At 50.4% G+C, this 121896-nt stretch overlaps 3 protein-coding genes, 3 long non-coding RNA genes, 1 other non-coding gene and 1 pseudogene across 11 annotated transcripts; 5 read left to right on the forward strand and 3 right to left on the reverse strand.

Annotated features, from left to right (window-relative positions):
• The first annotated feature begins 5223 nt into the window (after positions 1-5223).
• Positions 5224-7965, forward strand: LOC147000408 (uncharacterized). Its single transcript, XR_015045929.1, has 2 exons — positions 5224-6633; positions 7097-7965. It is a non-coding gene; the product is annotated as an uncharacterized LOC147000408 (long non-coding RNA).
• A 5629-nt stretch (positions 7966-13594) lies between these two features.
• On the forward strand, positions 13595-16199 carry LOC147000409 (uncharacterized). Its single transcript, XR_015045903.1, has 3 exons — positions 13595-13736; positions 14625-14767; positions 15175-16199. It is a non-coding gene; the product is annotated as an uncharacterized LOC147000409 (long non-coding RNA).
• Positions 16200-42394: 26195 nt separating this feature from the next.
• Mrpl14 (mitochondrial ribosomal protein L14) lies at positions 42395-55081 on the reverse strand. 2 transcript variants are annotated; one of them, XM_021149949.3, is made up of 3 exons: positions 55019-55081; positions 45076-45166; positions 42395-42853 (listed from the first exon to the last, which is right to left on the reverse strand). In XM_021149949.3, exons 2-3 carry the CDS (start codon positions 45144-45146, stop codon positions 42487-42489), a joined length of 438 nt encoding a protein of 145 aa, XP_021005608.1. In that variant the 5' UTR covers positions 45147-45166; positions 55019-55081; the 3' UTR covers positions 42395-42486. The 2 variants fall into 2 exon arrangements, with proteins under 2 accessions (XP_021005608.1, XP_021005609.1); XM_021149950.3 differs by lacking the exon at positions 55019-55081 and adding an exon at positions 54382-54487.
• On the forward strand, positions 54565-81106 carry Tmem63b (transmembrane protein 63B). 4 transcript variants are annotated; one of them, XM_021149947.2, is made up of 24 exons: positions 54565-54693; positions 61077-61259; positions 61475-61554; positions 61789-61827; positions 62798-62888; positions 65011-65048; positions 66173-66315; positions 66404-66455; positions 66593-66701; positions 67419-67489; positions 71012-71092; positions 73492-73615; positions 74635-74768; positions 74892-75029; positions 75165-75318; positions 76059-76165; positions 76331-76417; positions 76551-76616; positions 77691-77853; positions 78389-78494; positions 79445-79612; positions 79799-79914; positions 80065-80145; positions 80296-81106. In XM_021149947.2, exons 2-24 carry the CDS (start codon positions 61101-61103, stop codon positions 80485-80487), a joined length of 2499 nt encoding a protein of 832 aa, XP_021005606.1. In that variant the 5' UTR covers positions 54565-54693; positions 61077-61100; the 3' UTR covers positions 80488-81106. The 4 variants fall into 4 exon arrangements, with proteins under 4 accessions (XP_021005606.1, XP_029326967.1, XP_021005607.1 ...); XM_021149948.3 differs by lacking the exon at positions 54565-54693 and adding an exon at positions 54703-54897; XM_029471106.2 differs by lacking the exon at positions 54565-54693 and adding an exon at positions 60183-60203.
• Positions 64679-64760, reverse strand: Trnaa-ugc (transfer RNA alanine (anticodon UGC)). The gene has a single exon. It is a non-coding gene; the product is annotated as a tRNA-Ala (tRNA).
• Positions 81107-81945: 839 nt separating the features above from the next.
• Positions 81946-106005, forward strand: Capn11 (calpain 11). Its single transcript, XM_085832644.1, has 22 exons — positions 81946-82099; positions 87474-87724; positions 87990-88059; positions 92142-92260; positions 93214-93347; positions 93540-93708; positions 96421-96504; positions 96599-96684; positions 96822-96896; positions 97073-97236; positions 97437-97614; positions 98966-98975; positions 102124-102335; positions 102699-102738; positions 102819-102884; positions 102993-103050; positions 103162-103226; positions 103479-103547; positions 103826-103904; positions 104007-104123; positions 105415-105473; positions 105592-106005. The coding sequence occupies exons 1-22, from the start codon at positions 82084-82086 to the stop codon at positions 105616-105618; spliced, it is 2148 nt and encodes a 715-aa protein (XP_085688770.1). The 5' UTR covers positions 81946-82083; the 3' UTR covers positions 105619-106005.
• Positions 106006-108069: 2064 nt separating this feature from the next.
• Positions 108070-110389, forward strand: LOC110312176 (uncharacterized). The gene is made up of 3 exons (XR_002380030.2): positions 108070-108185; positions 109736-109798; positions 110095-110389. It is a non-coding gene; the product is annotated as an uncharacterized LOC110312176 (long non-coding RNA).
• Positions 110390-113347: 2958 nt separating this feature from the next.
• On the reverse strand, positions 113348-113435 carry LOC115029822 (U6 spliceosomal RNA; annotated as a pseudogene).
• Positions 113436-121896: the final 8461 nt, after the last annotated feature.

Below are 121896 nucleotides of genomic sequence, written 5' to 3' on the forward strand. Positions count from 1 at the left end.
AAAGCTGCACATGGAGGTGAACTGCCCATCACATAGTTAAGCAGGCCCCTCCTGATGCATTTGACTCTGCTTTTCAAACGCAGGCTTTCAAGATTAGAAGTAGAGTTATGACAAACCTCGGAGCTAGAGGGGTGGCTCAGCAGGTTAAGAGAACTGACTGCTCTTCCAGAGGTACTGAGTTCAATTCCCAGCAACCACTACGGTGGCTCACAACCATCTATAATGGGATCTGATGCCCTCTTCTGGTGTGTCTGAAGACAGCAGCAGTGTACTCATATCAAATAAATCAATCTTTAAAAAGAATAAGGAATTATGACAAACCACCTACACACACACACACACATATATACCTACTAGGAATGCAACTGAACTGACACTTTGGGGGTTTTGTCGAGATTGTATGTTTTAGTTTGACACAGTCCTCCTCAAACTGGAAACCCTCCTGCCTCACACGCCACTGTGTCTGCCATCTCACCCACAACTCCGTTCCTTGGCATGGATCCTTTGAGCTGCTTATGAATTAATTCTCGTGTTTGTTACAATCCTTCGAGTCACGATGGCCTTCGTACCTCTGAGGACGCCTGCGTCCACGAGGTGAGCCGCTGGCCTCTTTCATCATAGCCAATCAGAGAGAAGAGCATCTTGCCATCGCCTAGGTTTGATTGGGGGGGGGGGGATGGGATGAGGACTGCGGCGAGCGTCTTCTGCTCCGTCATCATTTGTAACTCCTTCTCTGTCCACAGCTCAGCCCGGTTTTGTCTCCTCTTTATTGACTTAGAAGAACTCACTCTTCGTCCACGTTGAAGATGGTTTTCTGCTCCTTGGTTACTAGATCCTTTTAGATTTCACGCCCTTGGGCTAAAGGTGCAGCTCAGGACACGGGGTGTCCACCTAGCATTCGTGCAGCTCTGGGTTAGTCCCTAGCACCTCAGAAACTGGTGTGGTGACGCACACCATCAACTCAAAGTATTCGGGAGGTGGAAGCAAGAGAATCAGATGCTCAAGGTCAAATTCCATAGTGAGTTCCAGGTTAGCCCAGGCTAGAAACCCTATCTCAAGGTAGCAGGGAGGTTGGTAGAGAGGTGTGTGGGATATTACATTTAAAGCTAGCTGGGTTTTTGGAGGGTTTTTTGTTTTGTTTTAAACCCCCTCCTTGGTGACTCTCCTGGGTTTTTTCGTCATATTCCCAAAGAATTCTTTTCTTGGCTAATATTTTCTTCTAGTAATTCTATGGTTATTCTTTCTGTGTTTGATACCCTTCCTCCATCTGGAGTTTATTTCAGATTTGGGGAACTCGGTTTAGTATGTTTCATAAACAGCTGGCCACTTACTCGATTTGATTAAATCATTCATCCTTTCTCCTATGATACAAAACGTCAGCCTCTCATATATTACATTTGAAGCTGCACGTGGGTGTATGTCTGGACTGACTCTGTCCCTTTGATCTGCCTGCGTGTGCTTATGTTAGTGCCCGGCCCTTTTATTATTTGGGCTTTGGAGAACATCCTCGTGTCCTGCTTGCTCACAACACTCCTTTGGACTTTCTGCAAGTTTATTTCTCCAGACAAACTTTAATAGAGTTTGTCAAATTCAACAGATCTTGTTTTCCACATCTCCTAACAGATGTGATTTTTCTGGTTTCTCAGCCCACAGACAAATTGAAACAAGCTGAGAAGGATGGGCTGGGCTGGGGGGTGGGTCTGCTGAAGGCCCCAAAATGAAGGCTGTAGAAGTAGCATCTAACAGGGCAATAGTCGTGGCAATCAACAGGTGAGTTTTTAAACATAGACAGGAGGACAGAGGGAATTAAAAACAGCACCTGGAAGGCAGAGGAAGGAAGACCACTAGCTGGAGGCTAGCCTGGGCTACACAGTTGCAGGCCAGCCTGGGACCCTGTCTCCAAAGAACAAAACCAATCCTTGACCCCCAAAGGAAAAAGGCTGAAACCATGAAATGGGTGTTTGGTGTAAAGGTTAGTCTTTCACTGTTACCACCAGGAAATATGACCACAGCCAGGAGTCATGGACTCACATGTTCCGAAGCCTCTGATTAAGAGAGTCGGGAAGTATGTAGTAACTCTCTTTTTTAAGGTTTCAGATATTAATGTCTGGAAACTAGTATGGAATGGTTCATTCTTGGCTGATGACGTAAACGAGACAAGTAGCTAGTCTCTAGCTTTCTTGAAAACCCACCTCTGGATTCCAAGGTGTTGCCAGTTCTGGCATTTTGAATTCACTTCTGTCCAGGGAAATAAGCGTTGAGGGAAAAGTTCCCAGCCCCTGAGCCAATCAAAATAGTGGAAAGAGAAGAGACTTGCCACTTACTGATGATCCCTGAAGCAGGCTCAGAGCGGCCAAACAATCAAGTATAGGACAAGGAGCCTTCAGCCACCTTCACCCCAATACGCTACTGATTAGCTGATTAGCATCCTTTCGAAGTCGCCCCTGCTACCACCTTCAAGGGGGCCAAAGGCAGCCAGTATTCATCCCTTTGCAAGCCCCTACACATGCCTTGCTAAGTGCCCACACTTAGGGAAGCCCCCGCAAACTCAGGGAAGCACACTGCCAACCTGGGCCACGTAGGGAAGGAACAATCTCTACATTATTTACCTGTCAACCTCTGAGATCAAGGATTAAGGAAGTGGGGAGGGTGCCTCTGGAGTACTGCATGTTATAGCCTCTGAACCCTCCCAGAACAGACTCTATGTTCACCCTAACACGCCCTTGCCAGAGGTGTGGGCAGAGCCACGCCAGATCCTGGACACCCAGTGGGGTGCAGGTGACAAAGAAAGGGAAGTGAAGGCGTTCCCCTGGGAGGTCCTATCCAGAGGAAAGAGAGGTAAAAAGCCTCTAGTGGTTTTTACCTCTCCAGGCCCTTACAGGGCGTTTCATGGGGCCTGCCTTAGGTGCAGGCTCCTAGAGGAAACATGGTTATCTCTTATGGCTACGGACCATCGGTTTCATTCTTCTTTCAGCTCCCCGCCCAGTTCTTGGTTTATTACAGGGCAGTGACCCCATTGGGCTAGTCAATCGATGCATCGCAACACCCCTACTACAAGAAGAGCCTACTATGCGCCAGGAACAGTGCTATGGGGGGGGGGGGGTAAGGGGCCTGGGTAGAGGTTGCGCTGATTGGAAAAGGAGTGTGTATGCGGAGGGACCCTGGGAGAGAGGGACTGGTGGCTACCGCTGAGCATCACCAGCCCCGCAGCCGCGCGCGGACAAACCGCGCGCTCCGGAATTTGGCGCGCGCGCGCTCCGGGACGCGGCGCGACGCCGCGCACGCGCTCACTTCTCCGCTCCCCCGCCCGCGCGGCCCCGGGCTCCCGCGCGCGCGCACTCGAGGCCTCCCTTGTGCGGCTCCTCCATTCGCTACGTGCAGAATGGGCCGTCGGCAGCAGCTGCAGCGCGGGGTGGGAGGGGGAGGAGGGGAGGGGGAGGCGGCGCTCGGCCTGGGGGAGGGGCCGCGCCGCGCCGCGCAGGCGGGGAAGGGGCTGGGAAGAGGGGCCGGGCCCCCCGAGTGGGCCGACCAGGGGGACAGTCCGGGTGGGCTCCGCGCTCGGCCCGGGTCCCCGTCCCCCTCCCCCTCCCTCTCCAACTCCTTTCTGCAAGGCCATTTTGGCCATCCTCCTGCTCCCTTCCCGGGATTCCTGGCAGGGAGCGGATCCAGAGGTTGGTTGGGTTTTTTTTTTTGTTTGGTTTTATTTTAACCCCCTCTGTGTTGTTCCCCACCCAGACCCCAGACCCTTAGACGCAGGAAAGAATAGCCCCTGCTATCCCCTCCCTCGCTTTCTGTCCCAACCACATTGTAGAGCTTTTGTGTGAATCGACCCAACTGTAACCCCTTCCCCACTCGGCCTACCATGAGGCAGAGTTTCTGAAAGGTGCTGAGGCCACACTCAATTCTCCCTCCTACCCACCTGGAGGGAAGAATGGACCCCAGGACATAAGGCCAGTATCAGCTCCCACCCCCACCCCCGCCCTACAGAAAGATCTAGTGGAGCCTGCTGCTGCCCAGGACAACTGAGTCGGCCCGAATTTGGTGGTGTTACAACTACAGGTCATTGTAGCAGGTGTGTACCTGTCTGTAAAGGGTTTCCCGGGAGCCTAATGAGAGACCACCAGGGGCTGAATCCTATAACCCATGAGCTGTCTTGCCAGGATCCCAGATGTGGCCCAGATGTCCACAGCAGTCCCTCCCACAGGGTGGGACACCAGCTAGTCTATGCAGCCCCTCCCAACCCTTCTTCCAAGGTCAGGGAAGGAAAGCCGGCCATCTCCAGTGCGCCTTCCCCGTTTAAGATGTTGGGAGAGGCGTCCCCGTCCCTCAAGCTCTTTTTCCTGCCCAAGGCCACCTGGGTTCATCCTGTTGTCTAACTTCTAACCCTCTGACAGGTTAAGTCCAGATCATCAGAAAGAAAGGCAAACTTCCTGGGGGGCGGTTGGGGGGAGGGGGGGAAGGACAGGCCGGGGAGACCGGACTTACTAGCCCTACACAAGGAAGGATTCTCTGCCCACCTCCCTGGTGGCCTCAGTCCTTGGACAGCGCCCTCTGCTGGCCAGTACGAAATGCAGGAAAAACAGAGTCCTACAGATCTTTGGGAAGGTCTGAGAAGGGGGACAAGGGACAGAGAAACGAGTGAAAACATTACGCTCCCCTGTCACTGACCTGAGCATACATAAAGAGGCATTCCTAGACGTGAGGAAGTTGTGACTGGCTTTACATGGACCTAGGGGTTAAGCAAGCTGGCAAACAGACTTTTGACACCCCAGAAGTGGCACTTCCTGCCCTCAATAGCTCAGTTGCCCTCTGCCCCTGAAACTCTTATTCCTTCCAGAGAGCCTTCCCTGCCACCTCCTACCAGGGCAACATGCTAGAAGGAGCAGCTATGGCCAGAACCCTAGAACCTAGGAGCTGAGAGAGAGAGGGGACACCTGAAGCCAGAAACATACACACAGAGATCCAAGCCCAGATCCCTGCTACAGCAGGACTCAAGGTAGAATTAGGCCCTGGCCCTGAGTCACAGCTTGGCATGAGCTTGCCTGACCAAGACAGGCCAGCTTGTCCAGAGGTGAGACTTAGGTCACAACCCATCACCTTACCTCTGATGCCAGGTATCCCTCCCCTCACGTCCCACACGTGGGGTCAGGGTGGGGCCTGGGATAGACTGGGCTGGGCTAGCGCTGAGACCAGTGAGGGGTGGAGCACTTGGAAGGCGGAGGAAGGAGCAAGATTAGACAGAGGAGGGACATCCTGGGTGAGGGAGGCTACAAGTGTCCCCAAGGACTGGTGGCTTCTGGGTTATCCTCTGGTGGTTGCTTCTCTAGACCTGGGCATCTGCACAGGACCTTCACCGGGCTGACTTACCTCCAAAGACGGCAGCTCCTGACCTTCCCGGGCCCATTAGGGCCTGAAGCAGGGCCACACTTCCATGCTGCAGCCAGAGGGCCAGGCTTGTCTGCACCCCTCCCTGTCAAGCACATGACCCAGTGGGCTTCCTTTGTGGCCCCCTGCATTACTTAACTGATTCACTGATCCCCCTAAGTGGCCAGGTCCCTTTCAGACCCAGGCAGCCTAGGGAGACTCCTAGGGGCAGTGTTGAAGCCCAGGAGGTACAGAGATCTAGACACTTTAATTGGAAGTAATTAGTTAATCTACTCTGAAAGCAGTGGGGGAGGGGAGGAAGCTTTGAGGAAAGAAGACTCTACACTGGCAATCTGGTGAGTCTTGGGGGACCGTAACTCTCCCCTGCACATGCACCCACCTAGAAGGCCGTTCCTTTCAACCCCAAGGCAAACCCGGGCCCGGAACAGACAGGGAGCAGGCAGCTTTGTATACAACAAAGCAGGTGCCCTCGGTTTGGTGGAAATCACCTTTGAGAGCAAGCCAGGAGAAAACCAAAGAAGGAAGCTAGGGAGATGCAGGAACTCTGGGGTGAGAACTGGTCCCTCTCTGTCACCTCTGTTTGCACCCTGCCCAAGGTCACGCGCATACAGCCCTACAAGTTAGGAACCAGTGCGCTCCCAGCCCAAAGGCTAGCTTCGCTATTTCGGCAGCAAGAAGCCATTCCCATAACGGGGAAAGGGGCGCCGGAGGACAGAGCCCTAACCAGGCCCCAGGGGGTGTGTCCTCGGCCCCAACGCGACGCCGGCAGGCAGCGTGGCGGGGACTCTGGCCGACAGCCTCCCGCGCGGTCCGGAGCAGCTGACCCGCTGGCGATCGGCCAAGTTGCGGCGGGCCGGGAGGCAGCAACGTGCGGCGCGGCATGTCGCGGGCGCGGAGACAGGGAGCTGTGGGGGCGGACCGGCGCGCCGCCTACCCCCTCCCGGCCCCGGCCCATTCATAAAACCCAAAGGCATTGCCCAGGCCTGGCAGGCTTGGACTCCTAATTGCAAACTCATTAAGGAGTTTGCATCTCATTTACATGGAAATCATTTCCTGGGCCCTCAACAGAGAACTGTCCTCTCTATCCATCAAGCATACTGTGCCCAGTTCGACCCATCTACAGAGTGGGACAGAAGGGGGCCTGTCTTTCGGCCAGTGCCCCCCCTCCCCAGTCTACCCATTGGGAGTCCCGGAAAAGGGGGCGGTTGGCAGAGCACCCACCAGCAAGGAACCCTGCCTGCGCCCCAGGTGAGCTGGCTCTAACCCCAGTGGGTCCAAGTGAGGGAGGTGCCGGCCAAGTCATTTGCCCCCCGGCCTGGCCGTGCCCAGGGAAGGGAGGAGGCGGTAGGCATTGGTCCGAAGCAGCTGGTTGTACCTGGCAAGAGAAGGGCTGGTGGGTGAGGCTGTTCGTGCCCAGCCTCACGTACCTCCCTGCTACAGGCCATGCCCCCACCCCCACACCCCTTACCCCACAGAACAAGCGCTCAGTGACTCCAGACACAGACACCCAGTCACAGCGCACAAAGGCACCCACAACTGGGCCAGCCGTCATAGCCACCATCCTGGCAGCCACTCTCGATGGCACACAGATCCTTCACAAGCCATTTGTCCAGGGTTGGGGGAGAGAGTCCTGTCCTGCGGAAGTGAGCCCAAAGAGGGTATGGTCCCTTATGAGCAGCACATGTGACCTCCCACCCCCTCTTTCCTACAGGTCCTTTTGGAAGTCCTCAAGTGCTGGCTCTGCAGAAGGACTTGCCCTGCCCAGACAGTGGGAATTCAGTGATCTGGTCATACTCAGGGGGAAATTGAACCCTGTGAGGATAGCTTGCTCTCCCAGACTGTATTAGAGCTGGTCTCTGTCCTGGTCCTTCATGTATGTAGTTAAGAGAGAGCTTCCAGAGTGTTCCATGTGAGAAGCTGGGGTATCTAACTGTTTAATGTTTAAAATGGAATAGAACCGTCTAAAGCCCATGAAATGTGATTTCATCTAGGACATAGCGTCCCTGTTCTGTGTCACCTGAAGTAGCAGAGATGAGCTCACCTGTCCAGCATTTAGAATGTAGGATAAGAACCAGCTTTGCCCAGGTCATGCCGGTTCCACCCCAACCCCCAGCCCCCACTCCCTATCCCAAGACGCAGCCCGGCTCCCCCTTCCCACCTGTGGCTGAGGTTTCTCCCTCCCTCGGCTTGGTACAGAAAAGGTGGGCCATCCTGAGTGGTGGCCATCCTGAGAGGGGCTTAGCTGCCCCTCCCCCCACGCCTGCAGCAATCAGGTTGTCACATACATGTACAGGCATGCTGGGAGGGAGCACCAGAACACCTATGCATGTTCTCATTTTGTGTCTCATCCCTTTGTTCAATTAGCATGAGTATATGTCACCAAAGGGGGGCAATACAAAAATATATAAAAATGCTTATTTACATTTTGGGGCATGGTTATGCACATCTTTGATCCCAACACTTGTAAGGCAGAGGCAGTCAGATCTCTGAGTTCGAGGCCAGCCTGGTCTACAGAGTGAGTTCCAGGACAGCCAGGGCTACACAGAGAAACCCTGTCTCAAACAACAAACGAACAAAATCTTAAGTCACAAGTATGTATCTACGCAGCTTTGGGGTTTTTTGTTTTTTAATTGCTAGAACACAAAATCAAAAACACCTTGAGAAGTTGCTGGTCTAAACGTGAAGTGGTGTTGTATGGGGGTGGCTTGTCCAGTCCATCTTAGTATCTGTCCTGGAAAGGAGCAGGTGTCAGGGACAGAATGGAGAGGAAAAAAGTCTACCTGTAGACACTTCACAGATGAAGGGAACAGAAGCATGGGATGGGAGCTACTCAGAGGAAGACATGGGCAGAGAATGGCTCCCACTCACCCTGTGTCTACAACCTGCCTGTGTATGACACCAGGCACCCCCAAGACCCCTCTTCCATCTGCTGGACTCATTTTGGATATCATCAACCATACTACTCCTAACCTTACAGAAGCCTGCCTAAGTGTGACATCCTAGAATGTTCCAGAAATCCATCTGTTGTGAGGAAAAGAATCTGCCTTCGGGGGACCCTGTCTTCCTCTAAGTGGGTAACAGGTGCGAGCACCGGTTTTCTCATTGTAGTGTGGGACTTGCTAGTCATACCTATTGCACAGGGCTGCTGTGGATACTGGCTGGTCTGCTGTCTTTACAGGATCTGGCTTGCAGGGATTGGGGCAGGGGTGGGTCCTCTTGCCTCTGTGTGCAGCAGAATCTGTATACATCCCGAGACAAAGGAGAATGCAAACTGTTGAACATAAAATCTGAAGCGAGCCTCTTACCCAGGTCATCCGGGTCCTGGGAAGGTGTGTCACGCAGACCCCCTTCCCGCAACAACTACCTGCCCCACCTAAGCAACTGTGCCACTCCTCTAAGGCAACCAACTCTCCAGAGGGGAGTTTGCAACCGGGAGGCCTAGCCTCACTTCAAGTATGAGCTGAGGCTGACACCTAGTGGTCATTTCTGTAACTGCGGGGCTCTTAGGCAAATCAGGTCCCCTTCTGCAGAGCCGCTCTACCTGGCTCCAAACACATGATCTAGAAGTTTCTGCACTCCTGTTCCTGCTGTTATAGCCCCCCACCCCAGACAGAAGCAGAAATAGTTATCCCTCCCCCATGATTACCTCTCCCTCTCGTCGGTATCACAAAGGGGAATGCAAGGCACAAAGAGGTGACCCTCTCCTCTCTGCCACATAGCTCCACACACAGATGAGATGAGAAGAGATGATACTCAACAAACAGGACAGCAGACAAGAAGTCTCCAGGGAACAGAGGAGAGCAAGAGGAAATGACCTGGCCTGGGCTTAGAAACTTCAAGTCCCAGCTTGTTGGGTGAGCTGTGTCCAGAGCCTGCCATTCACTGAGCCTCAGACTCTTTAACTGTGCCACAGGCCGATTCTCAAGTCGGCTGACTGTGGCCATCCCCTGGGCAGGGTTTCTGGCCAGCCATACTTGCCCAGTCCTGAGCAATAGGGAAATGAAAACCAGCCAGGGTAGGGCTAAGGCAGGCTTACCTTTCGAACTCTTTCTCAATGGTTCTTGGTAGAACTATCCTCAGAGCTCTGGACTTCAGATTCCAGTGCCCTCAGAATAACTCCCTGTCCCGAGGCTTCTCCAGAGAAACCATTTAACCTTTTGGCCTGGACCCGTAGTGGTCTCCTCTCCTCCAGCCCCACCCCCCAGGAGGACACCAGACAGCTCTTTCTGAGGTGCCATAGCAGGCTTGGGCCTCCTTAGTCTCTGACCCCAGACCTGGCCCCTGGGGTAGGGGAGGGAAGGCCACCAGGAGCTTAACCCCAACAGGATGAAGGCGCCATAATTAGGGTCAGGCGGTTGGCTCAGCCTGCGGAAATCTCCAGCTTAGTATGGATGGGGGCTCAACCTGAGGGGGGGGGTAAGAACAGAAGTAAAGGGGCAGAAGAGGCCAGGCATGCAGAGATCCAAGGGCTTAGGCCCCAGCCATCCCCTGAACGAACCCACTAGGGACAACTATACACAGACCCCCCTCACTCTCCAAAGTGTCAACCCCCATGGAAGAAGGATGCCTCAGACGATCCCGTCCCCAGAGGTCCTGATTCTCCCTCAGGCTGGGATGTACCAGTATCAGCCCCTACCAGTGCCTTTGGCAGGGGGAGAGCCATGTGGGAAAGGCTGGCCCCTGCAATCCCAGGGCAGCCCAGGCCAGCCCTGTTTGTAATCTTAGCAAGGCATCACTTTCCACTGTGGAATGTAACACCCAGGAGATGAAGCAGGGCAGAGGAGGGCAAGCACATTCAAGGGGTTGCTTCTTAGCTCTGCAACTGAAGGAAAAAAGAGCCCTTTCTTCCCCATTCATTTCTGAGTCTGTGATGGGGGGTTACAACCCAGGCTAAAGTCTCAGGCTGGCTTGGTCAGGTGTCCCCAGGACATCCCCATCTGGAACTGTCCACACAGAGAGCCAGGCTGTATCATCACCCACTAGAGGAGACAGGTCTAACGTGGAAGTGTCTCAGGTCGTGTGCAGGAGAACCCCCACACGAGGCTAGAACGAGAGGCTGAGGGGAGCCGAGAATGCAGACCTCCCACCCTTCCTCTGGCCTGAAATCCACACAGCTGCACGTGCAGACAGACACACACACAGAGACACGTGCACACACTCCAGCGCATGAGTCCCTGCACGTCCCAAGAGCTACAAGTCCCAGCCCCTTCACTCCCCTCTGATAACTTTGAAGTTTCCGGCAGGGCAAACACGTTGCCTGCAGGCTGGCCATGCCAGGCATGTGCCAGGCCAGCTGCCAGGGCCCAGTGCTCTGGACTTTCTGGGCCATTAGAGGATATCTTGCCCCACGAGTTCTACCCTGCTCAGTCTCAGAAATGGGTGTCTCAGAGATCTCCACTGCAGGGACACTGGGAACACAGAAAGATAGAGGGAAACAGAAGCTTTGGAAGGCCAGCACAGCTGGGACAGAGGTTGTGGGGAGCCAGGAGAAATGGAGGTCTGCGTCAGCTTGTGCTTTGGGCTAGGAAAGTGTGCAGAAGACCTAGCCAAAAGATATCGGGGCTCCCCAAAGGGGCAGAGGGCATGAGGACTCAAGTAAGCGAGGCTGTGTGAGTTCAAATCTCTGCACTGCTACTTCAGGGCTGGGTGCCTTGAGATGAGTTGGGTTGTAGGGGGGGTGCTCAGTGAGCCAACACACACACACACATGCACACATGCATGCACACATACACACACATACTCAGTGCCATTTGCAAGCGATGGGGGGCAGGGGGAGAGAGCAGGGAAATAGGAATGTCCTGGTGGTTGCTAGCAAGCCAAAGCTAACCACTAGGGGATTCAAGGAAGCGCTGCACTTCTGAAAAGCCACAGAGGACCACAGAGCCAGGGGACCTCAGAGCCCTGTCCTATTCGTTCTCCTTGCATGGTGTGACAAGGTGAAGACCATCTACCACCATGCTGGTATCTTCCCAAAGACTTCCAGAGGGCCTTGCAGATCTCTCCAGGCCAAGCCCATAGTGTTCAGAAGAGGGAGTGGGGGCAAGGAGAGACTTTCTCCAGCTCACTCGGAGCGAAGGCAGAGGTGGGTCTCCTGGCCCTGGCCTCTGTGAAGCTATCTGCCCTGTTTTGAAAAGCAAAGCAGGGACAAAGCTCCCTTAAGCCCAAGAGGACAAAGGCCTTGAAGCCACAGCTTCAGACATGACAGGGGAGAGCTCGGGCCCCACTGCCACCCAGGGCTCCCACTAAGTCCTTGCCAAGGCCCATTCTGCTTAGCGCAGAAGTCTCCTCCCTGGGACGCCAACTCTGGCCAGCACTGCAGTCCTGCTATGTGGTCCAGCTGAGCCCTGGCCTAAGGACACATGCTCTTCCCTCTTGAAACTTATGCTGCTAGATACAGGGTCTTCATCGAGTTGGAGACCCTAGTTCTGACATCATAATCCAACCTACCATGAGCATGTATGGACCAGCTCTGACCGTGCCAGCAAGGGACCCCTAGGCAGAGATCCAGAGCACTGAGCACTGTCATGTCATCCCGGCCTGTCCCTCCCCTGGGCCTGGGTCCATGTCAAGAGCAAGTTCCTGGTGCAGCCTGTACCTTGTCTCTGACACCTGGCATTTAGCAAAAGGGCAGAGACAGTGAGAAGAGCCTGTCTGCGCCATTCACTCCTGAGGAGCCTGCAGGAGGGAGCCGAGTCAGATTTCAAAGTGCCCCAAGGACAGAATGACAGCAGATGTTCCCAGGGTCCAAAGGATCTCAGGTAATGTCTGGACTAGACCGCTAAGGAGGCTCTGCAAAGTAGCAAGAGGACAGAGATCCTATCCCAGAGAGAAGAGGGACAGACAGGAGAAGGATGGAAATAAAACTCCAAAGCTAATAAACACTTAACTAAGGCAGGAGAATTGTCTGTCAAGTGCCTGAGGCCAGCCTGGGCTACATAGCAAATTCTGGCCCAGCCTGGACTACACAGTGTATTCATCTGGGGTAGAGGCTAGTCTAGCAAGTTCCAGGTTTAGTAAGAGACTCTGTGTCAAAAAAGGAAAACAAAACAAAAAGATAAGGGGTGGGAGGGGCTGGAGAGATGGCTCAGTGGTTGAGAGCACCAGCTGCTCTTGGAGAGGTCCTGAGTTCAAATCCCAGCACCCACAAGACAGCTCATGGCTATCTGTAACTGCAGCCCCAGAGGATCTGACACCCTCCTCTGGCATCTACAGGCACTACACAAACACAGTGCACAGATATACAAAAAAGGCAAAACACCCATACACAGAAAATAAAGATAAATAAATATTTATTTTTAAAATAAGGTGGAGAGTTCTTGAGAAAAGACGTGTGTGTGTGTCTGTGTGTGTGTTTGTGAGTCTGAGTGTATGTGTGTGTGTGCTTGAGTCTAAATGTATGTGAAAGTGTATTGTGAATATGTGTGTGAGTATGTTTGTGAGTCTGAGTGTATGTTAGTGTGTATATGAGTATGTGTGTATGTTTGTGTGTCTGTGTGTGTATTTGTGAGTCTGAGTGTATGTGTGAGTGTGTGTGTGTGTGTGTGTGTGTGTGTGTGTACAGAATAAACAAAACCAGGAAGGTAGCAGGCGCCACCACCTGAGTCAACTTAACCCTGCATCTCAGACCCACAAGGAGTAACAGCCCCCCTGGCCCTCAGCACAGGTTCAGGCAGAACCAAGATCTACAGTCACAAGGGGCATGACATAAGCTGCCCACAGAGGTCACATCTCCCTCTGCCCCTCCAGAGCTCAGGGAAGAAGGGACTATCTTGGGCAGAGTGGAGCTATTCAGTTCAGAGACCCATTTCTGACTGGAAATGCAAAAGGAAAGAACCTCTAACCACGAGCAAACGCTGGGACAAAAGAAAGCAAGGCCATCCCTCGTCACAAGCTCCTGGAGTTAGCAGCTGATCAGTTTTTCCCTTTCAGAGGGGTCCTCACTGCAGATAAAACTCTGAAATAGCTGTGGAGTAGTAAGCTGTCTCAGGTACATTTCCCAATACTCTAGGGCTGGGGGCTAGGGAAGGAGAGACCAGGTCAACCTCAGAACTGCTATGGCGAAAACGCCTGCTGCTTTTCAAAAGGGCCCTTGAAGCCAGGAACAGAAGTGCCCTGTCACTGCAGCGTGAGGCTCTGGGCTGGAACAGGCCTCCAGTAGGTGTGGCCCTTGTTCTGGGCCTCACCCTGCACGTGGCCCTGGCTTCTCAAACACCAGCACCTGCCTGAAACAGGAAATGCCTCCAGCCACGATCCTTCAGAGAAGGCCACTGCCCCAGCCTCCCCCACCAGCTCCGGGCTCCTCACAGTTGTGGCCTCTGCCTCCACAGGCTAACCGGGACTCCATGCACCAGGTGAGCTGAGAAACAAATAAAGCACCATTTGTTTACTAAGAGCCCATAAAAGTCCCCGGGACCAGACGTGAGGCCTGCCAGGGCGGGTGAGCAGGCACAAGACACAGGAGCTGGGTTCTGCACAGGTGCAGGGCACCAAATCAACAGCTAGCACCCCCCACCCCCCACCACAAAGCCCAAGGCTGGGGACCAGAGTCCTCCTTTACTGTCCAGGGTGGTATCCCTGAGACACCCCTTCCCCCTCAGCTCTTCTAGGTCCTGCTGCTACCCAGGGCTGGAGTCGGGAGACACAAGAGGCCCTGTGTGGGACAGATGTGGCCAGAAGGGGAGGGCAGGGACACAGGGTGGCAGGAACCTTTATCTTTTTTTCTCCTTTTAACTTGATTACATTTGTATTTATTTTGTCTGTATATGGGAATGGGGGTGTTTATAGAAGGCAGTTGGGAGGGGTCCTGGGGCTTGAACTCAAGTCTAAACTGACCGGGACTTTAACCATTGAGTGGCCTGTTGCTCAACCCCCACTAATCTTGATCCCAGGAACACAGAGGGGGTCAGGAAACATCAGAAAGAGATCAATGCCCCTGAGTAAGTTGGGAGTCTTAGACGTGCCTGGCCTGGCCTTCTGTAATAACAATAAAAATAATGGTGTTGGCGTCTGTGACACACAAGGCTGTGTTCTACCTGCTCTGAAAGAATCTCACTTCGCTCTCAAGTCCAGAGGCCGGTGACAGCCATGCTCCGAATTCAGCAGATGATCTCCTCAAAGCAGAGAAGATACACAACTTCCACAGAGTCACTCTGCTTGGGAAGAGCAGAGATGCCTAGAAGTTTCAGCACTCAGTGCTCTAATCCTGTTCAACAGCCTGACTTGATCGTTTTGATGCCTAGAGTCTGACTGATGATGTCATGGAAGGGCTCTGCCGCAAGGGTCCAGCTAATGGTGGTACCTCAGCTGTGGCAGCTCCCTGAGGCTGGCTTACTGGGACAACTTCGAGACAGTCTTCAAAGGGGCCTGCCCTACTGACACCCAGGTAATCGGTCCTCCCCTCTCTCTGGGGGACAGGGGGACAGGAGACCAGAGATGGTTGTTAGGTCCCCTACCGCTGAAGTTACCAGCAGTCGTGAGCAGTTTACCACGGAATGCTGGGAAGCAAACTCAGGTCCTTTGGAAGAGAGAGCATCTAGTGTTCTTAACTACTGAGCCATCTCTCTAGCCCCGTGGAAGTTTGCCAAGACCAGTTGCAAAAGTCCCTTCTACTAGTCCGTAGCGGCCTGGAGCGACCCTCTCTCTGCATGCATCAGTTGGTGGGTCTGCGCGTGGTTCCCTACTAAGAGGAGGCACTATAAAGAAGCACTGCTCACAGTGGGTGCCTCCACTTCCAGGCCGTGCGACCTCACCAAAATATTGACCTCGCCGGGCCTTTGTTTTCTGTTACAGAGTTCAAAGAAAGTCTCGTATCGCAAGTGTTGAACCTTGCGCTTGCGCACAGTGACAGCAACGCAGCCGACTGGTATTTCTGCTACTTTGGATTAGCCCAAGCCAGCACTGAGCGCGGATGCAGGAGGAATCGCAGCTGGTTTTCTTCTGTCTGTTTCAGCATTTTGCACAAGGTGTTACACACAGTGGGTGCTCTACGTCTTATGCCAGAGCCCCTGTAGCAGATCCTGAACTGAGCAAGCTTGGCTTTGTGATTTTTCGGGGGTGCTCTTGGGAAAACTGGAGGGGCTGTGGGGCAGCAGAGCAGGAAGAAAGGGAGTTGTAGAGGATGGTTCTGACTGGTTCCGTGGCGACGTTGGGATGGAAATTGTGTCTCATGGTTGTCCCCACTCCAAGCAAGGGAGAAGAAACCTAAGGAGACCTCCTGCAGCCCAGCCTGGAAGAGATGCACTTCCAAGACTGTCCACTATGCGGCAGTAGCTGAGTAGTCTGAAGGGCATTCCGCTGAGAAGGCAAAGGACTACCAAGAATGGCTAGAAACACAAAGGGGGGGCGGAGACCGCTGCCCTCCAGAGTGTTATGTTAGCTCTACCTCTGAATGCAGAAGCTCAGTGTGACTTCCCGTGTGCTCAGGAAAGAGGATGGGGACGCTAAGTAAGGGGGAGCTCCTGTAACTTACACTGCCGATCAGAGCCAGGAGACCCACGAAGCAGCCAGTCTCCGCCAGGATTTCACAAGCGCTAGAGCGACTGAGTTTGTCTTAGGAGCCCTGCTGTGTGTCTACCGTGAAGCTAAATCTTCCCAAAATCCACTCATCTAACTCTCCCACGGCTCGGTGTAGAGGAGGAGACTGGGGCGTGAGTGGGGGACCTGCTTTGCTTAAGGGCAAAGAGGATTAGTCCTCCGAAGATGTAAATTAAAACGGCGGTGAGTGGGCTGGGTATGAACATGCTTTTATCCCAGTCCTTGAGAGACAAAGCCTGGTGGATCTTTGAGTGCAAAGCCTGCCTGGTCTGAATAGCCAGTTTCAGGCCAGCCAGGGGTACATGGTTAAACCCTGTCTCAAAAATAAAATAAACAAACATAAAATAAAATAAAGCCTCCGTAAGGGGCAATAAAAATGGCTCAGTGGTTAAAAGCATGCCCTGCCTCTTGCAAAGGACCCAAGTTTGATTCCCGTGCCCATATCAGGTGGTTCACAACTCCCAGAGGTTCTGGTACCCTCTTCTGGCCTCCCAGGGCACCTGCACGTATGTGCATTTATCCATACACAGATATAGAACTAAAAATAAAACAGCTCTAAATGCACATGCATAGAGTGAGATGCCATTCACAAGGGCTAGGATGGCTGTATTAAAAACCGAATTTAAGGGAGTGGAGCCAGGTGTGGTGGCGCACACGTTTAATCCCAGCACTTGGGAGGCAAAGGCAGGGAGATCTCTATGAGTTTAGAAGAAAAAGAAGAAAAGGGGGAAGGGGGGAAAGGGAGGAGAAGGAGAAACAAACAAGCAAAAAAGCACAGAACGCATCTTCCTTCTGGTTCCCTGGTACATGAAATGGCCATTAGAGGAAATCCCCAGAGACAGTGGAGCACTGGGGAGAGGTAGAAGCTGACTTAGATAGAAGTGAGGCTTGGAGTGGTGTGGCAGCGACTCCACACACCAGCACACATGTGTGAAGTGCCGCTCAACTCTACGTTTTGAAAATAGTTAAACAGCATGTTTTGTGTAGATTTTTACAAGGTTTTGGTTTTGTTTTGTTTTGTTTTTTGTAATATATTTGTGAGCTGGGAGGTGGTGGTGCATGCTTTTAATCCCAGCATTAGGCAGGCAGATCTCTGAGTTAGAGGCCAGTCTGGTCTACAAAGTAAGTTCCAGGACAGCCAGGGCTACACAGAGAAACCCTGTCTCAGAGGGAAAAAATGTATTTGTGTGTATGTGTGAGTGCTTTGCCTACATGTATGTATGTACACCTCAGGTATGCCTAGAGACAGTGGAGGCTGGAAGACAATACTGTAAACTGCCACTTTGGGTCCTCTACGAAAGCAACCAGTACTTTTTTTTTTTTTAATTCAATTTACATCCCTATCACTGTCCCTCCTCCCAGTCACTCCCTCCCCCAATCCTTTTCCCATCCCCTCCTCATTCCCCTCTGAGAGGATGGATGCCCCTCTGCCCCCCGTATGCCCCCCCCCAGGGTTCATCCTCTCCCACTGATGCCAGACAAGGCAGCCCAGCTAGAACATATTCCACAGTACAGGCAACAGCTTTAGGGATGTTTAGGGAATCCAGTTGTTCAGGACCCACATGAAGACCAAGCTGCACATCTGCTACATATGTATGGGGAGGCCTAGCTTCAGCCTGTGGATGGTCTTTGGTTCAGATTCTGGGAGCTCCCAAGGGTCCAGGTTAGTTGGCTCTGTTGGTCTTCTTGTGGAGTTCCTATCCCTTTCCGGGCTCTCAATCCCTCCTATTCTTTCATAAGAGTTCCCAAGCTCCATCCATTGTTAGGCTGTGAACATCTGCATCTGAGTCAGCTTCTAGGGGCAGCCTCTCAGAGGACAGCCATGCTAGACTCCTGTCTGCAAAGCAGCCAGCATTCTTAACCATTTGAGGGAAGCAGAATTGAGCAAAAAGTCTGCCAATGCCACGCTCGCTGCCAAGGAGACGGAGCTCAGGCTGTTTTTACACATTCTTATTTTTATGCCCTGGCCTTCTGGAGAAACAAAAGCGCTGGCCTTGGGCCGCCAGACATTTCCACCATTGCTGTGTGGCCTCCAGCAAATCACTGTGCATTTCTGAGTCTCAGTTTTCTTCCCAGTTGGCTGAAGTTGCTAAGAGACACCTTACTGTGTCTGAGAAGTGAAGAAATTAACTGGCGAGAAAGTCACGGGATAAATCCCTGACCCCAATTAAATGTTGTTTTCCTAAGAGTTGCCTTGGTCATGGTGTCTGTTCACAGCAGTAAAACCCAAACTAAGACAGAGCTCTTATGAGAGACTATGGAGCCGGGCGGTGGTGACGCATGCCTTTAATCCCCGCACTCGGGAGGCAGAGGCAGGCAGATTTCTGAGTTCGAGGCCAGCCTGGTCTACAGAGTGAGTTCCAGGACAGCCAGGGCTATACAGAGAAACTCTGTCTTGAAAAAAAAAAAAAAAAATGAGGACCAGAGTTCGAATCTCCTGAAAACTCACGTAAAGGACAGATGAGCTTGGCAGCCTGTGTTTAATTCCAATCCTGGGAGACAGAAGAAGGGACTTGATCCCCAGAGCTGTCTAGCAAGGCCAGCCATATCAGAGAGCTCTGGGTTTGATTAAGAAAGCCTGCCTCAGAGAGCTCTGGGTTTGATTGAGAAAGCCTGCCTCAGAGAATAAAGATGACCGAGGCTGATTCTCAACATCAACCTTGGGCTTCCACACGCGTGTGGGTTCACATACGTACACATGGGACAGAAGCTTCAGAGCCTCCGTGGGCCACGCCCAGGGCCTAATGCCAGGAAGATAAACAGGAATGAGGGGATAAGCAGCCCCTGTGTGATGGAGCTTATAGAAACAGGCCAACCCAGGGGAGAGAGAAAGATCAGCCCTGACACGGGGTCCATTCACTTCTCAAGAGCCCCTCCCTGCTTTGTGAGCAGCAACTGAGCTAAGAGGTAGACCAGTTACCATGAGGATATTAAACAGAACAAGGGAGCAAGCAGAGCCAGTCAGATTTAGAGTGGGCAAGAGGACCTCTCAGAAGTGACCCTGAAAAAAGAGCTGGAGGACCTCAGAAAGGAGCAGTATAGAAGCCGAGAAGCCAGGAGACGTCAGGAAGCCATGTGGCTGGAGCCTAGGGGCAGGAGGAATAGGGAAAGAGACTGGACTGGCCCTGCAGGCTACGGGGAGGATTCAGGCGTGCCATGTGGGCTTTGTCCCAGTGAGTGGGAGGGAGAAACAAGGCTCAGCAAATCATTTATGATACTATGATACAGCTATCAAGTCACCCGTGTGATCAAGCCAAGAACGAGCCTTCCGGGTCTATGGACAAAGACCATAGGACAGGTTCTTGTCACTCCACATGCAGATCAAGAGCTGGGCTGGCTGCTCCAACATGAAATAAACCAGGGATACTTGTGACAAACTGCTTTTCTTTACTTGTGTATAGGTATTGGGGAATGCGTGCCATAGCACGCATAGAGAGGTGCGGGGGATCTTCTGGGAATCAGGTCTCACCTTCTACCACGTGGATGGAGGATGGAACTCCAGTCGTCAGCCTTGGCACCTTCGCCCACTGTGGTGGTTTGAATGGGTTTGGCTGCCATACACTCTTGTTGGAACGCTTGGCCCACGGGAGTTGAAATATTAGGAGGTGTGGCCTTGGAGTGGGTGTGGCCTTACTGGAGGAGCTGTGTGGGTGGGCCTTAAAGGTCTCCTAGTGCTCAAGCCCCACCTAGTTTGAGACAGACTCCTCCTGGCTGCCTTCTGACCAAGCTAGAGAATGCCAGCTCCTGCAGCACCATGTCTGCCTGGATGCTGCCATGCCTCTCCCCATGATGATAATGGACTGAACCTCTGAAACTGCAAGCCAGCCCCATTTAAAAGCCAACCTTTATAAGAGTTGCCTTGGGCCGGGCATGGTGGCACACGCCTTTAATCCCAGCACTTGGGAGGCAGAGGCAGGCGGATTTCTGAGTTCGAGGCCAACCTGGTCTACAGAGTGAGTTTCAGGACAGCCAGGGCTATACAGAGAAACCCTGTCTCGAAAAACCAAAAAAAAAAAAAAAAAAAAAAAGAGTTGCCTCGGTCATGGTGTCTCTTCACAGCAACAAAGCTAAGACACCCAGTAAACCATCTCCCTGACCCCATTAGTTATTCCGGGGCCTAGCATCTTCATGTATCTCAGGCTGGCCCCAAACCTGCTAGATAGCAGAGGATGACCCTGAACTTGTCATCTTTCTGCCTCCATCTCCTGGGGTGCTGGGATTCACATCTGGTTTATGCGGTGCAGACGGGTTATGCATGCTGAGTAAGTCCTCCACTGATGGCATCGAAGCCTCAGCCCCTAACAACCAGTGCAGTGACAGGAGCTGGGGGGAATTGCTACTTTTCAGGGAAGTCTCATTTGTATAGGCACCAGCAAGAACCAGGCCTGAAGAGCGAGGGGGCCTGACCGGGTGGGAAAAAGCATGGGAAGTCAGCAGAACCATCCCTTGTGAGCAAAGACTGTGGGGAACATGTATGGCCTGGTGGGAGCTGGGGGGGTGACAGAGCTGCTAACAGTAGATGTCTGGAAGACACAGGTTTAAGGAACTCTAACCAGAGGCCCTAGCATCTAAATTACCTCTAGGAGCAGCAGGGAACCAAGGAAGATCCTAAACAGGTTAAGGTAGTCTGTGCTGGAGAAGGGGAGGGGTTAAAGGGAAGGGATTTATAAAGGCAGGACTGGGAGGAGAGACGGGATGGGCTTGATCGAAAGTGAATAAATAGATAAATAGATAAATAAATCAGAGCTGTATCACTCACACACACACACAGAATGTATAATTTTTTTTTTGAAAGAAGACTCAGGTGCAGGAGTGAGGGGACAGATTTGGGGGCAAAGAAATGTCTTACTTAGAATTCCTGCTAAGATCACTATGGCTGGGATGGGACACCAGGGCCAAAAGCAAGGTGAGAAAGTTTATTTGGCCTGTATTATTTCCAACCATAGTCCACCACTGAGAGAAGTCAGGATAGGAACTCAAGCAGGGCAGGATCCAGGAGGCAGGAGCTGATGCAGAGGCCATGGAGAGATGCTGCTTACTTGGTCCTCATGGCTTGCTCAGCCTGCTTTCTTATAGAACCCAGGACCACCTGCCCAGGGGTGGCATCACCCACAATAGTCTGGGCCCTCCTCTAAGTCACTAAGGTACCCAGGACCCAGCATGCCGTTTTACGTGATGAGATGAATCCATTAGACCACACTTTGTCCACCCTAACCCTAACCCTATCCCTAACCCTATCCCTATCCCTAACCCTTAACCCTAACCCCAACCCTAACCAGCCAAGGATGACTTTGAACCTCAGAATCTCCTGTCTCTACCTCTTAATTTCTGGGACCACAGGCATGCCCCACTGTGTTGGGTTTATGTGGTAGAGGACTAGGCAAGTGAGCTCTTGCCAGATGCCAAAGTAGGCTTCAGCTGGAACAGGTTGGGATCAGGCCAGCCTGTGGAACCCTCCCAGACTCTGCACAAGAAGCAGCCAGAGCCCTGATGGCCAGATTACCTCAGACTGCTCTGTTCCCAGCCGACTCCCCTCAGCCTGTTCTGGCTCTCTGGCCCTCACTCTGCATCTCTACTGGGAAGACAGGACGGGAGTGATGGTGCACACACACTATGGGCATTCCGGGTGCCAACGTCTTACTTCGGTTCCAGGACCCGCTTACTGGTAGCCCTCATATCCAATAGAGGGCGCAATGTGCACAGACATTTGGCTACCGGCTCGCCCTGCTCTCCCACCTGGGAGGGGGCTGAAGCTACTACACCAGTTTCTTCATCCTTATTTTATCTCAATTCCTCACCCCCATCCACAACAACCACATATATGTTCCTGTAATCCAAGTGTGTGCATTTTTAATTTTTTAATTTTTAATTTTTTAGTACTTTCTTTGTTTGTAAAGACAGAGTTTCACTATGTAACCTGACTAGCCTGGAATTTACTATGCCAACCAGGCTGGACATAAACTCACAGAGACTGACCTGCCTTGGTCTGTGCCTCAGCCTCCTGGGTGCTGCTGGGGACTAAAACCGTGTGTTACTACACCTGTTCCATGCATGTTCTCCACTGGACAAAATCTAGAACCACCTGGGAGATGGGCCTCTAATGAAGTTAGCTGCTGCAGGCCAACCAATCTCAGCTGTGAGTAGACTCACCCCCCTAAGCAGAGGATTACGATGACATTGCGTGTGTCATGTAGGGACATGCACAGAGCTGGAGCTCCCGTTCGCTGCGATTAGCTTCTTTACTATGCGCACCTTGAATGAAGCGCTAAAATAAACCCTTTTCTTTATTAAATTGCTTTTGTCCGAGTATTTTATCACATCAACAGGAAAAGAAACTAAGACAGGACATTCATGGTTCTTACATCCCCCCCCTTGGTTTTTGTTTTGTTTTGTTTTGTTTTTTGTTTTTAAGATTTATTTATTTATTATATGTAAGTACATTGTAGCTGTCTTCAGACACTCCAGAAGAGTGCATCCAATCTCATTACGGATGGTTGTGAGCCACCATGTGGTTGCTGGGATTTGAACTTAGGACCTTCTGAAGAGCAGTCAGTGCTCTTACCTGCTGAGCCATCTCTCCAGCACCCCCCTCTTGTTTTTAAGGTTTATTCATATTGCTAAGAGTATTTTTAGTCCCTGGTGGGCACCTCACATTTATACCCAATCTCTAACAGACACCCAGGCATCCTCCAGCACCAACTAACAGCCTAACCCTGGGCATCCTCGCACACACACATGCACACACACACACATGCACACACACACACACATGCACACACACACACACACATGCACACACACACATGCACACACACACACATGCACACACACACACACACATGCACACACACATACACACACACATGCACACACACACATGCACACACTTCCCCATTTTTCAGTTTGAATAAGACAAAGAACTCCTGGGTTGCACGACATTCATTAACGTTAACTGCAGAAGATGGCCAGCTATTTTTCTACTTACCTGATTCTTGAAGGGTCCCCGGTCCTCCCCGGGTGGCCCTCACTGGCACTCTTTCTTTCCATCTGGCCCAATTCCTCTTGGCTTAACTTAGGGGGATGCAGAGCCACTGGCTGCTGCCTCTGTGGAGACCCTCTTACGTATATAAAACAGACTCCTGCTCTCTGTCAGACTTAGTGGTACCCAGCAGTTGAGTATTCACCAAAGCAATGCGGATCAGTGAACACCACAGGCCTCAGGAGGAGGCTTAGCCAACCGCAAAACCCTGTCTAGTCAGCCCTTTCCTCTTCTACAGCGCTACCTCAGCTTTCTGAATCTCCCCACAGCTCTTCCTCAGACAGTCTGCTTTTCAAGGATCTGTGCTTCCTAGTTCTGTCTGGGGACAGACTAAATAGACTCTCTGAACCCCACAGTACGGTATACCATGGAAGTAAGTAGCATCCTCTCCTGGCTTCTGCCGGCAGGGTCTGTCTCTAAGTTACCCAGCTAAGCTTCCTGCAGAAGTCCTTGGCTGGAACCAGATACAGTCTCACAGCCCTTAACCTAACTGTCACCCAGTGAAAGCCCAAATGTTTTGGAGGTAAAAGCTGGAAGAGAAACCATGGGTATGGTAGATTAAACACCTAGATCTTTGTTCTGGTCACCATGGCCCTTGAAGATCGCCTGTGCCGACTCTGCTCCACAGATGAGTGGGTATCGGCTCAGGGAGTTAAAGGGCATGCCTAGGGTTGCTGGCAGGCCATTGTCAAGGTCAGGACTGGAATACAGGCTTGTTGGGGGAGGAAAGCAGTTCTCCACACCGCACCACTTCTTACAGAATCCTGTTCTCCTCTCTCTCTCTCTCTCTCTCTCTCTCTCAACACCCCCACTCTCCGTGTAAACATTGCTTTTTAAAAGTTGATTGTAAGTTCATAAATAATACAAGGATACATTCTCCTTCTTAAAAAATTAAAGTACTCAAAGGCCTGAAAGATGGCTCAGCAGTTAAGAGCACTTACTGCTCTTGTAGAGGACCCAAGTTCAATTCCCAGCAACCACATGGAAACTCTAAGTTGCTTATCGTTCCAGTTCCAAAGAACCTGAAGCCCTCTTCCGGCCTCCAGGGCCACCAGGCATGACCAGGGTGCACAGACACACATGAAGGTGCTCACACACACATGAAGGTGCTCACACATACACATCAGAAATGAAAAATAGATCTTGCCGGAGGTGGGGGTGGGGGTGGGGGTGACTCACACCTTTAATCCCAGCACTTAGGAGGCAGAGGCAGACAGATTTCTGTGAGTTCAAGGCCAGACTTGTCTACAGAGTGAGTCCCAGGACAGCCAAAGCTACGGATAGAAACCCTGTCTGAAAAAACAAGTTAGATATATGATAGATAGATAGATGATAGATAGATATTAGATAGATAGATATTAGATAGATAGATAGATAGATAGATAGATAGATAGATAGATAGATAGATAGATAGATAGATAGATAGATAGAAGAGAGAGAGAAATAGAAAAATAAAACAAGAGGTTAAACACACCTCTGACCCCAGCACTCAGAAGGCAGAGGCAGGCAGATTTCTATGAGGCCAACCTGGTTTACAATATGAGTTCTAGGACAGTCAGAGCCACATAGCAAGACCCTACCTCAAAAACCAAAAACTCCCACAAGATTTACTAGAACATCATGGTGAACTCCCACCCTTGGGAGGCAGAGGCAGGCACATCTCTGTGAGCTAGAGATCAGATTGGTCTATATGGTGAGTTCCAAGCCAGTCAGGGCTACATAGTGAGACCCTGTCTTTTAAAATTAAACTAAAATAAATAAGGGCTGGAGAGATGACTCAGTGGTTAAGAGTGCTGGCTGCTCTTCCAGAGGTCCTGAGTTCCATTCCCAGCACCCATGTGGCAACTCACAACTGTTTGTAGCTTTACTTCCATGGGACTTGGCACCTTCACACAGCCATACATGCAGGCAGAAAATAAATAAATCATCAAAAAATTTTAATTAAAAAAAAAAAAGACTAGGTTTGTGGCTCAGCAGAGCACTCATGGAACCTGTGCAAGACCCCGAGTCTCATCTCTAGAACCACAGAAGACCGGCACGGACAATGCTATTGATAGCACTATCTTCCCTAAGAGCAGGCCCTCTTCTCCCTACAGAGTTCCTGCTAGCAGCTTGGGAACCACTGTGCTGTGCTTTCTATGTGTGTACGATGGGCAGACGAACTTTTCTATAGCTCTAAGACACTGCTGCGTGAACTTAATTGCTTCATTCTATGTAGCTAGTGTGTAAGTGATGTGTTCATTCTATGTAGCTAGTGTGTAAGTAATGTGTTCATTCTATGCAGCTAATGTATAAATGTGTTTATTCTGTGTAGCTAGTGTGTAAGTGATGTGTTTATTCTATGCAGCTAGTGTGTAAGTAATGTGTTCATTCTATGCAGCTAGTGTGTAAGTAATGTGTTCATTCTATGCAGCTAATGTATAAATGATGTGTTTATTCTGTGTAGCTAGTGTGTAAGTGATGTGTTCATTCCCCTCAGCTGAACATCTTAGAACGTATGTCTGTCTGCGCTTATACCATCCTCTCTCAGAACTACCTTGTAGCAGTCCATGGGACAAGAGGATGTGGCCTATTTACCTAGTCTCTTACTGATGGCCAGAGAGTTCATTCCTAATTCTCACTATTGAAAGTGGGGTTGATGGAGAGACAGACAGACAGACAGACAGACAGACTGAGGTCCAGGTGATGATGGCTTACACATTTAATTCCAGCACTGGGGGTGGGGGGTGGGGATAAAGGAAGATAGAGTTCAAGGCCAGCCTGGTCTACAGAGTGAGTCTCAGGACAGCCAGGGCTACACAGAGAAACCCTATCTCGAAAAACAAACAAACAAACAACAACAGTAAATAATTTTTTTGAAAAAAGAATAGAAAAGGAAAAAAAAGACTTAAGAACAATAACACTAAGCAGACTACTGACCCGGGTCAACAGTGTGTGGCTGCAGTGCCCACCCTGGGCCTGGAAAGGCCTTCAGGAACAGTTCGTACTGAAACAGTGTGTGTGAGTGCCGCACGTATGAACAAGTAGATGGTCAGAGTTTACACTGTAACTGTGTGTGCTGGGTGTGTGTGTGTGTGTGTGTGTGTGAACACCAAAGGCAGACATAAAGGAGCAGAGAGGCCAGAGAAGCAGGAACACCTACACTCATGGAGCATTTCCAGGCTGACAGGCAAATGTTTGGTCAGTGCTACATGCCCACCCTGCCAGCCCTTCGGGAAGCCACAGGGGGACAAAAATGAGATACCTGCACTCAAGTAGGAGACGCAAGCACTGGCATTTGTGCTAAGTACCAAAGACACTAAAGGACATACTGCCTGCTCTTTCGAATCAGGCAGGCAGTTCAGTGCAAACCCATGAATGACACCCACGGACAGAGTATGTGAAAGACCCAGAAAACCCTGGCTGGAGACGTAGCTCAGTTGGTACAGTGCTTGCTTAGAATACACAGAACCCTGCGTCAGAGCCCCAGCATTGCAAAAACCAAACATGGTATGAACACCACAAAAGAGGTAGAGGCAGGGGGACTATTCAAGAGCATCCTCCTGCATACAGTGAGTTCAAGGCCAGCCTGGGATATGACTCTGTCCCAGGCATTGAATACTCTAAGGGTACCCTGTAGTACATACCCAAGATGCCCCTGGCTTCCTCCTTTTCTATTCTGTCCCTGCAACACAAGGTCACAGAGTCCAGCTGAACAAAATCTTCCTTTGGTGAATAGAAAATTCACAGAAGCCTGCCTCTGCTTCTCCCTCCCTTGTGGCAGCTGGTCCTCGCCTCTCCCATGCCACATTCGACTTGTACAGCTTCCTCCTCCTCCTCCTCCTCCTCCTCTTTCTCCTCCTCTGCCCACATACTTACCTCTTCTCTAAACATGTATGGGTGTTTCACATGCATGTGTGTCTGTGTACCACTTGCATGCCTGGTGCCCGTGGGAGGCCAGAAGCGGGCATTGGATTCCCTAGAACTGGAGTGGCAGACATTGTGAGACACTGTATCACCGAGAATCAAACTTGTATCCTCTGGAGGAGCAGCCTAGCAGCCTTGTTTTTAAGATATCTTGTTTTTAAGATAGGGTCTTGCTATGCAGCCCAGGCTAGCCTTGAGTTTACAGTGTAGTCCAGGTTGGCTTCAAATGTATTTCAATTCTCCTGTGCTCTGGAATTATAGACATACAGACATACCCAGTATGAGGCCCCCATAGACTCATGTGTTTGAATAATTGGTCATAGAAAATGGCATTATCAAGAGGTATGGCCTTGGGCTGGTGAGATGGCTCAGCAGGTAAGAGCATTGACTGCTCTTCCGAAGGTCCTGAGTTCAAATCCCAGCAACCACACGATGGCTCACAACCACCCGTAATAAGATCTGATGCCCTCTTCTGGTGCGTCTGAAGACAGCAACAGTGTACTTATTTATAATAAATAAATCTTTGCGCCTGAGTGAGCGGGGCCAACTGGAGCAAGCGGGGTTGACCGGAGCAAGCAGAGGTTCTAAATTCAATTCCCAACAACCACATGAAGGCTCACAACCATTTGTACAGCTACAGTGTACTCATATACATAAAATAAATAAATCTTTTTTTTAAGGAGGTATGGCCTTATTGGAGTGGGTATGGCCTTGTTGGATGAAGTGTGTAACTGGGGTGGGCGTGGGGTGCTTTAGGTCTTCTGTGCTCAAGCTATGTCCACTGAAGTGCAAGTCAGTCTCCTGCTGTCTGCAGATCAAGATCCGCAGAACTCTCAGCTCCATGTCTGCCTTCATGCTGCAATGCTTCCCGCTAGGATGATAATAGACTAAGCCTCTAAAACTGTAAGCCACCCCAGTTAAATGTTGCCCTTTGTAAGAGTTGTTGAGGTCATGGTGTTTCCTCACAGCAATAGAAACCCTAACTAAAACATTTAGCACACTTGCCTACCTCCCTGACAAGCACCGCCCCGCCCCCCCCACACCTTCTCCTGTTCCCCTGCATCTCCATCTCTGCTGCGTCTTCCTCCACCAATCTCCACCATCTCCCTCCCTCCAGCTTCTCCCTCCACTACAGAGTGGCCACACTGCAGAGTGCTAAGCAGCCCAGTCCTACCATGCATGTCTCAGCCTGGCATCTTATACATGTTGTCCCACCTCCAGAGCTTTGACTCTGATGTCTACAGCACAGAGCAGACCAGTGATGTGGACAGAACCTGCCTTGGGAGGACTCCTGGGAAAACACAAGGATATGGATGGAGTACACACTTACAGGGGACCACAGGTAGGTAGGTCCTTCGCCAAACGTGAAGAGTAGGGCTGCGACCTTCGGCAACACCAGGGTCTCAAGGGACAAAGAACCACTATCAGCGATCAGCGGTAACAGGACAGTTTGTGGTCCCCATCAAAGCACCCTCCCGAGCTGGCAAGGTGGCTCAGCCAGTTAAAGGACATGCCATGCAAGCCTGATAGAACCCACAGTGGGAGAAGGGAGATGAATCTGGAAAGTTCTCTGGCCTCCATTCTTGCACCATGGCACACAATAATTATAACAGTAATTTTAAAGCATCCCCCAGTCTGAGTCAGATAAGCCCTTGAGTCTGCCTTCTCAACTCAGCCCTTCTCAGAACGCTGTGGAAAGCATCCCTGACCTCACCTCCTTCCCACAATACCTCAGGAAGCCTTGACCCCAGCACTCTCACCTGCGACCTCTGTGGTCCCTTCTCTGTCCCTCTGCAGGAGCCACTGTGTCCCATGAGGTGGCCCACTTCCTCTTTTTTTTTTTTAATGATTTTTTTTAAAGATTTATTTATTTATTTATTATTTGTAAGTACACTGTAGCTGTCCTCAGATACTCCAGAAGAGGGCATCAGATTTTGTTACGGATGGTTGTGAGCCACCATGTGGTTGCTGGGATTTGAACTCGGGACCTTCGGAAGAGCAGTCGGTGCTTTTAACCACTGAGCCATCTCGCCAGCCCGATTTGTTTGGTTTTTTTTTGTTTTTTGTTTTTTGGTTTTTTGTTTTGTTTTTTTTTTGTTTTTTGAGACAGGGTTTCTCTGTATAGCCCTGGCTGTCCTAGAACTCACTCTGTAGACCAGGCTGGCCTCGAACTCAGAAATCAGCCTGCCTCTGCCTCCCAAGTGCTGGGATTAAAGGCATGCGCCACCATGCCTGGCCGATTTGTTTTTATTGCATGTGTTTTTCCTGCACATGTGTCTGTGTGTGTGAGGGTATCTGGTCCCCTGTAACTGGAGGTACAGACAGTTGTGAGCTGTCATGGGGGTAGTAGGAATTGAACCCAGGTAATGTCTGATATGGGTTTGAGAATGTTCAGAGACAGTGAGATCTACTTGGCTCAGGGCCTGGGAGATCTGAGTGAAAGATTTCAGGAGTGCCTGCGAACGGGAAAGAAGAGCAGCCCATGCTCTTAACCTTTAACCCATCTCTCCAGCTCCTGCCCATTTCCTCTTAGCGTCTCACCTCTCACCTCCAGGACCCCACTTCCTCATGCCCCATCTCCTTCCCCACTGGTCCCCCCTAATGCTCACCCAGCTCCTTCTCGGTCACTCATGTTTGCTCTCAGCCTCTCTCTTTCCCGTTCGCAGGCACTCCTGAAATCTTTCACTCAGATCTCCCAGGCCCTGAGCCAAGTAGATCTCACTGTCTCTGAACATTCTCAAACCCATATCAGACATTACTCCCATTCCTCCATCTCCACTCCCAGGATGGGGGACTCCATGGTAACCCCAGGCAAGACCTAGAGTGGATCCTCACCCACACCTACCCCCATCTGTCTGTCTGTCTGTCTGTGTTTGTTTTGAGATAGGGTGTCTCTGTGTAGCTCTCTCCCTGACTATATTTGAACTTGTTCTATAGAATAGGCTGGCTTCAGACTCACAAAAAATCTGCCTGCCCCTGTTTCCTGATAGCTGGGGCCAAAGGCATGCTACCACCACGCCTAGGTCTTTTTAATATTTTTAAAATGAGATTTATATGATAAGTCCCTGGAATGAGAGTTGCAGAGGGTTGTGACTCGCCCTGTGGGTACTGAGACTCAAACCTGATCTTCTGCAAGGGCGGCCAGTGCTCTTCGCCACTGGGCTCTCTCTACAGCCCACCTCCTGCCATTCTTGAATTCCTGCCCAATTTTGGAGACACAAGCTGCCCCATGGGTTGAAGGCTAGAATATGGACAGACACACAGATGTGCTTGATTTAGAGGCCACAGCACAAATGAGCGACTGCTTCTCAGTGGAAGGGTCACAGGCAGCAGCCAGCTCCATGGCCCACGTCACACGGCAGGCAGTCCAGACCTCTCCACAGACCACAGAAGAGATGGCAGAGGCAACCTGTTCACCTCAGCCTGGGCTTTGCCAGTCACTCACTGAGCTGGCCACACTTCCCCTATAGGCCTGCCCTACCCAGCTCTGGTCCTGTGTTGTCCCTCGAGGTCACCTGTCCTTTGAAGTGACTCCAGATAGAGGCTCGGCTCTCCACTAGCCTTCATTGTTTGGATGCTTAGCATAACTCCTCAGTGTCAAGTTTCCTTAAACTGCTAAATACCTATTCTTACCCCATCTTTTTCCCCCTTTGGGATAAGATCTCCTATAGTCCAGGCTGTTCTTGGACATCCTATGTGACTGACAATGACCTTGAACTCCTGGTCCTCTTGCCTCCACCTCCAGAGTGGTAGAATTCACAGGTGTGTGCCACCAAACCTGTCTGTCTGTCCTCCTTTATGTGTGTATGGGCATGCATGTGAGTGTGTACATGTGCGTGCAGGCGCTGCTAGTACCACTGTCTTAAGTACACTGGGACAAGGAACCATGAGCAAAAAGCCAGGCAGCAATGGGTTAAAGCTGCAGCCCTCCAGCAGCCCAAGGGCTGCCTCTGCCAGCTTACCATTGCTACTTTGAATCACAAACAGCATGCAGGTCTCAATACAGTCCACTCACTTACTGTCACATCTGTGGCTTTGGCTGGGACTGAGGCTATTCCCACTTAACCCTATTACTTGGCTAATTCTTCCAGGTTGACGGCTGCTAGTGATGGTGTCTTAACACCATCACAGAATAGAATATTCAAGGGGCTGGAGAGCCCCTCCCAGGAATTTTGCATAGGGCCAAGAGCAGAACAGGCAACAGGTAGGACCCAAAGGGATTGCTTTCAAACGTGTGGGCCAGTATGGGTACTGCATAGCCCTGGGGCCCAGGCCCTGGGCAATGTAGACATTTGTCTATAGAATAGTTGTGATGTGACCAGTGTTCTGGCAGGGCCAAAGGGAGAAAAGAAGCCAGTGGCAGACATTCCATCCTTCACCCTTCTTTTCTTCTTCTTCTTCTTCTTCTTCTTCTTCTTCTTCTTCTTCTTCTTCTTCTTCTTCTTCTTCCTTCCTTCCTTCCTTCCTTCCTTCCTTCCTTCCTTCCTTCCTTCCTTCCTTCCTTCCTTCCTTCCTTCCTTTCTTTCTTTCTTTCTTTCTTTCTTTCTTTCTTTCTTTCTTTCTTTCTTTCTTTCTTATATCTAAGTACACTGTAGCTGTCTTCAGACACACCAGAAGAAGGCATCAGATCTCATTACAGATGGTTGTGAGCCACCATGTGGTTGCTGGAATTTGAACTCAGGACCTCTGGAAGAGCAGTCAGTGCTCTTAACCGCTGAGCCATCTCTCCAGTCCCCATCATTCATTCTTCTTGTCCTCCAAGCTCCTGCTCCGCCTCCCCAATACAGAGAGGTATGGAAAGAGACAGGGCAGGTCCTGAGAGGCCATTTAAGACACCCAGCCTGGATTTTGTAAGCATTGACTGGAACTTCATTGATGAGAAATCTGAGCAGAACTCCAAAAGATGATCGGTCACCTCTCCAGACAAGAAAGGACACTCCTGGCCATAGGGCCACCTGTGAGCTCTTGAGGGCTTATGCTGGAAACTCGAGGCAGGAACCCTAGGGATAGAGCAAGAGAAAGAAGGATAAAATGAGAGGCTCCATGTAGGGTTAAACTCCACCTCACTACTGTGGGGACCACTGAACATAACCACTTACCCAGCACCTAGTGGGCTTCCATGGTCCAGGATTTACAGAGAGAAGGAATAGGGCTTGGGAAGACAGAGAAAACATCGCTGGTGTGGGAAATGGCTCACCTTCTTCACTTAATTCTTTATTCAACAAACATGGAGAAACCATTTCTTGCTGGGTCCTGAGAGCACTGTGGTGTGCTGCACAGAGCACAGGCCCCATGAAGGCAAAGGGTCGATTTCCTTGGCCACAGTGAATGCAGCCATGAGATGACAAGAGGCAAACCTGGTAAGGCGGGCAGGCGGGCTGGCGGGCAGGCGGGCAGGCTCGTCCCAGCGGGAAGCACAGCCTTCCCTTCCGTTCAGGCTAGGAGAAGATAATCCAAGAAGTAACCGGAAGCAACCCAAATATCTTGGTGGTTATCCAAAGGCTGCTTCCGGAAAACAGTTTCAGTTTTTAATTGCTGGGGAGGGCACCTTACCAAGAAATAGTTTCAACACAGGTCAGGGGAGCTGAAAGAGGCGAAGTCATGAGGTCAGATGGTCCCGATTTGGAATCCCGGCCTGTCACTTGCCCGGCAGTTCCTGAGGTCTGGTCAGCTTGGGTGTTCTCTTCTCAGTCAGGCATCCAATGATGAGAGGGCTACCCGGTAGTGCCGGATGCACTTATAGAAACTCTCACAGTATGAAAAGATGGGGGGGGGAGCCCTAGGATGGAGAAAAAACAGGTGTGTGGGGTTCTAGAAGGAGGAGTAGAGGTTTCTGTAGAGGGGCAGAATTTGGGGCTGAACATGATTCCCAGAGCGCTTGCCTAGTGTGTATGACACCCTCAGTTCCATCGCCAGCACCACATAAGCCAGGCATGGGGTGCACACCTGCAATGACAGGCATGGGGTGCACACCTGCAATGACAGGCATGGGGTGCACACCTGCAATGACAGGCATGGGGTGCACACCTGCAATGACAGGCATGGGGTGCACACCTGCAATGACAGGCATGGGGTGCACACCTGCAATGACAGGTAGGGCAAGTTGATCAAATGTTATTATGGACTACATAGCCAAGTTTGAGGCCAGTCTGGTATACATGAGACGCTGTCTCAATTTTATTTTTAATTAATTAATTAATTAGCTTCTTTGTTTATTGGGTTTCTCTGTGTAGCCCTGGATGTCCTGGAACTTGCTCTGTAGACCAGGCTAGTCTTGAACTCAGAGATCTGCCTGCCCCTGCCTCCCGAGTGCTAGGGTTAAAGCTGTGCACCACCACTGCCTGCCCCCTGCTCCTCTCAATTTTAAAAGGAAAGAGGGGAAAGCCACTTGTGAAACTAAAAACAGAATATAAGTTGCCAGCCAGCCTGTCAGGCAGGAAGGTGGCTGAAGCCACTGCTGGGACAGGCAAGGAAAACCAAGTCTGAGCAGAAAACTGGGTCCTGGTGGTGACCAGGAAGGTGACCCTCCATGCCATCCAGCAGGTGGAGCCAAGTCAAACCTTGACTGAGACCCCTCTCACATGAAACAAGGACTCCCACTTTGTTCTGGGAGTTGACTGGCCCTGGTCCTCTGGTAGTCTTCACTGACACCTCTTCTGGCTCACCCTCACCCTGGGTGTACATACAAATATACTCAGGCACACACACACACACATAAAATAAAACAAGTGTTTTTTTTTTTTTAAAGATAAAAAAAGTCAAAAGCCAGCTTTAGCCTGTCAATATACCTGTTTATCCCACAGCCTTCTGGGTGGAGAGAAGAAGAAAAACCAGGAGGTGAGAAGTCGTGTCTGCAGGCCACGTCCTACAGCCAGGCGTGGTGGCCCAGGACTCTGCAAGTTTACAAATGGGAGTCCCAGGCCAGCCAGAGCTATTTATTGAGACCCTGTCAACTGTGAAAATATACAAACATACAAACATACTTACATACATACATACATACATACATATATACATACATCTGCAAACTGAAGAACACTGAGTCCAATTTGTGGTCACATGATGTCATTTCCTTTACATGTAATTCCTCTTTATTTCTGTTTCCTGTCTGCCCCCTGCCTGCGCCTGATACTGCTGATTAACTTCCAAGTAATTAACTTCCATGTAAACACAGTCCATCTGAGTCCCCCTCCTCCTTCCCATCCTCGGAGGCGCAGACCCTCACCCACACTGAGGTGATGGCTCCCCTCTCCACTCACCCAGAAGCAAGCGCTCCACTGGCCACCTTGTAACCTTCAACCCCAACATCGTGAACACTAGATCAGAGTAACCTCTGTGCAATTGGAAGCAGTGGCAGATAGGAAACAGTATTTAAATTTGGAGAAGAAATAACCAGTTATAGTAGGTTGTAGTTCTCTGCCCCTGTGATCCAGCACTTAGGAGGTAGACCCAGAAGATCAGAAGTTCAAGACCATCACTGGTTACATAACAAGTTTGTTGGCATGGGATGCACGAAACACTGTTTCAAAGGATATATATATATATATATATATATATATATGTATATATATACACACATATATATCTCATATATATCACATATATAATATATATCATACATGTACATGTGTGTATATATATTCTTTTTTATTTTTTAAGACAAGTAAGGCGGGCAGGGCAGGGTATGCCAGGGCATCCCAGGACTCAGGATGCAGAGTCAGGCAGATCTGTACATTCCAGGCCAGCCTGGTCTACTAAATGTGTTCCAGGCCAGCTGGGGCTACATAGTAAGACCTTGTCTCAAGGGAGAGAAAGGGAGAGGGGAAAGTAGCTTTCAGTTAGATGCTCCCTTTTCATACCTAGTCCTGGAATAGACATCAAAATTAAAGCCAAATGTCACATCAGCAAAGGTTCTCTCCAAGAAACACATTGATCCTCTGCACATAAATGCAGACTCCAGTTTAACTGGGTTATCAGTCTAGACTTGGCACAGGAAGACACTTCACAAGTGGGAAGCCCGAGACATGCAGCCAGTACGGGCAAAGTCTGTGGGGGTAAGAATCTATCTGGAAATGAGCAGCCATGCTTGTTCCAAACCTGCAAATGTCAGAATGCCAACCTTATACCAGGCTCTTGCACTACGACTCCTTTTATGACTAATTTCAAAAGTAGCAGTGCCAGGAGTGATGACACAAGACTGTATTCCCACCCCTTGGGAATCAGAAGCAGGAGGATCAAACGTTGAAGGTCATCCTGGGCTGCATTAGAGACTTTAGAGCCAGTCTGGGCTAGAGAAGACCCTGTCTCAACAAACCAGCCACCAACCAACAAAAATAAATAAATACGGGCTGGAGAGATGGCTCAGTGCTTAAGAGCACTGGCTGCTCTTCCAGAGGTCCCAAGTTCAACTCCTAGCAACCACATGGTGGCTCACAACCATCTGTCATGTGATCTGATGCCCTCTTCCTGTGTGTCTGAAGACAGCTACTCATAATAAACAAACAAACAAGTAAATTCAGTCAGGCCTGATGACACATGCCTTTAATCACAGCACTCAGGAGGCAAAGGCAGGCAGAGGCAGGTGGATTTCTGAGTTCAAGGCCAGCCTGGTCTACAGAGTCAGTCCCAGGACAGACAGGACTACACAGAGAAACCCTGTCTCAAAAAAAAAAAAAAAAAAAAAATCCAGCATTCCAGCATAATGAACATTTCTGCTCAGCTCACTTCTCTGTAGAGTCTAGGAAACAGTTTCACCTAGAGGGGACAGCCTTCTCACCTCAGAGAACCTAATCAAACCATCTCCTTCCGCAGGCCAAGCACGTCCAGCCTCCCATGCATGCCCCAGCTGAGTCTCACAAGTCGACAATGGAGGCTAATCATTACAAGGCCTTAGACAAGCCCTGTGGGGGACAGACAGATGGACGGAAGCCGGCCTGCAACTGTGTTGTTCAGAAGCCATGGGGATCCAGATAAGGAAGTGCTCAGACCTGGAGGGGAGGCCCTCCTGGGTTGTCCTAGGCTGTGGGGGACAAAGGGCTCAAAAGGGAGGGTCCACACATCATCCCCAATGCCTTGCCTCCTGCCCAGTCTGGTCCAGTCCAGTCCTCAGCTTTGCCTCACTTGTTCCCCAGTCGTTCTTGAAAACCAAACCCCCACATCATAGCAGCCTTGCTTTTTAACCAGTCCAGCTTCTTAGGCTGTTCCCATCCACAGGGTTTTTTGTCTTGTTTTGGGAGAGTTTTCTGTTGTCTCATTTTGAAATGGGGTTTTGCCTCAAACTCCAGACCTTCCTGCCTCTACCTCTCACACTGTGGCATTATAGGCATATGCCACTTGGGCTAACGCTCAAAGCATGTTCCAGCGAATTCTTCAGCATCAGAGGTGAAAGAGCCCTCAGGGGTCCCCTGACTCAGGGAGAAAGCAAGGCAGGCTGAGGATCTGAAGACCTTGATATGTCCCAAAACTGCCATTTTCCTTTTTCCTTCTTTCTCTCTTTCTTTCTTTCTTTCTTTCTTTCTTTCTTTCTTTCTTTCTTTCTTTCTTTCTTTCTTTTCTTTCTTTCTGTCTCTGTCTCTCTCTTTCCTTCCTTCCTGATTTATTTATTTATTTTATGTATGTGAGTACACTGTAGCTGTCTTCAGACACACCAGAAGAGGGCATCAGATCCCATTACAGATGATTGTGAGCCACTATGTGGTTGATGGGAATTGAACTCAGGACCTCTGGAAGAGCAAGTTGACCGTGCTATCAACTGCTGAGCCATCTCTCCAGCTCCAAAGCTGCTATTTTCATACATAATGTTTGGAAACTCTCTCTCTCTCTCTCTCTCTCTCTCTCTCTCTCTCTCTCTCTCTCTCTCACACACACACACACACACTTTTTCTACATGTGTTGTGCATGTGTTTGGCCACATGTCTGTGGGACATGTACATGTGAAGGTCATGAGCTCTTCCACCTGATTCATGGAGGCAGGGGTGCTCAATCAAACCCAGAGCTACATGATATGGCCAGTCTGTATCTACCTTCCTAAGCCTAGGCAGGCTCCCATGCCCACCCAGCATGTCATGGGTGCTGGGTATCTGGCCTCAGGCTTGCATGCCACGTGCTTAACTACTGAGCCATCTCTCCAATCCCTCAGGAAGTTCTTTAGCTCTCACATCTCCATGGTCATCGGGAAGGCTGGTAAGTTTACTTCAGCCCGGCTCTGAAATAAACCATTCTTAAGCCTTACGTCAGCTGACTACAATGAAGACTTGACCTAGGAGAAAGACTTCCTTTGCATCTCTGAGCATTAGATTTTTAAATCTAACCCTTTTAAGGGGGGTGGGGAGGAGGTAGGGTCTCATGTAGCCCAGGGTGACTTCAAACTTAGACGAGGATGACCTTAAACTCGTGATCGATCCTCTTACCTCTGCCTCCTGAGCACCGGGGTTAGAGGCATGCACCCACACTTGTGTGGAATAGCACTGGGGATCAAGCCCAGGCCTTCATGCATGCTGGGCAAGCACTCTGCCAACTCAACTCCATCCCGAGCACAGAACCTTCACATGGAAACCTCCAAATCCTCACAGCCTAACAGCAATTCCGTGACTGAGGTCTTCAATGTCCCTACAGGCTCATGTGAAAGAGCTTGTGGAAGAGCTCGGTCCCCTGTTGGCCCTGTGTGGGAGGGCCTAGTGTAAGGAAGTTAGGCCATGGCAGCTTGTGGTTGAAAGTGACATTGGGAGGTTAACCCTTTCCTCTCTCTGCTCTGCAGGCCCTGGGATGGGAGGAGCCTTCTCCATGCTGTGCTTCATCATAGGCCTCAAAGCAATGGAACAGCTGACCGTGGCCTGAAACCACAAACCAGACGAGGTCTTCCCTGCTTTAAAGTCGCTTCTCTTGGGTGGTTTGTCAGGGAAGGGGTCTCCCTAAGGACCCATGGCTTCCAGCACTTGTAACTCCAGCTCTAGGAGATCAGACACCTTTTCTGGACTCTAATAAACATAAAGTAAAAATAAATATTTCAAACACAGAAACATAAGACCCTTTGGAGAGAATGGGGCTAAAGTTAGTTTGTATCTCTGACAAAAATGAACATATTCACACACAAAGTCTCTGCAAAAGATTAAATACAAAGGGTGCCCATGGGCTGGGAGGTGTGCAGCAAAGGTTGTTTGGGATCATTGGGAAACCACAAGACTATCTATAATTACAGGGACCTGTCCCGGAAAAAGAGGCCCTACAAAGAACCCTAAAACCTCAATTTAAGCATTCTTCTCTCACCACACCCTTGAACCAGGGCTGGCAGCAAACTCAGTTAATGTTTCTTATGAACGGAACACTGGGAAGATTTATGGACATACAGAGCTCACTCCTTGGCTCCGACAGGCCCACCCCTTTCCGGACATCAGCGGAGGCTAGCCAGGAAGGCACTGAATTAACCCAGAAAAGGCAGTACAGTCTACTCCCAGCTCTGAAAATCCACCAGAGGCTAGGTGTGGCAGCCAGTGCTAAGGCTAGCATCTGGGAGAGAAGGGCCAGCCTTCTCTTCCTAGGCCAAGCAGCTCTGGGAAAGCAAGGTAAAATCAATAGGAAGCTGGCAGGTGGAAGGGGCAGGACCCAGGTAACGAATGGCCATCTGGCCCCTCCTTCCTGGGTGAGCAAGGGTTGCCTCCCTCTGTTTGGCATGTAAATACTGGCCCTCAAGCACTTGCCCACTCCAGGTTTCATAATACCCGAGGGTATCCCAATTATGCAAGAGCTCTTTTCAAATTCTCAAAGTCAGTGTTTCCTCTTCAAAAAGCCATCCAAGAAGACAGACGGCCTGTCAGACTGTCAAGCAAATGGCAAGAGGTCATCACAACCCTGAACGTGTGAATCAAGCCCATAATCCCTTTCATCGCAGGAAAAGCAGAGGAAGCGACTCAAATTTGGTAAAACCGTTTAGCAAAAATACGTCGCAAAGGCTGAGAACGAACCAATGGTCCACAGCCAAACGGGTGGGAGAGAAGGAGACAGAACACCAGTTCTTTCTTGGTTGAAGAGCGAATTACAGAATTAGGGAAAGGAAAGAGGCTGTGGGATGGATGTACAGATGGGATGCACAGATGTATGGATGTGAGTATCACTCCAGCTGTGCACTGGACTCCAGAGTAATGCAATTTCCATCTTTTCTCAGCCTGAGCCAGGCCTAGCACCACGTGCCACACATCCATAACCCCAGTATGCGGGAGGCCAAGGCAGGTGTGCACGTATGAACGAGGTCAGCCCGGTCTACACAGAAAGCTCCAAAGCCAGCTTGCACTACAGCAGGAGACACTCTAGGGTTCTCTAAACAAGGACCACGAAGGAACATAGGTGAAGAAAGCCAAGACCATGCTGGAGGCGGGGTTGATGGCATTGGGGATGTCAGAAAAGACCATCTGACGCTCCTGCCAGAGACAGACAGCCTCTAGGGATGCTTTGGCTAGGTCCCTATCTGCAGCCGTGCTCACATCCTTCTGGGTGGATGGGACAAGGACTTATAGTTAGTGTCAGCCTGGATCTGCAAAGTGAAGCCGTTAACCAGACGCCCTGAGCACCAGGCCATCAAAGGATGAGCTGTGTCTCCCCTTCAGCCTGAGCCTGTGGCTTGCCGAGAGACACACAGCTAGCCAGTGACCGGTTCCCAACTGCAGATGCTGATCTAGGAACCTTCCCACCCGCAGTCCTTCTGTAGCAATGTGGCAGAGTCACACCGTGGGTGGGCAGGACACCAGCAAAGACAGTGCAAGGAAGTCCCTGGTAACTCTGGAAGACAAGTGAGGCCTACAACCCAACAGGGGTGGCTTTCTTAAGGGCACAGAAGGGGAACAAACAAAAGCAAGCTTATACTCCCAAGGAAACATAATCTGTGATTATAAATATTTCATGGGCAAAGAAAGTACCGGCTGTGGGCATGGTGGGGGTTGGGGGTAAGCTACAAATTAGATCTCCCTTTGCAAAGTGATAGGACGGCTGGAAGGGCAACCAGGCCGGGGCTATTCTGGGCAGTGTGCTCCAGGGCCCTGCGTCACAGGCACTAGCCTGTGTTGAAACCACAGGCTTCTAGTGGTCAGCACAGAACACCTTGGGAGGAGCGCTTAAGTCCATAAGAGACCAGAGGGGACAACTCGGATAAGAGTCACTCAGAGGACAGTGGTGAGCTTCAGCAGCCGGGAGGCAGGGGAGGGGGCTGAGGGGGCACAGCAGAGCAGCCAGCACCCTGAAAACACACAGCAGGGCAGAGGGAGGGGAGGGGAGTGGAGTGGAGGGGCCAACCCCCTCTAAGCAAACGGCCAGAGAAGCTGCCCTGTGAAGGGCAAAGGTCCAGGGGAAAGCAGGTTGTGTCAGGCTGAGGACAATCGCTGCTTTCCTTTGCCCCAAGACAGAGGCCTCATCCACCCACCCCCACCCCCCACCCCCCACCCCCGCCAGTCTACCTTCCTGAAGCTGCAGAGACAGCAGGGAATTAAGAGTCCACTAAGCCCCAGCACCAAACCTGTAAACACGCCAGCCAGCAAATCAGCCATGTGTTGGTGAGAGCTCTGCTACAGCTAGTCCATCCCCAGAGCCCACTACTGCAGCCACACTGCACCAGGCCTTGCAGAGGGCCACAGTAGGGGGGGACGCAGGTATGTTCCCCAAATACCCAGGATCCCTTGAAGCAAACTCAGCCAGAGGGGACCTGGGAGCTGGACCAACATGCACTGAAGACATAAGTTTCTACCTCCTAGTATTCAGGCTGGTAGCTCCCACCTCCGCCCTCCAAGGTCTGCCCTGAGGCCTAGATAATCAAAATGGCAGCCTGTAGGATCACAGCTGATAGGAGTCAAGAAAGAGGCTCCAGCAACAGTAAAAATGACAGATGGGGATGCTAGGGAGAAAGACAGAAACCTGGCCTGAGATCCAGGTTTCCCACATGGCCTCTGAAACTGTTCTCAGTGGCAATGGGACCAGTACTTAAAGTACCCAAGGACTGTGAGAAGCACTAAGTATATGCACATACCTGGGTCTCTCCACAGCACACTGCTGCCATAACTTAAGACTATATACAACGACCTGTCTAGCGCCTCAGAGAACAGCAGCTGCTTACCCACCAACTACCCTTTCTCTCGGGTCCTCAGGCCAAGAGCACCCCAAGCTCCCAAGTTCTGCATGGCTGAGTCCAGGAACCCCAGACTCCTCTTTGGCCTCCTCCATATTAGCCTCCTGCCAATCCCATTTCTTCAAGCACTGACGTCTGAGTGTGCCAAGTCCGTGGTGGCATCTTGCAGTACTGCAGTCTGTCCTCTTCAAACCCTCAAGTTAAAGTCAACCCACCTCCCCGCCTCTTCCCTAAATACCCATCATCTGCATCCTAACGCCTTTGGGTAAGATAAGCCTCCTTCCCTGGGCTTTGCAACCAGGAGTAAATGGAGGTCAACTCCCCTCCTGACTTGGTATAGCAGGAGCTCAAGTGGTCCCAAAGGCTCACAGGTTAAAGGTCCTGGTACTTACTCCAGGCCTATACACACATGCTCTGTACTCCCTAGCAAATTCCCACTCCTTTAAAGGGACATGAGTGCACAGTTCATTAATTATTCACAGATATACTCATGCAACTGCTAAGTCTAACAACACACTCCCAGTGGTCAGAAGGCTCCCTCTTGTCCCTTCCCAGTTCACACTGCACCCAGCCCCTTAAGTAATCCTCATTTGGGCTTCTGTCACATGGCCTATTTAGACTGCAGCTGAGGGAACCCTTTCTCTGGGACAGCACTAACCCAAAGGTCTAAGCCTTCATCATAAGCCCTTGTTGGAGAGGAATTTATTGGGCTCCTTTGTAACACTGTAAGTGCCACACCTGCTTCCTCTCACCTTTGCTCTCCTGGAGCAGGCACGTGCACAATCACAATACAAGAAACAGCCAATCCTGAGCGACTCCTGCGGCCAGGGCCTGCTTTGGCTTCACAGGCACTGGCTCTTTTAATCTTTGTATCAGTGGCACCAAATGTTCATCATCATCATCATATATCATGTGGAGATACCGAGGCTCAGAAAGATAAACCAACTTGCCCAATGTCCTAAGGTGTTAAAGAAGGCTGGCGCTGTGACTCACACCCAGGCAGCCTGATCATAAGCTGCTCTTAATTTATATATATATCTCTTTCATTTCATGTGTAGGCATGCTCTGCCAGCATGTATCTGTGCAGCACATGCAGGCAGTATCCGCAGAGGCCGGAAGGGGGCATCGACCCATCAGAACTGGTGTTACAGAAGGCTGTGAGCCACCAGATGGGTGCTGGGAATGGAACCTGGTCTTGTAAAGAGCAGCCATTGTTCTTAAACACCAAGCCATCTCTCTAACCTCATAGTATCTTCAACAAATGGCTTTGTGAGTTGATGAGATTCTATTAAAGAAATAAGGGAGATCAACAAGGCCCAAGGCTGTCAGATATACGAGAAGCCCAGGCCATGCCTGGAGTCTGGGAAGGACGCCAGCATTCAACTGCTTTAGTCACCCACCTCACGACCACAGCTCAGACAGCATTGGAAGAAAACATACATTAAAACATTTATTCTGCTCCACGACACTGTCACCAGTGTGGCAGGAATGGCTGCTCAGCCCAGAGCCGCTCTGCTCACACAAAGTTCTGAGCGATGGCCAGGACCTTGGAATATTCTCCTTCCCTTCTGCGAAGGCTGGTCGGGATGGGTATTTTAATTCGAGTCCCCACAGGGTTGCCATTGTCCTCAATGAGGACCACGTTGTTGGAGTCAAACTTTGGGGTCATTCGGGAGCCGGGCATGCGGTGTCCCACGATGAGTGCTTTCTTCTTCTGCCCCCTGATGGCTAGCAGGATCTGGTCGCCCACCTTGCCCACCCCACTCTTGTTATAGACGTGGATGCACCGGGGTGGCCGATGGTATGGGGTGTTGCCCAGGGCGCTGTTGTCCACTACTCGGACCCGAGTCATCTTCTGGATGGCACTGAGGCTCCCAGAGGTGCTGATGGGAGAGAAAAAATAAGTCTGACAGAGATCTCTCTGGGCCCCGGAGAGGGCAGGAAGGTGCATGTGGGCTACATGCATATTCATACATGCATATACATACATGCATATGCAATACATGTACACACTGAGCAGAGTGACCCAGGAGCCAAAACAAAAAGTCAGGGGTTGTGAAGTCTAACTACCCACTTCCTTATAATGGAGAGCTTCTAAGATGGTTTGCTGACAAATACCTGTAATCCTAGCACGTGAGAGGCTGAGGCAGGAGGATCACAGGCTTGAGGCCAATCTGTGTTACTCTCTCAGAAAACCAAGGGCTTCTGTTGGTGTCAAGACTCCAATCTTTCTGTGACAGGAAACTTGATGGCATACGTCATCTCCAGCCTTTGCTTTCTGAAAGTCGAGGGCTAAAGGCAGCTCCACAGGCTGCCTCGCCCGGCCAATCCTGCAGAACCTGCTTCTCCAGGTCCTGCTTCCCTGTTCTCAGAGTCTGGGAACCTGGAGACGCTATTCTGAGGGAGCCCTGACACAACATGGCAGAGACTAGAAACTGTCAAGATGACAACCTTTAACACGAGCAAGGGGGCTTCGTCGTGTGCTTTTTTGAGATGGGTCTTCTACCTTGCCAAAGTCCTGAGACCGAGCCTCCAAACATGGGGAATGGGAGTACATCTTGTGGCACCACCACCCTCCAAACCCGTTCCTCTTCAGAAACAGAAAAGTATCAGGAGCAGATCCAGTCTTGCCACCATGGCAACTCCACCACCCGGTAGAGTGATGTTCTCTAGCACGGTCCCAGGGCCTCCCTCTTCCCAGCATGCCTATCCCCATGGCTTCCTGCTAGCGGCTCCACCTCCAGGCCATGCCTCTGCTTTGTTGAGCCTTGACTTTCCACTGCATAGCTCTCTTCAACCCGTGCTCCTCGCACCGCAAACTCAGGAGGTCCCAACTGACCTCCTGCCCGGCTCTGCCAGCCACTCCAGTCCTGCAGCTTCTCCAAGAACGCCCTCGGGGCCTGGGCAGGCTGGACTCACTTCCCTTCTAGGTACCCTCACATTCCTCCCTATCGGCTCTACTCAGACACATGCATGTGATGGTAAGAGGACAACGGACAGGCGCTGGTACTGTCCCTCCACCACTAAGGATGGAACTCAGTCAGGTCACCAGGCCTGGTGGCCGCCACCATCACAGCTGAGCTGCTTTCCCCACGCCTATCACTTCTTCTTAGAATAAGTTTGTTTCTGAGAGAGGCCTGCCTTGAGAACTCTTCTCCACGAGAAGCAATTTTCATTCATCTCTGCAGGGTGAAGTAAGAAAAGGTAAATGGGGTCTCAAAGGGAGGGCACTGAGGCTGGGGTGGGGCTACCTTGGCTTGGTAAGGAAGCACAGACCGACAACAATCATGCAATGTTCTCATTAAAGGTTAAATTTGCTGGGCTTCGTGGTCCAAGAATGCAATCCTGGCTACATAGAAGGCTGAGGCAGGAAGATGGCAGGTTCCTGGGTCATGTGGGCTCCAGGGTGAGATCAAAGTCAGCTTGGGAAACTTAGTGAGATTTTGTCTCAAAATTACAAGTAACACAGACGGCTGATAGCATCCGCCTGTAATCCCGGTGCCCAAGAAGCAGAAGTGGGAAGAGGCTAGCCTGGTCTACATGGAAATGTCTAAGCTTGCTATAGCTGTACAGTAAAACTCTATTGTATATAGCAAACGAAGACAACAAAAATCAAAATAAAAATGTAAGACAAGGGTTGGAAACCATGGATTTCAGTCCACAGTCATGAAAAAAAAAATAAATTCACTCTTAAAAGAGTTTGGGGTCAGCAAGATGGTGGAGCAGATGAAGATGCTTGCGACCAAGCTCCAAACCTGAGCCTCATCACACTGTGGCGAGAACCAACTTCTGCAAGTTGTCCTCTGACTTCCATGTGTGTACCAGTACCAGGACACGTGCATGCCCACACACACACACACACACACACACCAGCAGCAGCAGTGACAGGCTCCGAGCAGCGCTCTCTAAGGAACTGGCAGGGACTGGAAACGAACAGATTCCACCACAGGCCACTCTTTCCTCCCATCTGCCCAAATCCGTTCCCCATGCTAACCCCACCAGCTCTCTGAGTTCCCTCTTCCATTCTAGTCACCACAGGATTGGGCCAGAGAGGCAGGCTTACCCGGGAACACTTCTTAAGACCAAGATGTTACATATTACTTACCTGAAGCAGCGCTGGCTGAATGCTCTGCTGACATGGGCAAAAGAGCCCCAAAGCCCAGTAAGGGCAGCCATGGGATCCCAAGATGGCAAACCTGCAGGAAAGGGGACAGAGGCTGTTTGCTCTGGGGACCTGTGTGGGAGAAGACACTGTAGCACAGGTCCTTTAGTCACTAACTCGGAATCTTGGTGCTTGAAAGATACACGGATGATTAGACAGAACTCCAGCTCCCAGTTCTGCTGAGTCACACTCCCCGCAGGTCAGCTGTAACAGACCAGCATGGAGAACACCCACCGCCCTCACCTTCCCCAGGCAGCAGAAAACACGGGGCCATCAGCATAACTAAGTTAGCCACAACTTCCCAAGAGGGCCACAAAATTGAATGCCATTTCCCTTCTTGACCCCGGCGCCTTCTGAACGCGTACCATTCAGCACCCAGGAAGAAAGCAGATTAGCCAAGCCTGGAGGCACAGGTCTGTAATCCCGACTATTCTGAGTTGGAGGATCCACATTCCACACCTGGCCGGACTAGAGAGTGAGCTCATGTATTAAAAACGATTAAACCGCCGGGCGGTGGTGGTGCACGCCTTTAATCCCAGCACTCCGGAGACAGAGGCAGGCGAATCTCTGAGTTTGAGGTCAGCCTGGTCTACAGGGTGAGTTCCAGGACAGCCAGGGCTACACAGAGAAACCCTGTCTCAAAAAACCAAAAAAAAAAAAAGAAAAACAAAAAAACCCAAAACTATTAAACCAGCCCATACCCAGAATCCCAGCTTGTAAAAGGCCGAGGCTGGAGAGTGAAGAGCTCAAGACCTGGTGAGTTCCAGGCCAGCCTGGGCTACACGAGACCCTGACTCAAAGAAATTAGTAAAGACAAAACAGAACATGGAGCTGGAGAGATGGCTCAGTGGTAAGGGCACTAGCTGTCCTTGCAGAGGACCTTCTGGTCTCCTTGGGCACCAGGTACATATGTAGGTAAACACTAGTGTGCATAAAACAAAAATCATTTCTTAAAGGGTTGGGAATATAGCTCAGTGGAAGGGTGCTAGCACACACCCTGGGTTCAGCCCCTAGTGCTGAAGTGGGGTGAAAATGTTGCCGATCTGAGCTGCTTCCTAAGCTGCCGGTCACGTATCACCCTTCCCCCAAATATGAATGCCAGGACACCTGTAGAGCCCAAGGTCGGCAAAGTAGGGCCAAAGCCACCCTTGCCAAGGCACTGACCAAAGTCTATATTTGGGTGAGTCTCCCCCACAGCATGGAAAAACATCCACAGACAGGAAAGACAGCTACAGCATCTACGAGTCAGGAGTCCAACTCATGGAACTTGGCTCTGTTGCTTTCTAGCACAAGCTTACACTATACAAACACACACACACACACACACACACACACACACACACACACACACACGCTGAAAGGTCCTGCAGGGCATGAAGCATGGTGAGGGATACCACCCAGGCGGGGATCCCAGGTGTCAGCAGGCCAGCTCTTCCATCCAGGTGCCTAGCAGCAGAGGGCACCGCTGGAGAACCCCGCAGAGCCATGCCTGTGCACTGGAGTATTTGCACACAGCTTTGCTTAGTGAGGCTTCAAGGCACCACAGATAAGACTATTTAATAAAGGTGGCGGGAGAATTCACCACTCACTTCCACATGGGAACATTCCACAAATGCCAGTCACTTGGTGCCTCTGCACATCCCAGCACCTCAGTGTTCTCCTCAGAACACCTGTGAAGTGCTGTGCTACTCTACAATCAGAAAACAACCTGACGAATACAGCAGCCAACCCGGGCAATCGGAGCGCTGGACAGATGAGCCCAGCTTTACTAAGGTCCTGTGCAAGTCCCCAGGCATGAGCGACGCAGAGGACACAGCCCAGGCTGCGTACCCACTGCATACCTATCAGCTCTCTTCTTCCCGTCTCATTTCATAGAAGAGGAAACTGAGGTACAGAGACTTTTAGTGATCTCCATTGAGCCCCACAACGAGCCTTAGGACCTCTGCACCCCCAGGCTTTGAGTTGTCGGATGCCTCTGCTTTTTGAACCTTTGCTGAGGCAGTTATATCATGCCACATACTAGGCTAAATGCTGTGCACTGGCATCTCATTTAACTCACAAACACTACTGTGCAGTGTATACCATTACTGACCTCTCCCCCCCTTTCTCTCTCTCTCTCTCTCTCTCTCTCTCTCTCTCTCTCTCTCTCTCACACACACACACACACACACAGCCACCAGAGGATAAGTTGACCAAGGTGACACAGGGGTGGGTGACAATTTGAGCCACAGTAACCAGCTTCCTGAACCGTCGCCACACTTACTCAAACGAAAGTAAACATGGCAGCCGTAAATATTATTTCTCCACAACTCTTAACAAACTCTAGTTCCATCAAGAACACTGGCATTTTCCAGGTGTGGCACACGCCCCCAGTACTCAGGAAGCCCAGGCAGAGTTTGAGGCCGGCCTGGTGTACATATCAAGTTCCAGGACAGCCAGGGAACCACAGATAGACCTCAAAAACCAAAACAACACTGACATTACCTGTTCACTTGGATCATAGGTGCCTCACTGCCTGCTGAAGGGCTTGAAATACCAGGTGAGGAGGCCCCCTTTCAGTCTGACCTAAGGTTCAGCTGTGTACTGTGCTGGGAATCTACCCAGTACCTTGACTGTGTCTGGAGAGCACTCAGTGACTTCCCAGCCCCCATCTAAGATCTAAAGACAATCTGTGGTACAGGGAGCAAAAGGACTCATGCTCTATGTATAACTAAAAGAGGGTACAACCCACCACATCTCTGATGGGCAGCCAGGTTGTGCCTCAAACCCCAACCAAGAGGTGCCCTCCAATGCCAGCAGGCCCTCAGGCCCACTCCCAGACGAAAGCGACTCCCTGGCAATTCAAGATGACTCGAACGCAGGCCACATTCTTGATCCTGGGGTCACAGGAACTTCACCTCTGCACTGGGCTCTTAGACTCCTTGCAACTTACTACCCCAAATTCAGAAATGTAGGACACCTCAAATGGCCAAGGTACTAGGAAGGCAGAACTTTGTGCCCACCCTTGAGCACAGGGGCCATTCCTACAGAGAAGTCTTCAACTTTTTTTGTGTGACAGGGTTTCTCTATGTAGCCTTGAGTATCCTAGAACTCACAGAGATCAGGCCGACCTGTCTCTGCCTCTGAGCACTGGGATTAAAGGTGTGTGTCACCACTGCTTAGCTTCAAGTTTCTAAGGAAAAAGTCCATGATCACTTTCAGTTTCTAAGGTATCTGGTACTGACTGTGACCTCTGACCTCAACCACAGCAGACTTAGCAGTGAAGAGACAACAGTATGCACTGCTGTGACCTGAAGGCACAGTCGCAGACACTCACCTGCTTCTCCCACACTGGGAAAAGATCTCAGGTCCCAAAAAACAGTAGGAGAGCAGTAAATAAGTTAGGTGCCCCCCATACACACTGATGCGACACAGGGACTTCATAGGGAACCAACCCCTCTAAGGGTCCCCTGGAGCCAAGCTGGTGCTAGTGGTTGGGGAAGCCTCTGCTTTGTCTGCAAGGCCCTGGAAGTATGACCCAGTGTAGTGTGAACACTTCCCATCACTAAATAACTGCTTCGGATGGGGAGGGGTGTGCTATGGGACAGCAAGGGACTTCAGAGAAACTCTTAACAGGCCTTTGTGTTATCTGCTAGCAAGAGTTCATCCTGTAGACAGGCTCTGAGGCTTGGAAGACCCTGGCACACAGAATGCTGTCTCTTTCTAAGCCTTGTTTGCCCAGATGGTCCTCAGTATTTCTTCTATGACACTCCTTTAGATAGAGCCAGGTTACTGTGCGGAGGTGGCCTTTCCTGTGACTTCCTGGTCAACTCGGAGTATTATCTTCCCATTTCAGAGTGTGACTCAAAGGGCAGGGTAGAGATGATCTCATCCATGAGAAGCATGCCCCTTTCCCATTTGGTTAAATTTCATTCTACTGCAGAAACACAGAGAGCAGGGATTTCACAGTGCAAGGTGTGCACTAGGCTCGTCCATACCCGTACCACTGGGATGCATGCTCCATGGGGCAGAGACCACTACCTGCCCTGCTTAGTTAGTGCTCTAGGGTAGAGAGCAGCTATTGACACATGGCTACAGCTAAGGGACTGTCAAATAGAGCCCAGAGTGCCCATGTGTCCGTGTGTGTGTGCTGACTTCTTTCTCTTTCTCTCTCGTTTTTTTCAAGATAGGGTTTCTCTGTGTAGACTTGACTGTCCTGGAACCTGCTCTGTAGAAGACAAGGCTGGCCTCGAACTCAGAGACCCCCCTGCCTCTGTCTCCTGAGTGTTGGTATTAAGGGCGTGGGCCACCACGCCTGGCTTGACATTTCATGCATCCAGGCTTCTGATGTCTTAGCGAAGTAGTTTTCAACCTATGGGTCATGACCTCTCTGGGGTCAAATGATGTTTTTCATAGGGGTGCCTAAGACCATGAGAAGACACAGATATTTACATTACAATTCATAGCAGTAGCAAAACTACAGTTATGGAGTAGCAATATAAATAATTTTATGGTTGGGGGGCGGTCACCACAATATGAGGGTCCCAGCATTAGGGAAGTTGAGAATCACTGCTTTAGAGGGTTCTTTTTTGTTAGGTCCAGTGGATTTTTGCTACTTTTCATACCTACGGCTAGAAGAACAATCAAGGAAGCACCTACACTTGGTATGCTTTGGGGGGGTGGGTGGGGAGCACCGTTACCTGCGGATATTTATTTATTTATCATGTGTACATCATGTAGAGGGCAACTGTGGAGTCAGAGCTCTCCTTCCACCTTTACTGGTTCTGGGGAGCAGACTCAGGTTCTCACACTTGTGTGTAAGAATGTTGCTAAGAATGTTGCTGCCTAGCTGAGCCATCTTTTGCAGGTATCACTTGGGTTTTGAATTTCAGTTACAAAGTAACCAGCAAAATGTCTCGCTATACAATTCAGCAGTACAAGGAGCATCACAGACCTATACATTGTTTCCAAGCCAGGCCGGCTGGGCACACACCGTCTATCCCCGCACTCTGGAGCAAGGATGCAGAGGAGAGTCACCTTTAGCCTGGGAATTCTAAACCAGCTTCATTTTACAGAGTGAGACCCTGTCTCCAAAATCAAACAAATACATCAAATTAACAGCAAAAAGCAAAGGCCTGGCCACTTTGAAGACCACCATCCTCCCATACGAACCCTTCCCTTCATTTTGACCCAACAAATACTCCTATTGGTTGCTTAAACACTTGTTATTGTTCCCCCTCCCTCATTCTCTTTCAGTTTATTTTGTGTATATAGTTTAATCTCACACAAGTCTAACATGTTGCAATTCTCAAAGTATCCTCGCCAGAGCACCGTCTTTGATGATTTCATTCCTTTGGAGCCATTGGAAACAGAAAAACAAAGACCAGGTACTTGCCTGAAGGAGGCTGGCTCAGCCAGGACTTGCATCATTTTGCAGGTGTAGAAATGAAATCGGAAATGGTACTACTGCTTGTCACTCCACCAAGGCTATAAGGCAACCGAGTCCAGACCAGAGCTCAAACTTGCTCCTACTCCAGTATACTCTGTAGGGCAGGGCTATGGTTCAAAGGCAGTTCTACCCACTAAAAACTCCACCAAAACCAAGTACAAGTTCAAAGCAGCCTGGGCTACAAGAGACTGTCAAAAAGCAAAGAAAACAAACAGCAAGGCCTGGCGTGGTGGTGCACACCTTTAATCCCAGCACTTGGGAGGCAGAGGCAGGCAGATTTCTGAGTTCAAGGCCAGCCTGGAATACAGAGTGAGTTCCAGGACAGCCAGGGATACAGCCAGGGCTACCCAGAGAAACCCTGTCTCAATAAGAAAGAAAGAAAGAAAGAAAGAAAGAAAGAAAGAAAGAAAGAAAGAAAGAAAGAAAGAAAGAAAGGAAGGAAGAAGAAAGGAAGAAAGGAAGAAGAAAGGAAGAAAGGAAGAAAGGAAGAAAGGAAGAAAGGAAGAAAGGAAGAAAGAAAACAGCAAACCAACCAAGGTCGGTGTGGTGGGTCATTCCTATAATAACAGCATTTGGGAGGCAGAGGCAAGTGGCTCTATGTGAGTTCAAGACCAGCCTGATCTACATATCGAATTCCAGGCTAGCCAGGCTTACATAGTAAGATCCTGTCAATAATAATAATAATAATAATAATAATAATAATAATACCACAGCCAGCACAGCCCCAGGCGAAGCTGAGGCCGGTTTGCCTCACCTGCCCGGGGTGAGCTCCCTTTAACGACATGAAGACCGGTTTCTACCTCAGCTGCCACCGAACTTTTCTCAACTTGGTGTACAGTTTATATCTTATGTTTAACGTAACGACGGCAGTGGCAAGGATCCAGGAATAAGATGTCAGGGAGCCTGAGGAATGCAGGACAGCAAGGTTAGAACCGGAGAGGAAATGCTACTGGCAGGACTCATCTCTCAGCGCCAGCCTCTCCTCTATGAGAAGTCTGTGACCTTTAAATCACGTCTCCAGGTCTCAGTGAATCGTGGACAAACAGGGGTCATCGGGAAGAGTAAGGCCACTTCGGTATCAAAGTGCTTTAGCTTCGTTTAGGAGAGAGACCACTCGGGTCGGTCGGGGAATCCTCTGGTTTACAGAGTAAAACAGCTGGTTTCCCATGCTCGGGGCAGGAAGAGAGGTCTCACTCCTCCATCACATGGCTCCCCCTCCTCCCTAGAAAATCACACAATCCTCCAAGTCTTCTCTCGGCTTAGAAGAGACACAGGAAAGTGTTTCCTGACCTTCTGAGGACATACACGATTTTTAAGAGTGTTTTGACAGGGGAACTCCCTCCCTATTTCCCTACTGACACCTCCTCTGGGCCCGCACATTTTGTGACCCAGAACAACACTGTGAGCCCTGAATCACAGTCCTTTCTTGAACACTGACTATAATTGTCAGCATACCTATAAAATTATACCAGATAAACTGAAGTGGGTGGGGTGATGCACACATTTAATCCCAGCACTTTGGAGGCAGAAGCAGAAGGACCTTGGGTCTCACATGAACAGACAAACCCAAAAATACAGGCTTCTTGAGGCCTTCCCAAGCTCCCATAGAACCAAGTAATATAAACAATGGGAAAATACATTTGGTCGTCCACATGAGACAGTGGACATCACTGTCCACAACAGAGGAGCAGATCAAGACAATCTTTAAAGGATTTTTGCGTTAATCCCAGCATTCGGGAGGCAGAGGTAGGTGAATCTCTGAGTTTGAGGCCAATCTGGTCTACAGAGTGAGTTCCAGAACAGCCAGAGGTACACAGAGAAACCCTGTCTCAGAAAACAAAAAACAAACAAAAAAACAAGAACAAAACAAAACACAGAAAAATCAAACAAATAAATGTAGTTTTTAGTGAAAAAGAATCTTCTATATAATGTTTTATATAAAACAGGTTATCCATTTTACCCACAGGGCTTGGATGTGTCTTTCCTGTGGGACTTTTACATAATTGTATTAATTTAGGTGTGTATTGATAGAAAACTAGCATGAACCATACTCCCTGGAACAATAAAATTCACTTTGAGGCCAAACAGCACTGATAACAGCACTGATAATAGAAGATGGAGGGCCTGATAAGCTGATTTGGGGACTTCTGGGGATCACTGGAAGATGTTTCTGGAATTCTACTATTCTAAAAAAAAATAATAAAGTGGGAGTCTGAGCCTCTGGGCTCCTGAACCCATTTCTCAAGTGGCACGCTGTTATAGGATATATGCCACAGTTAGATGCCCAGAATCCTGGATGATGCAAAAGTCCATAATCTTGGTTTTGGAACGCTTTGTGCCACCACAGGTGTGCCACTAATACCACCAGCCCATCAAAACCTGTTTCCTCAATACAGCTTCTCAGACCCAGACATACAGTCCCCTGCCACTAAGCAGCCTACAGTGACAGTCCCAGGCAGTCTACCTACAGCGGCAGACGCTGCTCCATCTTGTTTCCCTTACCACCACCAAAATCCTCAAGGTTGGGGAATTTGTATGTTTGGTTTGATTTGTTGAGACTTGGTGTCAGGCAATCTCTAGCTGGTCTTACACAGCCAAAGCAGCTTAAGGATGGCCCTGAACAGCTACCTACATCTACGATTACCGGCAAGCCCCACTGATGGCCAATTCCAATGTGCTCATTACTAATACTACCAACTGCATCTTCAGAGGATTTAACTGACTAAAAACTCAAGCTGAGGAAAGCGAGAGGTATACAAGAGATCAATACTTTCCCAAACTTTTCTACAACACACAGAAACAGTAGAAGACACCTAATACACCCCCATGCCCTTGTGTCCCAAGACAGAACACCTACTGTAGACACACACACACACACACACACACACACGATGGCCATGATCTACTAAACTGATTTCCAAGCCACTCATGGAAGTGTCTGAAAGACACTTCAACAGACCAAATCTTAGAGCTGCAAACCCCCAGCTACAAAACGAGCAGCTGAATAGTCACATACAGCAGACACACTGACCAGGATGGTAGTGTCCAATCGTGATGCAAGACCCTCCCTGGGTGCCACCATTTCCCATGTAATCCAAGGTGATCCAGTCTCAGCTCTAGGGACCATTACACAGTCAGTTCCTCATCTAAGTCTCAGCGTGTAAAGCTCACTTACTGCGTACAGCGGGAAGCAGTATTTCCTCTGTCCCCTTTAAAACCTCGAAATTTAACAGGTGGTATCTGTCGTGTCTTTGTATTCGAGATGTGTGGTGACATACAGAAAAGGGGCGTTCCGCCTCTCCATCTCTCCAGTCTTAACCCCACCCCCCACTAGGAAAGGTCTTTGGTGAACTGAGAATACAGGGAATCCCCGGGGCAAAAGGAGTCATTCAGCCTGACAGAAGCGAAAGCAAGGACTCCCTCTTTACACCACAGAAGTTTCTAGCAAACTCATCTCCAGGCCTAGCAAGAGAGAGAAGCAGATAAAACTGCAGGAGACGCGTCAAAGCAACAGGCCTAGCCACTTAACCCAGGCTAGATCGCAGCCCCCATTCCCCGAGGCTCTACATCCCGAACCTGGATAAGCAGATGGGCGCATCGGGGACGCGTGGGAGGCGCGGACCCCGAAGCCTTTGGCAAAAAGAAGGCGAGAGGGTCCAGATCTGAGGCCTCGCGAAAGGTGAGCACCCTTCTCACTTGACTCTGGGTTTCCAGTATGGCCTGTCCTCACCCCTCCCCGACAGCGCTTCCCCTATTGCAGAGAAGAAACCGGGAGAAGCAGCGCGAGAGGTGCGAGGTGTCCCCCTGAGCCCCCACCGTACCGCGTTAACAGCCTGGGAATCTCCCGCCACGGACCCCAGCTTGGCAAGACCCCGCCCCGCACGCTGCGCCTGCGCGCCAGGGGTGCTCCGTGAGTGCGCGCGCACTTTCTACGTGTGCGGCGTGGGGGCGGGTCCTACGGGAGCCCCGCCCTCGGGCCCCCCTCCCTCCTTCTGCTCCCCCTCCCCCACGCGCTGCCGCGGCCGCCGCAGGAGCCCAGAGCTCTAGCCGCCCGGCGACTCCCCCTCCCCCTCCCCAGCCCCGCCCCGCCCGGAGCCGGGGCTCCCGAGTCGGAGCCGAGTCTGCGCCTAGGGGTGAGTACGCGGACCCCTCCCCAGCACCCCTTACTTGGCTCATAGGATCTCACCACCACCCCAAGGAAGGAAAAAAAAGAAAGCACCCGGACTCAGCTGCGCGTCCCCTCCCTTCCACCTCCTGCGGGACCCAGAGGTGCCCGGGCCCCACGGGACCCAACGGAGGCACGCTTTGTCCCCAAACCCGCACCGTCCCTGCCAGATGTGAGTCCTCCCACCCCTGTCGGGGCTCCAGATGTGCGCCGTCCTCTACCCCCGCCCCGCCGGAATATTCCAAGGCGTGGGACCCCTGCGTCCCGGCCCTCGAGTGCCACTCTAGTTCCACCTGCTCCGTCCAGGTGTGCGGCCCCTGCGCGGCCCTGCTCCGGTCCCAGCTGCTCCCCAGCCGCCGGCGCCGCTGAAGGGGAACCACCCGCCTCCGCCCCCGAGTTTTGCATTCTAGGGTCGCCAAGTCCGATGCCCTCGGTCTCTCTCTCTCTCTCTCTCTCTCTCTCTCTCTCTCTCTCTCTCTCTCTCTCTCTCTCTCTCTCTTTTAATTCGTTTTCTTGTTGCTGGGGACGAAGCCGGCCTCAAGCAAGGGGTTCAGGCTTGGGCAAAGGGCAGGGTTCGAGGTGTTAGCACCAGACGGGTAGCTGCCCCAGCCCTGGTGGGGACTGATCTGCGGGCTGGAGAGGGCGGCCGGCCCGGGGAGCATGTCCTCTCCTGCGCCCCACACAGAGCAGTTCATTCATGAGCCGCCCGGGCCTGCGTTGGAGGGTGCGGTGGGGAGAAGATTCAGACGCGAATCCGGAGTAGGCAAAGGCCCTATTGAGGGGGAGGGGGCGCGCTTTGTCCCTCCCGGCCGTCCTGACCGCCTGGTGCGGACTGTCCCAAAGCTTGTCGTTGTGTTGCTCAGAAAAAGCAAGGATGCCCGGGAAGTGGGGAAGAGAGGTCAGAGGGGCTGGCTGCCCTTGGAGCTTTGTGCTGCCACCCGCCTTGGTCCCCTGATCGGAAGTCTGGCGGCCCGTTGCTCAGAGGGGCTTGGGGCTCTGCTCCCTACCCAGTACCACTCCCTGACCCTGAACCTCCTCCCGGTCTGCAGTAGTCTGGGGTGAATGAGATTGTATCCAACGCCTCCTGAAGAGGGGCCCACAGCCCTCTGCCTTCCAGATATAAGAGAGAAGGGGAAGGGGAGTGGCTGCCAGGCTCAGGTGGTGGCTATGCTGGCAGCACCTTTGTCCTCCCGGGTACCAGAGGGTCTACGTCCTGGCATGTACCAGGTAGCACATGCTGGGGCCTGCTGTTGAAGTCTTGGCCAGAGAGTGAGCGAGTAGGTGGGTGGGGATGTTTTGAGGCAGAAGATAAGTCGTGAAGAACCCCTTTTTGGCATCGGTACAAATTCCTTCCAAGTACAGCAGAGTAACAGAAAGCCGGGTTCAAATCCCAGCTCCGCTGTTCTTTGAGCTGTGCGACCTTGGCAAGTTACTTAACCCATCTGAACCTCCATGTCTATCTAAAAGTGTGATTTAGTTACTGCCACCTCCTTCCGAGGCGCATCTTTGGGATCCAATAGTTTAATGCAGGTAAATAGCCTGGCGCTCTGCCTGACAGTTGATCGATTATAATGGGTTCACATCTCTGAACTTCCTGACCTATCAGTTTCCTCTGGAGTCCCACCCCACCTACTGCAGGTGGATGGGGGTACATTCTGGGACTTGGTGACAGAGTCCCTAATATAGAGGGAGCTCCCCCTCCACTGAGGAGTTCTATTCCTTTCGTGCTTTATTTTGGTCTTAACCAGTCTTCCTCCACTAAAGCAACCTCTTGGAGTCTATATCATATTAATAACAGCGGTTTTTGTGTTTTATGTTGTTTGAGATTGGGATGTCATTAAGCCCAGATTGGCGGTGAACTCCTAATCTTCCTGCCTCCGTCTTCCAGGTGCATGCTTGCCTTCAACAGCTGGGCCTTTCTTGTGGTGGTTTGTGTTTGTTTGTTTGCTTGCTTGCTTGCTTGTTTTACGAGCTGTGAATTAGAGTTGTGGTGGTTTGTGTTGTGTTGTGTTGTTTTGTTTTGTTTTTAATTTTATTAAATCTTTCAAGCAGCCGCAGGGTTGAGTTGTCTCCATTTTATAGGTGAAGGCCCTGAGCTGGTTAAGCACCCTTTCCAGACTAAAAGCCAAGTGTGCTTCATCTTAGGGCTCTTGGTCCTCTTCCCCTGCCTTAGGGCTTGAACCCACAAACCCCACACTTGAGTCAGGAATCAGCTCCATGCAAGACGAAAGGCAAACCTGTAGATTTAAGGCATGGCGTTCCTCAGAGCTGGTCTGACAGCCCTCTGAGCCTGCTAGTGGAGGAGCCCTATTGGCAGGAGCAGCGAAATGCCTCGGCCCATCTCTGGATCTGTCACAGACTGCTGTGTGACCTTCCTCAAGTTATTTGCCTTCTCTGTGTGTCAGTGGCCTGTTGGGGTTGTGAGGGGTGGCAAATAGCAACATTTGCAGGGTGCTTAATGGAGTAATGCCGGGGACGGAATAAAAGCAAGACAGGCAGGTGTGGTGGAACACTTATTTGTGTCTTGACTTGGAGTCAAGCCTAGGAGGCTATATCGCTAAATCCTGAAAAGATGGGGGAGGGAGCCACCTATGGATACAATGATATACCTTTGCCTTTCTCTGAGTTCCACCAAAGCCAAGCAAAACCTTTGGTATTTGTTACAGATTGGAAGACCGATGCCCGGATGGCATACTAAGAGTTAATTTAATGTTCACTGGCTTTGTAAGAACCTGAAGAAGCCCTAAACTCTACAAGGAAAACAAACAAAAATAACTTCTAACCTATAACACAGTTTTTATTAGTGAAATGACAACCTTGATTTGGTTAAGCTAAAATTCGCCCCCCATCCCTATACAATACCAACTTCAGTATCCAACTAGAGAAATGGGCTCACAGCTGGCTGGGTATGTCTAGGTTGGGAGAACCTTCACCTGCTACTCCTATCCTTTAGCTCCCCAGTGCTAGGCTGGATTTGAAAGCAGCTGCCCTGAATGACACAACCCAGCAACCCCACCCCTACAGTTAAGTCAGCCTGTCAACCAGCAAAGCCACCAGCCCAACTCCACCTCTTACCTACCCCGTGACCTTGCCTGGCTCCACTCCCTTCTCTGGTCCCTAGTTCCTTCCTGTGGATGGGTGATCTGGGTGTGCCTTGCTCACCTCGGGTGCAGGGGAGGATCTGTGTGTTCGATCCTGGGGAACTCTCGCCCACAGTAACAGAGCCACATCTTGTAGAAGCTCCCAGAGTGTCCCATCTTCCTTCAGAGTAGGGAAGACGGAAACAGGAGGATGTCATTGAAGGAGTTTGGACAAGGGGTGGGAACAGGCACTGAAGTACCTGGAGTTCAGAGAAGTCAGGACTGGAGATATAGCATGGTTGATAACATGCTTACTTAACATACATGAAGCCCTAGGTTGGATTTCCAGCACTTGGGAAGTAGAGACAGAAATTGAAGGTCATCCACAACTTCATAACAAGAGTAAAGCCAGTCTGCAATATATGAGACCTTGTCTCCAAGAAAATAAAAAGGTGGAGGTGCAGGGGAGAGAAGGGCTAATCGGGGTCTCCCTCCCTAAAATACCTATGCCCATCCTTAACCAGTCCTGGAGCCTGTGTGTCTGTGTGTCTTGTGTCTTAATTTATACACCGAGACACAGACAGACAGACACACACACACACTCCTCCATTCAGAGGCCACAAGTCCCTTTAGTTCTGCACACTATCATGTAGTAATCTAGCATCCTGTGCAGACAAGATCCACATATGACCACATTTACATACCTGAACATATGTCAGCACTGGACTGCTCTTGTATTCACTAGCCCAAGAACAAATAATAAGCATTTTATTTATGAAACATCAATATCTGCAGAGGATCGTAATTCGGAGATCAGCCTAGGCTACATAAAGAGACCTTGGTGAGAGACAGAGACAGTGCCCCCTCCCCCCACTGTGGCTACATTGTTACCTCTCTGGGAGAGAGCCATTCTGGTGTTTCTTTGTTACAGATTGGAAGAGTGAGGCTGGGCTACACCTTCATCTGTTCTAGGCCTATCAGCAAAGTACTGTTGTGTTCAGAGAAGGGTCCCAGCTTAGGTAGAAGTTGACTTAGGTTTGAATTCCAGCTTCTATCATTTTATTGGCAGTGAGACCTTGTGGGAAAGTACTTAGCCTTTCTGGGCCCAGTACTCACATCTTCAAATGACAGGATGTTTGAGGATTAAATGTAGTCATCTATGTTATTCTTTGTTTTAAAAGATTTAGTATTTATTTTATGTGTAGTAGTGTTTTGCCTGCGCATGTCTGTGTACCATGTGGGTGCAATACCAGCAGAGGCCAGAAGAGGGTGTCAGTTCTGGAGCTGGAGTTCACAGTTGTTAGCAGCCCTGTGGGCACTGGGAATTGAATCCTTGTCTTCAAGAGAAGCCAGTGCTGTCATCTTAAAACAATGGACACTAGATAACTAGTACTTGCTACAGTGATTAAACTCATGTGGTTTTTTGTTTGTTTGTTTGTTTGTGTTTTTGGTTTTTTGAGACAGGGTTTCTCTGTGTAGCCCTGGCTGTCCTGGAACTCACTTTGTAGACCAGGCTGGCCTTGAACTCAGAAATCCGCCTGCCGCTGCCTCCCGAGTGCTAGGATTAAAGGCGTGCATCACCACTGCCGGGCTCAACTCATGTGTTTTCAAAGGCAGCTTTGGGCCAGAAAAAGGAGTTATTCTCTGCTCTGCTCTGAAGCAAGCTTTGCAAAGACTCCTTTAGACCAAGAGAAACAGACAAACAATGCCCACGTCCTCGCAGAGCGCTCCTGGCTCCTGCCCTGAGTGATTGGATGTTTGAATGGGAAGAGGGGACCCCAGAGGTGCTAGGTCACCCTAGGGGGCTAAGGGACAGACAGTTGTTTCCAACCTGCTAGTTATCTCTTCTAGGTTTGTTGTTCTCTCTCTTTGTCTGGTTGCCTTTCTTCCCTAGGGGCCCTACCCCAGGCAGACTGTCCATGTTGTCAGCAGAAGGGGCCCCCAGGGCCCCAGAGTAGGGCCGGTGGGAGCTGTGCTGCTGTGGTAGCTGTCTCTGCTGCAGCAACACTTCTTCAGCCCGGGAACCTCCCCAGGGCCCTGCTCAGCTTTGTCCCCAAGCCCTTCCAGAGCCCAGGGCTCCAACTGGCTTCCCCTTCCCTCCTCTCCTGCCCTTCATCCACTCAGGGCACAAAGGCTGTGGCAGGGCACCAGGCAGGCACTGGGCAAGACAGTAGTACAGTGGTTGCTGGGGGCCTTTAGAGGCCTCGCCCACTCTTCCCTCTCTTTTGCCAATGGAAAAGCTGGCTGGAGGGCACAGCATTCCCAGCCTGCTCTGCTCCGTGGACAGAAGCATGGCATTCTGGGAGTTGTAGTCCTTACACCCCTCTGTTTTCCCCCTATACAGCTAGTTGGAGAGAAGGGAGGAGAGCTGGGCTGGAAATGTGATGGAGAGAAGCAGGTATGGCAAGGGCCAGCGTGGTGACACAGACTCTGACGTTTGGTTCGTTTACCTGCCTTCTAGCATAGTACTCTGCTCCGAGGACACAGGAGCAGCTCTGATGCTGAACATCTGTTTAGAAGGTGGTTATGTGGAGGAGGTTAACAGAATTAAAACCTCTAAGCGCATTTGATCATTCCGGTTCTCTTTTCGTATTTTCCGCTTGAACTTAGCCAAAAGGCAGAGAAGTACCTGCTCCCTTTTAATTCTTCTTTCATTTATTATAGTCACAGAGATTGAGTTTAGGGCTTCTTCTGAGAAGATCAGAATGTTGGCTCTGGACTCTTATTCTCTGGCATAGAGACAAATCTATACCCATCATTTTAAAATCTATTTCCATTGCTTTATATGTATGAGTGTTTTGTCTGCATACATACATACATGTGTGCACCACATGCATGCCTGGTGCCTGCAGAGATCAGAAGAAGGCATTGTATCCCCTGGAATTGAAATTATGATGGCCATGAGTCTCCATGTGGGTGCTAGGAACCCAACCCAAGACCCCTGGAAGAACAGCAAAGCTCTTAACCGCTGAATCCTCTCTTCAGTGTCCACCCCTCCTCATTTCTGGGGCTTAAAAGAGATTCTCTCTAAGATGCTAAGATGGGGGTGATGCTGGGGTTAGGGTCAGGCTGTGCTGCCCTAACCTAGGGTAGAGTCATAGCCAGAGGGCCGTGATATAAATCCATGTGACACACTCGTGTGTCTCTAGGCTCCTATTTCTCATGAGCAATGCCACCCACTGAGGCAGCTGGTCAACCCTCCCTGTACCCACCTTGCCAGGCCAGGGTGGGTAGGGGATGAGCCCAGCTGACTGAGTTGCCCTCTGCCCAGGAGGACCATGCGGCAGTAGCAGCCATGCTGCCGTTCTTGCTGGCCACACTGGGCACCGCGGCCCTCAACAGCAGCAACCCAAAGGACTACTGCTACAGTGCCCGGATCCGCAGCACTGTCCTGCAGGGCCTGCCCTTTGGGGGCGTCCCCACCGTGCTGGCTCTGGACTTCATGTGCTTTCTTGTGAGTGACCTTGTACTGTCCCCCACCCTTGACACCCGGGCCCAGGACATCCCCTGCAGATATCCTCCACCTCTCTCCCAGACCCAACCAAGAAAACGGGATTGCCGCTTTCCAACTCCTGTCCCTTTCTCCAAGCCAGGGTGCTTCCTTTTAAGTTAAGGTTCTGACCCCTGGCTGTAGACAGCTGTTCCACTTGCCTCCCCCTTTGCCCTCAGGCCCTGCTGTTCTTATTCTCTATCCTCCGGAAGGTGGCCTGGGACTACGGGCGGCTGGCCTTGGTGACAGATGCAGACAGGTAAGAAAGAGCCCGAGCCTGTCTCCCTCTGCTCGGTACACAAACATCACACTCCACGTTGCCTTTGGGAGACGCCAGCCTTCCTCCGTCCCCTCTGTTGGGGGATGGACAGGGACTAGTAGACCCTGGGCCAACACGGGATGGTGTGAGGACCTTTAGTTGGGCCTCTGTCCCACACCGGTCCCCCAGGCCTCTCATCTGCTGCACCTAACCCTTTCTGTTCTCTGTCCCCAGGCTTCGCCGGCAGGAGAGGGAGCGAGTGGAACAGGAATAGTATGTGGGGCATCAGCCCCCTCATCCACACTAAACCTGCTTTCCTTTTTTCTTCTTTTTCACGCTTCTCTCTTCTCTTCACGCCAGTTGCTGGGTTTTCTCTTTTGCAGTTCTCTCCTCTGCAGGCTCATGCATCAGATTAACGCAGGCGGTGGTGCTTTGCAGAGCAGGGGGCACCTCAACTTGTCTCTGCCTGATCCTGGTTCAGTTCCTCCTCTTAGGCTCCCTGCCTAAGAAAATCCCCTCTGTGTGTACCCCTGCATGCTCAGCCTTCACTGGCAGGGGTGAGGGACCTCCCTCTGGGAACTCCCTAGACAACCCCCAGCACAGTGATGCAGAGACAAGATCGGGTGTCACCAACAGCTTCCTAGCCCCTAACAGCTAGTTCTTCATATTTCAGTCTTTCTTGCTCCGTCTGGAGGCCTGGACTGGGCCTTGCCCAAAGAGCGCTCCCCCGCCCCCCCCCCCCCGCCCCCAATTTGTGGCCTTTTTGACTCCTTGTGGTCTCTGTCTATAGGACTGGAATTGGAGCCGTGACAGCTAATGGCTTGGGGCAATAGAGGGGAGGGTCCTGCCCGAGAGATATCTTCCAGTCTTGCCACCCCTATGGGTTCTTCTGGTCCCCGTGCCCCCCCACCCCTTCTTTTCCCTTTTGCTTTAGGGGTAAAACAGTTTCTGTTGCCCACCTCCTGCTCCCCCTGCTGGTCATCTTTGGAACTGCAGGGACCTCTAACATTTTGCTTCCACCTCTATTCTGGGCAGTGATGAAGACACCCTCTCAATTAAGGCCCACTCACCAGTGATCCCTAAAGCAGGCGTGTTCGAGTGAGGCGTGGGCAGGGGGAGATCACTCTTGCTTCAGCCTCTGCGCTTTCTGTGCCTTCTTTAGCCCCTCTGGGTGTTCATAGCTGGCCCTCTGAGGCCCACACGCCCCCTCTCACCTGCCTCTGCTGTCTTCCCCACCCCCCAGTGTGGCATCAGCTATGCATGGGGACAGTCACGACCGGTATGAGCGTCTCACCTCCGTCTCCAGCTCCGTCGACTTTGACCAAAGGGACAATGTGAGTGTCCTCCTTTCGATTTCCTTGGGTACACAGCCATAAGGTCAGGGACACTAGTATGGACTTCTCAGCATAGGGAGTGACATGCTAGCTATAATGAGCCTCGAAGGTCTGTGCAATAAAACTTAGACACCATTTATTAAAGCTCTCCTTTTCTTTGAATGTGGTTTTAGAAATTATAATAAGCCTTGAGGGTATATGCAGTAAGACTTAGACACCACCATGTTACACAGAGTTTGCAGGCTGGTGTCCATGCACACAGGGACATGCTGCCTTGCTGGGGGTTAATGCTGACCACAGCAGTCCCCAGACCTCTTTCCATCAGATCAGGTGCACAGAAGTTTCCTGCCTGGTCCCAGGCAGGATGCTAATCCTCACACCCTGAGGTGGCCCTGGTCAGCCCCGTTTGGGCTGGGGCTCCTGAAGCAGCCTTAGCAGAGATGCCTGTTAGCTTTCTGAGACTCCCAGAGTATGTGACAAGGTACCCCTGCCAGACAGAGGTGTCTGATGGCCCCCAGGCTTGAATGGAGCTCAGATAACCAGTCCTGTGTCTTGGCCGGAAGGCACACTCTCCCATCCTGGACCTTCTCTTGGTAGAAAGTAGTGTAGGCCCTCTTTCTAAGCATCCACCCACCTGCAGACAGGACTGAGAGGAGGACAGGGAGAGACCTGCAGCCCAGGGACCCTTGATTTTGGTTCCTCCAAAGTGGACTAGGAGACAGAGTGAAGAGTGTAGGCACCATAGCACACCCCTCTGTTTTTGTTAGCCTTGATAATTTATTTTTGTAGATTTTTACATTGTATGTGTGCATGAGTGTGTGTGTGTGTGCATGCACGTGCGTGTGCACCCCTACTCACCCATATATGAGAAGCAGGAGGACAACACAGCAGCACACGTGTGAGATCAGAGGACAACTTACGGGATCAAGTCGTCCACCTTGGCAGCAAGTACCTTTGACTTTGCTGAGTGATCCATCTTATCAGCCCTGCTGTTTCTTTTATTTATTTAATCTATTTGTATAAGTTTAGCATATATGTACATATGTACGTGGAAATGTGTACATTGTATGTGTGAAGGTCAGAGGACAACTCTCAGAAACTGACTCTCTCCTTCCACCACATGGGTCCCTAGGATTGAACTCAGGTTACCAGGTTTTGTGGCAAGCCCCTGTACCTTCTGAGCCAGCCTGGAAGCCTGCAAACTCTTCTTATTAGCTAGAAATTTGGAGATCTCAGTGCCTTCCTTGAACCCCATCCCCAGCTGGCCCATGGAACCCCAGAGTTTTATAGATATCTGCATCTCCAGATTGTGTGCATCTCCACATTGCATGCATGTGCGTGAGTGTGTGTGTGTGTGTGTGTGTGCATACGTGCACATGTATACAGGTACACGGGAGGACAGTGGTCACCTTTGACTATTATTCCTCAGGCAGTATCAACCTTGGTCTGTTTGTTTGTTTGTTTGTTTTGTTTATTTACCCACCATAATGCATACACACACTCATGCGCACACTAAGCTATGTATAGGGAGGACAGAAGACGGCTTGGGGAAGTCAGTTCTCTCCTTCTACCGCCTTAGATTCCAGAGATCGAGCTCCAGCTATCAGACTCGGCAGTGAGGACCTTTAGGAGCCATCTTGACAGGCTCACTTGGTTCTTCTGAGACAGGGTTTTTAACTGGGACCTAGAGCTTCCTAATAGCCTAACCTGTCTGACCAGTGAACCCCAGAGATCTCTCTCTATGCCTCCCCTGGTCTGGGAGTGTATACCACCACACCCTGCTTTTTTTCTGTAAGAACCGGGGATTGAACCCGGGTCCTTTTGCTTGCAAGGCAAGCACTTTACTAACTGAGCCACCCCCCTCATTCCCACTCATATACTTTCATTTTTTTTCAGTGCTAGAGATAGAAACCAGGGTCTCACTCGCTCTAGGCAGAGGCTCTCCCAGACACATCCGTGGTGATCATGGGGTTTTTCTTCAGGTGCAAGGGTGGGTGTAGGGGCTGTGTCCATGTGGTCATAGGCTGCAGATAACTCTGAGAACCTGATAGGTGGAGCTAAGTGGGGGCGGGGTCAGGTTGGTAGGCTGGGATCTCCAGTTGTGGCCCCTCTGTTTCCCCAGGGCTTCTGTTCCTGGCTGACAGCCATCTTCAGGATAAAGTAAGTGAATGGTCTGCGCACTCTAAAGAGAAAGAAACAGAAACCTCAGCGCCTGTCACCTCCCTCTAAAAACAAAGCCCAGCAGCTTTGAGGGCCTTCGGGCTCCTAGCCATTGCAGTACCCTGCGCCCTACTGCAAGAGGCCAGGCAGTGGGGGCCCAGCCTCTGCTGAACACCCCCTTCCCCCGTATGCTTATTCCAACCCACCCCCTTCTCTGTGACACCCTGCACGAGGTCAGCCATTCCCAGGTCTACCAGCCCTGGCCACAGCTTGATTGAGAGCAGGGGCCGGAGCCCCCACCTCAGCCTCTGTGCAGCCGGCGGGTAGGGGCAGCAGGCCGGCTGGAAGGAGCTAGACAGCCGCAGGCAGGAGCCAGCAGCCAGCAGGCAGAATTCAGGAGATCCAGCCAGAGTCCACAGGCAGGCAGTGAGCGCACTGAGAAAGGCAGGAAGCTGAGACAGGTCAGCACTGGGCCCCTAACCACGTTCTGGGCCCGTGGCCATGGGAGCTCAGCCCTGGTAGCCTTAAGGCCCTAGAAGGAGCTGCTGCTGCCCACATCCCAACCTCCTCCCATAGCATCCCTCCTCCTCCCATAACATCCCTTCTCCTCGCCCCACCCATTTCTGTCTTCCATCTTCCTCTCTTTTTGTCTCCAGTCCCAACCTTGCTTTCTCTTTTTTCTCTTGCTCTTTTTGCTGCTACTCTCAAGCTCTGTAGTTTCCTCCTCCTCCCCCTCTTCCTCCCCCTCCTCCCCTCCTCCTCCTTCTTTTCCCGCTCCTCCCCTTCTTCCCTACCCCTCTTCCCCTTCCTTTCTCCCTTTCCTCCCTTCCTCTTCCTTTCCCCTTCTCTCCCTCCTCCTCCTTTTCCTGTTCCTCCCCCTCCTCCCACTCTTCCTCCTCTTCTTCCTCCTCTTCTTCCCCTTCTTTTCCCCTCCTTCCTCCCTCCCTCCCTCCCTCCCTCCCTCCCTCCCTCCCAGGAAATTGGGATGGGAAGTTCTGTCTCAACACCATTACTACCCCATCAGCAGGGGTGGCTAGGGTGGCTGGGGGGTGGGACAGGCCAATTCCAGCGTTTCCTCTGTTGCTCTTAACCGACATCTTCTGTCTGCCTTCCGTGACCTGCAGGGACGATGAGATCCGGGACAAGTGTGGGGGCGATGCTGTGCACTACCTGTCCTTCCAAAGACACATCATTGGGTTGCTGGTTGTCGTGGGCGTCCTCTCTGTAGGCATTGTGCTGCCTGTCAACTTCTCAGGGGACCTGCTAGGTCAGTGAGGGCCAGGTGGCTGGAGTAGAAGGGGGCAGAGGGCGTCCCTTCTGAGCCCACCACCATCCCCCTTCTTCCCGCCCTCCAGAGAACAATGCCTACAGCTTTGGGAGAACCACCATTGCCAACTTGAAATCAGGGTGAGGCCGGGCAACTCTGCGGTGGGGTGGGATCTGGGGTAGGAGCAAGAGACGGGAGGCCGTAGAGACACAGGGACCCAGCAGAGGTAGACCCCGCTGACGCAGTGACCCATGTGTCCTGTGCACACTCCCCACAGGAATAACCTCCTCTGGCTGCATACCTCCTTCGCCTTCCTCTACCTGCTGCTCACGGTCTACAGCATGAGGAGACACACCTCTAAGATGCGCTACAAGGAAGATGATCTGGTGAGGAAGTGCAGCCTGTCTTGGCTTCCCGATCAGCCCTCAGGGTGGCCACTGGAGAGTTGGGCTATCTGGGTTCCCTCCTACACACGGGGTAAGGGTGCCTCTCCAGAGGACCCGGGCAGGCAATGCCTTCCCATGCTGTGCATGGCCCTGGGGAATGGCCGTGGCTGGGAATAGTATCAGATGGTTGTGTTGTCGCCTTACTTGATGAGGATGGTAGAAATATTCCCTCAGCTTCTATCGCCATTTACCCAGCCTGGACCAAATGCTAGTCACTGTGCTAGGTCCTCAAGGTTTTTTTGGTTTTTTTTAAAGATTTATTTATTTATTATATGTAAGTACACTGTAGCTGTCCTCAGACACTCCAGAAGAGGGAGTCAGATCTCGTTACAGATGGTTGTGAGTCACCATGTGGTTGCTGGGATTTGAACTCTGGACCTTCAGAAGAGCAATCGGGTGCTCTTACCCACTGAGCCATCTCACCAGCCCGGTCCTCAAGGTTTTAAGTATCACCCACCCACTCAGGGGTGGCCCTGAGACATCCCCCCCCCCCCTCGAAGAAGAGCTACCCCATGGCCCTTCTTCTTCTTTAGGCTTCTATTACAAACACTCCCGCTGAGACCTAAGGCCTGCTCCTACTCCCTGGCCCCTCCCTGTATCCTCTGGCTCACCTGGAGCCCACCCACAGGCAGATAAGCCTGCTTCCCTCTTCCCCAGGTCAAGCGGACTCTTTTCATCAATGGAATCTCCAAATATGCAGAGTCGGAAAAAATCAAGAAACATTTCGAGTGAGTAAGCAGCCTGCCCCACCTCAGGCCCACAGAGCCTGTCCTGTCCCTCAGCCCCAAGAAGATCTTTGCACCCCTGGACTCGTACTCAGCAGTCCGGGGCACAGGCTGAGGGGAGCAGATCAAGGAAGACCTCACATGGCGAGCCAGGCTGATCTCCCACTGTCACTGAGTGACAACTAGCCCCTTGGAGAACTGGAGAGTCACTTGGGGTACAGCCCATGTAAGTTAGCAAATGAGAGGACTAGGAGGGACTCCTGAAGAGTACAGCCTGTGGCATTGTTTCTACCTCTGGCTTGGACTGGGTCGTGGGTGGTTGGCCCAGGGTCCTGAGGTGGCAGCTTCCTCAAAATTAGCAGTAGCACTTTACTTGGTGCATATACAAAGGTTGTGGGAAAGCTCGTGGGCTCTGGTGGCATCTGAAGGAGTCTGAGGAGGTTGGTTTTGTTCCTCAGCTTCTCTGGCTCTGTAGTTCAGGTATCTGGATCCCGGACAGGCACCTTGGTGCTGAGCCCATGGGGGAGAGAGTCAAGAGCTGCCAGGTGTGGTGGCTCACACTTTCAGTCCTAACACTTGGGAGTCAAAGGCAGGTGGAGTTCCCGTGAGTTCAAAGCCAGCCTAGTCTATAAGAGAGGTTCAGGGTAGCCAGGGTGACAGAGACCGTGTCTCAAAAAGCAAAAAAAAAAAAATTTAAAAAGTTAGGGGACCTGCTGTCGAGACTTAGAGGGATGGTCTGCACACAGAATTAGAGGCCCTTGATACTTTGATTCGCTTATTGCCAAACTCTCGTCAGTTATCATAGCCGAAGATAAATGAAACTCACCCGTGCTCAAGGGTCATACATAGAGATCAACTGGAGGAGCTAGTCAACAGGCTCAACTGAGATTGGGCCAAGTCAGGCTGTGACGCAGATTAGGAACCAGTCAGTGGCCATGACAAGGGACCAGTCAAATCCATGACCCAGGCTAGGAGTCAGCCAGTGGCCGTGACAGGGGACATTACTGATCTGGACCTCAGCTCAGGGGTCAGGTGGATTCTGGGCTCACTCTTTCTTTTCCTTTTAAAGTTTGACTTATTTTTAATTTTTGTGTATGGGTATTTTGACTCTGTATGCCTGTGTACCATGTGGATGTGGTACCTGTGAAAGCCAGAAGAGGGAGACAGATCCCCTGGCTCTGTGGGTGTTGGGGATCAACTCCAGTCCTCTGGAAGGACCTCTGGAAGGTCTTAAACCCTAGCCATCCCTCCAGCCCCAGGTTTATTCTTGAGAAGTCCAGGTCTGCTGCTATTGGTCCAAATCAGATTTCAGTCATTGTCCTGGAGCAGGTCAGTTTGTCATCCCATCGGCAGTAATGTCTCAGCAGGATCAGAAGCAGTATCTGGTCAGGTCACATTCCAGGGCTGTGTTACAGGGATCTGGAGCTAACCACTGATGGGTGGGTCCTTATGCATGTGACATATATATACTGAGCATCTTCTGTATACAGGCATAGGTATTTTAGAAGCAAGCCCTGCCCTGATACAGCTAACAAAACAGGATGAGAGGCCGGGCGTGGTGGCGCACGCCTTTAATCCCAGCACTTGGGAGGCAGAGGCAGGCGGATTTCTGAGTTCAAGGCCAGCCTGGTCTATAAAGTGAGTTCCAGGATAACCAGGGCTATACAGAGAAACCCTGTCTCGAAAAACCAAAAAAAAAAAAAAAAAAAAAAAAAAACAGGATGAGAGAATGATTTGGAGTTCAAGCTTACATCAGCTTAAGGGCACACTAGGTCGAGATGGGGACGAGTATATGCTCGGGGTGACATTTTGTCCAGCTGGACAGTTATCAGCTTCCACTGACATGTCCTGATGCAGACCTCTAGTGACCTGCCCTGGGCGAGGGCTCAGTATACAGCAGTAAACAAAACCAGAAAATTTCCTTTCATTTGTCCTAGGAGTCAGAGGATGTCAGATTGCGGGGGGTGCTAAGGTGCCATCCTGAGCGAGGGAGGGGACCCTCAGATTTGAACGGAGAACTCAGCACAGCGGAGGGGGTAACCCCTCCTGGTCAACTCTGTGATGTGCTTACTGTGTGCTGTGGGAAGCAAAAAGCCAGACCAGAGTGAAGTGCTCTGGCTGAGTGCTTCAGGGTTCTAACTCTGTTTAGGAGAACTCACGCTCACTCTAAAAGCAGGTGTCGAGAGGATCTGGTCTTCGTTAGACTCTGGGGCTTTGAGTAGGGTGAGAGCATAATGAAGTCAGTCAGTCTTCCAACTGTCCGTGCAGCCAACTTTGCTGAGCACTTACTACGGACGTGCTGGTATCGAGGACTGCTTTGTTTTTTTTTTTTTTGATTTTTCGAGACAGGGTTTCTCTGTATAGCCCTGGCTGTCCTGGAACTCACTTTGTAGACCAGGCTGGCCTCGAACTCAGAAATCCACCTGCCTCTACCTCCCAAGTGCTGGGATTAAAGGCGTGCGCCACCACACCCGGCTTTTTTGTTTTGTTTTGTTTTGTTTTTTTTTGAAAGGACTGCTATAACTGTGAGGATTAGCAGCGGCCCTTGTCCACACTGAGCAAACATCAGCGCTCACTGGGGCTCGTGGTCCAGATTTGGGGACTGCCCCAGAAGACAGCGAGTTAGCTTTAAAGGATTTGTCCTTAGTCCCACGAGGGTGAGAGCTTGCCCACCCCCACCTCCACCCCAAAGAGGAAGCTCAAAGAGCCGTGAAGGATGGAGCTGTGGCCACCCGGAAGTTCACTTTCAGGGACCCTGTGCCAGCTTCAACTTTCCAAACTCTCATGGCATTTGTGACATTTGTGACATTCATCTTGCTTATTGAGGAACTTTATCACACACGTCTTGAATACTTGGTGGCCCTTCATTAAATCTTAATAGGACATCCAAAAGATGGAGGAAACTCAGTCAAGATTAAGGACAGGATCAGCACAGCTGGAAAGGGCATTACTGGGTGGATCAGCAAGCGTTCTGTGAATGCTCTCCGGAGCCACGTGCCAGTGAGGCAGGACAGCAAGCCCTACCAGTCCGTCTTTCTCGGTCGGGATGAAGGTCAGCCCTGGGCCTGGGGTCATGGCCCAGGTTAGAGGTCAGATTCAGGACCAGTTTCTTGTTGGTCTCCGGCCTAGATTGGTTGGAGTAAATCCAAAGTCAAGGCCAAGTGTTGGATCGGGACCAGGTCTTCCGGAAACAGGGCAAAGGAAACAGCCTGTAACTAGAAACAGTTTCTGTGAGCCTCAAGTGTACAGCCCCGGACAAGAATCAGACCACAGCCTTGGCGTCCCCAGTGCCACACAGCAGTATCCTCACACACCCTAGGTCTTCATCGCCTGCTGCCTTCACACGGGCTTCAGGCACACCTCATCCCCACTCAGCATAAGGACTTCAGGGTTCTGTTCTTTCGGAGCACTGTAGGCCGAGACTCGGGTGAGCTGGGAAGGCTGAAGCGCCAGCACCCTGGATGGAAGTTGAGGGTAGGCGCATGGATGGGGCCCTGCAGGGTGTGACAGCTGCCTGTGTTTCAGGGAGGCCTACCCCAACTGCACAGTTCTGGAAGCCCGGCCCTGTTACAACGTGGCTCGACTTATGTTCCTTGACGCTGAGAGGTACTGGGTCGGGCATGGGGAGGGTGCCACCCCGGGTCCTCTGTTCATCATGGAGGGATCTTGGCCTCCTTGCAGAAATGGGGCTCCCCTTTCATATGGTTTTGGGGGCATTTTGACTATGACTAGACCTTCCTTGGGAGTCTCTGTTGCTTCCAAGGCCTGGAGCTTAGTGTATGTTACAAGAGGGAAGGGTCAACAGTCCTGTCCTGGTTAAGGACCTAACTCTCTTCAGCTACAATACAAAACATTTATGGCAGACTATAAGAAGAATTGGCTCTCTAGAAATGGGCAAGGAGACCCTTGGGTGGAACTATGGGCTAAACAAGCACTAACATACGGCCCCTGCTCTTGGGGACCGAGCTAAAGCAAGCCTTGTTCACTCCCCAACCCTTCCCATCTGAGAAAATTTTACACGACCTCAGGCTCGTAGGCAAATAAATGGGAATAAAAGCCGAACATTAATGAGAATAAATCATAAGATTTCTTTTAGCCGGGTGGTGGCGGACACCTTTGGTCCCAGCACTCAGGAGGCAGAGGCAAGCTGATCTCTGAGTCCAAGGCCAGCCTGGGTTACAGATTGAGTTCCAGGGCAGCCAAGGCTACACAGAGGAAACACTGTCTCACCCCCATCCCTCAGAAAAAAAAGAAAGAAAAATTTAAAGCTTCCTGGAGCTGGCGGGCTGGCTGAGTTGGCCTTGCCTTGAGGTCATTCTCTAGCACCCATGTAAAAATGTCGTGTGTCATAGCACAAACTTGTAACCATAATGTTGGTGAAACACAGACGAGAGACACTACCTCAGAGGAGGTGGGCGGCCAGAACGAGGATTAGACTCAGCTTATCCTCTGGCCTCCTCAAGTGTGTGTGTACATGTGCATGCACACACACACACTCATTTTTTTAAACATTCCTTAGTCTTCGTATAATCTTTTTTTAAAAAGATTTATCTATGTATATGAGTATACTGTAGCTATCTTCAGACACACAGAAGAAGGTATCAGATTCCATTACAGATGGTTGTGAGCCACGATGTGGTTGCTGGGATTTGAACTCAGGACCTCTGGAAGAATAAGCAGTCAGTGTTCTTAACCGCTGAGTCATCTTTCCAGCCCCCTTCATATCATCTTAATATTTATTATTTAATGAAAAGACCTGGCTGGGAAAAATGGGTCAGTGACTGCAGCATTTGTCACACAAGAGGAAGGACCTGTGTTGGGCTCCCCACCTCTCCTGTAACACGGCAGTCTCCATGTACACCTAGAACCCTGGTGTGCTGGGGCAGAGGCAGGCAGACCCCGAGACGCGCTTGGCCTGGCCGGATTTATGAACTCCAGATTCACCGAGAGACCTTGTCTCAAAAACTAAGATGCAGTGACACGGTGACCCACTGAGAGGCGGTGGCAAGTGGCTCTGGTTTCCATTGTGAGTTCCAGGACAGTCCAGGCTGTGCAGAAAGACCCTGTTTCAAAAATGAAACAAAACCAAGCAAACAATCTAACTTGTAGAACAATCAAGGAACACATCCCACGTCCACCTTGTTTCCATGTATGCACGCACACGTGCATAGACATTTGCACGCATACGTGAACACGCGCACGCACATAGCACGCAGAAGATGAAAGGCACACTCCTAAAGTGAATGTGCATGTCGTACACAATACTAAAGAGAAACAACAATAGGGAAATACTAACTCTTCTTAACTCTTTGTTTTCCATAATTAAACCATCATTTTCAGCAAGAGCAAAAAGCTTTGTGTGTATGACAAAATCACTGCAAGGCATTAACATGGTCCTGACCCTGAGCCAGCATGTTTCTGTCAACAATCGCTGGCTTGGTGGCAGTGGCAGAGGCCACACAAGCTGTGCAGGTTGCGTGTTCTGAACCAAGGCTGCCATGGAGTTTTTTTGCTGTAATACAGGCAAGCTCAGCCAGAAACACCTGATTCACAATGTGTTTATTTTGAATTAATCCTTGGTGGTTGCACCTTCAGAAACATCTGACCGTGGTCTGATGTTTTTCATAACCCTCACGTTCAGCTATGCAATCCCACATTGTGGCCCCACAGTCTAAGAAGCTTTGGGTTCTCTGTGTTGTGCCCCTCCTCCACCCCCAAGCTTGGTTCCCTTCCCCACTCCCCAGCCAGCCCCAGACTCTATTTTTTTTTAAAGATTTATTTATTATTTATTATATGTAATTACACTGTAGCTGTCTTTAGACACTCCAGAAGAGGGAGTCAGATCTTGTTACGGATGGTTGTGAGCCACCATGTGGTTGCTGGGATTTGAACTCTGGACCTTCAGAAGAGCAGTCGGGTGCTCTTACCTGCTGAGCCATCTCACCAGCCCGCAGCCCCAGACTCTAATCGGTGGGTGACTGACACCCCCCCCCCCCATCCCATAGGAAGAAGGCTGAGCGGGGAAAACTCTACTTTACGAACCTGCAAAGCAAGGAAAATGTACCAGCCATGATCAACCCCAAACCGTGCGGCCACCTCTGCTGCTGTGTGGTTCGAGGCTGCGAGCAGGTACCGTGTGGGCCAGCTGCTGGGTGGCTGGAGTCCCTGGCAAAGCTGGGAGGTCTGGGCAGGCCTCAGTAGACATGGATGCCCCAGGGTAGTCACAACCCCTACCCCAGGACAAACAAGTGTGGTAGACAGTAAGACCCACAGGTAAAGAGTCTCCCAGAGAAAGAAGACAGGGGCCCTACCCCAGCAAGCCTCCAACTGCCTCTAGCGTCCATTAAAACCTCAAATCTTTCTTTAAATAGTTATTTCTGTTTATGTGGGGAGGGTATACCATGGGGCCTGTGTGGAAGTCAGAGAAGAGCTTGTGATAGCCAGTTTACTTCACCATGTGAGTTCTGTAGCTCAAACTCTGGTCATCAGGCTTGGTGGCAAGCTCCTTTTACTCACTGAGCCATCTTGTCAGTCCTTGAAGCCCCTGTCCTCCCTGTTCCGTTTGTCCTGTGTGTGATAACTTTTGAAACCATAGATTAGGCAAGCATGGCAGGGGACAGGGGGGCTGAGGATGTCTTTCAGTGCTGGCTTAGCATGTACAAGGCCATGGGTTTGATCAGCCAGGGAGCATGTCTGTAATCCCAGTACTCAGGAGGCACAGGCAGGAGGGTCAGAAGTTCTGGGTCATACTCTGCTTTATTTTAAAAAGGATTAATTTACTCATTTTATGTGTATGAGTACACTGCAGCTGTCTTCAGACACACCAGAAGAGGGCATCAGATCCCATTACAGATGGTTGTGAGCCACCATGTGGTTGCTGGGAATTGAACTCTGCACCTCTGGAAGAGCAGCCAGTGCTTAACCACTGAGCCATCTCTCGGACCCCCTCCATTTTTAATAAGTTTACTAGCTACCCTGTTCCTTGGCTTCCCCATTGTGCCCACCTTGTGAGGTTAGAACAAGGACAGAGTGACTCATACATAGAAAAAGCTTCGAGGAGTATGGGCTGATCCCGGCTGCTGCTGTGGGTGCCTCTGGCTCTGAGCAGAACCCTACCCCCACCCCCACCCCCGCCCTGCCGCCTGCAGGTGGAGGCCATTGAGTACTACACAAAGCTGGAGCAGAGGCTGAAGGAAGACTACAGGCGGGAGAAGGAGAAAGTGAACGAGAAACCTCTGGGCATGGCCTTCGTCACCTTCCACAATGAGACCATCACAGCCATGTGAGCACCCCGCCCCGCCCCCATCCCGCCCGCCACCCTTGGCCCACTCCCTCTCACAGGGCCCTGTACTCGCCACTGTGGACCCCAGTCGGGACTGAAGTAACAAGTACCTGTTCCCCCCAGCATCCTAAAGGACTTCAACGTGTGCAAATGCCAGGGCTGTACCTGCCGCGGGGAGCCGAGAGCCTCCTCCTGCAGCGAAGCGCTGCATATCTCCAACTGGACCGTGACCTACGCCCCCGACCCTCAGAACATCTACTGGTGAGCCACAGGGGTGAGGCGGGGCTTCTTACAGACTCAGGGTGTGGCTGTTTCCAGGAACGTGGGGAGAGGGTGGATGCTGCAGAGGCCAGTCAGTCCAGAGTCTTCAAAGTGACCCCTCCCCCACTTTCCCAGGGAACACCTCTCCATCCGAGGCTTCATCTGGTGGCTGCGCTGCCTGGTCATCAATGTGGTCCTCTTCATTCTGCTCTTCTTCCTCACCACCCCGGCCATCATCATCACCACCATGGACAAGTTCAACGTCACCAAGCCTGTGGAGTACCTCAATGTGAGGCCCATGCCCGCCCGCCCCTCCAGCTCTCCATGATGTGCCATGAGCATCCCCCTCATCCCTAACATAGCTCTGGGTGCTCCAGGTGCTTCCAGGATGCTTTCTAAGGTCAAGGGCTGCTATCCCAACCCACCATGTCCTGCCCTCAGGAAAGGCCGCCCTTGGGTTTACACGTCCTAGACACACACACACACACACACACACACACACACACACACCAGGAGGGTGCAAAACCTTGGGTAAGCTCCCTTTTCTCACTTCTTTTAAAAATGGAAGGTTTAAACTGGCCCCTTGCCGTTCATGTGTACGTTCGGAGCCTCTGGTCTCCAGGCCTCCGAGATGGCAGTAGGGTGCACCCATGCCACTTGGCCTCCTCTGCCCTCCTGCCGTGCTCAGATCAGATTATACTTCTTTGAAATCTGCACTCAGAAGTAAAGATGCAGACCTCAGTCCAGACCAAATCCCCACTGCCCTCTAGCTGACCAAACCATCCAGTCTCTGCTTCCTCGGTCGACGGATTGGGAAAATGAGCCAGTTTGAGGTTTAGTATGTAGAACATGCACAAGTGCTTGGCACACAGTAGGTGTGCAGCAGACGCTCACCATCAACATCATTCACCCAGAAGTTGTCGTTTCCACCGCCCTAGCTTCAGCCCCCACTCAGCCCTCCAAGTGTTGAGAACTTTTAGACCTGCCCACCCATCCCTCTGTGCTTGACATTTCCTGTCCTCCCCGCAGAACCCCATCATCACCCAGTTCTTCCCTACTCTACTGCTGTGGTGCTTCTCGGCCCTGCTCCCCACCATTGTCTACTACTCCGCCTTCTTCGAAGCACACTGGACGCGGTGAGCTGCCCACATTCCACCCACCGTGTCCCCTCCCTCTGAAGATTCCCTGCCCTGGTCCCTGTCCCCTACCCTAGAGAAGCCTCCAGCACCCAGAGGAGCCTCTGTCCCCGTGTGGGCTGGCCTGCTGTGACCTCTGCCTCTGTTCTGCCACTGCCCTCCTAGCTCCGGGGAGAACAGGACGACCATGCACAAATGCTACACCTTTCTCATCTTCATGGTGCTGCTTCTGCCCTCGCTGGGGCTGAGCAGGTGAGCATCAGGACCAATAGGGAGCCGGGGTGGAAGAGAGCTACCGACCTGCCCCGGGCTTCCCCAGAGGCTCGTGGCAGACCCTCTGCACGGGTGCCCTGCCCCATGCTAGCTCCCATCCTTCTTCCTGCAGCCTAGACCTCTTCTTCCGCTGGCTCTTTGACAAGAAATTCCTGGCTGAAGCAGCTATTCGGTTTGAGTGAGTGAGCAGGAGGACACTTGGGGAAAAAGAAAAATAACAAGGGTGGATGGCACCAAGCTTCCGGCTGTAAGGGGTGGGGTTAACATCACGAGTCTCCTGGGTTATCCAAAAGACAGCCGGGGTGTTGGGTGTGTACGAGGATGAAATGGGCTGGGGTTCTTGATCAGGAGTGTCCCTGAGCGCATGCTGAAGGTAGATTTAAGTCTTCAGAGCTCACATGTGGGGCTTCTGAGAGACTCGGGCCCTTATTCTAGGTCTGCTGTAGGAGTCTTGAATTTCCCCCAAGGAAATGGGGGAGGTGTTTGTAGTGGGGACTTGGTCATTATCTGGGGGTGACTTGGGGACTCCCAGAGCATCCCTGAGGGTCACTAGAACCCTTACCTTTATCTACTGAGGTCTTTGACAGCTCAGATCTGAGGATGTTAATGCAGCAGATGAGGGACTAGTTCAGAGGGAAACATACCATGGCTACAGCAGATGAGGGACTAGCTCGGAGGGAGGCATACCGTGGCTCTTACACGCTCAAGCTCCAGGGGCTTGAGTTGATGGAGTTGTCTATAATCATCTTGGACTTAGGAACTCTCTGGTTCTTGTCAACACACACACACACGTGCACACACACACACCAAAGATACCTGAGGGTCTCTAAAGCTGATTGGGAAGGAGTCTGAGGCTCTCTCTATTGTGGGAAAACCAGAGAGTTGGAAAACTTGCCTAGTTTGTTGGGGCTTACATCCCTGGAGATCTCTGAGAGTGCCATTGAAATTTTCTGTGGAAGTCTCAGCTCTCAGCAATTATTTGCTGCACATGCTGGTGGCCTTTTGTGGCCTTGAACTCGTTTTTCAGGGCATGCCATCTAGGTAGGTCTCTGGGCTGGCTTTGTTATTTTGATATCCTGGGGTTCATACTGTGGAAAGACTAGAGCACGGGTATTGCGGGTGTCTAAGCTGGGCGTGTCCATGTAGAGGAGGTCACAGAGGGTAAGAGCATGGGGTGCTGTCATGCTAGCAGTGGGCAGACAGCCACCAGGTCATCCCAAGGGTGCAGTGCTGGAGCACCTGCTGCCCTTAGGTGTGTGTTCCTGCCCGACAACGGCGCTTTCTTCGTGAACTACGTCATTGCCTCAGCCTTTATCGGTAACGCCATGGACCTGCTGCGCATCCCAGGCCTACTCATGTACATGATCCGGCTCTGCCTGGCGCGCTCCGCCGCTGAAAGACGCAACGTGAAGCGGGTATGGCCGCCTAGGGCAGCGGCAACACGCACAGCGCCCTCTGGTGGCCTAACCAGAAACAGCAGCAGACAGGCTCGGGTGGTGGGCATAAGGATACTGGGACTTAGGGACTTTAGTTCCCATCTGAAGCCTCAGCTTTCCCACATATATAGCGATGGGTGGACATAGGTGATTAAGAGATCCTTGAGTTCTGAGAGCATAGTGTTATGTGCTTGGAGTTGGGAGAGGTGTAGCTCCCTTGATCTAGGGTCCTGCCCTCATTCCACAAGAGGGCGCTGGAGAACCTGTCCCCTAGTTCACTCAACTTTTGCCCCCACCTGCCCATGTCCCATCACTGCCCTGCCCGGCCTCCCTTTCAGCCACAGCCCCCTCCTCCCACCTGCTTTGCTGTCCCCGCACCACCCCCACATTAGGTCCCTCACTCCCGATGGCTCCATCCCCAGCCCTAGAATTCCTGGCCACCTCCTGCCTGCCCTGCATCCCTGCAACCTGTCCCCTCCACCCTGAGCCACCCTCCTGCCCATGTCCCCCCCAGCATCAGGCCTACGAGTTCCAGTTTGGCGCAGCCTACGCTTGGATGATGTGCGTCTTCACGGTGGTCATGACCTACAGTATCACCTGCCCCATCATCGTGCCCTTCGGTAGGCACCGCCGCGCCGGGACCTGGGCCCTGCTCGGGGGAACCCAGGGCCTCACCCGCTCCACTCTAGTAAGGCAGGCCACCCTGATTGGACAGGGCCCCGGCTGGGAGACCGGCCCCTCGGGCCTCCCGCCTGGTTCCTGGCTCAGTCTAGGGCCAGGCCTTGGGGGAAAAGGGGAGAGCAGTTCTATCAAGGTTTGACCCACCTAACATGCCTTGTCTCTGGTCAAGTCACCCACCTCAGCAATATTTCCTGGTATTGAGGCCTTTCTTCGGGTATACATGAACATATCTCCCTCTGAGTTATTAGACACATATACACACAGTCCTGTACCCAACATCCACACTTGTACACAGATTTCAAAATTCAAGAAAACCCCTTGGATTCCAGAGTGGGCTAGGTAGGTCCTTGTACCTCACGGACATGTCCCAATGCAGGCAAGCCATGTAACTTGGGCAGGTCTCTCTTCCTCTTAGAAGGTGTTCAGCTAAGTTTCTCGTCGACCATGATCCCTCAATAGAGCCTCTACCTTCCCCCAATAGCATCCTAACTCCCTACCCACCCTCTGTGGCTGTTGAAGGCTCCAGACACTTAAACTAACTTCCTTGCCCTTGTTTAAAGCCCCCTTGGCTTTGGGATGTAGAACCTGCCCTTTAGTTTACACCCAACTATTTAGGGACAGGGGTAGAAAAAAAACGTAAGGTGGGTTTCAAAGGCGTCTCGATCATCTAAATGAATGGTTTTCTGGTGGTCACCATGGGGGAAGGGGACACGAAGGGGAGGCTGCTGGGGTGAAGGGACTGACATGGGAGAAGCTGCAGCTTTCAGTTCCGGCAGGACAGGGAGCAGGGACCAGTCCTTCAGCCATCTCAAGGCCAGGTACAGCCTGTGGTCCACACGCAAGACCTGTGGGCGCTGGTTCCGAGGTCAGGGCCGTTGGCTTTTCCCAGGGCTCATGTACATGCTGCTGAAGCACCTGGTAGACAGGTACAATCTCTACTACGCCTACTTGCCGGCCAAACTGGACAAGAAGATCCACTCGGGGGCTGTGAACCAGGTGGTGGCGGCACCCATCCTCTGCCTCTTCTGGTTGCTCTTCTTCTCCACCATGCGCACGGGTGAGGGCCACCATCCCGCCTGGGTCCAGTGGCAGGGATAGAAGGGCCTCGTGTTAGAGAATGCCAAGGGTCTCAGTGAGGTTGTGTGGGTGGGATGAAGGAGGCTGAGGTAGTGAGCCCCTTAGAGGAGGAGGCGGGAGCCCTGTGGTGAAGGAGGCGATAACAGCTTTGTCCTCCCTACCCCAGGGTTCCTAGCCCCCACGTCTATGTTCACTTTCGTTGTTCTGGTAATCACCATCGTCATCTGTCTCTGCCACGTCTGCTTTGGACACTTCAAATACCTCAGTGCCCACAACTACAAGGTATGGGGCAGGAGGAAAGTGGTGGAGTACGGCCGAGAGAGGACGTTTTCTGTGGGGGTGACATACAGGTCCAAGGTGGGGCAAGGGTGTTGGGGCACGATCGGGGCTAAAAACAGGAATAATTCCTCCCCTCTCCATGGACCCCTTAAGATTGAACACACAGAGACAGATGCCGTGAGCTCCAGAAGTAATGGACGGCCCCCCACTGCTGGCGCTGTCCCCAAATCTGCGGTGAGTGTCTTACTCCACAGCCTAGGGTCAGGGGGGAGGGCAGCGGGGAGGCTTTGACCTGCAGAGACTCAATCCCAGTAGTCCTCCACAAAAGCCAGCCTGTTCCTGATCTCACGGCTAGTCACCTTACCCCTATTCCTTTCCCTTCAGAAATACATCGCTCAGGTGCTGCAGGACTCAGAGGGGGACGGGGACGGAGATGGAGCTCCTGGGAGCTCAGGCGATGAGCCCCCATCGTCCTCCTCCCAAGACGAGGAGTTGCTGATGCCTCCTGATGGCCTAACGGACACAGACTTCCAGTCATGCGAGGACAGCCTCATAGAGAATGAGATTCACCAGTAAGGGGAGGGAGGGGCCCTGGAGGCCACGCCCTGCCCCTCCCCCCACCCTCACGGACACTAAAAAAAAAAAAACGCTAATAATTTATTAGAACTAAAGCCCCCCTCCTCCGACCCCATCCCCTGCTTTCATTAAGGTATTTAAACCCGGGGATTTCACCACTCTCTCCCACCATGGAGGGAGAGAGGGAGCCCCCCCAACCTCAGTGAGGACAGCCCCGAGCAGGCCCCGGGGCAAAGAGGGGTGTGAAGGGAATACCCCCAGATCAGCCTCACCACCCAGTAGTGTGGCCAGGAAAAGGGTTAATGAGAGCCAAGGTGGGTACCTGGAACCATGGCTGGAGGCCTGGGGAAAGCAAGAAGATCAGGAGTTGTCACCCAGTCTCTTTCCTCCCCTTCACTGCCCCTGGATCTGGGCCTCCAGGGACGTGGAACCTGCAGCCCTCTGGGATGCAGGAGAAGGGAGGGGTGCACAGTGTGGGGGAAGAGTCAGGCCCGAGCCAGGGGTTGACCCCGGGGGGAGGGGGGCATGGCTGACACTGGAAAATGGGGTTTTTGCACTGGGTTTGTTGGTTTTTTGTTTTTGTTTTTGTTTTCATTTAAAATAAAAACAAAAGCTGTGAGTTCGCGTCTGGTTGGCAGTCCCTCCCTGGAACCCCATTCCCTGGCCTCCAGGAGGACCTGTTTGCCACCCCAGCTTCTGCTTTGTCAAGGAGGGGTCATCAGGAAAAGGCTCTGGGCTAGGGGTCGGCAGAGTGAGCTCCAGGACAGCCAGGGCTAAACAGAGAAACCCTGCCTCGAAAAACCAAAAAAAAAAAAAAAGCATTTGTCAAAATGTGAGTTCAAGCCCTGAGACCCACGGTGGGAGAAGAGAACAGGCTCTGAAACGTTGCCCTCTGATTCTCATATGTACTCCGGGCAAATGGGTTTCTACTCACACAGGAGGAGGGGAGGGGGAGGGGGAGGGGGGAAAGGAGGGGGAGGAAGAGGAGGAAGAGGGGGAGGAAATAGCTTATGTCCATAATCTCAGCACTTGGAACGTAGAGACAAGGAGGACCAAGAGCCCAAGGCCTTAGCTATGGAGCAAGTTTGAAGATAGCCTGGGCTACATGTTCTCAAAAAAAAAAAAGAAAAAAAAAAAGGTGTGGGGGGGGGGGGAGCGAGGAGTAAGAAGTGAAGATATAACCAGGGAAGATGTGAGATGGAGGCTTTTTTGTAACTAGGAAGCTTTTCAGGATAGAAGTGCAGGCTGAGGGTATAGAAGTGGTCACTTCTAGAAATCATAGATTGAAAGGGAGGGGCTTGCCCCAGATGGCAGCCCCAGTTGGGTGCTTGTCCCCCTGTCCCAGTAAGGACAGGCTTGGATTCTGGCAGATCAGATGGGCCAGAGCAAAAGAGCCAAAGAAGAAAGAGAGACAAGCAACAGCTAAACCACCTTGCCCCTGACTAAAGACCTCCCCAAACTCCCTGCATTGGAGAGTTCTGGGCGGGGGAGGGGTGGTCTCTGCTCCTCACTCTCCCCCACCCTCCAAGAACCTTCAACTGTCAAGGACTGTGCTAGGTGCTAGCTGTTCTAGGTGTTCATCTGATAGCCTTCAGGATGCTGAACTACTCAGGTAAAGCACTCATGGGGCTTGTCCCTCCTATAGACTCCCCTGCAGGGATGGCGCCTGGTCCCCCTGAGGCCTCAGACTGGGGTCTCTCATCAGACTCGCTGCTCTGAGAGTAAAAAGCTGATTTCTTGCTCAGGCTGTTAGGGAAAGAATAAGCAGTTGGCTTTCCTCCTTTATTTCACTGAAGTGTTGGCGTGGGTTTGGGATGGCCCATACCCCTCCGTCAAAGCTGTCTGGGGAAGGCTCTGTGTAAAAGCCCATCGGCCATTAAAGATATGGTAAACCTTAGGAAACAGAGAAAAATCCCTCTCAAGCCTAGAAAAGCAGCCTTCTTAGTCCTGAGATATCAGGTCCTAAGAAACAGAGCAAGCCCCTTGGATAGAGTCCAGCTACCTCACATCCAGAGGGGATGGGCTGGAAGCAGTGCAGGAAGGAGCAGCTTAGAAGCTGTGGGGGACAGGGTGGGGGCCGGCTAGCTTCAGCAGCAGAGGAGGAGTGTGGCCCAGCTCTGACCCTCACTCTCAGCCTGAGAGGGGAGGAAGCCAGGCCACTCTGAGGACAAAGGTCCCTAGACTCTCTGCCTCTTAGCTTCTGTGACAGGCTAGTAACTTGACCCCTGCATGTTTAGGCTTGAAGGAGACCCCAAACCTCTGAAGTTTTCTGGGACAGTATCTCAGTTTCCTCCGAGCTCTGGAGATCCAGCTATCCATTGGTTCCCAGATTGTAATGTAATAATAGTTTTAAGAATCACTGGGAGTGGGCCTAGAGAGATGGCTCAGCAGTTAGGAGCCCACACCGCCCTTGCAGAGGACCCAAGTTGGGTGCCCAGCACTGGTGTTGGGTGCCTCTAACTCCAACTCCCAGGAGATGCAATACCTCTAAACTCCATGGGCATTTGCACTCAGGTACACATAGACATAATTAAAAAGACATCTTTTTAATCACGGAAAGTAGGGATCGGGGTGTAATTAAGTTGGGAGAGAGAGAGAGAGAGAGAGAGAGAGAGAGAGAGAGAGAACTGCATGCATAAGACCCTGAGTTCTGTCCCCAGGACCATATAAAACCAGTGGGAAGACAGACTTGTCATCTGAGCACACAGGACACAGAAGCAGAAAGGTCTGGAGTACAAGATCTCCTCAGCTACATAGGGAGTTTGAAGCTAGCCTAACTCTACATGAGACCCTGTCTGAACCCCCCCCCCAAAAAAAAACAAAAAACACACACAAAAAAAACAAAAAACAAAAAACACAGTATTCATATTCAGTGTTCTTACCACAAGGAAGAGTATGTGAGGTGTTGAAATAAAGCACCATCTATTAACAAATAAAGAGACTTAGGGGATTAGGGAGTAGTGCTCTTAATTTTTTGATTTAGAGACTAGCTTTCACCATGAGGCTTAGGCCTCAGAAACAGGATCCTCGTCAGCCAGGCAGAGGCGCTTGCCTCAGAGCCTGATGACCTGAGTTCTAGCTCCAAGATCCACAGGGTGGAAGGAGAGAACCCACACCTGCAGGTTGTCACCTGATCTCCAGACATATGCTCTGGTACATGCATGCACACATACAAATGAAACAAATAAGTAAATGGATGTCACAGACAAGACCCTCCTACTTCATTCAGCCTCCCAAATGCTAGGTTACTGCCAGGTTCTTCTTCGATTGAATTTTTCAAAAACCTACAGGGCCCTAGTCCCCGATGAAGGCTACGCCCCACCTTTAGGGTTGGCGTTTAGTCTGATGGAGGGGACAGTTTGATGTGTAGTCATGTCCCTCAACATACTCCCATGGCCGTCTGCTTGAACTTCTGCCGGCCTCGGCTGTCTGTCTGTCTTAGCTTGCCTCCCTCCCGCCATGTGTGCCATCAACTTTTCAAATTTATGACATCGACAAATGTGTACTCATCCCAGGTAAGAGAGACCCCAACAAGAGACGGAGGTACGATTCCACCAAAGTCCAAGTTGGCAAGCTGATGGGTTTATTGGCCTTATCTGCATGTGAGGAGCTCCTCACAGGAGCATGGATGGGTCACTTGGTTACTATTGCTTTGATGAAACACCATGACTGGAAAGCAAGCTGGGGAGAAAGGGCTTGCTCTTCCACACTGCTGTCCATGACTGAAGGACGTCAGGACAGGAACTTAAACAGCACAGGATCCTGGAGGCAAGAGCGGATGCAGAGGCCATGGAGGTGTGCTGCTCACCGGCTAGCTCAGTCTTCTTTCTTATAGAACCCAGGACTGTCAGCGCAGGGATGGCTCCACCCACCATGGGCTGGGCCCTCCCCCATCAATCACTAATTAAAGAAATTACCCTACAGCTGGATCTTATGGAGGCATTTTCTCAACTGAGGTTCTCTCCTTTCAGATAACTCTAGCTTGTGTTAAGTTGGCCTAGGACTAGTCAGCACAGTGGGTGACCCCAAAACAAATGCATAGCTGAAAAAGTCTCACCCTAGCATAGATGACAACTTCCTAGAAGCCACAGATGAGGCCGCCTTTTAACTAAGCCTTCAGAGATTTATACACTGTAGTACTTCCCAAGACCACACACCATTGACAACCAGCAAGCTAGGAAATACAAGACAGGGTGGCTGAGACCCAGGTAAGGATCCAGTGACCCTCCATGACTCTTTCTTCTAGGAGGCAATATCAACAGGCCCCCATCTTGGGAGTCCATTGTAAGTAATCACAGCCACTCTGATGAAGGCGACAATGACTGCCGGACTTGCGGTAGAGTGCCTCACACCACCACGTGGTTGGTCTCAGTGTCTTCTCTAGAGATGCTTGCCATAGCAGTGGCAGTGAGGATGAAGTAGGGTGTAGGACTCCCTGTTGCCGTTGCCAAGTAACGAGCTCAGATACTGGGGACTTGAGTGGGGATTCTAAGCAGGGTTTGCTGTCAATACAAAGTGATCCCCTGCACTGGGCAATGATTATGGATGGAGGGAGCTTCCGAGGAAATAGGGTGAACCTTCACTGTGCTCACTGGTCTGCCCCCAGTGATGCCCAGTTCCCTTGGGTTCCAGCACCTTCTGCGATCCTCTGAGAGCCCCAGCAGAGACTGAGCACCCTCAGTCATGGGACAGACCTGGCAGAAGCCTCCCAGGATAGCCCTGAGTGAAAGGCACAAAGTAGCTCACTTCCCTGTGTAGCTGACCCGAGATCTGCACCAGATTTCACAGCCTCTGCAGAGCCACTGACATCTCAGCCGGGTGACCCTTTATCCACATGGAGGGGCTGCTGTCCCAAGCTCATCTATAGGCTCCATCTGCTGGAGGCCAATAGCAGCCACCCTCCAGTTGTGCCAGTCAAAAGCGTCTCTAGACATGGTCCAAGGTTCTGGAACTTGCTCTATAGACCAGATGTGAACTCACAGAAATCCTCCTGCCTCTGCCTTCCAAGTGCTAAATCTTTTGTGGTCGTTTTGTTATTAAATGTACATGGGTGGTTTGGTTTGGTTTGGTTTGGGTTTTTGAGACAGGCTGGCCTCGAACTTAGAAATCTGCCTGTCTCTGCCTCGCAAGTGCTGGGATTAAAAGTGTAGGTGTGTGCCACCACCGCCCAGCACAGGTGTTTTGTTTGCATGTTCATCTGGGCATCAGGTAAGTTTCCGGTGCCCTCGAGAGCCAGAAGAGAGCATCAGATCCCCTGGGATTAAAGTTCCAGTTGTAAGCTGTCATGTGGGTGCCAGGACTTGACCCTGAATTCTCTGGAAGAGCTCTTAATCTTGTAGTCATATCTCTAGCCCTTTTTTTTTTTTTTATTTTAAATTATGTGTCTAGGGGGGGGGGGGCGGTGCCAGAAGGTGACATCAGATTCGGAGTTACCAGGTATTTTGTAAGCTCCATGTGAGTGCTGGGAGCTAAGTCCCGGTCCTCTGAAGAGCAGCCAGCACTCTTAACTACTGAGCCATCTCTCCAGTCCCTGTGTTTCATTAACTGAGACACTGCCAGACGATGCTCTCTAAAGGAGCCTCATTATTTCCGGTCTTCCTGGCCACGCTCAAGATCTCCAATGTCTTTCCCTTGTCATTCGTCCCATCTATGAGCATGTAAGGGACATCTCTTGGTGGCCTTGGTCTTCCCAAATCTATCCATACCAGTCCTGTTTGTCTTCTGAGGCAGGGAGTCATTTGATCTAAGCTTTCTACAAATATGAATATTTGTGCTTTGGCCCTGGAAAGATCATTCCACAGTCAAGTGCACTTGGTGCTTAAGAGTGAGAACTGGGGGGCTGGTGAGATGGCTCAGTGGGTAAGAGCACCCGACTGCTCTTCCAAAGGTCCAGAGTTCAAATTCCAGAGTTCAAATCCCAGCAACCACATGGTGGCTAACAACCATCCGTAACGAGATCTGGCGCCCTCTTCTGGGGTGTCTGAAGACAGCTACAGTGTACTTACACAGAATAAATCTTAAAAAAAAAAAAACAAAAAACAAAACTTTAAAAAAAAAAAAAAAGAGTGAGAACTGGGGTTTGGAACTGAGCACCCATATAACAAGCTGGGCATCCTGCAAGTGTTCTTAACTCCAGTCCCCAGGGATCTGATATCTTCTGCTCCCCCAACCACCTGCCATAACACACTTGCACATATACAAACACAGTTATCTTTTTGATTTATGGTTCTGGAGAGATAGCTCAGCAGTTAAGGGCACTCACTGGCTTTGTTTCCCAGTGCAGTTCCCAGCACCCACATACCATCTCTAACTCCAGCCCCAGAAGATCTAGTGTCCTTTTCTGGTTTCTGTGGGCACTTGCATGCACCTGCCCAGACATACATGCAGGCAAGACACCACATTTTTTTTTCAATTAAATAGGGTTGAGTATGGTGGGACCAACCTTTAATTCCAGAACTTGGAAGGCTGAGGCAAGTGGATTTCTGTGAGTTTGAGGTCAGCTTGGTCTACATGAGTCCCAAGGTAGCCAGAACTACTACATAATAAGGCCAGATGAATGGATGGATGGATGGATGGATGGATGGATGGATGGATGGATAGAATAAATCATTATTTTTAAAAATGGGGACTTGGAGGTGGGTCAATAGTTAAGAGCTCTGGCTGCTCTTGCAGAGGACCTCATTTGATTCCCAGCTCCTACATGATGGCTCACAGTCATCTGTAACTCCAACTTCAGGGGATCTGACACCTCTTCTGACCTCTGTGAGCTCCCACAAGCACATGATGCACAGGCATACACTCAGGCACACAAGCAAGCGCACATAAAAGTAAGTAAATATTACAAAATAAAAATCTCTGTGGCTGAAGATGGTCAGCCCCGACCTCCTTCATCCGCCTTGCAAACAGCTGCTATTCCAGATGTGCCCACCTGCCCAACTACAGTACCATTCCAAATTGGGTTCTCTGTCTTTTTTTTTATTGAACAGACATCTCGTGGGCTGAAAATGGAATGGTGGCTACCATAAACCACTCCAGGCTCAAGGACAAGGGCATGGGCCAACACCGAAATGCCTACAACTATAAGAATCAGAACTACGAGGACCTTCGAGCAGAGTGTCTCAGGAAGGGGGAACTGTTCGAAGACCCCTTTTTCCCTGCTGAACCCAGGTCTATAGGTGCCAAGAATCTGGGCCCCAACTCTGAACACATGCAGAATATCTACTGGCAGCGGCCAAAGGTGGGCACTGGGAAGAGGGGGGGCCCTGGCACTAAGCCCTGATGCCATCAGAGCTGGGAGCAGTTCTGCACATGCTGCTGCTAAACCTCCTAGTTTAATCAGGGGCTGGCATCCAAGCCTGGCTGCCACACCCAAGCTGTGCTCAGGGTTCAGCACCCTCCCCTCCCCCACCCCCACCCCCCACAGCGCTCACCTAGAAATAAGAGGTAAAGGGAGCTGGGGAAGGGGACCATCACTTCTCGACATTCTTATTCCTTTACCACAGGATATCATTCATAACCCCCAGTTCATCACGAATGATTTCTCTCCCACGGACATCTGCCAAGGGATCCTGGGTAAGCAGAGAGGAGGGAGCTGGCCTGCCCCAGGAAAGTGAGAAGAAGAAAGATCGGGATGGGGACGGGGGGGGGGGGCAACCGGATGGCTCTCAAACCTGCAAGAGTAGGCTCCCCGTTTCCCTATTCCTCCCCGTCCAAGAGACGACAGTCAGCAGAAGTGTTGTATGTGTCCTTTATGTCCCTCCTGTCCCTGCTGCCGTCTGGTTTGGAAGTAAGCTGAGGTAATAAGGCAGCTATTTGTTGATGTATGATGTATGACCCAAGGCTCAGTAATTGGAGATGGGTGCAGCGATGGCCCAGCAGTTAAGAGCACTTACTAAAAAAATATGATGAAGCCAGAGTTCAGATTCTAGCACCCAAGTAACAAGCCCATTATCCAAAATGCCTGACGCTCTAGCTCCAAGGAATCCAGTGCCCCTCTCTGCTGCTGGCCTCCATGCACATAGAAATATCACACACACAACACACACACACACAGAGGTATACATACACACACGTACACACACATACGCACACGTACATAGGAGTGCCCCTCACACCCATATGCCACATGTGCACAAGAGTGCACACACACACACACACACATGTGCACAGGAGTGCCCACCTACCCACATACACATGTGCACAGGAGTGCCCCACACACACATGTGCACAGGAATGCCCACCATATGCACAGGAGTGCCCAAACACACATGTGTACAGAAGTGCCACACACACACACACACATGCCACTTGTACACAGGAATGCCCCCCCACATGTGTACAGGAGTGACACACACACACACATGCCACTTGTACACAGGAGTGCCCCCACATACACACACGTGCACAGGAGTGCCCACACAGTACTTGTGCAAGGAGTGCCACACACACACATGTGCACAGGAGTGCCCACACACCACATGTGCACAAACAGACAGACACAGAGAGACAAAATAATTTTTTTTTAAAGGTATCAAACCAGGCACGGGGCTGGCTACAACACTAGGGTAAAGGGGATCAGGAGTTCAAGGTCAACCTGAGGCCACTCATGTGACATGAGACAGTCTCATGACTGTCTCACCCCCGGGCTCTCTTGGGGGAACCCCAGAAGCAGAGGGGCAGGGCTGGCTCAGAGTGTCTGGAGATGCTGCTGCTGAGGTCAGCTGCACTATGGAACCCTGACCCTCTGAAGGCTTGGCTGGATCCACAGTTCCACATTGGAGATGATACTGTCCTGTGGTATGAGGTCTTCATGCCTACTTGGCTGTTGGCAGGAGGCTGAGTCTCTTGCCAGAGGTTCGTCTACAAAGCAGCGGCTTGGGTGTCCACACTGCACTGACTTCCACTTAGTAACTCAAGGGTTTTTCCTTTATTTGTTTTGTTTGCTTGTTTTTATTAATTTATTGAGACAAAAAAATCCTACAATGTAGCCTTAGCTGGACTCAAACTCACTATGTAGTCCAGGCTGCCTTTGAACTCATCGAGATCCATCTATCTCTGTCTCCCAAGTGTTGGGATTAAATGTGTGCACTGTCACACTTGGCTCATTGGGTTTTATTGGTTTGGGTTTTTTTGTTTTTGTTTTGTTTTGTTTGTTTGTTTGTTTGGTTGGTTTTTTTTGTTTTTGTTTTTGTTTTTGTTTTTTTTTCGAGACAGGGTTTCTCTGCATAGTCCTGGCTGTCCTGGAACTCACTCTGTAGACCAAACTGGCCTCGAACTCAGAAATCTGCCTGCCTCTGCCTCCCGAGTGCGGGGACTAAAGGTGTGCGCCACCACCGCCCGGCTTGGTTTTATTTTACTTAGGATGGAACCCAGGGCCTTCAGCCAGCTAGGCAAGCGTTTTACCACTGATATATCCTCACCCAACCATCTCAGAGTCCCTCTCTGTCTCTGTCTCTTTCTTTCACTCTCTCTCTTTCACACACACACACACTAAGACTCAGGATGCCAAGGATGATGGGGCTCGGGTGTAGCTCAGTTGGCAGAGTACTTAGCTAACATGCATGAAGCCCTGGGTTCAGTCCTCAACAGAGAGGAAAACTGGGTATGGTGGCATGTGCCTATAATCCCAAGATCTAGACGAGGCCAGAGGATTACTCATGAAATCAAGGCCAGCCTGGTCTACATAGTGAGTTCCAGGCTAGCCAGAAGCCTTGCGGGAGAAAAAGGAGGTGGGGGAGTTTAAGGTCATCCTCATTATGATGAGTTTAAAGTAGCCTTAGGGTAGGCTATAGGAGACTCTGTCTTTAAAAAAAAAAAAAAAAAAAAAAAAAAACAAAAACAAAAACGTAGAAGGTTTAGGTCATATCTGTTGAAGAGAAAAAAAGTAAAAAGGATTGTCTATCACAGGTGCTAAAACTCCTTTGGCATGGGCTATCACACAATGGGTCAGCGAGTCTCCTGACATTGCCCTGGGAAGCAGGTTCCCTCCTCCTCCCTGAGCTAGTCTTGCCTCATAGCCTCCTCCCCCACCCTTCATCACCAGGGCAGACACCAAGACCACTTTATTCTCTCTTTGTGGCAGGAAAAAGGGTAGAAATAAGTACAGCCAGAGGCCAAGGAGCCCTGGGACCACAGTTGCCTCTGTGGCTCAGTGGGCCAGAGAAATGCTGGGTAAAGGAGACTGGGAATCAGCGACCTCTGAGTGCCCTTGTGTTGGTGACTGCAGAGTCCTTTAGTCTCCCTTCCTGCCTGCAGCCTCAGAGGTCTCTAAGTCATCACAGAAACCTGCCAGGGCCCAAAAGCTTGGCCAAGCCTGGGAATGCACACCTCTTACCTGCCCCATCACTGAGGATTGATCCCGGGGGACAGATGGTGGTAGATACATGGCTCTGTGCTCCATCTCCAGCTAGCTCTAGGACTCACAGTGGGATAGACACAGAGCAGCATCTCTAATGCCATCTGGGTGATGGGGAAGACATCTTTTCTTTTATTCACATTAATTTTTTTCTTTATATCATGTGTGCATGGGTGTGTGTGTCAGAGTGTATGCTGGTGCCCTCAAAGGCCAGAAGAAGGCACACAATCCCTTAGAGCTGGAGTTACAGATGTTTGTGAGGTATCTGACTTGGGTGCTTGGAGCTGAACTCTCGTTCTCATGATAGAGTAACAAGACATGCCCCCCTAAAACACACACACACACACACACACACAAACACACACACACACACACACACACACACACACACACGCACTCACGCGCGCGCGCGCGCGCGCGCACGTGCGTCTCTTTTCTTTGCTTTTCTTTCTTTTTTTTTTTTTTTTTTTTTTTTTGGTTTTTCTAGACAGGGTTTCTCTGTGTAGCCCTGGCTGTCCTGGAACTCACTTTGTAGACCAGGCTGGCCTCGAACTCAGAAATCCACCTGCCTCTGCCTCCCGAGTGCTGGGATTAAAAGTATGCACCACCTCGCCCAGCTTCTTTTGGTTTTTTTAAGACAGGATTTCTCTATAGCCCTTTCCTTCCTGGAACTCGATCTGCAATCCAGGCTGGCCTTGAACTCAAAAATCCACCTGCCTCTGCCTCCTGTGTGCTGGGATTAAAGGCGTGCGCCACCACTGCCCAGCTGAGAAGGTATACTCTTAGCTGCTAGGCATCGCTCCAACTCTTGAGTGGTTTGAGACAAGGTCTCACTCTGTACAACAGGTTGGTGGCAAAAGAACTCACAATCCTTTTAGCCTCCACCACCCAAACGCTGAGATTACAGAAGCGTTCCAAGAGACACCTTGTGCCTTTGGCCACTGCAACCTGTGCACAGAGTAGGAATGGGGGCCACAGAGAGAGGTGAATGGATATGTTCAACAGATAGGAGCCTGTCCTGAAAGCAACCAGGATGCTGTGCAGCCTAGCCCAAACTCCCCCACACCAAAGCGTGTCACCCTGGTGTGTGACTCCCTTGACATGAGTTCATTGTCCCAGAGCCCAAACTCTGCCTTGGTTTCCCCATTTAGCCAACACTTTCCCAACACTTCTCAGTGAAAAGGCAGAGAGATCTCTGCAGGGAAGATTCCTGGGTCTGCCTCTCCGGCTGGGGATCTGGGACCTCCACACATGTGAGGCCGCTCAAGGGGCAATCCCTACCTGCCTGCCTGCCTTTAAGGGGACTGCTGGCTCCTGGCTGCCATTGGCTCCCTTACCACCTGCCCCAAACTGCTGTACCGGGTGGTGCCCAGAAATCAGAGCTTCAAGAAGAACTATGCTGGCATCTTCCACTTTCAGGTAAAGGGAAGACCTGAAAGAGAAGGAAGGAGGGGTGGAAGGAAGGAAGGAGGAAGAGAGGAAGAGAAGAAGGGAGGGAGGGAGGGAGGGAGGGAGGGAGGGAGGGAGGGAGGGAGGGAGGGAGGGAGGGAGGGGGAGAGAGATCATGTATGTACTTATTTTGACACTGTTTGGGAACACTTTTCAACTAACTTTCAGAGAAATATCTGCTTATGAAAGCTAATTTTTTTTTTTTTGGTTCTTTTCGAGACAGGGTTTCTCTGTGTAGCCCTGGCTGTCCTGGAACTCACTCTGTAGAAAGCTAATTTTTTTAAAACTCTAAAGAAAATAATTAGCTGTTTGTGGCTCTCTTCCTGTTCTCTCTCTCTCCTCTCTCTCTCTCTCTCTCTCTCTCTCTCTCTCTCTCTCTGTGTGTGTGTGTGTGTGTGTAAGCGTGCGCACTCGTGAGCCCATGTGCCTGCATCCACAAATGCACATTAGGCACTCCTGTGCACATGAAAATCTCCACCATACAATTGGTATAACCTGGATGTTTAACCGATAACTGATAAACGACGCTGGGGCAAGACAGGAAGGGAGGATGGAGGTGTGGGAATAGGGGGGTATTTTAAGATTTTAAGGCTTTTGTTGACTTTCCCTGGCCTGTTGTTCTAAAGAATGACTGGGCCTTGGTCAAGATGGTTTAGTGGATAAGTGCACTTATCCCAGGCCTGGCAACCTGAATTTGATCCCTGAAACTTGCATGGTGGAAGGAGAAAAATGACAGACAGATCACTCACACACACACACACACACACACACACACACACACACACACTATACATATATACCTTTTTTTAACAAAAAATTCCAGTTTGAGTAATTGTTGCTGGTATGTTCTTGTCCTGACCACGAGGGGGCGCTCTAAGGACAGATCACCCGTAAGCAGACAAATGTCCCCTTGCCACCCACAGCTTTGGCAGTTTGGGCATTGGTTGAACGTGGTCGTGGACGACCGGCTGCCCACTAGGAACAACAAGCTGGTATTCGTGCACGCCTCCCATCGCCAGGATTTCTGGAGCGCCCTGCTGGAGAAGGCCTACGCCAAGTGAGTTGCCCAGGCCAGGAACCAGCCTGGCCTTGAGCTGCCTGGCTTTGGCTGCCAAGGAAGGTGGGCTAGGCCACTAACTGAACCAGGGGAGGAGACAGGCCACGATAAGGCATGCCTCACTTCCCTCACAATTCTGCCTGACTGTTCACCCCAACTGACATCTCCTAACAGCGCCCTATCTGCCTGCAGGCTGATCGGATCCTACGGAGCGCTGACTGGAGGCAGCACTTTGGAGGGTTTGGAAGATTTCACAGGCGGCGTAGCACAGTGCATTCGACTCCAGAAGCCCCCTCACAACATGCTAAGGCTCCTCAAGAAAGCCCTGGAAAAGTCTTCCCTCATGGGCTGTTCCATTGAAGTAAGCCAAGCTGGGTCTTGTTGGATATTGTCGCTCTCTACCCCGACCCCAAGGCTCTTACCCCGCAATGTCTCATCACTAGCTACCCCTTTCTTGATCTAATTTTGTCTGCCTGTAGTGCAGAATGACTGTTACCACCGGGCACAGCCTCTGAGTTGTTTCAACTTTCTCTTTAGTAGTTTCTTTGACCCCTTAGTAACTCACAATGCAAATTTTCATAGCTTGTCTTCTCCAGGGAGAAGGGAGAAGATTCCAGAAAGGCAGTGATCTTTATGGGATGCATTCACTACTGGACCCTGGGACTTTGGACGATACCCAGCATGCAATAGGCACCCAACAAATATTTGTTCAAATAAATAAATGTACCCAGAGTGCTTCCATATAACAGCAGTTATGGGAGCGGGGCATTTATTGAAAAGGCAGAGGAGAGCTTACTCTCCACAAAGCCTGCACACAGATGCTTGCTTGTGCAAGCTGTACTCGTAATAGCAAAGAAAACAGGAGTCAGTTGCCTTTCTGCGGGTGACTCAATTAAGTTAAACCAATTGATTCTTTTTTTTTCTTTTTTCTTTTTTTTTGGGGGGGGGGGTTCGAGACAGGGTTTCTCTGTATAGCTCTGGCTGTCCTGGAACTCACTGTGTAGACCAGGCTGGCCTCGAACTCAGAAATCTACCTGCCTCTGCCTCCCAAGTGCTGGGATTAAAGGCATGCGCCACCACACCCGGCTAAACCAATTGATTCTTACATACCATAGAGTACAGACAACCACGGCCCCTAACAATAGGGGCCTCTCTATGACCTTCTTGTAATGACAGCATTGTCCTGGAGTATTAATGATGGTCAGGGGAGGAAGGAGAGGATGAGGGGTCCCTGGACACAAAGGCCCTTTAGAGATGCAAGCAGTAAAGAACCTGGCCCATAACCTCACTTTGGTGACAAATCCATGAAACCACATCTGTGATAAAGCTGCACAGCCAACTGCAAGTGACCAGGGACAAAGCTAGGAAGAAGGGGCTGGAGAGGTGGCTCCATGGTCTGCTTTTCCAGAGGACCAGGGTTCAATTCCCAGCACACATGGCAGCACACAGCCATCTGTAACTCCAGTCCTAGGCAATTCAAAACCTTCTTCTGGCCTCCATAGTGTGCAGACACACACAGCCAAAAACACTTACACACACACACACACACACACACACACACACACACTTCATAAGCTAGAGGGAGATATGCAGGCTGCGTCAAAACCAGCAGCCTGGTGCTTGCTTTGTTCTGTGAGCTCTTTGTTTTGTTTTGTCCTCTTACCTGTTTACTTAGGGGGCTGGTGAGATGGCTCAGTGGGTAAGAGCACCCGACTGCTCTTCCGAAGGTCCAGAGTTCAAATCCCAGCAACCACATGGTGGCTCACAACCATCCGTAATGAGATCTGACGCCCTCTTCTGGTGTGTCTGAAGACAGCTACAGTGTACTTACATATAATAATAAATTTTAAAAAAATACCTGTTTACTTAGGCTTTTGGTTGTTTTTGGTTTTGTTTGTTTTTGTTTTGAGACAGGGTCTCACTATGTACTCCTGGCTGTCCTCAAACTCACAGAAACTTGCCTACCTTCACCTCACAAGTGCTATAGGCTTACCCCATTCAACTTGTAGTAGAGCATTGCAAAACATTGGAAATCTGAATTAGGGGAACAAAGCTCTTCCTGTACTACTGCAGGTGAATCATCAATTGCTTCCGAATCTAATGTACAGGAGCTGAGGAGATGGCTCAGTAGGTGTTTCCTCTCCATGTAAGATCTAAATTTCAGCTGGGCAGTGGTGGCGCATGCCTTTAATCCCAGCACTTGGGAGGCAGAGGCAGGCAGATTTCTGAGTTCGAGGCACAGCCTGGTCTACAGAGTGAGTTCCAGGACAGCCAAGGCTATACAGAGAAATCCTGTCTCAAAAACAAACATCTGAGTTCAAATCCCCTGCACCCACGTTAAAACAAAACAAAACAAACAAACAAACAAACAAAAAAAAAAAACCCAGCAGGGCTGTGTGTGCCTATAGCCCCAGTGCTGAGTATAAAGACGTGGAACTTGCTATCCCAAAGCAATAAGCTTTACCTTCAGTGAGAGATTATGTCTCAAAGTGTAACTCCAAGTTCCCCAGAATCCAATGCCACCTCTGCCACTCCTAGGGTACCAGACACACATGTGTAACAGACAAATATGCAGCAAAACACTCATAACACATAAAATCAAAATAAGCATTTATTTAAAAAAATACTGACAGCAATAACGGAAGAGACTCGGTGGCTTTCTTTGGCCATCTCATGTATTCACATACACCACGCACATGAGTGACATCTATAGTCTCTCTCTCTCTCTCTCTCTCTCTCTCCCCGCCCAACCCCCGCCCGTCTCCCTTTCTCTCTCTTCCTTTCCCTTCTCCCTCTCTGTGCCAGTGTGTGTGTGTGTGTGTGTGTGTGTGTGTGTGTGTGTGTGTGTGTGTGTGTGTGAAGTATAAGCAAGGTGTAGTGTTTCATGTCTGTAAACCCTCAAGAGGCTGAGGCTGGAGAATCAGTCTTGGCTACATAAAGAATTTGAAAGCCTCTAGGCCATATTAGACATGCCCCCTGTAGATATAATATTCGTGTTACAGAATCACATAAAACAATGGCTGTTTTAGGATTTCCAGGCCAGATCTCAAACACTCTCCCTTCTTTTCTGTAGGTCACAGACAATAGTGAAGTAGAAACAATGACACATAACATGCTGGTGCGAGGACACGCTTATGCAGTGACTGGCCTAGAGGATGTGAGTACAAGCAATTGGCCTCCCTTAGAAGTCACAGGTATGGGAGAGCCACTCCCTGCCCAGGTCCTGAGCATCCATGCCTCTCCGCCTCTAGGTCTACTACAGAGACAAGTTGGAAACTCTAATTCGGATCCAGAATCCTTGGGGTCGGGTTGAATGGAATGGAGCCTGGAGTGACAAGTAGGGACCAAACACACAGCAGGGTTCCTGTGGAAGCCAATGTCACGGGTGGGGCCAACTCTTGTCCCCAGTGCTTCGAGGTTTCATAAAAACTCTGAAGGTGGCTGCCCTTCCCATCCACTGTTTTTTCTTGGCAGAGCCACAGAGTGGGAAGAGGTGAACCCAGATGTTCGGATACAGCTGCTACACAAGAAGGATGATGGGGATTTCTGGTCAGTGTGGCTTGGAGTAGCCTCAGACTCCCCACAGGCATCCCTCATCTCCCTACAATCGCCTCTGTGTGGTGTGCCTTGGGTGAGAAGGTCCTAGGGTCCCTTGACAGTCAGGTCAGGGCCTATAGGTGTGGCTGTGGAGTGTACCGACAGCGCCGTCCGTCCTCCCATCCCAGGATGTCCTATGAAGACTTCATGAGCAACTTTACATTGCTGGAGATCTGCAACCTCACCCCAGATGCCCTCAACACCTGGGATTACAAGAGCCGCTGGCACTCGACCTTCTATGAGGGCAGCTGGCGAAGGGGGAGCACTGCAGGGGGCTGCAGAAACCACCCGGGTAGGCGAGGGCAACCTGGAAACTAGGCCTGGGCAGGAAGTCACAGAGGCAGGGTGGATGAGGGCACAGTTCGTGGAATGCCACGGCCCTCAGGAACCCAGGCAGACATATGGCTGGACTCTCAGGGCACCCAAAAAGGGCCCAGTCAAAGACAGAAGGCCCTGCCCCAGCACAACCACCTTGACCTGGATCTTCCACAGAGACGTTCTGGAGCAACCCCCAGTTCAAGATCTCTCTCCCGGAAGTGGATGACCCAGAGGATGACTCTGAGAGAAACGAAATGGTTTGCACCTGTCTGGTGGCACTGATGCAGAAGAACTGGAGACATGCTCGAGAGGGACCCCAGCTCCTCACCATAGGCTTTGTCATCTTCTCGGTGTGTCCCCGGGGTCTCCAGACACCTGTGCTTCCCCTTTGGCTCCTTTTCCTCCTCCCCTCCTCCCCTCCTCCCCCTCCCTCCCCCTCCTCCCCATCCCTCCTCCTCCCCCTCCTCCTCCTCCTCTTTTGCCATATACACCAGGCAAACTTCCCAGTCTAGGATAAAGGTGTGTGCTCTTTTTCTTTTTTCTTTTTTTATTGTTTTCTTTTTCTGTTTTTTTTTTTATTGTTAAGTTTTTGGTTTTGGTTTTGGTTTTTATTTGAGACACTGTTTCCCTGTGTAGCCTTAGCTATCTGGAACTTACTCTATAGACCAGGCTGGCTTTGAACTCAGAGATGTGTGCTTCACCTCTTAAGACCCCTATGAGTGTGAGTCACCCAAAGGCTGCACAGCCTTGCTGCTGAAGTGGTAGTATCTTGTGCTTTTCCTGGGCCTCTGTTTCTCTCTCTCTCTCTCTCTCTCTCTCTCTCTCTCTCTCTCTCTCTCTCTCTCTCTCTCTCTTTCTCAGATGTTTTGCCTGAAAGCATGTCTCTACAGAGACAAGCCACATATATGACTAATATGATACACACAGAAATCAGAAAACAGTGTCAGATCCTCTGAAGCTGGCGTTACAGCTAGTTCTGAGCCACCATGTGTGCACTAGGAATCAGACCCAGGTTCGCTGCAAGAGCAGCCAGTGCTCTTAACTAGTGAATCATCTCTTCAGGCCCAACTCTGTTCTCCTTCTTCTTCTTCTTCTTCTTCTTCTTCTTCTTCTTCTTCTTCTTCTTCTTCTTCTTCTTCTTCTTCTTCTTCTTCTTCTTCTTTCTCCTCCTCCTCCTCCTCCTCCTCCTCCTCCTCCTCCTCCTCCTCCTCCTCCTCCTCCTCCTCCTCCTCCTCCTCCTCCTTCTTCTTCTTCTTCTTCTTCTTCTTCTTCTTCTTCTTCTTCTTCTTCTTCTTCTTCTTCCTTCTCCTTCTCCTCCTTCTCCTTCTTCTTTTTCAAGACAGGGTTTCTCTGTGTAGCCCTGGCTGTCCTGGAACTCACTCTGTAGACCAGGCTGGCCTCAGAACTCTGAAATCTGCCTGCCTCTGCCTCCCAAGTGCTGAGATTAAAAGCATGTGCCACCGCCTGGCTTTTTTTTTTTTTTTTAACTTATACCAACTAGCACTTCCTTTGTGGCTGGCATCTCCCCAAAGCCCTGTCCATCCCAGTTATTACTGCCCATAGGAAACAGGAGGAGACTGATAGCAGCGGAGGCGAGGTGACCACACAAGCTCACTCACTGAAGGGGCAGAGGTGGAGACTTCAATAATATCTTCACCCAAGTGTGGCCTCTGGCTGCTCCATCAAAACTTCTCACTGTAGAGGCCAAAAGAAGTCCCCAGTCTGCATTTTCCAAGACCAGTCATGGCTTGCAAGAGTCCCAAAATGCACGCTTGGGGATCATTCTCTTATACATGAGACAAGTATCGAACACTAGACAAGATCCTAAGGCATGCATGCCAAGCCCCTGGCTGGTCTCCAGGAGCTCAGTGGTAAACAGCTTCCCCAGCATGCTGGACACCCTAGACTCCATCCCGAGGGGAGAAAACCGGAAGTGAGAAAACCCGGAAGTGGGGCAAAGGGCTGCTTCTCCTATTCATCGAGTCAGGCTATCCAGTTAGTACAGTCTTCTCAACACGTGAAGTCCACGGGTTGGGGCCAGCAGGAAGGGCTCGGTGAGAAATGGCACTTCCTTCTAAGCCTGAAAACCTGACCTCATTCCCCCAGCCCCACACGGTGGAAGAAGGCAGCCTACTTACTCCCTCAGGCTAGCCTCTGACCTCCACATGCATGTCCAGGGCAAGCACACACCCACAAAATAAAAAAATAAAAATTAAAAAAGGTCGTTAGGGAACGGGAGCACTTGCAACTCTTCCAGAGGACCAGAGTCCAGTCCCCAGCACCGACAGGGTGGCTCACAACCTCAGGAATGCACGCAACACACTGGTCTAGATAAAACAAACCAGAAAAGACTTTTTAAAAGGTCAGTGCTCACTTTGGCCCCTACACAAGGATGACACTCAAAACTCACGAGGCCTTATTTTCCTTATTGAGGAGGAAAATATTGTGAAAATATTGAAGACACAGTCCAGAGTCGGAAAGCTAAATGCATACGGAGCTTTTTAAGTAATAAGAGTGAAGTTCATTTTTAAAAACGAATCCAATGTTTTTAAGGTTGAGGGAGGATATAGCCAGCCTCAGTAGCCCAGACACCTACTAGGATGAATATGCTGTGAGCTACTGAGCCACGTGGTGGCCTGTCTGGAACCTTAGCATGTGCAAGCAGCAGAGGCAGGAGGATTGTCATGAGTTGCATGCCTGCCTTGTCTTTACTGTGAGACTCTGTCTCAAAATAAGATAAACCAGGGTGTTGATAGCCTCTACAGTGGGTCCTCTCCTCTCCTCTGTTCCTGTTGGGTTAACTGAATACCATAGACAAGCTAATTTATAAAAAAAAAAAAAAAAAGGAGGTTCACTTAGCCCACTGTTCAGACGCTCCAAGCAGACAGCAATGGCATCTGCTTGGTGTCTTGTTGGGGCTTTTAGTAGGTCATGACCTACTAAAGAGTAAGGTGAGAAAAGCCAGGGGTCTATTTTTTGTTTTTTAGGTTTTTTTTTTTTTTTTTTTTTTTTTTTTTGGTTTGTTTGTTTGTTTGAGACAGGGCCTCACGTTGCCTAGGCCAGCCTTGGCCTTGCCATGTTGCCAACGCCTTGAACTCCTGCCCCTTCTGCTTCTGCCAGATGTTGGGATTGTAAGCACGCACACCACATCTAACCCTTCTGTCCTCCACCCCTCTTCTTTCTCCGTCATCTACACACGTATGTATGAGTTGGTTCTCACTTGCCACCTTGTTGAGTCTCAAGATCTCTCTGTGCCCCTGCTGCTGCTGCTGGGTCTGTGAGCATCTGGTGTTTCCGCTGTCCTCACGGCCATCTCACTCAGGAGTAGTAGCAGTGCATATGCACATCTAGCTTGTTTATTTTGCTTTTTCTTTTTTTCTTTCTTTTTTTTTTTTCTTTTTTTTTCAAGACAGGGTTTCTCTGTATAGCCCTGGCTGTCCTGGAACTCACTTTGTAGATCATGCTGGCCTCGAACTCAGAAATCCACCTGCCTCTGCCTCCCGAGTGCTGGGATTAAAGACATGCGCCACCACCATCTGGAGAAAATACTGCTTTTTAATTTAATTCATTTTACAGAGCCTCTCTATGTAGCCCTAGACAGCTTGGGCCTTGCTGTAGATCATAGACCAGGCTGGCCTCACACTCGCAGAGATTTGCCTCTGTCCACCTTTCACATGAGGAGATCAAAGGTGTGCACCATCACATGTGGTCATTAAAAAAAACTTGTTTTCAATTTGGTGTCTACGTGTGGGTGTGTGCACATGAATGAAGGTGCCTGCAGAGGCCAGAGGGATCAAGAGTTCAAAGCCAGCTTTAGCTACATAGTTAGCCACTCTGGTCTACATGAGACCTGTCTCAAAAAAAAAAAAAAAAAATCAAAACAAAACAAGAGCTAGCATTGTAACTCATGTACAAGAAGCCCTGGGTCCTATCGCCAGCCATGCATACAACTGGGTGGCACAGGTTTGTAACTCCAACATTTGGGAGGTGGAGGCAGGAGGGTCAGAAGTTCAAGGGCATCCTCAGCAACACAGCATATTCAAAGACCGGGTTACCTGACAGAAAACAAAAGCAAGCATGCAATCATATTTGCTTTCTCTCCCCAGTGTCAGCGGTCACCTAACTATTTCTGTAGGTGACACTCTGTGGACTCACATTCGAGGGACACATGCTTCTTGAGCGCTGCCCTCCCCATCCCAGCTCTCTCGATCTTTTAGCAAATCATCTCCACTTCTCTGGGACTCTCTCCTGTCTTTAACCTGGACTAATAAAAATGAATAAATAAATAAATAAAAATATCTACCTTTGTAAACTTTGGGCAAACTGTACTTTGAAATTAAAAACTGACAAATTCTTAATGCTATCAGCCAATGCCCCATCGCTCACTGCCATTGCTCCTGATGAACCCCAAGGCAGGCTCACATTCATGTTCACATGCACACACACAAGCACGTGCAATGCACACTCACCTAGCTGATGGCCAGAGCCCCTTCATTGCCCTGAAGATCTGACTCTCTCTTCTCTCTCTCTCTCTCTCTCTCTCTCTCTCTCTCTCTCTCTCTCTCTCTCTCATTTTTCAGGTCCCAAAGGAGGTACAGCAGGCTTACTCTGGGGCAGGCATCCAGCCCCCTCCTGACTACATACGGATTGGCAAGGGGAGGGATCTGGAGCCCTGAGTTAGGATTCTAACTCCTATTACCCAAATGTGGGAGTCAGGGAAGGATATACTGAATTTTTGACGATGTGGGAGATGCACAGGCCACAGCAGTGGTCCTGGTACCCACAAGGTGGTTCACCTTGGGAGGTCTGGTCTCCTTGCTCTCCTGTGCTAGTCCTGTACCCACCTCCAGGGTACATACAGTTTCAGAACCTTCGGGACATCCACCTTAAGAAAGACTTCTTCTTGAAATACCGGGACCACGGCTTTTCAGAGATCTTCATCAACTCGAGGGAGGTGAACAGCCATCTCCGGCTGCCCCCGGGGGAGTACATCATTATCCCCTCCACCTATGAGCCCCATAAAGATGCTGACTTCCTGCTTCGGGTCTTCACGGAGAAACACAGTGAGACCTGGTGAGGGGCCTGCCTTGCTCTGGCAAGGGTCCCAGCCCAAGGGCTGCCCAGTGTCAGATTTTGGTCCTCCTTCACATCAACCCTATGATGCATGGAAAATGAGGCACGAAGATGTGAGGTCTAAATTTGTGAGCCACCATATATTTACTGGGAACTGAACTCAGGACCTCTGGAAGAGTAATCAGTGCTCTTAACCTCTAAGCCATCTCTCCAGCCCCTCTCCTCTAAATTTGTAATAGAAATAGGAATGAAACTAGAGCCCAGATGGTGTAATGGAGTATTAGATACTGCTCCATATGCAGTGATAGGACCCTCCCCAGATCACCCCCAGTACCCCCTCAGCCTTCACTCTCTCATGCCCAGGTTGCTGGATGACGCCAACCGGTTTGAACATCTCCAAGAGGTAACAGGAAGCTCTGGGCTAAAGGGCTTGGAAGTATGGAGGGTGCTTTAAAGACCGGCTCTCTCTCTCCTTTTCCCTAGGAGACTGTCACTGACAAGGATTTGGACAAGGATTCTCTTCAGCTGTTTGAGATAATGGCAAACAAGGTAAGAAGGCCAGGGGCAGAGGGGGAAGGGAGGTGGCCACCGGGCCTCGGGGGCAGAGCTGGTGATGGATCAGAGTAGGCAATTGATTATTATAGCTATTTCTCCTAGGATGGCGAAGTGGATATGTATGCACTACACAAACTTCTCAACAGGATGACAGCTAAATGTGAGTGTCCCACCCCTCCCTCATGGCTCACCCCGCCTCCGCCCCTCCCCCAAATCTGGCCTCCCACTGTTCTCACCCACCTCTTCTTCCCACCCCTCCCCTCCCTCACAGTAAGGAACTTCAAGACGAAGGGCTTTAGCTTGGAAGTCTGTCGCCGGATGATCAACCTCCTGGATGTATCTTTCTGCCCCCGTGGCTAGCCTACTGGGGTGTTTCCCATCTTCTTCTGCCATCTCTCCCTCCAGCATCAGTGCCCTTTCCCTGTGATAGGGAAGAGATCTGGGGGTGGGGTGGGGGTGGTGTAGCTGGAGCTCCCAGTTCTGGCTGTTAGCATTCGGGAACCCCAAGCCTGTGTAGACTGTGGACACCTTTTGTTTCCGCTCCCTCAGAATGCCCTCTTTCCTCTTGTCCTTGACTGATCTCCCTAGAAAGATGGTTCTGGCAAGCTGGGGCTTTATGAATTCCAGGTCCTGTGGAAAAAGATCAAGAAATGGACGGTAAGGGACCCTTAAAGAAAGAGCCAAGAGGCATGGGAATGGACAAGGAAGCCACTAGAACTATAGACACACACACACAGTCAAACTGGTTAGTAACCAGTATAGCCTGTTATAGTCATGAAGGGTTCGCTAGAAAGCAGGAACATTAGAGATCCAAGGGCTGATCAGAGGGGGCGGGGGGAGGCCCCAGAGTCTAGGGCAGATGTCATAAGCCAGTCATGCTTCAGTATTCTGTTTTCCAACCACTGTGACCTGCTGACGTCTCTGTCTGTCTTCAGGAAATCTTCAAAGAGTGTGATGAGGACCGCTCAGGGAACTTGAACTCCTATGAGATGCGTCTGGCAATAGAGAAAGCAGGTGGCGCCCTGCAGGGGCCGGGAGCCGGGAGGTCCTGTCCAGGCCTGAACTCTGCCCTTACTGTACCCCCCCCCCCCACACACACACACATCTGTCCCCTAGGCATCAAGATGAACAACAGAGTGACCGAGGTGGTCGTTGCCAGGTACGCAGATGATAACATGATTGTGGACTTTGACAGCTTCCTCAACTGTTTCCTGAGGCTCAAGGCCATGTTTGGTGAGTGAGGCACCTGCCCCCTCTTGGTTAGGCCGGGAGAGCTAGCTGCCTTGCTCCCACATCCATTCATCCTGAGGCCTGTTGCTAACAGAACCTCTCCCACACAGACAGAGCACACACCTGACCCAAGTTCAAGTCCACAATGTGCTGGGGCTGTGACTTCTGTTTGTTCCCCCATTTCCTTCTCTAGAAAATACCGTATGGACAGTCACTGTTCTGCCCCAGGGGCTGGGGATGGAGCCCGTTGGTAGGGTGTTTTTGCCTAGCTGGCACCAAGCCACTAGGGTCCTTTGCTGAAAGGACCCAAATATAGCTGTCTCTTGTGAGACGATGCCGGGGCCTAGCAAACACAGGAGTGGATGTTCACAGTCAGCTATTGGATGTATCACAGGGCTCCCAATGGAGAAGCTAGAGAAAGTACCCAAGGAGCTAAAGGGATCTGCAACCCTATTGTTGGAACAACATGATGTACTAACCAGAACCCTGGAGCTCTTGTCTCTAGCTGCATATGTATCGAAAGATGGCCTAGTCGGCCATCAATGGAAAGAGAGGCCCATTGGACTTGCAAACTTTATATGCCCCAATATAGGGGAATGCCAGGGCCAAAAGAATGGGAATGGGTGGGTAGGGAAGTGGGGGGCGCTATGGGGGACTTTTGGGATAGTATTGGAAATGTAATTGAGGAAAATATGTAATAAAAATATATAAAAATAAATAAATAAATAAATAAATAAATAAATAAATAAATAAATAAATATGAAAAGATTGTCCCAACGATTTAAAAAAAAAGCCCATATTTATAATTCTTGAACTTGGGAAGCTGAGACAGGAGGATCACAAGTTTGGGACAACCCTAGCTACTTAATGAGACTCTGAGTTAAAACAATAGGGAGCAAGATGAGTCAGCATATAAGAGTGCTTGCTACCAAGCCTGAAGACCTGAGTTCAGTTCCAGGGCCCACGTGGTTTAAGGAGAGCATCAGCAGCCTCAGGTTGTCCTCTGAGCTCCGCAGGTGCAAGCTGTCATATGTATGCACCTGCATGCCCCTCTCACACACAATAAATAACTGTAAAACAAGTCAGTGCCCCCCTCCTCTTCCCAGGGCTCTATTCAAAGTAAATGGGTCCTGGCCAAGTGCTCTGAACCAGGCCCATCTCCTAACCAGGGTAGCTGTGATTCACTCCTGATGAAAAAGGGATACCTTTCTACTACCTTTGGGGTCTTTTAGAGCCTCATCTCAGATCTAACCCCAACCCCGCCCTCTACCCCACGCCCTTATCCTTAAAACAGCGTTCTTCTTATCCATGGACACCAAGAAAACTGGTTCTATTTGCTTGGATATTAACCAGGTAAGAGGGAAGGCATGGGAAGGGTCCCTCTGGCCACACCCTGAACCCCTCCCCTCTAATCCCACCCACTCTCCATCCTCTGCAGAAAGTCTCCTCCTCTTCTCTGCTGTCTTTGCAGTGGCTGCAAATAACCATGTGGGGGTAGGGAGATGCGAAGCCTGGCTCCCTCGTTCCTCCCTCCGCCGGCGGCGCTCCTGCTCCGGCCAGGATGGTGGACGCTCCTTGTCGCTCTCGCTCTCCAGTGCCCCAGGCGCGCAGTGTTTACTACGGGCTCCTGATCCGGGCTGACCGGAACTCCAACCCCGAACCCCTCCCCCACCCCACCACGCCCCGAGCACTCTCACGCCGTATTTAGACTAAAAATGAGGTGGATTCTCCCCCAGTTTTTCTCTGGCGAAGGCAGTCTTCGGCTTAAGTGTTCCCGCGTGCTGTCAACTCACACCCGCCTCCTAGCCCGCCCTCTTGTCAGGAATTCCATCGCCTCCCCGCGCTGCGTTGTACACATTATTCTAATAAAGAGGACAAGGTTGGTTTCCCACTTAATTCTTCAACACCAAAGAGGAGATCTGCACATGTGCTTGTCTACAAATTACTAGGGGGCGCTGCAGTTTTCCAGGATGTTAAACGCAGCTCAGCCCCAAGCTATGAAAACATTAGGAATTCTTAGATGCGTTGAGCGTTGTGGGGTGGAGGGGCGCCACTGAGCCAACGGCCAGCGAAGCCTGACCTGGGACTGACCCCCTCCTCCAGAGACCGAACCGCAGGGGTCTCAAAGATCAGAGGACAAGCTCCAGGTGTGTGTGTTGGGAGTGGTGGGGGTGACCAACGCCTTTAATCCCCAGACTTGAGAGCCAGGTAGATCTCTATGAGTTCAGGCCAGCCTGGTCTACAGAGGGAGTTCCTAAGACAGCCCGGGCTACACAGAGAAGCCCTGTCTTGGAAACCACACCAAACCAACCAACCAAATCAAAGGACAAGCAGTTGCAAGAGCCAGCCGGTAGACCACACAATGAGGGGCCCCTTCTGGTAGGCGACTGGAGGTCTGTCTTCCTGCTGTTGTAAGGGCTCCGGACTAGCTGGGTGGGCTGTGAGCAGCTGGTGTTTCTCCATCTCCCATCTCACCTCAGGAGGACTTGGATTGCAGGATTGCAGATGGCTTTTTAAAGTGAATCCCTGGGTCCAAACCATCAGGCTTGAGTGGCAGGCCATCTTCCTGGTCCTCTCTCTACCTTCTCTTATAGAGCCAGTAATAATGCCACCATAGGACCTTCCTCCCGTGACTCAGCCTCCTAGATAAGGCTTCCCTTAGATTAAACCACTTCCCTTAGATTAAACCCTCATTCCACAGAGCAATCAGAATACTTCCTGCCTCTGTGTGCAGCTTCCTAGGGACTGGTGGTTTCTGTCAAAGTCTGCAAATTCCCCAAATTCTGGCAGTTAGACAAAAGCCAACATAGGTCAGGAACTTGTGAAGCCAGTCCCACCTCTACCAAGAGAAGCCTTTCCCCTTATCACTAACAGAGGGAACAAGTAGCTACCTGCGGTGTTTATTAGTATACCAAAGCTCCCCGAGTGTCACAAGTGTCCGTTACACATTGCAGAGTCCATGTCTGCATCCTGGCTCCTCTCAGTTCTTTTTGTCTCTCCTTCCACCCTGAATTTCCTCCAGCTCATGAGCCTCCCTTCCCACACCTGCTCAGTCTCCTTATAACCCTGCTATTTTGACTCTCTCTCTCTCTCTCTCCACTCCAGTCTTTTGCCCGTTTTCTCCTGATCTCCCTCCTCCTCCTGCCTCTCTCTACCGGCCATATTCAATCTACTACTTTCTCTCTCTCTCTCTCTCTCTCTCTCTCTCTCTCTCTCTCTCTCTCTCTCTCTCTCTCTCTCTCTCTCTCTCTCTCTCTCTCTTGTCCCTACAGTAAAAACCTTCCCTTAATCACACCATGGAGCCTGGCACACCTTTGATCCCAGCACTCAGGAGGCAGAGGCAGGCTGATTTCTGAGTTCGAGGCCAGCCTGGTCTACAGAGTGAGTTGCATGACAGCCAGGGCTACACAGAGAAATCCTGTCTCAGAAAAATAAATAAATAAATAAATCACACCATGGACCTGATATGTCGTCTGTTTATATATACACAGTTTCCAGTTTCCTGAAGAGAAGAGCCGGGTGCTTCCTACTGGGACTGACGCTGTGCAGACAGCTGGGATTGCATCCTTTGAGATCCCTTCCTAGTGCTCCAGCCCTACCCCTTCTCTGTCACTCTAAAGATCAATTTAGTCAGCCTGTACAGAGCTGCCTCTTCCCCCTGTCATGGCCACACCCGACTGGCTGTCCCTTGAGGAATTGGTTCCTGTCCCACCAGCCCTTTGTTTTCCTCTAGTGTCCTTTGCCGTGTGATCAGTCACACTCTCCATGGAGCCTCGGAGCCTATTCTCCACACGACTCTCTCCATACAGAGCTCATCTCCCTAGGGATGGCAGGACATCCCAGCAGGCAGTCTTAGAGAGATTCTAAAACTAACAGGTCTTTTGAACTTTCAAAAGGTCTCAACCAAAGCAGGGCTTGGTGACGCACGCCTTTAATCCCAGCAGGCAGATCTCGGCCAGCCTGGTCTACAGAGTGAGTTCCAGGACAGCCAGGGCTACACAGAGAAACCCTGTCTGGAGTAAATAAACAAGCAGGCAGAGTGAGACTACTTGACCCTTGACATCAGTAAGTATTTGCCAGCACCGTACAAGCAATAGCTGTATACAGTTTGTGTTAAAATACAGAAAACAAGACACACCATTCTTCTAGGTCCTTTGACTCCATCCCAGTGGGTTCATATGGCCACTTATGCACCTCACCGCCCTAGGAGGTTGCCCCCACTGTGGCTTCCCAAGGATGTGTCCCCACAGGCTGTTTGACTACATTTCTGCTCTTCCCCCTTAGCCTAGGGCACAGAGATGTCAAGCCTACACCACATGTGAGCTGACTTTGATTTGAGTCCCTGGCAATCTAGATTTCATCTCTTGATGACCAACTGCCAATTTTCCACAGATGCTGCCCCTCCCCCACCCCCTTTCTCTTTCTTTGATGTCAGAAGAACAACTCTACCCTGCTTCTCGCCTCCCTCAAAGTATCACCATTGTTCAGTCTTTTGGTCTCTGAGAAAGTGGGGTCTGGAAGGATCTGGAAAACCGCATAATACTAGGTAGCACTTAAAAGCAGTGAGCTCAAATGCGACCCAGTCTGGAAACAACCAGTGTAAAGAAGCAAAGAGAACGAGCTCACTCGACTGAATTTTACTTTATTTCAGTGTGGCAGAATATGTGAAACAGAGAGTTTATTATTTTATGAGCCAGCAAGGTGGGCTCAGCAGCAGAGGAAGGCAGTTGCTGCCAAGTCTGACGATCTGAGTTCGATCCCCAGAACCCTTTATGGCAGAAGGAGAGAACTGAATCCCCAAAGTTTCCCTCTGAGATCCACCGAAGCATTAAAGTACCGAGTCCACAAAAATTGTTTGGCTGCCATCATATAAGAAATTGCCATTTTAGCGCTAAACACAATGTATTGTGGTGTGAGAGAGAGACAGAGACAGACTCAGGTTGTGAGGCTTGGCAGCAAACGCCTTTACCTCCTGAGCCATCTCCTCAGCTGGCCACTTAATATTTAATACTTCTTAAGTGTTGGACCAACCTGAAACAGAATCAACCGGAAGACTGAAGCTTCCCCAGCAGAGGCAAATGATCCCCACGTACTCCTCTAGATGGCGGTAGAGAGTTCTATCACGCTCTTGTCTGACGTTTCCTTTCCCTTATGCCATTGGGTACTGCTGGGAGTCAGCAGCTGCAACAGGGTCTCAGAATCCCCACTTATGCTGCGGCCGAGGGGTCCTTCTGAGAAATGATGCCATGCGACAGGCCTAGCATAAAAGGAGGTTTATTGTGGGAAGGGAGGAGAGCAGGGACCTGGTAAAGGGGTAGAGGCAGAGAAAGGGAGAAAGGAGACAGAGAAGGACCGAAGGGGAGAAAAAAGAGAGAGGCCGGCCGAGAACACGTGGGAAGAGGAGGAAGGGGATCTGGGGTAGCAAGCAGTGCTTTTATCCGCCTTACCTGGCTCACACTTGGAGGCGAGTGATGATGCACGCTGTTGCTAGGTAACTGTTGGGCAGAGCCTAGTGAAATTGTCTATAAACCAGTACACGCTATACTTATTTACATATTTTAAAAGACTTATATTTCTGTATGTAGCACTGTGTGTGTTTGCCACGTGTGTTGTAGGTGCCATCGGAGTCCAGAAGAGCGTGTCCGATCCTGTGGAGTTGGAGTTTCAGGCAGTTGTAGGTAACATTACCTGATCTGGGTGCTGGGGACTCAACTCTGAGTCTGACAGAGCAGGGCCGAGGAAGAGAGGAAGAACTTAACCTCCGCGCCATCTCCCCGGTCCCCTGTATTGGCTTATTTGCCTCAGTCTCCTGGCTGTCCTCATGCCTAGTTTCCTGGGTGTTGCTCAGGCACTTAGGAGCTCATTAACAGGTGTTTCCAAGCTTTTGATACAACAAGACAACACTACCCGTTTATGTCATCCCAGTGCTAATATTTCTTTTTTTTTTTTTTCTGTCTCTCTTTTTTCTTTTTAGATTTTATCCAGCTGGGAGCAGCCAAGAGTTTATATAAACAGCTCAGCATTGCAAACCGAAGCCCAAATACCATGAGAAGCCAGAACCAAGAACACCAGATACCCTTAGTAGGCACTCAGGAGCACCAGACCATGTCTAGCTTATTGGGCTTCTCCTCGGGCTAGTCCCTCTGGCCTCACTAGGTTCAAGTGATGAAGCCAGGGTCGGCTCTGAGATAACTATTGTCGTGGCTAGACTTGCCACCCAGATGGCTTCTAAGGTCCTAGAATTCAGTCAGTCACCCCTTTTGCCCTTTGAGTAGCTTCTTTTGTTTGTTTTGTTTTGTTTTTCAAGACAGGGTTTCTCTGTGTAGCCCAGGCTGTCCTGGAACTCAGAAATCTGCCTGCCTCTGCCTCCCAAGTGCTGGGATCAAAGGCGTGTGCCACCACTGCTTTGAGTAGCTTCTTTAGGATCCATTTGTGGTCATTATATATCGCCACAAACTTTGGGGAGTCTCATCTGGGGTTCCACAAGTTACCAAAGAAAATTGGGTTCCCCTTTTGGGAAGTCTTAGTCTCAACCATAAAAGGATTTAAGAACCAAATTATAAGGAAACTCTGGGTCAGTCTTATTAAAGGTTAAAAGAGAGCCTCTGGGCAGGCAAACTGTAAATCTTGAGGCCATTTGGAGAAGGAAGAGGACCAAGAGGAAGAGAGACACCCACACCTCTGGAAGCCATATTACAAGAGAAAACTTCTGGGAAAGAGCAAGAAATTCTTAAAGTGAGTGGGCTTTGGCCAGTCTTCCAAAGAAATAGAGAAGAAAGACAAAAGTAAAGGTGTTCTGACAAGCTGGATGGCTTAGCAAAGATGGTGGATCTCAAAGTAACTGCTGGGTGCAGGTATTCCTATAGGTGGCTGGAGAGAGACACACCTGTGGTTGTATGAGCAGTAGCGCACGCCTTTAATCCCAGCACTCGGGAGGCAGAGGCAGGCAGATTTCTGAGTTCGAGGCCAGCCTGGTCTACAGAGTGAGTTCCAGGACAGCCAGGGCTACACAGAGAAACCCTGTCTCGAAAAACAAAACAAAACAAAGTTTCTTAAATAAACCACCTGCACTTAAGGTTTAAAAGGTCGTGAATGCTGCTGTTCAGAGATTGATGTCTTTCTTCAAATTAGGATAAGATTTATCCCAAATCTTTTTTTGAGTATCCATAGCTAGAATACATGGAGTTAAAAATCTGTTAAATATCTGAGCATGTTATAGGGCCTTTTACCACCATAAGATTGATGTATCTTAATACTGGTGTAGCTAGGATATGGCCCGTGAAAAACCCATTTTCTTTTTTTTTTTTTTCCTTTCCTTTTGCTTTCTTCTCTTTTTAAGATTTATTTATTCTTTTATGTATATGAGTACATTGTTGCTGTCTTCAGACATACCAGAAGAGGGCATCGGATCCCCTTACAGATGGCTGTGAGCCACTATGTGGTTGCTGGGAATTGAACTCAGGACCTCTGGAAGAGCAGTCAGTGCTCTTAACTGCTGAGCCATCTCTCCAGTCACTCTTTTTTTTTTCTTTTGAGAGTCCATCTATTTTTATTTTATGTGTATGGGTCTATGGGTGCATAGACACACTTGTGTATGCATGCAGTGCTCATCGAAGGCAGAAGATAATGTCGGATCCTCTGGGACTGGAGTTACAGAAGGTTGTGAGCCACTCTGTGGTGGCTGCAAGCTGAACCTGGGTCCTCTTCAGGAGCCTCTGATGTTCTCAACCACTGAGCGACCTCTCCAGCTCACTGCTGGATTTGTTTGTTTGAGATTATAAATTTTATGTATGTGTAGGTGTGTGTGCATACCGTGTCCATGAGAGTGCCTGCAGAGGCCAGAAGAGGGTCTCGGACTCCACATGTTGTTAGGAGTTGCCTGACATGGATCCTTTGGGAGAACAAAAGTGCTCTTAACCTCTGAGCCATCTGTCCAGCCTCTCAGTGTCTTAGGGTTTCCATTGTTGTGAAAAGACACCATCACCAAGGCAATTCTTTTGTTTTGTTTTGTTTTGTTTTGTTTTGTTTTGTTTCGAGACAGTGTTTCTCTGTGTAGCCCTGGCTATCCTGGAACTCACTTTGTAGACCAGGCTGGCCTCGAACTCAGAAATCCGCCTGCCTTTGCCTCCCAAGTGCTGGGATTAAAGGTGTGCACCACCACTGCCCAGCCACCAAGGCCATTCTTATAAAGGACAATATTTAGTTGGGGCTGGCTTACAAGTTCTGAAGTTCAGTCCATTATCATCATGGCGGGAAGCATGACAGCATCCAAGTGGGCATGGTGCTTGAGAAGCTGAGAGTTCCACAACCTGTTCCCAAGGCAAGCGGAAGACTGTCTCTCGAGCAGCTAGGAGGAGGGACTCTTTGGCACTGGATGGAGAGCTTCAAAGCCCACCTCCACAGAAATGCACTTCTTCCAACAAAACCACACCTCCTGACAGTGCAACCTCCCAAAGAACCAGCATATTCAAACCACCACTGGCAGTTTCTTTGCTTCTTGAAGTTGCAGTAGTAGGAAGGTGGTGTCACGCACCTTTAATCCCAGCACTCAGAAGAGACAGGAAGACCTCTGAGTTCCTGGCCAGCCTGGTCTACAGAGTTCCAGGACATCTGGAGCTACACAGAGAATCCCTATCTCAAAAGAAATACATTAAAAAGTAGTAATAGGAAAAAATATCTTTAAATTTTCTTATTTTGTTTGCCTGGGTTTTGTTGTTGTTGTTGTTTTGTCTGTTTGTTTGGTTGGTTTTTTTCCGGAGACAGGGATTCCCTGTATAGTGCTAGCTGTCCTGTTCTGGAACTAACTCTGTAGACCATGCTGGCCATGAACTCACAGAGATCCACCTGCCTGTACCTCCCCAGTGCTGGGATTAAAGGTGTGTACCACCACCACTCAGCTAAAATTTCTCTTTTTTAAAATACTATTTTTTTAAAGATTTATTTATTTGGGACTGGAGAGATGGCTCAGCGGTTAAGAGCATTGACTGCTCTTTCAAAGGTCCTGAGTTCAATTCCCAGCAACCACATGGTGGCTCACAACCATCCATAATGAGATCTGACGTCCTCTTCTGGTATGTCTGAAGACAACTACAGTGTACTCAAATAAATAAATAGATCTTAAAAAAAAAGAGATTTATTTATTTTATGTAATATATATCACAGACAAAGAGATCTCCATAAAAACCAAGACTGTGAATGTCAATGTTTGTTGGGCTTTTTTTTTTTTTTTTAATATGGAACGCTTCACAAATTTGCGTGTCATCCTTGCGCAGGGGCCATGCTAATCTTCTCTGTATCGTTCCAATTTTTTTTTTTTTTTTTTTTTTTTTAGTATATGTGCTGCCGAATCGAGCACGTTTGTTGGGCTTTTATCTATCAGTCCCACTGTGAAAAGGAACTCAAAGACCTTTAAAGAGCGCTGAACATTGGTTTGGTTTGCTCTATTTCATTATTCTTTGCTAAGGACACACATGTGTTGGTTCACCTTACGTGGCCTTGTTGAGCTCAACTTGTGATGACACTGCCACTGTCCTGTGGGGTCCTATTTATATTCCTTCATCACAGGTCCTTCCACGTGTTTGCTATATCAAAATATCCTTTCAACCCTGTCTGCTTCAAGAAAACAAGTCTTTAAAGTGTTCACTTTAGCAAGACATGCTCTCATCTATGTGTCCCAACAAAACATCATTTGACAGAACTAACTTACCAAAGAAACTGGAAGTTTCCACTTGATGTGCTATTTCATCTAACCCAGGAAGCCCGTATGAAATTGTCTAAGAGATATAGTTATACATAACAAACACGAAGTGGGTCCTGTTTCCACCTCTCTAGCCCTGGGATTGCAGGCAAACACTACACACACACACACACACACACACACACACACAATCTCCTAGGTTCAAACAAGTTTCCACGTTTGTGCAGCAAGCCCTTTACCACCTGACTGGCTGAGCCCCTCCCCAGCCCCTAGGGACTAGTTCCGTTTTAGGAAGATGAGACGTTTGTCAGCCACAACGGTTGCACGTCTTTCCTCTTGACACTGTCTTTCCACACTGTCTTTCTTTAATATCTATCACATAGACCTTGTTCCTTCACTCCGGTAGATCTGTTTTCTCCCAGGCATCTACCACCAAGCCCTGCCTCTCTTCTTCATGACATTTGGCCTATTGGTGTCTTGTGTCCTGATTTCGGTAGCTGCAGATCATAACCAAAGGATGGAATGCTTATCTACTTTCCCCAGGGTTCTGATTCCCCAAGCCCAACACAAAACAAAAACCGCTTAGCATGTTCTCGGTAAGACACAGAAAACTGCCTTGAATTCTGCCTCCCCGGGAAACCACTTCCTGCTCCATCGTCCTCCGGGCTCCTGTGGCTCTCTGCCTATGTATTTACTTCTAGGACTTCTGGGAAGCCTGCAGCTCCCTTTTCCTCTCTCCGTGTTTACTCTGCTTCCCAGCGCAGGCCACAGAGTGGGAGTTTCCTGCCTATTCATCCCCACAGCAGCTTCAACGGTCTCTCCTTGACACCTCTCTGGGCCTGGCCTTCAAACTCTGGGTTTCCTGAGGCCTTGGAATCACCTTCCTTCCGGTGTCTGAGTCCCGCTGCCACCTCCCCAGGGGCTTCGGGATGCTTCTTTTTGATTACTGCCACCTACCCGGAGGGATGTCGAAGACTCCCTCAGGCTTTGCTTGTGGCCCCGGCCTTGAGTTCATTAGGCAGTTTTTAAATTCAGTCTGTTCATTACTTGGCTACCCGTCCTTGCTCAGATCCTTTCTTCCTTGAACCCCCTCCTACCCACCCACCCGTCGAAAGGCATTGCCCGACCTACTTCCTCCTGGAGACTCTGTCTAAGGCCCACCTCCTTCTCTAGCTGCCCCTCTTTCCGCCTCCCCCCTCCCTTCTCTGACCTCGTGCTTTTATGACCTATGGACAGAAACTTCCCATTTCCTGTTGTGTCTCCCATCCTGACCCTGCATTGAGAGGTTTTCACTGACATTTGCGTCTCACTGGCTTTTGGAACCCATACCTAGTGAATACTGAATGAGTTTGAGGCTTAGAGGGATGAATGGCTTCAAACTGTCCTGCACGACCCACCCCCAGCTCTCCAGCTGGGGCCACCGCAGCCCATTCAGGTTGATGTGCAAACCTCTGTAGCACATCTGCCTGGCTCCCAACCTCTTCTGTCACCAAGGTTCCCTGTGAATGTGTTCATTCATCCCTCAAAGGAAAAAACAAAACAGAACACGGAGGTGAGAATTATAAAGGCCTAGAGCTCTGTGTACCTGCAGACAGCAGTGTGATAAACAACCTACAAGGACTGGGTTTTTTCAATGTACTTTTTTTTTTTTTTTTTTTTTTGATTTTTTGAGACAGGGTTTCTATGTATATCCCTGGCTGTCGTGGAACTCACTCTGTAGACCAGGCTGGCCTCGAACTCAGAAATCCGCCTGCCTCTGCCTCCCAGGTGCTGGGATTAAAGGTGTACGCCACCATACCCGGCTCAATGTACTTTTTAAAACTTATTTTTTTATTTTATTCTTCTTGGGAATATGCCTGTGTTGCTGTGTGCCTATTCAGGTTGTCATACAACTTGTGTGGAGTTAGACCTTTTATTCAGTTTCTAGTGAACTCGGGCTGGCAAGCTTGCAAACATCTTTACTTACTATGCCATCTTGACAGCCCAGCTAGTGTCTTGTTGTTGTTGTTGTATTTGAGAGAGGCTCTCATGTAGCCCAGGCTGGTCTCCAACTCACTAAGTGGCAGAGAAGAATCTTGAACCCCTGCTCCCCGGTCTGTACCTCCTAAGAGCTGGGGGTGGGGGGCACGGTCCACCACACCTAACCACATAAGAACGTTCCTATTGTCACATTTTCTACACTAGGTTCTGCCCTGTCTGATCTGTCCTAACAAGTCAGTTACATTTCCCAGAAAGGTAAACTGAGCTACTGACTGCTTTGCGGAAGATTCCATTCAGTAACAGATGAGCTGAGGTTAGACCTGCACAGTTAGATCTGTCAACTCAATCACACCTGGTTTTGCTGGTTGCTGTTTTGTTTTGCTTAGTTTTGGTTGTGTTTCTTCTTTGTTGTGTTTGCTTAGACAGTCCAGGTCCCGGCATTGGATTCCCAATGTAGTGGAGCATGACCTTGAACTTCTGACCCTCTTGCTTCTACCTCCCAGGGCTGGAGTTATAGGGAGTGGAACCTAGGGCTTCCTGCACTCTAAGTGAGCAACTCTACCAGCCCAGCTACAACCCCACTCCCTGTTTTGAAACTATTATGACTTCACTCAGTTATATCTCCACGTGGGTATGTGTTTGCAGAGATGTTCTGTTCAGCTCCCTGCAGACTTGACACAAGCTAGAGTCATTTGGGAAAAGGGAACCTCGACTGAGAAAATGTCTGGACCAGAAGGATCTGTGGCCAGGATTCCAAGGCATCTTCTTGGTTAATGGTTGTCTCAGGAGAGCCAACCATGGAGGGTGAGGTCAGTGCTCCTGGTTAGTAAGAAAGAAGGCACGTTCCTTCAATCCCAGCTCTGGAGAGGCAGAGGCAGGCTGATCTCTGTGAGTTTGAGACCAGCCTGGTCTGCATAGTGAGTTCTAGGTGAGCTAGGACGGTTACACAGAGAAACCCTGTCTCAAAATACAACAACAACAGCAGCAGCAGCAACAAAAACAGAAAAAGAAAAAGGCAAACAAGCAAGCAAGCTGAGCAGGTCAGTAAGCAGCACTTGTCTATGGCCTCTGGTTCAGCTCCTGCCTCCAGGCTCCTGCCGTGCGTTCTTGCCTGACTTCCTTCAATGGTGGACTATAGAGTAGAACTGTAAACTGTAATAAACTGTGTCCTCCCCAAGCTGGGTGGTATGTGTCACAACAATAGAAACCTAGCTAAGGCAAGAAGCCAGAGGACAACTCGTGAGACTTGATTCTTACACCCAGAACATCCAGCTTGGTGGGTATAAGGTGAGTGCCTTTACCTGCTGAGCCACCTAGCCAAAGACATCTGCATTCTGGAAGCAGGGTCCCCTGTAACTGTGAGGTTGACCTTGTAAGTGAGGTTGACCTTGAACTCCAGAAGCTCCTGCCTCTACCTCCCAAATTCTGGATTTACCAGCATTATGCCACCATACCCAAGTCTCCAGAACACATTTTTATGGGCAGCTTACTCAGATCCTGAAAGAAGAGAAACTACGAGTCACCATTGGGCTGGGTACTTGGCTAGAATTGCATCAACTTTTTTTTTCTTAGTGTGCCAGTGGGTTTTTTGTTTTTTTGGTTTTTTTCCCCCCTCTTGGGATTTGAATTTAAAAGAATGTCTTGACTGTCTAGATGAATCTGAAGGGGAGCAAACATCTTGATAACATTTGTGACTTGGTACTTTCCTGACCATTCCCAGGCACACCCTTCCAGATATTTAAGTCCCCTTTTTGGATCTCTGAAATGTATTCCCATTACAGTCTTGCCCAATTGCTCTTAAATTTTTCCTTCCCTTGTGGTTTATGCTGTTTTCTCTGTCTTCCTGGAATATGTTAGGCACGTCTCTCCTCATCTCCTCTTACAGACTCTGACTTCCCACCTCCTTCCTCCCACTGTTCTAGGAGCAGCTGTCCAGCCTCAGCAGCTGATGTAGGGTATAGGACTCACACCTCACCCTCAGGCCATCAGCTAAGCATGAGGGGGATGACAGCTGGTTCTGTGGGCACAATGGCCGCATTCTGTACTCAGACTCGCCTGGGCCGCATCATTTTCCCTGGCCAGAGCAACTGTTTTCAAGGACAGTCTGACTCCACCTGTCTGCTCTACCCATCCCCTTCAGCAACCTCTGCCCTCTTTGGTCTGGTATACTCATGCCTTAGAACGCTTCTAGCATGTCCTGCCAGACTGCCTCTCATGGGCTTGTTATTGTCTGAAGTTAACTGGTGGGAGACATCTCTCACCTTGGAGAAGGTGCGGTTTACTGATCGTCTGCTCGGCTCTCATATTCAGACACAGGCTCCACTCAGGTAAATGGTTGCAGATCTGTCAACCCAAGCAGATCTACAGTTGCTGATCTATTAACCTCTGTTAAGGGACCAGGGCTAGTATCTGTCTTGTGCCTGCCCACCTCCCTAGATTTGGCATAAAGTCTCCATCCCTTCCCCTAAGTCATAGGGGCCTTTGGCGCCCGCTCCTTGGTAAGGCTGCCCTGCCTGTTTTCAGACGTCTTACGTGAAGGTTGGAGATATTGCTCAGTGAGTAGAGTGCTTGCCTACTACACACAAGACTCAGGGTACCACATAAATCAAGTGTCGGTGGCACGTGCTTGTCACCTAGCACTCAGGAGGTAGAGACAGGAGAACTGGAAGTCCAAGATCATCATCAGTTAGTTACTTGTGGAGTTTGAGACTCTGTCAAAAATAAAAACAAAGCTGGACGTGGGACTTCCACTCAAGTGAAGTCAGATCCTTGACAATTGCAGGAAGGATGTTCAGGATAAGTCAGAGTACATGAGTTTGTTATTTTTGGTTTTTTGAGATACCTCTCTCTATGCGTAGTCCTGGCTGTCCTGGAACTCACTAGGTAGACCAGGCTGGTCTCAGGGAATCCTCCTGCCTCTGGCTCCCAAGTGCTGGGATTGGTGCTGTGAACCACCACACCCAGTATCATATGATTTATTAACTAGAGGTTTAAGTACACAAAATATGGGTGCAGGCTTCTCAAGAGAGAGAGAGAGAGAGAGAGAGAAAGAGAGAGAGAAGAGGTCTATTATATCTATATGATTCAGGGTTTTCTGAGCTAGATTGCTCAATGGATGTGATCACAACAGATATAAAGATTAAGTTTAGCACATCTCTCCCCCTCTCTCTTGTTGCGCTCACCTCGTCCGGTAAGGAAAACCGCAACACGGTCGGATTCTTCTCAACAGCTTTATTTCAGGAACACCTTGATGCTACGGGAACTCTGGAAACCCAGGGAGGACTGTTTATATATACCCTAGCACTGGGGAGAGCTATGTGTCCTCCTGGGATTGGTCAGTCTGCCAGCACTTTAATTTGTATGCACCTGCTCGGGAGGGGTTGGCGCCAGATTTGGGCTAGCGCCTGTGCAGTGGCCTTGTTTACGGTGGGTATACCGGAGGCCGGCACCATCTTTTAGGCGCCCGGCTGCCTACACTCTCTTTAGGCAAGTCTCCTAACACAGGCTGGCTTCCAATTGGATCATCCTGCTTCTACATCAAGAATGCTGGGATTACAGGCATGGACCACACCAGTTTCCTGTAATGCTAAGGAACAAACCCAGAGCTTCGTGCAAGCAAGCAGCCAACATTTTACTAGCTCTGTTCCATCCCTAGCCCCTTTCTCTTCTCTTAAAGAATTGCCTGGGGCTGGTGAGATGGCTCAGCGGGTAAGAGCACTGACTGCTTTTCCAGAGGTCCTGAGTTCAAATCCCAGCAACCACATGGTGGCTCACAACCATCCGTAATGAGATCTGAAGCCCTCTTCTGGTGTGTCTGAAGACAGCTAAACTGTACTTATGCATAATAATAAATCTTTGGGCAAGAGCGTGCAGGAACTAAGTGAGTGCAGTTGACTGGAGCAAGCAGAGGTCCTAAAAATTCAAATCCCAACAACTACATGAAGGCTCACAACCATCTGTTCAGCTACAGTGTACTCATGTACATAAAATAAATAAATCTTAAAAAAAAGAATTCTGGAGTATTTTCTTCAGGTTTAAGAATGAGACAGGAGTGCTAAGACATACTAAAGTAAGAAACATTATATGTAAGCATAATTTATTCCTAGTTCTTATTTTTGTTATAACATATGCATATGGATGTTTTCCCCACATGTATGTCTGTGTAGCATGTATATACCTAGTGCCTATAGGGGCCAGAAAAAGGGGTTGGGTTCTCTGGCTATGATCCACCATGTGGGGGGGTGAGAATCGAACTCAGGTGCTCTTAACAGCTGAGCCACTGTCTTCAGGCTCTTATTTGTTGTTTTTAACATCCCTGTTTTGAGAAATCGTTAGGGAAATGAACATTATTTTATTTATGTATTATTTATTTATTTTCCGAGTCAAGGCTTCTCTGTGTAGCCTTGAATATCCTGAAAACACACTCTGTAGACAGACCAGTCTGGACTCGAACTCACAGAGTGAGTTCTAGAGTGCTAGCATTAAAGGCATCTGCCACCACACCTGGCTGGACCATTACTTCTATTGACAATTTTGGCTTTACCAGTTGGATTGAAGTTTCTGGCTCCTAACCAAGATTCCAGAGGGCGGGGTTTAGGGCGACGACACAGTGGCCAAGCACACTGGTTGCTCTTCCAGAGGACCTGGATTCAATTCCCATCACCCAGGTGGTGGCTCACAACCACCTGTACCTCCAGTTCTAGGGGAGTCTAGCCCTCCTCTGTCATCAAGTGTCCACTCAGTGGATATGCATTCAGGCAAAACTCCCATATGCATAAATAAATGTAAATTAAACATAAAAGATCCCAGAGAGCAGGCTCCTTTCTTTCCCATGTGCCCCTAATTTTCTCTGTCTTTTTATGCTGGTCCATGCAGGTGGCCTTAAGAGTAGGGACTTCCTGGAAGTTAAAAGCCGAAAAGGCAGCTGGGCGTGGTGGCGGACGCCTTTTATCCCAGCACTTGGGAAGCAGAGAAAGGCGAATTTCTGAGTTCGAGGCCAGCCTGGTCTACAAAGTGAGTTCCAGGACAGCCAGGGCTACACAGAGAAACCCTGTCTCGAAAAACCAAGAAAAAGAAAAAAAAAAAAAAAAAAAAGCTGAAAAGGCAGAAGGAAGTCTTTGAGGAACCAAGCCAAGCCTTGTGTTCTCGCTTTTGAGAATGTCCCCTACAGACTTGGATATGTTTATTCTTGGTTCCGATGTTTTGGAAGGCTCATGAGGCGTGGCCTTGATGGAGGAAGGCTCAGGAGGCGTGGCCTTGATGGAGAAAGGCTCAGGAGGCGTGGCCTTGATAGGGGAAGGCTCAGGAGGTGTGGTCTTGATGGAGGAAGTGTATCACAGGGATGGGCTCTAAGACTCCCCAACCTTCAGTTTGATTGCAGTTCCAGGTGTGAGTTCAGTTCCCCTGTCCTGCTGGCCTGCCGGAGACTTGTTTCCTCATATCCCTGGCATGGTGGATGGACTCTTGCCACTCTGAACCATGAGCTAAAATAAACTTTCTTCCCTAGGTAGCTTTTGGCCTTGGTATTTTATCGATGCAGTGATACCAGTAACTAATATGTGAACTTCTGGTTCTCCTGCTTCCGTGCTGGGAGAGCAGACGTGTGTGTCACCACACCCAGTTTACAGGGTGCTAGGGCAATGGTTCTCAACCTCCCTAACTTTAACACAGTTCCTCATAGTCTGGTAACCCCCCAACCATAAAATAATTTAGTAGGACTGTAAGTTTGCCACTGTTGTGGAAATATCTGATATGCAAGGTATCTGGTATGCAACCCGTGTGAGAATCATTTTACTCTCAGAGGGGTCGAGACCTACAGGTTGAGAACCGTTGTGCTAGGGGCTCGACCCCAAGGCTTTGAGCATGTGCCACATCAACAGAGCTGCAACCCAGTCCCCCCTAGATATAGTTTTAATTGCAGGTCTTCGTGGCCATGGAGTGCTCTGGAGCCCCTGGGTAGAGAAATACAGACCACCACAGGAGGAGGAGGAGGCTTGGTGCTCCCAAGTCTGGCCAGAACCCGTTAACTCTATTAAACTCTCACCAAGGCATCTTCATGTTGCCTGGACACTACCCATGACCTTGCTTGACCCTTGGTGT

The sequence above is a fragment of the Mus caroli genome, unplaced genomic scaffold, assembly GCF_978045245.1.
Source record: "Mus caroli unplaced genomic scaffold, Mus_caroli_1 scaffold_18, whole genome shotgun sequence".
NCBI classification, from domain to species: Eukaryota; Metazoa; Chordata; class Mammalia; order Rodentia; family Muridae; genus Mus; species Mus caroli.

What these genes read in the sequence shown, in the direction of transcription:
- Mrpl14 (XM_021149949.3), bottom strand. Translation starts at nt 45,146, where the DNA reads ATGGCTGCCCTTACTGGGCTTTGGGGCTCTTTTGCCCATGTCAGCAGA. An exon ending in TTCAGCCAGCGCTGCTTCAG is followed by an intron (nt 42,854 to 45,075) that starts GTAAGTAATATG and finishes CTCTCCCATCAG; the next exon opens with CACCTCTGGGAGCCTCAGTG.
- Tmem63b (XM_021149947.2), top strand. Translation starts at nt 61,101, where the DNA reads ATGCTGCCGTTCTTGCTGGCCACACTGGGCACCGCGGCCCTCAACAGC. An exon ending in ACAGCCATCTTCAGGATAAA is followed by an intron (nt 65,049 to 66,172) that starts GTAAGTGAATGG and finishes CGTGACCTGCAG; the next exon opens with GGACGATGAGATCCGGGACA. An exon ending in GCTACAAGGAAGATGATCTG is followed by an intron (nt 66,702 to 67,418) that starts GTGAGGAAGTGC and finishes CCTCTTCCCCAG; the next exon opens with GTCAAGCGGACTCTTTTCAT.
- Capn11 (XM_085832644.1), top strand. An exon ending in CTGGAGAAGGCCTACGCCAA is followed by an intron (nt 93,348 to 93,539) that starts GTGAGTTGCCCA and finishes ATCTGCCTGCAG; the next exon opens with GCTGATCGGATCCTACGGAG. An exon ending in GAGGCTCAAGGCCATGTTTG is followed by an intron (nt 104,124 to 105,414) that starts GTGAGTGAGGCA and finishes TCCTTAAAACAG; the next exon opens with CGTTCTTCTTATCCATGGAC.